At 39.3% G+C, this 137,782-nt stretch overlaps 1 protein-coding gene and 1 long non-coding RNA gene across 3 annotated transcripts; one reads left to right on the forward strand and one right to left on the reverse strand.

Moving 5' to 3' along the window:
- Positions 1–54,008: 54,008 nt before the first annotated feature.
- LOC138106466 (uncharacterized) lies at positions 54,009–91,835 on the reverse strand. 2 transcript variants are annotated; one of them, XR_011149001.1, is made up of 6 exons: positions 91,403–91,835; positions 86,388–86,479; positions 85,884–86,021; positions 64,849–64,948; positions 55,664–55,769; positions 54,009–54,062 (listed from the first exon to the last, which is right to left on the reverse strand). It is a non-coding gene; the product is annotated as an uncharacterized lncRNA (long non-coding RNA). The 2 variants fall into 2 exon arrangements; XR_011149002.1 differs by lacking the exon at positions 64,849–64,948.
- On the forward strand, positions 90,896–117,998 carry SP4 (Sp4 transcription factor). Its single transcript, XM_069007093.1, has 6 exons — positions 90,896–91,268; positions 91,943–92,043; positions 92,535–94,083; positions 112,637–112,865; positions 113,098–113,297; positions 114,361–117,998. Exons 1-6 carry the CDS (start codon positions 91,262–91,264, stop codon positions 114,606–114,608), a joined length of 2,334 nt encoding a protein of 777 aa, XP_068863194.1. The 5' UTR covers positions 90,896–91,261; the 3' UTR covers positions 114,609–117,998.
- The last annotated feature ends 19,784 nt before the right edge of the window (positions 117,999–137,782 follow it).

Here is a 137,782-nt window from a genome sequence, read left to right on the forward strand (position 1 = left end):
AGAAAGGGCAACATTCTTATCTGAATCGTACATATTAGTACCTTTTTGAAAACTTCTTACAAGATGAGCAGTTTCTGACCCCGAGTCAGGAAGCAAATGACAGTGTCTCTTACTGGCTTGGATTTATGTGGGACATTACTACTAAAGCTGATCCCACCCCCTCTCAGAAATTTTGAATCTTCATTTCTTTGACATTCCTGCACTTTTAAGTGTTCTTTTTTCTTTTTTTTTTTAAGTCCTCTCCTACTTCCAAGCCAGACACTGGAAATAGAGAGGATTATGGCTCAGTAAATTTCACTGGACTATATGGAATAAAGGCAACCTGTGAAAAGGGTTGAAAATAGAAAAAAAACCCCACCACCCTGCAGTTTTACAAATATATTTCAAAGAAACAGCATCATCTGCAATAAGTTCTGAAATAGAAGAGTCCTATTGGGACAGAATGGGAGTGTTTAAAGCTGTTGCCTGATGCAGCTCACTGACAAGTGCCTTCACCGAAGATCTAAGCTCTGATCTTTGCAGTGTTTGATTAAAATTGGGATCTTTGTGGCAGTAATTCTGGAAGCATGTTATTGAAAAAATGTTAAAACCTCAAGGTGTCAGATGCCAACGACAGCTCTGACAGTCCCTGTCCCTCTGCTTCTAACATGAGAGCTTTGACTTTATGGACTTCTTGGTTGTGTTGTAGGCTGACCCTTCCTTTTTGTTGAATTTTGGATGGAGAACAGTCTGACAAAGGTTTTGATGTTGTTGAGAGCACCTCAACAACAGTGAAAGCATAGGAGCTGGAAGAGGTCCTAAAGCAGGTCTGTCAGTATAGTCCTGCCCCCAAATTTAACATGCTTCAGGTGGGTTTGGAAGAAAAAAAAGAAACATCAGAATTGGTGTCACAGCTGTGTAAGTGAAAAAAGTATTCCTGATTACTTAAAAAAAAAAAAAAAAAATTACAGCATTGGTGGAAATGTAGTGTAGACTGTTGACTTCATTCATTAACATTTGATGACAAATGGTATTTAGGTTTGAAATGTTTACTTTTTTCATTGCAGACACAGTTGGTAACACAAACACATCTGTTTTACAGTCCCATCTTCTATTTAATTCGTTACATATTTGATAAAAGATACAGCCCAACCTACTGGCAAAACCTCAGGGTAGGTTTAGGTTGGGTATCAGGGAAAGGTTCTTCACCCAGAGGGTGGTTGGGCACTGGAACAGGCTCCCCAGGGAAGTGGTCACAGCACCAGCCTGACAGAGTTCAAGTGTTTGGACAATGCTCTCAGGTACATGGTGTGACTCTTGGGGTGTCCTGTGCAGGGACAGGAGCTGGACTTGGTGATCCTTGTGGGTCTCTTTCAACTCAGGTTATTCTATAATTCCATAAAAATAAAGCCAGAATTTAAAAGTATTTTAAAGTAATATTTAATGGTTAGTATTAGTGAATTGATCTAAAACTGGAATTATGAGTTTAGCAAGTACAATCATGTCTTTTTAGACTTTTTATATATATTTCTAACGCATTACACATTACAGACATGTGATGTCCCACTCACCCTAGTACACCACCAAGCTTTTTCCTGTCAAAAGGACTAAATAAATGTTAAATAATTATGAATTTTTTTGAGAAGTAATGGGTAGGTGTCCTGAGTTGAAATCAATTGTGAGGGAGAAAAAAGGATCTGTAACTTTAAAAAAAAGTAATGGTTTAAAAAAAAAACAATATTCCTGCCTCATATGAGGGCATGAGAATGGTTGTAATTTGTATTGGATGGAAGCAGATAAAGATATTACCATTCAGTGTTTTATGCATAAACACAAAGTTATGAGTACAAACCCAATATGTTCTTGCATTATCAGAAGTAAAAGCAGAAAGGGAATAAAAGGGAGAGAGCAAATGGGGTAAAGTGCCCAAAGCACAATCAAACACTGAACAAGAATGAGGGAAGGGAGTAGAGGGAGGCCAGCTGCTGTGTTTTTAGGAGGGTGAAGTCTGCATACAGCAAAGCAAATATGATACCCAGCCCTCAAAGCTATCACAGTTCACCTGCAGATTTATACCTCGGAAAAAGCTGGAGCAAACAGAAATCTGCTCCAAGCAGACTCTTTTTTTGTTTTATGTTATAAAACATAAGAGGTGCTCGGGAAGAACAGATACCTTCCAGCAGAGTGCACCACAGAATTGTCCATGGAGTATCCCAGCTTGGGTAGACACCCAAAAGCATGATACATCAGACAATGTGTGCATCTAAAGCTCTCTGTGCTTTACTGGGTACATGACTGATTTCTGGTGGTGAATCTCTCCCTGAAATCTTCCCTGGAAAAGGCAGAAAAGGCTGATAGGCATGGCTTAAACAGCACCTCAGATCTCTCTCTTCCATGTTAGTCTGGCACCTTTCTACCTGGTTGTTTCAGCAACTTTATGGCATTAATGCAGGAAAAAAAAAATTAAAACGATGAGAATCAAAAAGATTATTTTGAAAAATACGCTTTTTACCTGTTCATTCATTCACATTCATTCACATTCATTCACACACCTTGAATTTCCAATTAGTATGTACAATCAGACAGACTCTGGGTTTTTTCCTCCAAGGAGAAATATTCGATGTACTGATATTATATACTGATATTATATACTGATATTATATACTGATATCATAAAATATATATACACATCCTGGAATGCACAAATGAAAGGCTGAAGGATTACAATATAAGGGAACTCTGGGTAAACACAAACACTTGTTGATACAAGAATGGGACACAAACTCAGACATGCATAAACTGATAAACTCTCCTTGAAGCAAGTAGGAGTTTTGCAAACTCATGTAGCTGCCAAGATTTGCACAGCAGCAGGTGACATTTTATTCAGTTGAGCTAATGAAATGTTTGCCTATGTGCAAAAAATGTATTCATGGCAACTTTAAATAGTTGTGTGGTTTTAGTAATAATGAGAAGCATCATCAGACATCTCTCATGACGGATATCCCCTGGATTTGGAAAAAAAGCAGTCTGGTAAGCTTAACAAACACTGACAAACCATGACAGCATACCTGAGGTGGAAGATTTCCTCCAGGGGCAAAAAGGGTAGATCAGACTCAATAGATCAGCCAACATTTGGCCTCTTCACTGAATCTGCCAATTAGTGCAGAGCATTATGGCATGTTTGTGTTGTGGCAGCTAGAGAAAGAGACCTGCCAAACTCATTCTATACTGAACCCCAAACATCCATTAGATGCAAGATGCTTTTCATCCTGATGAGTTGGCTTCAGTTCAAACTAATGGCCAACTGATGAGAAAGTTCATTAACTCTGAAGCATTCAGTCCCTCAGGAGGTATAAACTAAAAAGTGGGGTCCTACAGATATACACAACATAACAAAAATGATGTTAAAATATTGAAATTACAAAGCCAAACACTTTAATGGTTGGGAATGGGAGAATTAAATTCACTCCTCAAATTTTCATGTTGTCTGCTTTTGCACATGCACTAATGCAGTCTTTAATTACAGTCTGTCATTTCTATTTTTTCCCGTGTGTATTGGAAGGCCACAAATCCTCAGAAACAAGCTCTTCCATTGAATGCAAAAAGTGAATGAGATGTTGCTCTTTCTTATTCAAGACCTGTGCTCCTTCATTGCTGCATATCTGGTTTATGCTATAGACAGTGCAATGACACTGTATGAAAACTGAAGATGTGGAGGTATATGGACAGCAGTGTGACTTCCACTAAAACTAATGACTTTTACTGAAGACATGCACAAAGAGAAAAAGAAAGCCCATGATGTTTTTCTCCTTCCCTTCACGTCTTCTAGCTGTTTATTATCAGACACTGAGAAGCATTTGCTTAAGTCCACTTGCTTTTCAACTGTGTTTCTCCAGAGCTGTATGCCCACTTATTTCGGAGTATAGTTGTTAGATGGGTTCAAGAAAATATACAGAAACCAGAATCCTAAAAACAACCATGTTTTTTGGAAATCTTTTTCTTTTACTGCTATGTGTCATAAGGCATTAATAGTCAAGAGTCTAAAACTCAGGGATGTTGTTTTCTTGCACATGGACTCTAGTGGTGATTAAAAGACCTCTGAAGTTACTTCCATAGCCAACAGAGTTAAAGCAGTAAGGGTGGGAACTTGTGAAAATGAATTCCTTGGGAGACACAGAAGCACAGAAATAAACATTTGGCTGATCTAGAAAAAAACTTGGGTTGTGCAAAAATTTATCATTGTTATTTACATTTTTTCTTCACCGTAAAAGTGCATTTGTGTGATCAAAGGAGTGCATGTATAGGGATGTGCAGGACTAAAACACAGAGAAAGAGAACACTACATAAAAGTAACACAGCTCTTGGAAATTTGTGGCAGCTGCAAGAGCAGCATGCTGTTTCTTCTTAAATTGTCAGAAGTAATATGGCATACATGGAATTATCCATTCATAGCTGCTATGTGTAATGTAGCAACAAGAAAAGATTGTAAATAATCTGCACACAGCAGATTGTGATTCTGTGCCTAGCCTCTGCCTTGTCTCTGCTTTGCCTTTTCAGGGGTTTGAAGGTTTGAATAAACCATCACAGAGTTAGGGAACTCTCTTTGGTCAACAAATTCTGCCCAGCCTTAATGAACTGGTCCTTTAGTGCTAGGTTCAAGACAAAATAAAGCCTTCCTACTCAGATGTGGGTGTACATGTCAAGTGCTACTTATCTATAATACAAGAGGATGTGCACACTCTCAGGGCACAGGCAGCACAGCAGACAGCATCCGTGCATTCAACCCACAGGAAAAGACAGGAGAAAAGAAGATGGACATGAAAAAAAGAGGACCAGATAATTAATACTTGGCCATAAGAGGCCATTGTAACTCCTCTCCCAGGTTAAGCTCATCCCACCAGATGAGCCCAAGGCAATGCAAACTCTGCATATGCATTTCTAAATTCCTAAATGTAACTGAAATACAGATTTGACTGCTCGCTTCATAAACCTTCTCTGTCATGCAAATATGTCATTCCTTGACCTTTGGGTTCTCTTCATTTCTATTTTCATATGTATGTATTTTTTGCCTTATCAGTGAACCATATTTTCATGTTATTTGACCGAACACAAAGTACACACCTAAAAGTCACCAGACACGACAGCTTTGTCTGTAAGCTTTAAGGGATATTTGTAGAATTATGAAAGAAAGCTAAAATTTATTAGAAATCAAAGACCAATGTCTCTTTCTGTTGGTAAGGTTTAGCAAAACATAAGAATTTTACCAAGTGTGAAATACTGTGGTTTTAAATTCAGGTTTATTTATGTTTTCCGATTGTCTACCAGGTAGTTAGTAATTTCTGGAGTAAAGTTCCCAAAATAATTTTTTAATATTTAAAAATAAATTCTAAAGGTATTTTTGCTAGATTAGGTTAATAAGGCAAATATTCACTCATTTGTGTGCTTGTGGATGGACACCGTTAGGCATAATTGGGTCCTGAGCTGTAGAAAGTATGATGATGGTGTTCTGTTTTATTCTTTTCATTCTGATTCAAGTCCATATGAGTATAATTTTACTCAGCTCAGCATTTTTTATATCTTCCTGTCTTTTTCTTGTCTCTAGAATCTCCACACAATGATCCTTTTCCTTTTATCTTGTTCAGTGTAAGAGAAAGCAGCTCAAGTGTGTCCAGTTTTGCACCACATTCATTGACTGTTAAAACTGAATTTTTATCCTGACCTAAGAAGTGGCACAGTGTGGGATGTACCCTCTTGTGGGCAAAGAGAATTTTACAGTCATCCCTATCAGACTCCAGACTTTTGCAGACTCCAGCTTGGTTTCATTTGGACTCTCTTCATGTTAAAAGCATCACATCAATATTCAGGGATTAAAACAGCATCTTCAGATTTTGGTGTCTAAAACTTCTCCCACTGAGCATCATCGAAGGAATCCATACAAGATCTTAAGAGCCACGATGCACCACAGTGCAAGAGCTAAGGCTTAAGGAATTCTAGGTTACTGGCCAAAAGCTGTTAGAGAGCTCTTTTATGGGATAGCCTGTGGGCCCTACCAGATCCCTCTATCACCAGGACAGTGAGAGGATAGGCAAATCTTCCTCTAATCATACCTGTTTATACAGATGTCACCTTGAACTGCAGAATCTTCAAATGTTGTGCATTATGCTCCCAGATATTCTCACTGTAATGTATATTGTATTAAAAAATAATTTGTATTTTTCATTCTTCTATGTTACACAAAGAGGTTATTTGAAAATAGATAGTTAAGTATGTTTTCCAAATTCTAATAATCTGCTTCCCTAGATTAAATCACACAATTAATACTATTTACATAAATCTTCTTTATGCTGGAACTGCTTATCATTTTATTTTTAAGCTGCTGAATTCATGATCTTAAATGAGTCATCTCTCCTTCATTAAAGGTATCTTTTAAAATATGAAAATATTTAGCTTCATTTCACAATCTTCATACTAAAGCTAATAAAAATAGATATGGACTATTAATCAAGTTTGATTAAACACAGCTATACATTGTTTCATTAATTTAAATTTATGCTGACATTATCTTGATTGAACTGAAGCATCAGAGTAAATAAAAACAACTCCAGTATAAGATTTTAATGAATTTGAGATAAGCACAAATATGGTCTGTATTTTTCAGCTCCTGCTTTCTTATAAACGTTTTCAGCTGACTTAACTAAGATCTCACAGAAGTCCAGAATCACAAAGTAGATGAGGCTGGAAGGCATCTCTGGAGATTTAGTCCAATCCCCTGCTCGGAGCAGCCAAAGAACATTACCCAGGATCTTGCCCAGTTGGGTTCTGGATATCACATTTGAAGAATGAAGAATGCACAACCTCTCTGGGAAACCTGTTCCTATGTTCATTCATACCAGCAGTAAAAGATTTTTATCTTGTGATTAAGTCTAATCTAATAGTAACTTGTTTTACTTTTAAACAATGGGGAAAAGACCCGTAACATCAATTTTAGGAAGTGTTGACAATACTCAAATATTAACATTTTAGGAAATACATTCACATAAATAATGCAGACTTGTTCAAAATTATAAAGAAACTTAGTGAAAAATCAGACTATAGGGATCTCAGACTGGACTCTTAAGAGCAGAGCCTTTATCCTGCATAAATGCTCATTTCTCATTTGTAACACAGAAAAAAAATTGCCTCACAGGAGCACTGAGATAAATTCGATGTCGTTTGTGACTCAGTCAAATATTGCAGTGAGGAGTACAACAAAAGGAGAAGAACAAGAGAATATTAACAGTTTGGTATTCAGAACGAGGAATACAATAAACATGTCATAAGGCCACATGCTGAATAGAGATGAAAGTTAATGCTGAATAGAGATGAAATGTAATGCTGAATAGTGCTTTGTTAAGTGAGCATTGTCCATCCTGTGTCCTGCAAGAAGCAGAAGGCTGGTGGCAGATACAGTGTATGATCATATAATTAGTGACTGGTTTTTAGCAGAGAAATTAAAATGTCCCAAATAAGTATTCCACAGGAACTGCATAATTTCAAATGTTTAAGTTGATGGTCTTAACATATAGACAATTATTTATTCTGTGTACATTAGCACATGTAAGCATAACATCATTCTTAAAAAGACTGCCATTAATAAAAATAACCCACAACAGGATCATGTTAATAAACTCTAATCTCTCTACGTGCCTGTGATTTTTTAGGAAATGTTAGGTTTAGAGGCGTTTTATTTTCTGTTCTGCATTGTGAGTCTGATGTCATTTAAATACATAAGAGCCCTATTGTTCTGTCATTTATGCCCCATGCACTTCTGCTTTTAGCATGATTAAACAAAAGAGACACATACCAAAGCTTTCTCGTTTGAATAATGCAACATCAATATTTTACATCTTGGGCTGCATTTCAGTTTTTTCCTCAGCAAGGTGAACACATGAAAAGGAAGCAACCATTGCTTGTAAAGGTGTCAATTAAGTTACATTCTCTTCTTTTCCAAAAGAGATATGTGTCTCAAAAAATACACGTTATTGAGTAGTTGTCATTCTGTTGTAAACCAGTTCTCCAACTGATGGGTTTTTATTCTCCACTAGCATAAGGAAAGCAATAATATATTTACTTAGAAATTTCATTCCTGACATTTCCAGTATGTTTTTTTAATGGATGGATTCTGCTTTCACCAGCAGTAAGGAGAAGCAACACTTGTGACAGATGCATCTGAGTGGACCTAGTGCACAGCACTAGGTGGAAACACCAATTAATTGTAGTGGTTTGGTTCAAAATATACATTACTTACTTATTTTCCTTCTGTGAGATAAGAATTAGGAGAAAGCAAAGCAGGCACAAAACTTAAAAGAATATAAAGAAGTTTATTAACAGACCTAAAAGAAGGAAAAAAAGTCAGACTAAACCTTCAGAACACTTCTCCTCCCCCCACCTTTCTCCCTTCTCCCACTGACAATGTAAAAAGACAACCCTTGAGATTTTCAGTCAGTTTACCACCTCTATAATAATCTTTTTTCCAGTTCACATAGGGAGAGGAGTCTCTCTTGCTCATGCTATGGAGACATCTCCACAAGAAGTTCTCTCATGGCTTCAGTATCACAGCAAGACAGCCGCCCGGGTTGGTTCTCTGCTCGCATGTGAGAGTCCCTTCCCCCAACTTACAGCTTTCCCCACAACTGCTTTCGAGGGTCCAATCTTGAGCTACTGGGGTACCATTTAAAGGTTGAGCTGTTCAGAAACAAAGGTTCTCGTCACCTATCTCTGGGACCATCTTCAGCTCCAGGAACAGAGGCCCTCCTCCTCCCCTGGGAGCAAGGGTCTTCATCACTTTCATCTCACTCTGTTCAAGCTTCTCATCAAATCACAGACACTTCAACATTTGCTTGTTTCAGCACAGGTACTTTTGCTCACAATTGCAGTTTGAACGCTCCACCCCCCATGCTTCCATGAAATTACAGCGGGTACTCTGATGTATCATAGTCCATCACCATAGCTTTACAACAGAATTTCAGCTTCTAGGTTTGGAGCATCTCCTCTTTCTCCTCTCTCAGGGTTTCAGCTCCTCCTTCTTCACTGACTTTGGTGTCTTTATGGTGTTTTCTTCACATGCCTTCACCTTTCCCTTTCCTTTGACATGGGAGAGGATTGATGTCTGCAGGCTTCATCTGCTCTGGAGGAATCGTAGCACTAAAAGGGTTAATCTCACCTGGGTCCCGCAGCTGGAATTCCCTTATCCCTGTGTGATCTTTGCCTCCCTTATCGCTGTGTGATCTTTGCCGGGCAGCGGCCTCAGATGAATTTTCGGCTGCACTGGGTGGGGGCGAGCCTGGCCTGGCCACGCTGCCAGGCCGCCTGCATGGAGCACGGCTGCGGCTGGAACGGGGCCGCACGGCTCCAGGATGGCTGTGTCCCAGCCCACCCGTGCCAAGCAGGGCCTGGCCCGGCCCCACTGGACCACTCGGGCCCCACAGTCACCTGTCCAAAAGCCGGAAGCAAGAGAGAGCTTTCCCAGGGTTTGTTCATTCTTAAATGTGGATCACAGAGGTGTGTCAAGCTTCTTAAGTGGCTTAAAAGAGTTGCCAATATTCAAACTAGCCAGTTGATTGGTTCTATTGCGTCTAGAGGAAGCTGTAAGCACCTCTTTGCAAAAAATCACTTCCGTGGCTGGAGCCCTCTTTAACTATGCTAAACCATGACATCATGTTGGGGTTGACTTCAACTGTGGAGATTATAGATTTTGGTTCTTCAGTCTACAAGAGTTAACACACTTTGGGTCTTCAATAACAGCAGCGTTTGCGTACCGTCATTTGGGATTAGCTCCGCTGTACGTAGAAATGTTGTTATTGTAAAGATACATTCTACAGTCTTTTCCCTAAAGGACCAAGCCCTACTCTTTAGCAGGAGGTATCTTCTTCTGGGGTGCACATAGCTCCACTGTGCCCTTTTACTCACCTTTGGAGGAGATGCTTCCATGAATTTGTCTGGCTTTCCCCAAAGAAAGCATCTCCAGCTGGGTCTGTAGCTGCAAATTCACAATTTCCATGAGGTGCACCCTTCCGAGATGCCTTTTGTGCCCCCAGACATATTGTTGAGGGCTGCATGCTTCTCTTTTGCATTGCAATTAATGCATTGTTGTATTCAAGATCATGGGTTTGTGAATATGTACCAGTAAGCCAAAAGGGAGTTTCAGGGACATCAAACATGCTCAGAGTAAAGAAAATCTTCCCAAATACTGGGCCAATCTCAAGCATGCAATGAGACACAATTGGTTTCCTTTTGAGAAATTCCAGTAATTCCCATCAGATACATAATTTTATGTACACATACCAGTACCTGACAGGACAAGCCCTATAACAACATTTCACCACTGTTTTGCCTCAAAAGCCTGCAAACCCACAGATTAAGGTGTTCACACATTAGGTGACATTTCTCATGTTTTTGCAGTTTGACTTGAACACAAGTATTTGCCTTGTTGTTTCCCCTCTATCAGCATAATATTTTCACACTACAATTTTATAGCTCTTTTCCAGAATAATGAAATAATGTTCTTGCTATATGTAGGCTAATTTCTTCAAATTACTTTAGTACTTTTTGTGTAAAGTTCATTGTGTTTTCTAATACTGTCTGAAAGGTACAGGCCTTGACAAGCCACTTGAGTGATAAGTTGGTGCTTGTTTGTCAAAGCTGAAAAATAATATAACAAAAACTACAAAATGCCAATATAGTTTATAGGGACAAAAACTGGATAGGACCTACCTTTGTAATAAGCAATTTAGACCATTACATTAATAACACGGTATTTGCAATGACTCATTCTTACCTCTGTCATAAAGCAGCTAAAATGTTGGAACTGAGCAGGCTCATTATGCAGTATCTAATATTTCATATTCAGCATCCAATCTTTAATTTTGGATTTGTTATTCAGACACACTTGTTCTTTGTGGGGGAGATGATAAAACTGCTTTGATATAGATATAGATATAGATATAGATATATACAGGTATATATATAAAACAAGTCCCATTTACTTCAGCAGAGTTCTCTTTTACAAGAATCCATTGGCATAATTTAGTGCAAGTTACAAAGAATCCAAAAGAAAGAAAAATAAATTAGACTACACACTTTTTACACGTTCAAAGCATTTCAGTTTCGTTCAGAACCATTCAGCTGGTGCTGTAGGATTATAGAATACATATGATGACTACTTAGGTTCATGGAATACCATCAGTACCCATGAAATTCCCTCTTATTGTCCAGGGTCAGTGCTTTTTTATTTTTCCCCCCCTCAACTCTTTCTTAGTGTGTGTAGTTAACAGTAAAATGGAAACAAATACAGAGTATATATGTAACTATAACTTGTCAAATATGGCTGTCTCTTGCTGCCTAGGCTGTCATGAGGCATTATCTTGATAAATATGTATATCTACCAGAGAATATATTTTATTACAGTTGGTTCTATTGTCAGTCTTTCGCATTACACAGCTAGAAATCCTTGGAGTTAAATGTCCAGTCTTTTGAAACATAAAATAAAATATGTTTAAATAATTTTCCTTTTGTTGAAGTGTTTTAACACCTCTTATATTACTCAGAGAAATGAATTGCTTGGGAATGAGGTTAATGCTCTACAAAAAATCTGCTTTTTAAAACCCTATAAGAGGGGTCAAAGACCAGGAAATGCTCTCACTATAATTCTCATTTTCAGCTGAATTGGCCATGGCAACTGCACTAAGAATGCAAGTTTGAATTTCATTATGTTCCAGAAACCTGTAACTTTGCATTAGAATGATTCATGCAATAACTGAAGGAAATTGAGAGCATTTTTGATGCAGCATACATTAATTTATAATTTAATGAATTAGTATTTTAAGTTAAGTAGTTACTTTCCAGTACAACAAAAAATGTTCATTTGATAGCTACTAAATGCATCCCTTTGCATTTTACCTGCAAAATCCTCTGTGTTTGGTGACAGGTTAAATGTATACTATACACAGGGAGCCAACATGTGGCTTTGTAACACCGCAGCAGCAATAGCAATTTTAGCAGCATTCTTATTAATTTAAGCCTTCCCATTGTCTTCTAAAGAACATAATTAGAAGCTGAAAACTTAAGCCAACCAAACTCAATAAGCTCTCATTAGGAACAAAATATTTTATTGTTCCTCAACAAGTGACCATATGTAAGCCAACATGATAATACCCTTTCCTTAATCATGTCTCTATAGATCCAATATTAAGTCATTTCTCAAACAAAACTTTCATTAATTGCAATGGAAGTTTCCCTGAATGATGTTGCAGCACTGGCCTTTTAGGTATTTCCTTTTGTTTAACCATAACAATTCTCTAAATCAAGAAGTATTTTATTATGAGGGCTTTCAAGAATACACTTGATTTTTTGGGAAATGACAAGGGTACACCTCTCTAGTTAACACCGTTGCCTTACAAGCAGCTTAAGGAACTCACTGCAGAGCAGTAAGGCAATGCTCAAGAGTGGGAGGATAAGAATAAGAAGATACCTTACAATTTTGGGAAGCAAAATTACGTAGTTCTGCAATGCTTGAGATGCTGATACTTCTCAAGCACATCCATAGTATTGCTGGTATTATGGGTGGATCCCTGTGCACAGCTACTTTTAGCAAAATTGTGGTTTAACATACCTTACAAGTTTCTAAGTACATTGCAGGGAATTTCAAAGGCTGAGTTTTGATCCCGAGAAAGCTGTGAAACCATTGCCACACAGCTGGTCCTCTGCCTGCAAGCTTGGAATAGCCTTCCACTATTTCCAGCTCAGTGTGACGTTCAGAAGACTTCCTCCTGCAGGAATACACCCAGGCTTTTCCAGCTGATCTGCAGCAACCTACTATCCCAGCCAGACAAATGACAGTGAGAGAAACAGAACTTAATATCATCTGTAAATTCTGCAAATAAGTTATGTGTTTACTAAGGTTAACTGGGATTTGTAGTAGTCGTATTGTGCAAGCAATAGAAAGCAGCTTGGGTTGGATCTGCAGAGGTCAGATGGGATGTAGAGATATGTCAAACCATGCTCTCCATCCCACATGCCCAGGAGTGGCTTTAGTCTCCAGCCACATCATCACCAGTCACAAGTTTTGCTGAGAACATGTCTCCTATTAACACTTGTCCCCTCTAGTATTCTGTTCCCAGACTAATGGTATACCAACTCGTTGCATGGCCAGAGCTGAAGGGGGCAAATGTGATTGATTTCGCTGTCAAAGGCAGCCTCCATCGGGGACACACCAGGTGAAAGTGGCAAATTTGGCTAGATCTAACACTCCTGGCCAAGCTCTCTCTTTTAGGTACCCACTATTCCCTCTAGGAAATGTGGGCTCAGAGCAATTCCTGATGCTAGCTAACAAAAATGGCCCATTTAAATCGGACACGTGCAGCCTGTTCTTCTGTTGAGAACCAGTGAGATTTATAGGCAAAAGCCAGATCAGACAGTATTCTTAATCTCCTAGGTACATATCACATATACTACCTGATAATAAAGAGCCAACCTTGCTGCTTCTTTTTGAAGGTGTTAAAATAGCCTGGAGTACATGATTAGAGCCAGTGAACCGCCTCCAAAAGCAGCTGTAGGTAAAGAGAAGTATGGATGGTGTCGGAACTATTTTCTTTCACAGAGTTTGAAGTTTATACAATTTATGGCTTTTAAGTATTGGGAAATCAAGTGGTCTGAAACCAATCTTCTCTCTCCCCAAGGGGCATTTATGCAGTCCAAGTGATGTTTTCTTGGGAGAGACGATTTCATGCTAGGTGCTCTTCAGAAGAGCCTCAGATCACTGGAATAGGCTCCTGCTGTGGCACAGCACTTTCTGTCTCGTGTTCAAGGTACACTGGCAGCAGCATTGATTTGTTAACCTCTGAGGAAATTAGCCTAATGGCCAGTACAGGGCAAAATTTATTTGTATAAATAATAGTGTCTGATATAGAGAATTAGTGAAACTTTCTGTGTGGTCTGGTAACATTGAAAATGAGTTATTGCTTCAGAGATTTTGAATAGTATTTTAATTAGAATAAATTATGGTTATAAATATCAAAATTACTTAAAATTATATTAACACAGTGTGCCAATCCTTAGAGATTCATAGAAAAAGAATGCAAATTTAAGCAAATCTAGGACAATCTGGTTCTCATTTATGGAAACACCTTCAATTCCTGTGCTTTCAATTTCTAATTGTGGTGATTTTGCACAGGATTGAACAATAACTTCCTTTCAATTTTTCTTTGAGACTACCTTGTTCCTTGGAAACAAAACAGAAAGAGAAGTAGTAACGCTGATGTTAGTGCTTTTATCTTTTACCTGATCTCTGCAAAAGTCAGAAAGGACAAAAAAGAATTATGAATTCAAACATGAAATTTTGAGAGGCCCCAAGCATGGTGTCTTAGCATTTTCCATGGAAAATCTAAGCAGATGTATCTAGTGGATTTCTGATTTACAGCCATCCTCTGCTCTTGTTGTGTTTCATAGGTGCTGAGAAAAAAAAAAAGCTGAAAAATCAAAGGCAGAAATATATTCTGTAAAGTGGCAATATCTAAAAGGCTGATGTTGTAAATGCTCCGAGTTTGGAGCACCCTTTGAAGTGGCATGGAATGCACATGATACCTGCCTATTCATTTAGCCACTGATAAGGTCCTAATTAGCACAGCACTCAGAACCTCCCATATAGTGAAGTATAGAAATAACTATGGCTTTTACTTCCTTCCTTTGCAGCTGTAAGTGAAACAGCTTTCAGCAGTTTTGCTTTTTACCAATGTGTGCATTTGGTGTACTTGTAAATACCTCAGTAAGTAAAAAAAAAAAAATAAATAGATCAACAGTCACAGAAAGAAAACTTTTTATTCTTTTTATTCCTGGGAAGTAGTGGATTCAGCAGTCATCTGAGTCATGCAAGGGAATTTCTGTGGGTTTAGGTCAAGCTTCACTTACAAACTCTGGCCTGCAGGCTAACACTCTCTTCAGCTCAGTGCAACATAGCTGGAAGAGTGAGCAATGATTTTTTCTCTGTCCAGGATTGGGCCATCAGACCTTAAAAATTATTTCAATGGAAATGTTCCAGCATGCTGAAATGCCTCCTGAAAGCAAAACTGCAGGATCAGGCCCTTCAATTTTTTAAAAAATGACATTTAATATGGACAGACAAAGGCACTGGAGAGGAACACAGTGACTCTCTGTATACCTGGAGGAGGGATAGTAGTACAAAACAAGCTTTTCTTTAACGGCAACGGCAATCTTCTAACAGCAGCACCCACTCAAAAGCATAGAACTCAGAGGTTGATAATCATCTTTCAGTTCAGGTTATTGCATGCAATTTTTCACATTCATTCAGTTTTCTTCATACAGCTCTTAGTAAAGTAACTCCCTTAACAATAAAAGCTTTTATGGCAGCCCATTACACAGGAGAACTAACCACTCCTAGTTTTTTTATTGGCTTCTTGGAATATTTATAGCAGTCTTTGTTCTCTTTGCAAGCTTATGCATTTGGGTGTGTATGGAGACTTTCTCTATTTTTTTTTTACTTTGGCAATTGGTTTTGACAGTGAAGTACATATATTTTTACATCCGTAAGGCTTTAAAGTTTTATATTTGTTTTCCTTTATATATTATTATTGGCATCAAAGCCAACATTCAGTCTGCTCTCATTGTTTAGCACTTGAACATTCAGTGCTGTAGAATTTTCAAGTTGCCACCATGCTACCTCTTCTTGATAAACTAGTTACAATGTGCACACAAAGAAATCATGAAATTTGTCTCCATACTAACAAATCAAAGAATTTACTTGGTGTCTAAAGAAACAGATTAAACTTCTACTTCAATAATTTGGCAGGAAAACCTCACATTAAAACAATAGATTGGCATTCCTGTAGGAATCACCTCAGCAGTAACTGAAACTCCCACATGACTTATTTCTGCATAGCATTTTGGACTCAGGATGGTTCCAAAACTTCTGATACAGCTTAAATAGAGGAAAAAATGGTCCCAGATAGAATCTGGCTTTGAATAACTCTATCCTGGTTTTCGAAGTTTTAAATTTAATTTTATATTCTGTCTTTCATAAACAACAATCTTTTATTGTTTACACCATCTTCATGAAAATCATATTGAACACTGGAATCGATGGAGGACCTCAAGGTACATATATATGAATACACACACACACACACACATATATATATGGCTTTTCTTTATTTTCCAATAAAACGAAAGAAGAAATTGTACTAACCAGACTGATGGAACTGTTGAAATTTGAAGGAGAATTATTTTCTCATTTCTCATCTCTGAGTTCAGAAAATAATCATTGTGCTAAAAGCCAAAGCAGTGGAAATAATAAACAATAGTATTAATCATCTGGTAAATACCTTTTTGAATTTATTATACACATACTTAGTGAATCAATAATAAATAATTGAAGGGATCCCTTTCTTTTTGATCATAAAGTTTAGAAAGCTACACATTATTAAAGAAAAATAAAGATTCAAATTGCTGATATAAAGTGATGCTTTTACAGTGTTTTTAATAAATGCAAGAATGTTGTAATAAACACGTTTTCCATGGTATCTTTCACAGAGACTTATTTCCCTGGAGCTTTGCTGCTGCTGCTGGAATGCTGCTAGGTATGTGGAACATTAATTTTCTTATTATCTTATTGTTATCTTATTATCTAATAATGGCAAGCAAGTTCTTGGGCCTTGATAACGTATAAACTACATTTTACTGTGTTGACTTGGGAAGTTTCTTTTAATGGCTTTATTAGGTGGGTATATCCCCCCTACTCTGGAGCTATAAAAATACCTCATTCCACTGTAGAGATTGGTGGGGTTTTTATGGGGAAATAGTGATTGTGGTGCTATCCCTAAATTTGGATTTGGGAAGGCCCCACGGGCTCACTCAGGGTAGTCACTCACTCATCCTTCCTACAGGTGAAGATTTCAGGCCATTTCTTGAGCTTCTCTTCTCCCTCTCATTTCCTATTCCCTGGGAAGGGACATCAGGCTTTTAAGAGACAGTCTTCATCTCCCAAAACCCAGTGAAAGCCCTGGCTCTGCGGGCTCACGGGTCAGGTCCAGTGGCTGCCTCCTGCTGTAGGGCTGAGTCTGGGGAAAGACCTCAAGTGACCCCCCAAGCCAGTCCCACTACTTGCAAAGAGATGAAGTCCAAAGAAAACGGAGTCAGCAAAAAATAACAACCTTCACAGGCCTATTCTACCTTCCAGAAGGTCGCATGTCCTGTGGAAACCTTTTTGTCCCTGTTTTGAAACATGACTTTTAGGCTTCCACCAAACCTGGTCATCACAAGGCAGCGGCTGCCACTCAGCTGTAAGAAAGGATGCAGACTGGAAGTAACTTTGGTGATGTAAGTCACCTCTGTGGTGACTTACCTCCTCACCTCAGGTTGCTTGCAAACCACTATTGGCTTCTGTCTTCAAGACCATTGGAGTACCTGACGCACCACATCTGTTTCACCATGTGTAAATGGAGGAGAAAAGAGCAATGTGTGAAAAAAAGCCCTGAAAACCCCATGGGAAGATCTACAAGCATGAATCTTGTCCCTGCCCTGCTCCACTGAACTTGGGAGACCACACACCATTGTACAGAGAGGTGACAGACCTCACTGACAGCAATCTGCCACTTAGGTGTGACAGGAGCCTGGTAATGAGACACACTGTGTGTGATGAGTCAGCACCCATGTGAACAAATAGGAAAGGCAAAGGCAAAGGCAAGAAGTAGCTGATACTGCAGAAAACAGAGAGTGTAACGAGTTGTTTCTTCTCTGGATGGAATACCATGCCAGGTCCTTGGTCCTATTGTTTAAGGTCTTTAACAAGTCAGTCTCCAGCTGTGCTTGTCCAGGACAACGCAGCTCAGACCACACAGATGAAGCCCTTTTGCAACACTACAGGACAAAATGTTGCAAATTACAGCATACTTTTGGTGAAAATGAGACGGTGGAAACTTACCACCACAACTGAAATGGGGAGTGATAGTGAAAAACAAAATGAAAAATAAAGAATTGTCCTATTCAGGTTTTCCTATTAGCAGAACTCTGTGATCATGACCTTTGTGAAGGACTCACAGGCACTCTATGTAGTGCCTCAGCATCACTAATTTTATGATGCAGTTTATGCAAAAAGTATCTGTATCCTATGATAATAATAGTTGTAAAGAATAGCTGTGAAACCCAAGCCAGACAGCAGATCAGAAAAACTGCCTTTGGAAGGAATAATCAGCATCCCTTAACTCAACATATCTTTCAGCAGTCTGAAAGAAGCGTATAAACAAAACCTTAGTTTGGATATCAGTCTACAGATTAACCACAGGCATTTTCATTCTGCCATTGCACTACACTTTATGTATTCAGCCAAACATTTCTAAAAGGATTGTAACTCCTCCTTGTTTGAATTCAAATTCCTAGAAATTCAAACTGCTAATGCAGGGTAAAATTCAATAAGCTTTACAAACTGCTTAAAATTATACTATAAATATTATTTAGACATATTAGTAGGCTTATACATGATAAGTCTATGAAAACAATAGCAAAACACTATTTTGTTCCTTCAAACATTTTTAATTTTCATCATGCCATTACATTTTTTCGATTGAAGTAAAACACAAAGACATGTTAAAAGAAAGCATAATTTGGCTCGTTTGAAATTATTTCTCTGAGAGTTGAAAGAAAGAAAAGTCAAAAATGCATTAGAATTCAGAGTTAGAAAGAAGTCAGGGAATGTATAATCTTTCAAGATTTTTAAAATGCGAGGCATAAATAATGTTTGTTTCTTGGTAAATAGCAATCATATGCATAAAATGGGAATGAGCTGTAGAAAGAAATAAATAAGAGAAAGTCTATTCAGCTGAAATCCTAGGAACTTTAATGTTGTGGAACACTGTAGGACTGCTCCAGTTTTGCAAAGGTGAAATTAGCAGCTTTCTCAAAACCCTGGGAAGCTATTGTGTCAATGCTACACACTGGAGACCACTGTTTGATGCCAGTGCCACTAGTTTCGATGAGCACTGCAATCAGGAGTATTAAAAGTGAGTTAGTGAATTGCGTTGCATGAAGCAATGGAGCTGCTTACAGACAAAAGAGCTGAATGGGGTTTTACGCATGTCTATAAGAATATAATAAAGTCAAATATACCAAACATGCAGCTGAATTCAGCAGCATTAAAGTAACCAACCTAGAAAAGAAGTTGGGGAGAGAGGTGAGATGAGGGGAGGACATCTGAATAAAAGAATTAATTAATAAAATGAATTGTAAATTCAGGCACAGCTGGACCACTCCCCTCCCTGAAATATTAACATGGTGAGAAATGATGCATTGAACATGTTTCTCAGAAGCTACTGCTCATAGTTTTCTGTGGTTTAAGAGGGCACACAGTTTCTGCACTTTAGTTTGAGGAGGACATTACCTCATTTTACCAGAAATTTACCCAGTAAAGTGCTTGTTTTCGTTTTCTTTTTTCTTTTCTTTTCTTTTCTTTTCTTTTCTTTTCTTTTCTTTTCTTTTCTTTTCTTTTCTTTTCTTTTCTTTTCTTTTCTTTTCTTTTCTTTTCTTTTCTTTTCTTTTCTTTTCTTTTCTTTTCTTTTCTTTTCTTTTCTTTTCTTTTCTCTTCTCTTCTCTTCTCTTCTCTTCTCTTCTCTTCTCTTCTCTTCTCTTCTCTTCTCTTCTCTTCCCTTCCCTTCCCTTCCCTTCCCTTCCCTTCCCTTCCCTTCCCTTCCCTTCCCTTCCCTTCCCTTCCCTTCCCTTCCCTTCCCTTCCCTTCCCTTCCCTTCCCTTCCCTTCCCTTCCCTTCCCTTCCCTTCCCTTCCCTTCCCTTCCCTTCCCTTCCCTTCCCTTCCCTTCCCTTCCCTTCCCTTCCCTTCCCTTCCCTTCCCTTCCCTTCCCTTCCCTTCCCTTCCCTTCCCTTCCCTTCCCTTCCCTTCCCTTCCCTTCCCTTCCCTTCCCTTCCCTTCCCTTCCCTTCCCTTCCCTTCCCTTCCCTTCCCTTCCCTTCCCTTCCCTTCCCTTCCCTTCCCTTCCCTTCCCTTCCCTTCCCTTCCCTTCCCTTCCCTTCCCTTCCCTTCCCTTCCCTTCCCTTCCCTTCCCTTTTCTCTTCTTTCCTTTCCTTTTCCTTTTCCTTTTCCTTTTCCTTTTCCTTTTCCTTTTCCTTTTCCTTTTCCTTTTCCTTTTCCTTTTCCTTTTCCTTTTCCTTTTCCTTTTCCTTTTCCTTTTCCTTTTCCTTTTCCTTTTCCTTTTCCTCTCCTCCCCTTTTCCCTTTTCCCTTTCCTTCCTTCCTGTGAGCAAAACATCTTTAGAAAATGTATAATCTTGAACCAGCCTATGGTCTTTGCTGCATTCATGTCAGGCTAAAGTAACTTTACCTACAGGTGTTTGCTCTATTTTTCATATAACCTATAACTTTTTTTTGTTTGGTTTTTTGGGGGGTTGGGTTTTTTTTTTAATGGATGTAGGACAACTGAAATCATTCTGTGAAAAAAAGCTGAAAAACCTGTATATATTTACTAATGTGTGAAGGCCTACAGGTATCATATTCTAAAGATCATTATCAGAAATGATGAGAAATAAAACAATCTTTCTGCTATGTGATGAGGTTTATGAGAATATTCCTAGACAACTCATTAGTTTTAAACTGACATGAAAATCAATTAATTTTAATAGGGAATAACAGATTATGTGTTTAATAATTCATCTAATTTCATGAGGCAAAGTGAATTAGACAATGCAATGTAAATCTAATAGCAGTTGTAACCACATAATTTGACTGTTTGTCAAGAGCAAAGCATAGTGAAATGATCAAGAATTACACAGAGTGAAAAACATTAATTGTGTGTAAACTGAGTGACAGTTTCTTATAACCCTAAAAGCCTGTGAGTTCAGTGTAATTATTTCTATTAGATCTTTCCCTAAAATCGTTCTGTAGCATTAATTATGTATTCATATTAAGCAGGCAAATTAATAAATAATACAAAATAACTTTTCCATGAATTTTTTCAATTCAGAGATGCTATGCAATTGACAGAGATTTTATAGACTGAAACTAAGTGAAAATTGTTTTATAGTCTGCATTAATTAATCAATAATGGCCCTGAGAGCTGGCATTTCTGTCTGTTAATGACCAGCTGAAAGAGCTGAGGACCCTACATCGAGCAGGGGGTCCTTAACCCATGCGGTCATTAACGCTGGAGAAATGCCCAACCCCCAGGTCACTGTTGCTGTTAATCGAAGCCATGATAATTGTTATGGTTATTTTTCCATGCACACAGAGCGGTCATGTGCTTTCCATCTGAGTGGAGTAATTATTTCAGGTTAAGGAAAAAACAAAACTGGAAAGAACAAAAGTGAGGCCTTGACAAGCAAAATGGCAACTGTGGGTGGCTGCGCGCAACAGACGGAGCGTGGAGCACCAGCAGCGAGATCGTGGCCATCTCAGCTGATGTGTCACAGGACGCATGATTATGTTAAAGAATAAATATTATACAAAGAGGTTGTCCTTTCATATGTTTGAAAATATACATGTTGAAATACACGTTGCCATGGATACAGGTCTGCCTTTAGAGCAACGGTCTCTTTCACTTGGTAGTGACACTGTAGTAATCTATAGAATCAAGGAACGTCATACCTCCTTGTGTTAGTATGAGAAGAAAATATAAAAAACACATCAGAAAGACTCAAAGTGCTTTTCTTTCTACAACAAAATACAGAGGAATCAAGGCCGGGTTGAATGGGGCTATGAACAAACTGGTCTAGTGGAAGGTGTCCCTGCCTATGGCAGGAGGGTTGAAACTAGATGATTATAAGGTCCCTTCGAACCCAAACCATTCTATAATCCTATGAACCACAACTCTGCAGGTGATTTTTCTTGTTTATAGTCTGAATAAAAAGTCTTGTCAGTGTAATTTAAACCAGAAAATATGGTCTGGCCTATAGCACATGTGCACCCATCCCTGTCTCCTTTACCAACAGCTGGGATTTGAGGCACACAGGCCAGCACAGGAGATGAAGAAGCTGACAGGGAAGGGTGTGAAAATCCACCAGCCATCCAAGGGGACGGATGATACCGATTCTCCACACATTCGACCAAAAGCAGCAAAATCCTCACTTCACCTTTGAAAAACAAACAGCAGGTTTGGCACACTGAACAGGAAGATGGAAGAAGCAGGTTCTGGACATCATTCTGGAATTGCAGATCTGAACAATATTCACCTTCCAGGCTGAAAGGACTTCCTAGCAGCTCCCCAGCAAGGCAAGATATCATCTCTTGTGAGTCTTCTCCTCTATACCCACTTTTGTCATCCAAGCAATGCTGCCTACTGTGTGTGTAGGAAAGAGAGACATTTACACTGCAGCTGGCTCTTGGTGGCATGCACTGTCACAAAACCTTACTTTTATACCTTGAATTAAGGTGAAAAAAGAAAACCTTAAGTTCCCAGCCTTCTGCTGGCTCTTTCAGATTTGGAGAAAGGATAGGAGAAGAAACAAAAGAGGAGCCTCCTTGGCTGCACATGCTCCACAATACACTCTTTTTGGAGTCTCAACTTTATCAGTTGTACAGGAGGAAGCACAACAGAAAAGTCAAAATAGGAAAGAGATACATACACAGGCTGAACAAAGAAGAAGAGAGAAACAGATATCACAAAAAGAAAACAGGTCATCATCAAACTGGATAATCCATTGGTCTTCTCTAGCATACCTTTTCCATCCATCTGCCAAAGATCCTAAGGGAGCTGAGTGCTTCTGAACTTCATTGAAGGCTCATCAAAATTTGTGTGCAGATTAAGTGTAGTTTCTTGTGTGCTACTGCTTAAAACAGTGCATGTGGGTGCAGTAACCCAAGGCTGGTCAGAGAATTTCCATGAGAGTTGTAAAGAAATTTGTTTCACCAAAACTTTCATATGTGGCTCTTAAAAAGTAGTTTCATATTCCTGGCGCACCCATTACCTCTAATATGCTTACCAACCAATTGATGGTTTTGGTTCAAGAAAATCCCTTCACTCAATGACCACAGCCATGAAGATTTTCAGATTTTGTAGGACCTTCAGCATAAAGAACTTGTTTTGGCTGATCACACTTCTGTCAGCTTCTAGCCCTGACCCATGGTTTTACTCCATGCCAGGAGTAAAGCATCCTGGCTGATACAAAGAACTAATTTTCTATTTCTACAACTAGGAATTCTGGGAGTTTTCAATAAAAACTAGCATTGGCAAAAAAACACAGGGATACATGTTATTTAAAAAGTTTCTCTGTCTAATCACTCCTATTGTTTTTGAAAATAAATGCTGTTTACTGATCTGTCATGTAATGCAGTGAGCTAACCAAAAATACAGATAATGCCTGGCACTGTCTCAGAAACAATTTGTCTTAGCTAACTGAATGCACCTAAGCAATAGAATTGTTAAGTGCTTGGCATTTGCGTGCCTAAAGTATGCTTCCCCAAGTCTTTTAGTAAAACACAAATTTGCTAAAAGGAACACTGTTAATATTTAGGCTGACAGAAAACTGTTAATATTCAGTGTTAAAAGCAGACATAGGAAATATGGAAAATAGAAAATTTTGTGGTTTAAGAAGTCATAAATTCAAGCACAAATATTTTCATTAAAAAGGCAAAAACTTTGGTAATCAGTGTTTATATTAAGTCCTTGCAGCTCTCACGCCTTTAATCATTCTAAAACCTGGCACTAGAGTACACACAGAAAATCTGAGCATATTGTCTGAAAGTCCTTAAGGAATTTAAAATAAATGCTTAAATGAATCTCTCACTACTGCCATGCAACAAATGCCCAGATGTATTCATAGTGATGCGCCCAATTAAGTTTAGAAGAATTGCATGAGTTCAGTTTCAGCAGATTTCTATTGATTCTCCTAGTTAATAAACAGTTAAAGGATGAAGTGAGTTTTTAAAAAATATAAGTGCTTTAAAGGTGCTAGAGAGGAAAACCATAGTACTAAGTGGTCATGTGGCTAGTGCCATTCATCTTGGTAGTGACTATCTGTCAAAAGTGGCAAGAGCCCTGTTAACAGCCATGACCTGTGCTGTAATGAAGGGAGAGTGCACAGCAAAGTGTCCATTATCAGGCAGTTGGGAGCAGTAAATTGGTGCAGTTTGCCTCAATCTTGCAGCAAGTTGAGATGTAAGATAGGTGGGGATCAGCAAGCAGCACTTTTATCCTATGATCATTTTTGTCAGATCGCATCAGAGTAGGAACTTACTCAGATTCATGATTTCAATTAAATAAGTTCCCTCACTGAGTGACTGCTGCCATGAACATTTCCTGTGGTCCTGTATTTATAATTTTGTAAACACACCTTCTAATATTTGGACAGGGAGAGAGATAGAGAAGCAGTAAGGTAAACGACACATTAAGATGACAGGTACAATCAAACAAATCTTGCACCTTCTCAACAGGGCTAACAGCTTGCAATAAAATAGGCAACCTCTGTTACCTGTCCATTAACCTAAGGTACTTATATCCAGTTCTAACTAGGAAAATTCATTTCAGACTGTTTGCAAAACAACAAAACACATAAGCAAAATTCCACCTCTGTTCAATCCCATGCAAATGAATTATGCTCTTTCCATTTTCCTGGGGAATAAGCCCAAAACTCCAGGTGACACCCAATGTCTGCTCTTCAGTGCATGGAGATGAAAAATTCTGGATGAACTCTTAATCTATCAGTCAGAATTAACCCTTAGGGACCCTGCAGTAAACTAGACAAGAAAACAGAAGACAAATGTACCTGTCACCACCACTCATTCACCTCTTTACAGCAGCAAAAGCCTTTCACATCAGCCCATCCGCTTTCCAGACACTGGATATATTTCCCTAATCAGATGTTGCCCCTATTCCTACCCCATAACCTAAATGAGGGATACTAAAACTTCTGTAATTCTGTAATTCTGTGCAGCACTTCATTATATGTCTCTGACAAACTCTTCTATTGCAAAAGATGTGTGCTTTCCCTGCCAGCTCCCAGCCACACAGGTAGTTTGAATGATGGGCAGAGAGGTAAAGCTCATGTCCAAATATCATTATATTGCAAATGATCACAGCTTTACCCTGTTCCCCAAAGACCCCACACCATCATCTTCCACATGTGGGTCAGCCCTATAGAACTGAATAGAAAATGTGGGGTTTTTTTCTTTCCATAGGTGCATTAAATCAACAGATGGAGGCCTTTTTCTCTCTCTTAATCTATGTCAGCACTGCAATAGCCAACTCTCAAGGAAGGACTTGGCTTCTGTTGTGTGTTGACAGAGACCAGCAGCAAATAAAAAGCTTTTGCAACCTTTAAGAAGTTGCACTTACACCTTGTCTACCTTAGCAGGTTTCTGAAAATTGATAAGGGACCAGGGAGAATGTCCCTTGGCTCTCCTTTTTTTTTTTCCAGTTTTATGTTTTTCATTTCAGGAAATTTAACTAAGCATTTGCTAAGACAAAATTTTGAAAATCACTCCTTCCCTCCTGGAATTTCTCAGAAAACCTACAGCAGGATATATATATATATACATATATATATATATATATTATATATATATATATATGCTAAAAAAACCATCCCAAAACAACTCTGATCACAAACTTTTAAAGACTGAATCTATTTTACTACAAAATCATTACAGCTATCAGCCTCTTGGGTGGGAGCACATGGGCACCTGAGAACTATAAAGGCAGCAGTGTCGAGCATGTCATCTTGGGACATGGCACTAGCAAACATTACATTTCTTGCCTGGTCTCAGGGACACACAACTGAGCCTTTCCTTAGCTTGTACAGGCATTTATTGCTTCCTCCTATGTTCTGTTTATTTGGTTGCCTTCTTATCTGTGGGAAGCAGCAGCCTCCTGTAGTGCTGCAAAGTTTTTGTCCTGTTGGTGCTTATTGCAGAATATGCACATATATATGCATGCATGTAAATTATAAAAGCTATTTTTGATCAAATTCAAATGAATGTGATCTGTCTGTAAACTATGACACCCTCAATAAACAAGTGGCTGGTAAAGGAATTCAGTTTGGGGGTTATATTTTTCATAGGAGCTACACAGAAGAGTACAGGATTAGGACATTTTGTAAAATCTTGGCATTTCTGTTTGAGAAGGCTTGATGTCAGCAGCCCACATAATGCTCTAACAGTCAGTAGGGATGTCTGCACCAGGGGGTTACTTTAACTCCTACAAAATCACAGTTCCCATGTAAGTGAAGGCAAACCCGTCTCCCCTTCAGCTTGTGAACAGGCACAGAGCACAGAATGGAACCAGGACAGAACCTAATTTGATAACTTTTTTATCATCTTGGACATATTTGGAGAGAAATGTGCCAGAGGAAGATTTCAGAGCTGGAAGGAAGGGGAATATTGTGGAATGAGGATCTCTCCCGTAGCCCTGAAACGTCCCTCCCAGTTCTCCACTGTGCTCAGGGCACAAGTTAAAAAGACTGCTAATATCCCTAAAAGCAAGTAGGGGATATGTAGCAATGAATTCAGAAGAGGCTTAATAATATTAACAGTTCTCTGGATATTTTGATAGATTTTAGGATACCTGATAGGAACAGGGTCTGCTTATCCATTTTAGACCTTTACCTCAAGTTAAGGGAAAAAAAAATATAAAAGAAAACCAAAAACCAAAACCAAAACCAACAAACAAAAACCAACAAAAAACCCCCCACAAAAATACAAAAAAAAGCCCAAACAAAAACAAACAAACAAAAACACGAAGAAAACCCCCCAAAAAACCCCAACAACAAAACAAAGATGGTCAGTGACAGCTCTAAATAATCCCAGGGTACACTACAGGTTTAATCAGATAACCACAGGATGAAAAAATAGACTGAAATGCACATCTAATCTGCCCAAAAGTAGGGTGAAAATTAATTTCCCTTCCTGTATTAGCACAAGCATAACTATGCACTGAATTCATGTTGATGCTGGGATCCCCACCTGCAGGTACACTGGGACTGCTGCTTCATTTTTACTTTGCTGCAAAGCTGTCAGCATTTCTTACACAACTTACACGTGCTAATCATCAGGACTAACCAAGAGATAACCACGATTTGTATGTCATAACTATTTGGGTTATATAAGGCCTGCAGAAGAGGAGTTTTTGCTTGTAAAGTGGGGCTGGTCCTTCTCACAGGCTGCAGTGTACTGTTACAGTGAGGATACTGCAACAAGTGTATCAGACAACAAGGCCTGTGGAAAATAAATATATATATATGGATCGATTCTTGATAGATGTTTCAGAGATGTTTATTTCCCCAGCCCCATGGCCGGAGCTCTGCCAAGGAACTGCTCAATCACAGGACCCGAGGGTCCTTGCCTGCACAGGGGAACACAAAACAACCACTGGGGAATGAGGCTGACCAGCGGCAGGGAAACCCCATGTCTCTCCCCCAGGGCCCCTCTCCCAGGACTACATGGCAGGGGGGAGGAGACCCCGACATTTCACCTGTTTATTTTTAACAAAGAGATTTAAAACTTAACATTGAAAACAACTGGATAAACATAACAAGAACAGCTTCAAAACAAAACAAGCCACCCTCCTGAGTCTTTAAATGTCCAAACAGATTCTGTGGAACATCTTAGGGCTGACAGAAAGGAGACAGGACTCTCTGAGCATGCTTTGTGGGGAAACTGAGGCAGGAGAGGGTTTCTTCCATTTGTACCTGTTGGAACTCTAAACAACAATAGCTAATTTCTTCCGTCCCCCTCTTCATCCCCCACTCAGCATTGGAAAGGGATTTTTGGGGAAACAATTGGCAAAGGCATGGTTTTGTGAGGGAAACCATGGGTGAAAAAACGGATTGGGAATACACTGGGGGTAACAGGATATAGGGTAAAAGGGAAAGGTGGGATTAGGAAAGGGAGACTGTAGGGGGGGCTTATAATGGAGATATTGTCTAACATGACTATGATTTTTAGCATATATACTGCCTTTTACAGAAACACCATCAGGCCCAGTGACCTCTGCTGCTTGTAACCCTTTTCTACCTTGCACAATTTTGAACTCTACTAATTCTCCATCTCCTAAACTTGGGATGCATTTTTCAGGGTTATTTTTTTTAATAGCAGTTCTATGAACGAATATGTCTTCTTGGTTGTCACATCTTGTTATAAAACCATAATTTTGTTTAACATGATACCATTTTACTATTCCTAAAACCTTAGCTACGGTGATTATTTTCCTTCTTCCAAGTGGCTGCTGTTTTCTGTCTCGCTGTGTTCTTGCTTTCTCTTTCACTCGCTCCCGTGTTGGAACTGCCAGGGCTGCCAGGGCTGCTCGTGCCTGCGCGCTCTTCCTGGGGTCTCATCTGGGGCCACGCGGGCCGGGCTGGGCCGTGCCGGGCCACTCAGTTCCCTGCACGCCGCCGGCTCTGCTCTCAGCTGCGCTGCCGCTGCCTGGTGCCGTGCCCACGTCTCGGCCAGGCCCCTGAGCAATGACCCCCCCGCACCCTGCTCCAGCGCGTTTTGGCTGGGCGGCTCTGCTCCACCGGCACCGCCGCCAGCTGCCACCCATGTGCTGCCCCTCTCACGGGGCTCGCTCCACCCTGCGCTGCGGGGGCCAGGCAGGCACCGCCGGGTCGCCCCACTCCCTCCACACCTCGCTCTGCTGCCGACCCTTCAGCTCGCGCTGCTCTGCCCGCACGCGGGAACTGCCTCGCTGCTGCTCGGAGAGCACTCGGTGCACGTGGCCGGGGTCGCACGGTCACTGAAGCAGTTTTAACTTCGCAAGGACACAGCTGACATTGTTCAATAGTCTCAGTAATTAAATAATATTCACAAAAATATTCTTCCACCGGCATATATTTTGACTCAAAAATTAGCTGTGTCCAAACGGTCTTCCAAAAGTCTTTGGTAAGAATCAAATCCCAAGAAACGTAGAAAAAGTTCTTAAACAACCATGAAAGGAAATGTTTCAGTTCCTTTTGAGCTTGAATTAAGTTAAAATTTACAAATCGTTCAAGCATCTTTTCAAGTTTAAGATGAATGTCCATATGCAGCTCTGAGAGCCAAGAGTCTTTCCAGGGTTCCTCCATAGTTTAGAGATGGAACAGCAAATTGGAAACAAGAAGAGAAATCCAGAGTTTACTCACAAATCAGTCACTGTCCTTAGGGATTGGGGATTGTTCTGTCTGTGTTATCCACCATTTGTTGCAGTGAGGATACTGCAACACGATGTATCAGACAACAAGGCCCGTGGAAAGGAAAGATATGTATATGGACAGATTCTTGATAGATGTTTCAGAGATGTTTATTTCAACAGCCACATGGCCGGGGCTCTGCTGAGGAACTGAGTCAATCACGGGACCCGAGGGTCCTTACCCATGCAGGGGAAGACAGAACAGCCAATGGGGAATGAGGCTGACCAGGGGCAGGGAAACCCCGTGTCTCCCCTCAGGGCCCCTCTCCCAGGACTACATGGCAGGGGGAGACCCCAACAGTGTACCACCAGAAACACAGAGCTAGAAGCACAATGCAAGTGATGAATTCCGCACTGTTCATATAGCAGGAAAAATTCTTTTTGGAAGGGTTGGAACCACCTGTTACTACCTGTATAATGGCACTTCTTACAACTTGGCAGCTAAAACCAGGCTGTAAAGGGGGAGTAGAAGCTGCAACTTCCTCTCTGTATCTTTGCAGGGTGGTGGGAAGTGAAGGGAAATAAAATTGTCCACATTAGTTGATACACAGGCAAAACTGTAATTTTGGAGGGGGGGGATTGTTTACCTTAAAAGCTGTGTAAATCAGCTTGAAACTGAATTAAACAGGTGGCTGACCACCTGTACATAATGATTAACTGTGCTTACACAATAATTTATGTGAAAACGCTGTCAAACCCTGATAACATCACATCTGCTACTACTGTAGTATTGTGCAGAATGTTTGAATGTACTATTTCTTTGAAAAAACAGTTAGGTGTTGCCGACCTTTCTTCCATGTGTATTGCATTGAGGTAAAGTGTTTGCACCGGAAAGTTTAGTATTCTTCCAACTGTTATAAATTTTTAAGTATCTTATTTGTGCACGTTTGGTCATTTGAACCAAAAGTTAAGTACTGAAAAGTACCCGAATTAGTCTAATAAACCATTACATTTTTAGCATTAAAATTGTTATTGAAACACCTTACTACTTATATGTATTCAATTGCTGCTCTGCATGTATTTCAACATACTGGAGTTTACCTTTGAGCATACTATAAACAAAATGCTTTGGTCTTTTTTCAAATTCTAATTTATGCAAGTAAAATCCCATTTTGCCAGACACTATTTTAAGCAAGGAGTGCGTTTAGGTCTGTGAATTACACTGTCAGAATCAAAATCAGAATCCGTATACATGGCATGTGTTCCGATCCTGTTAAATCTGCATATGAAAGTACAGTGTTAACCAAACACCCGTGAATTCTGGCTGATGTGATCACCACACCACTCATCCATCCAACCACTCAGGTGAAAGGCTATGAAAGAGCTCCAGAGTCCATGCAGGTTTACAAAGGAAAAGGTGAAATTCATATCAGTTTATCACACACAGAACTGAAGACAAATAACTTCAGACCTGTTTCATGATCTTTTCATCCAGCCCTCTTTTGAAAGGGCTCCAGGTTCCCTCAGAGAGATGTGGCAGTCCCTAGCTCGTTGTCACTTCAGTCATTCACTGGCAGTGTTCAGTTACATCCAACCTCCATCTCAGTGGGAGAATTTAAGTTTGGTGACATTCTTACATAGAACACCCAGGTTCTTGCTCAATTGGGAAGTACTATAAAATGCTTGGGAACGGCAAATCAGATTCACTGGATTAGAAAAAATAGTAACAACCATACATTCTAACAAACTGCTAATATTATCCCATTTATATCACAGCAGCACATTCAATTAATTGTACATTTACATGTCTGAAGGAACTCAGTCCAGGAGTTTTCAAGTTCTTCATTAGTTATCTTAAATTCAAACCTTAAAGGTACATATATGCTTTTTGCTTGTTTCATGTCTTCATTGTAAAAAAATAAAATAGATCTGCAATTGCAACCATGTTTCGTTTCCTAGAAAAATATAAAAGAGACTAATAAACCTCTTCTGCTATACCATAAAGAATGATGTAATTTTTCTAAATTAGTCCTAGTCACTAATATTAGAATGCCAACAGACAGATTCTTATCTGCCTGTACCCCTGGAGACACCTCTCAGGGCAATGACAAAAGGAAATTCAAGGTTTATGAGAATGATGCTTGTAAACTCTAGGTGATCAGAACAGGTCCAGGATTCCCCTTGACACCAGCATCCATGAAAACAGGACACATATGTACAACTTCATCAGGAAAAATACACTTCTGTTGCCTGCGTGTTGCTGTGCCAGTCCTGTTATCCACAGCTCCTGTTTCTGTGTTGCTGGTTCTCTGCATTCACAGTAGAACAAATAGCATAACTATCAGTTAGGAGAGCTTCAAACACCAATTGCAGTGGCAACGTTTCTAGCACGATTAAAATTCTAGCCTAACTCACATTTGATTTGGGGAGTCACTACTTCTTAACAGGATAAATGGAAGAATCCATTGAAAAAATACATAACATGTATTTTCTGTCTCCAGCTGAGTCTATATAGTCAGTTGGCCTCTGGACCCTTGGATTTTATATCTATCCCATCACTTTCCAAGCTATAATTCACTCCTTGTCTTTCAGCACTATGCTAACATGAACAGGCTTTTTTTACCATACAAAATCCTCTGACAAATACATTTGATGACTCATAATTGTTCTGCTTTGTTTCTTGCAGGGATGCCAAGAGCATTATGTCCGTTGCTCAGGAGTTGACTGAATTTATTAACACTTATCATTAATATTAACCATATCCTTTCATTTTTTAAAAAAAACATCCCTGCCATCATTGTGAAGGATTTCTTTTTTATAAAAATATAGAACAGATGTTAATCTAAAATAATCCACTCAAGCAAGTGTTCAGAAAAAGACTAGAGGGAGAGGCCATCCTTAATGAAACACTGGTTTGAAAGCCATGGTTGCCCAAAATCACAGCTCTGTCCCTTCTCTTTTTGGATGCCTCCACCTGTTCTTATTTTGGAGAGAAGATTCCCTGAGCATGGATTGCAGGTTGGGTCTCTTCTGAGGTAATTTCTTTCTATTACAAAAAAAGTAGAAAAGGTCCTGCTACCCTGACACTCCACTGTAGTGTTTAATTCACACATGTTGTGTGGATTTTGCTCTTTTCCCCACGTTTAGAGAAGAGGTTAATGTCTTGAGCACCAGGAAACTTATCACACTCATGCCATGTTCTCCCATAGAGAATCCCCTTTTCTCTTGAAACTGGCATGGCAAATCATTAATGGGCTGAAACAGAAAAAGTACAGCCAAAAAATGTGCTGATAGCATAGCAGCTCTTCTTGGATAGGAAAGTATTCCTTTCATTTAAATCTCCCCAACTCTGGTACACTGTCTTTTATTAAAAAAAGTCCTTTTTATTTCCTCTATTTCTGTGTTGTTATTGCCCCACTTGATGTCAGACATCACGCCAGCAAGGAATGTTGGCAATTCTGCTTTTAGGTAATACAGATATGTCTTTATTATTGTGTTTTAATACAAGGAAGTAATTACAGTGCTTGTTTTGGTAATGTCACTGATAACAAACACTCACAAGCTGCAAGAATTTGAAGCAGGAGAGAACCCAGGACACAGACATAGGCATCAACTTCTCCCACATTTCAAAGCTGTCTGTATGTACAACTGTGTGTGCTTTGGTAGGGCATTCATCCCACCATCTCTGTCCTGGCCATGATCTGCAGAAACATTAATAAAATCAGAGTTTAGTTCAGATTTTGACCAGGGTTCCCTTTTTTAAACAGTTTTGTTACTTCTGTTTGTGTTTTGATTTTTTTAAAGAGTATCTGGGCTCATCCCCTACCTCATTTTCTGATTGCCATAAAGGCTGATGCAGAGAAGACAAGCACAGGCTGATGTAGCTGCTCTGTGCATGATCCGCTTCCCAGCTATCTCTGGTGGGCAGGTAGTCTGCATCAAAGTACGCAATGATTCCTGACAATTTCGTGCTAGAACAAAAATCCTGCAAACACTTGAAATGCTTTTAGCTCATGGATATGTTTCTTGAGCTTTATTATATGTAATGGTAATAAAAGTATGCAGCAGGGTGTTACAGGCAGATAAAAGATGACATCTCTTGGTGTTTGCAATATGAAGGTTGAAAAACAATGTAGCAGATATGGACTACACTGGACCTCCTAAAATAAGCATCAGATTAGAGATGTTGGTCAAAAGCAACAGTCAGGAAGAGACAGAATTAAGAACACAAATATTAGGAGCCAGGTTTTGTGTTCTGGTTTCTAGTTATTTTTTTCCAGACACCACCAGGTCCCCGAAGCAGCACATTGTGTAGTAACCTCAGCTGGCACTAGAACCAATATTTCTCTTGCAAGCTGAGATTCATCTCATCTGACTGTAGATGTCTCAGAGACAGATGCTGAAGTCCACACCAGTTATTCCTGGTTTCATCTAAAGCTAGAGAAGATAAAGAGGTACAGTGTCCACAGAAGGGATTTATTTCACACAACTTAAACATTTTCCTTAGGGTGGAGCAAATCCCCACTAGAATTGCCTTTTACTCCTGCTTAACCATAAAAAGAGCTAAGGATGACAAGGGCAGACTTAGATACCCAGCTTTAGACATGCCAGAGAGAAAAATAAAACCCCAAACCAAACTCAAAGTCCTAAAGATTTCAGAGGAATTCTGAGAAATCCCTGAATGACGAAAAGTTGGAGGAAAACCACAAATCGGTCAATTACATTTTAGTCATCTTCATGAGCCTTGGAGGTCTTATAAGGATTTTCTTTGAAAATATGCTAAAAAAGAGGTCTAGAATGAGGGCTGATGTGAACAGCCAGGAGTGTCTGACAACTTGGAGCATTACTCTGCCTTTCACTGGATATTTTCCAGTAATTGCTCATTTTAAATCTGAGTGATTTCTTGATAACACACTTAAAGATTTTTTTCTAAAATGACCTCTTCAGCTAATGACTTAGATGAGACATTTTTTTGCATTTGCTGTACTCATTGTCTTTCATATTCGGTGACTGAGTTCCTGCTGTCAGCAGATGAGTTCCTATCTGCATGTCCTTAACAAAGAGATTTAATAACAGATGCAGTTTTGATCAGATTTTTTCAATTCTGCCTTTAGCATACAGTCACTCAATATTTAAAATTAGATATTGAGTGATGTCAAAATATAACAGCACTTTTTTCTGGCTCTTCATATATAAAAATTTTGGGACCTGCCTTACAAGCCTCTTGAGCCAAAGACATTATTCTTTAAGCTTTTTGTTACTGAGTGCCAGTGAGAACCAGATTTATGAAACCAGTGAGAAACTGTGAAAAATATTGCAATATAGGGGTTAGGACAGACATGAAATCCTTGACTCTATGACTCTATATTTTGATCAAGTTCTGTATTTTTAAAAAATATTTTTTGTTTAGGTTTTCTGTATGGAAAAGGTCTTGGTGTTGCATGGTGAAGCTGACAGACAACATTGAACAACATTGCCATAACATGGTTTGCTTCTGATAGTCTTACCAGGGTCGCTCAGTTAGTTGATCTACATTTTGTGCCTGTTATTTCTCTTTTGGATTCCACTGCACAAGGCTACACCGAGGAGCAAGGAGATGGTCCTGAGGATCTTTCCCGTTACTCTATACTTTATTTACAATAAATGGCTCTGTGCATACTGAATACATCAACTTCATACTTAAACAGGAGTTTATTCCCCCACAATCCTTTGATGTGAATATTAGACTTCAGCTAACGCCACTTGAATTTGCAAGCATTGCCAACAAGACATGCCTTCAGAGAAAATATTTGATGCACACATCATGACTCCCTTTACAAAATGCTTCCTTTACAACCTCAAACCAATGTTATTTTCTACATGGCCTTTTAAGCAGAAGTTCTGTCCTTTGTGTGCAAAGTAGGACTTATTCTTGCAACCACATTAGCTCTAAGCAGAAACACCTCATTTATGTTTTCTTTCCTTCTCTGCCACAGATAGAACAAAAAATTAGCACCAAGGGTTTCTCACCTATACTTTTTGGCATCTTCATCGTGGGAATTCAAACAGGCAGTGACCACCCAGTCTTTTATATGGGAAAGAATACTTGTCCAGCTAAATACCTGGCTACAGGGGAGATCATTCTGAAAAAGTTAAACTGTTTTGTGAAAAAGATTGCAAATCATTGCTTTGTGACAGTGTAGCCATAAAACATCTGACCTTATATCAGTTTTATCAATTTGAAAGACTAGAAAATACCTACAAGAAGGTGCTCACTAATACAATAAAATCTCTAAGAGTTAGAGTCTTCTTTGTTGTCTCATAACTTTGTCTCATAGGAGGTTTTAGTTGTGTTAGGGATATCAAGGTCCCATACTTTCAGAAGACCAGTTTTTCAAAAATTTCTCAGGAGGCTGGCTTCAGGCTTCCCATTTTGAACACCAGGCTCACAGAGGCATCTTTTTTGGGCCTATGGTTAAAAATGCATGGCTCTGGAGTATTGGGGAAGGTCTGCCCTCTGCAAGGATGTGTGGCGCACAGATCCCTATGAAAGCACTGGCCAGGCTATGTCAGCCCTAGAAGGATGGCTTGTTTCTGGAGACCTGTGTTTGGAGTTAGTGGGTTCTGCAGCAGGGAAGTTTTAGTAAATCAGGTGATTAAGCACAGATAAGTCAAGCAGTTTGTTGCTGCATTGAGAGTTACTCTGTTGCCTACTTTGCTTATGCCAGAGACAAAAAACCCCTGAGTTGGCTGATACTTCTGAGAAAGGCATCAAAGACGTGCTTCATCCTTGCAGCCTCCCTCATTCCTGCCATGCCTTCATTTCTCCAGCAGCAACAGCAAGGTTCCCATGCAGGTCCCCCATTATCCAGACCTCTCTTCTTCCCAGGCCAGGAACAGTCTGGCTCCCAGTCCCTGGCTGCAGGTTTTGCCTGTGCTGATGAAATGATCTGAGCCAACCTTTCCAGAGTGAGTATCTCCACACGGTGTTACTCTGAGCCATGTACATGGCACATATCTGTCTAGAAGAAGCTTTACTGTGCAATGCAGAGACGTGCCCCCAAAGACACAAAGAGTTAACACAGCATAATTTTCTTAATAAAACTAAAGGCAGTGCATAATTTTTTTTATAAGCTATGGCAGGCTGTGTGACACCATGTAATTTTTGAGGAATTTTATACTTTGCAAGGAAACAACAATACCCTGTGTCTTTTTAATACTGTTTTTTTCCTGCCAAAAATATCCATTTGTTTTGTTCTGATTGCAGTATAAATATTGCAGAGAAGACATTTAATGATGGTTACAAAGATTCTTTTATTTTACCTTGTGAAGGGACATTTCATAAGTTTATCAGGCATATTCATCTCAAGTGAATGAAAAATACTATGCACTGTAGATTTGCTGAAGTAGACCCTACAGGAATAAATGCAACAGTAAAGCATTAGACATCATTAACATATGCAAAGTATCCCAAACTCTTCTATGGCTTATTTGGTAAATCAGTAACTGTATGGCACAGATAGGTAAAGGTAGGAACTCTTAGTGTCATCATTCTACAAATGAGAGATGCTACTATGAGCAGCTCAAGCTGCAGCTCTCCCCTGCTGGCTGCATGTCTTGAGAACCACAAGCAACATCACTGAGCCTGACGTAGGAGAGACACCTGCCTTGCAGACACTCATGAAAGGGATCCCTCCAAAAAATCTCACATCTGCTTCGAAGTATGATCCCCCTTTGACATCCCAGCTGGGATAATGTGCTTATGCTTCAGCACTTGCACAGAGTCACATGTAAAATTAGGCCCAGTGTGATTAAAAGACAAAGACAGGACTTAAATCCATGGTGATTGTCAAAAACCAGCTTCTCTCCAGATTCTCTCTTGCAAATGTAACATAGCTCAGTCCCTGCTGCTTAGGTCAGGAAAGTTGAAACAAATTACCTTTTTAGTAAGTCAGTTTTCCTTATTTGGTTTAAATAAGAAAACTGGTCCCAGGTGTAGAGTCCCCTTTAGCAGTGAGTGGACTGGGAATAATATCTGGTGTTGATTTATGTGGGAGGAGGTGCTGACCTTAGTCTGAGCAATGAATGGGTTCGAGAGCCAGTGCCCTATACTCTGATGAGTTTGGAGGCAGAAGTCTATTGCTGCTGAGCTGGCTGCTCCCAGGAAACTGAAGGCTTCTGGGAACTTCAGACTGCTCTCACCAGCCAGGAGTAAATACAGAAACCTGCTGGCATCTCTAGCTTCAGCTCCCTGCCTAAAGCAGGAGCTTGCAGACTTAGAAAGCAGCAGTCATTCAAGAGGCTGGAGATCAATGTTCACCACCAATGGATTCCAGGCAGGTTGTGAAACAACTTGTAACTGGCCATCAGTCCTAGAGCTGGCTCAGTCCCTGATCCCAGTGGCTATGGCCTGATGATTGCTTTAGGCTAAATGTTGCAGCTTATTCTCTAGCCATGGCTTCTCCAAATGCTAGGAATGACTTGTTTACAGACTCAATCCATGGCCACCTCCCCCTTTGAAGGACCACCACAGCCCTGCTGCTCTGTAGCCCTCACATAACCTTCCTATGAGAGGAGAACATCTTACTCTGGTTTATTTTCAGCTCACCATCCCATTAACCATTCTGAATTATTCTTCTATCAAACCTATTTATTTCTTCCCCTACCATCTTAGAAGCATAAACCTATTTTCTGTCTCTGTGTAACTGATTTAAATGCTTGCTTTTCTCAAGCACCATACACCAATTTAGTGGAATCCTTGACTACTGCATCTGCTAGTTATTGTTATTGTTATTGCTACATTGTACTTAACTACATTTTTGAACTTTTTTCTTATTGATGGGTATTTCAACCCATTCTTTCATATCTATAAAGGAGACAGTCAATTGTAACAGTAGTAATGTAAGATATGTTTCATCCTTTTGAAGAACAAGACAAGAAAGCACATTGCAATATACACTCAGATTTTGAAATTACAGAATATAAAAATTGAAGTCTCATGAACCTTAAAATTACTAACAGAAAGACTACTTGGTCATATTTTTCAAGATGATATTGAAAGGGCAGTAAGCAGAAGGCATAGCCAGTGTTAGACACTTGGGAGCAATGTGTAAGTAGTGTACACAAAGCTGTTTTGATGGTTAAACAGAGATATATGTTGCATGTGATTTAAAAAAAATCTGAAGTAGATTAAACATGTGATTTCCTTACATTTTGGTGCCACTGGGTCATGTCTATAGATCCCAGTGGGTGCCTAATAGCACCTTTAAACATCTAAAGACATTTAGACAGCTATGATTGAGGAGTCCTGCTAAATGGCAACAGGGAACTTTCAAGCTGCTGCTCACCCTTTGCTGGGAGATACCAAAGAGGTGAATTAATAACGGAGAGTTTGAAATGACGTAGAAAAAAAATAGGGAAGACAATAAAGATGAAGAATTCATGCTTGTATACATATAAATGTATGTATATGCACACACATTCAGACCTAAAGTTGGGGCAGTATTTAAGTTCGTGTGAAACCTGAATAGGAATAGGAGGTGGTTTTTTATCTGACTACATGCTTGATTGCAGGAATTCTTATAAATGAACCCTCAGGAGCTCACAGCTGAAAGGATGATCCATTTCCTACTTGCCATGTTATCTCTGCTAAGAGGTGTAAATGAATATGAAATTCACTTCTGCATGACTCCTGAAAATGACAAAGCATTTCTTATCTAACCATGGAATAAGAAAGATGATCCACAGTTACTAATGGTACTGACGTGTAATCTTGTCTGACATTCCTCCTACAAGCATTTATTAGTAATTTGCTGAAGAGAGGACATATGACTAACGGGTCAGTTAGTCATTGAGTTTGGGTGAATTTCATGTTTGGATCCTGTGAAAGGCTGATCTCTGACTATCTTAGAAACATTTAAATATAAAGTAATCACCAATGGCAACATATAGGAAGAACCAGCTCTTGTTTATCAAATTTATTTCCTAGTGTGCATAAGCACTGCTTCAGCCCAACCCCCAAAATGATGAATTTGTTTTCAAAACTTCTTTCAAACTTGTCCTATAGTATTTTTTTTTTTTGGCGGGGGGGGGGGACTAGGATTTTTTCTGGGTGTTACCCTTGCATTCCTGGGGAGCTGAAACTTAAATACTGACATTACATGTCTGAAGTCTTTTCTGGAGTGGATATATGTAACCTTAAATGTTTTTTGGTGTTGGTTTTGTTTTTAGGGTTTGGGTTAAGATTAAGGTTTTGGGTTAGGATTAAGGTTTTGGGGCTTTTTTAAAATGAATTTCAGTGTAAATTAAGGCACATTTTTCTAGGACACAGGGCATGTTGGAAATGTTCAGTGGGAATTATCATCTCCCATTACTTTTTGATTGGTACTTAAGTGGGTAATTACTGTGGGCTTACCATGAATGTTGTCTGACAGCACTGCTTTTGAAGTGTCGCTCACAACTTCCATCAAAGAAGTTCCAGTTCTTGCAGGTTATCTGCTTCCCTATGCTCAACACTGCAACTGGTTGCAGGGAGTCAGCAGGATGTGTTCAAGTCTCCTCCAACAGTGATGGATAGATGGATTTATATAGACACACTCTGTGAAGACAGAAGTTACAACAATGTTGAAGTATAGTATGCAGGTGCTTTAGGTAGTCTTAAAGTCTTTAAGCAGCTTTTTAAATAATCTTAGAAGAATGTCCCACTGCTATGGGAAAGGAGTTTCTCTAGAAAGTATGAGAAAGTTTAGGAATTGTGCTAGAATTTAATATCTTTCTGTCACAGATGGGATCTCTGAGATAGAGAGTAGCTAATGAGTTGCCTGATGTCATAAAACAGCTGAGGGGATGGTCATGAAAACCTGCTACCCTTATGCCCAGAACTGCTGTTTTGTCTTCCTTAACAGCCTGCTGGAGCTGCCTCTGCTCTGAGCAGGAGATTGGCCCAGATGATCTTCAGAGACCTCTTCCAACATCAACTTCTTGATGATTCTCTCACAGTTCCACCATTTTTCTCTGTTCTGTGTTTCACTCACCGGCTTTATAGTTTTGAAAGAAAATGTGGTAAAAATCTAACAATACTTTTTTGGGTTTTTTTTAAAGCTAAAAATATCATGGATCACTTCTCAGTGATGTTCTGAGGCTATAGCCTTAGTTTCTTGAAAGTCACACACAGACAAATAATTCATCTTCCTATGGGTCCTTATGGAGCCCAAATTCACTGTCCTATAGGAAATATGTGTGCTTATGGATGCAAAGTGACACACTTAAATGCTGCAGTGCCAAGACATCCTTCCTAATCTGCCAGGATCTGAGTTCCGAGACCTGCTTCAGCTGACATGGAGGAAGAGAGCAGATACTAAGGCAGGGAGGAGCAATAGAGGTGTTGCTTATATACATCACCATCCTGAGCTCAGATGTCACGTGGTTAAGTCAAAAGGAATTGAGAAAGCTTTATGACTGCTAAAGGATATCCATGAGATAGAGATTGTAGTGTACATTCAGGCACTAGCATGGTTTCTTCAAGGATTATATTTATTTTAAATGGTATATTCCTCTTGATTTAGAGAGCAATCTATTTAAATTGTGAATAGAAGCAAGGGATGAAAAAACAATTTTTTTGGTCTACATTTTATTACTTCATAATCTGATTTAAATCTACTATGGCTTATTAATATCTGTTACATCCTATATGTTACTGACGAGTAGTATAATATAATTGATGCGACTTCTCAATGATTTAAAAAACTTCTGAGATACCACTTACATGATGTTGTATCTCATGCTCTGGATAAATTTGAGTTCTAGTCTGCATCATCTTTTTTTTATTGTTATCAGTATTTTAATTATTACAATTTAAAAAGTTATTATACCTACTTGGAAGAAAAATTAATCCTTCCTACTAGTGAAGTGAAACTAAATAAGTCAGAAATCAAGCAAAAACATGTGAAAATGTTGTATTCATGTTCCTTCTATCTAATTTGAAAGAATGCCCCTTTTGTGTTGATACCAAGGTTGTAAACGTTATAATTAAATGTTTCATAACATGGGACTAACCCACTACAGTAAACACTACCTCAGTAGGAGATTTTTGCAGGGTTGTTGAGTTCTATGATATTCCTTCTTATTCTGTTTATCCTTTTCTTACCATTTATTGTATGCTTTCAATTATTAATTATTTCAAAATATTAAGAGAAAATACCATTGTTTTATTACATTATCTAATTCTGTCTCAAGTTACACGGTTTTCTTCATTGACATCAGTACCTCTGCCATGTTTTCCAAAACACATAGTCTAACCAATTCTTACTGCATCTTACTTTTCATAAGCAAGGAGCAAAAGGAGATATCCCTAATTCCCCTCTGCTCCTTTTTGCTGTGTCACTGCATAACAGAAAACACATGGAGAACGAGCATCTGGATGACTGTCGTGTTTCTTTGAATCTTTTTGAGACTGACAAAATACTTCACATTTTTTCATGTTAGAGAATTTTGAGAGAAAGAAAATGAATTTTGCCACCAAAATAATAAGACAACACAAAAACAAACAAACAAACAAAACCAAAAAACAAAACAAAAAATGGAAATCACACCTGGAGCATTTGCAAGGCAGTGACTACATCAAGCTCCACGTGATGAAGCTACAAATGGCCGTTGGGAAGGTCAAACTGAGAGCTGAGCTGCATGACTCAAGATCCACCTCTCCTTCCACATAAGAAACACTACAGAAATTCAATAAATGAAATAACTGTACTACTGTCTCAGTCAAATGGGTTTTCAAAGCTCTTTCTCTGGGAGTAGTTAAGAGATGACAATCACTGCACAAGGTAAAAAATGTCTATTGCAACAAGGCTCTCAAAATTAATTTCCCCCTTAGGGGGTTGTTGCCTAAATAAATTCAGACAACATAATCCAACAATATTATGAGGCCTGAATTGTGGTGCTTCTAGAAAATGAAGACCCCAAACTCTAGAGATAGAAAACATAGAGTTAAAGGCACACTTGTTCAGGTTAGGGAGCTGCATTCAGGGCTTGCCCTTAATCTTTCTGAAAAACTCACTAATGGGCACCTAAACCCCTTTGGCTGAACTCTCTGAAGCAGGATGTCACCCTACAAAGTAGCCAGTGTCACCTGAAAAGTTATAAATCAAATACTGTGGGTATTTTCTAAAGTAAGATCATATTTCCTCAGCACTTCTGTGGTCAAAAATAAAATGTCTTTCATGCTGATATTTAAGATACTGTGAGTTTTTAGAAGCAATCTTGAACCTCAGTGTGCTCTGTCTAAATACCTCATATTTGCTGTCTCACTAATCAGTATAGTGTAGAATATTGGGATTCTTCTTCTACTTAGTAGATAGCACATTTTTGCTAATGAGAATGATAGTTACTGATTAAAATACAGTAGACCACTATTCTAGCTGCAGTTTGCAGTGCAGTGGGTTAAAAACGAAAGCACAGCCTCAATCTTAAATTTCATAGATGATATGCTGGCTCTGTGGAAGTCAATTAAAATTTTGCCATTGATTTCCAATGGTGAGAGTGTTCTATGATACAGATTTGGACTGTAAAAGAAATCAATACTATTTTGAGACATTTACTGGCTGAATTCTGTTTATTTTTAGTTCCCTTGATTCCTTCATGTAGACCAAGAGAAATTCATTCAGAGGCTTTTTTTGACTGATAGTTTAATGAATATTATTTAAACATGAGGCAACAACCCAAATCATATGATATTGCTTTCAGTTTTCAAACTTCCCTTTTAATATCAAGGTGGGGTTTAGTGTAGCAAAATGAAAAATTGACACACAAGTTGAGGAATATCAAACAAGATGAAACACACATCCCAAATACTTTGTTGATAATGATCTGGTTTTGTGTCAGCAAACAATGTATAGATATACTTTACATAAATCTGCCCTCTCCATCATTTGAAAATGAGCAAAAGTGACTAATTTTGAAAGAATTTTCAAGAAATTGTAGCGGAGAAAATCAGCTTGTAGGCTGAGCCCTTACCTGCCCAGTTTTTGCCTAGAATAATTTTCTCCAAAAAAGTTAATCATCCCTGAAAATATTAGTTTAAAGGATGCATTGAAATCATGTTGCTATATCTGTACTTTGCTAAGTTGATATGAAATGGAGCATGTATTTTTACTTTACAGTGTACTAATTTTCAGATTTACAACATACTTTAAAAAATCATAACAATTTTATGCCTATTTTCAATTAAAGGAGATTTTTTAGTTTACAGTATCTTTGCAGTAAGCAGGTTGGCTAAACTAATACATGGCATTTGATATAATATGATTGCTTCAGCTGCTGTATACTAATATGTATATATGGGCTATAGTTTTAGAAAATTAAAAGGAGGGCATTTTCTAGATTTAAAGATATTCCTTTCATAGCTTTTCTTTTAAGTTCCTGAAAAGCAGCTTGGCCCTTTTTGTATTTTATGAGTGGAAATGTGTTTATCAGTATAAATGCAATGCAATATACTCTCCATAGTGACATACAGAACAGGCATGTGTGCACTGCATGTTAGAATATACCGTTCTTTCGTAATTTATCCACATGGTGTATACAATTTTCCTCAGAGAGGGAATATATCCATCATGTTCACAAGATCCATACACTCCAAATATTTGGACCGCTCTGAGATGTTAAGGGAGTTACCTCATGAGACAGATCACACGCTCTTGTTTCTCTGCGAAAATTAGGTGGTACCTTAATTAATGCTGAATTGCAGTGGAATTCCATGTGAGCACTTAAAACACTCACAAGGCTACAGAATGGGTTAATTATGATCAGTGTTATTACACTGAATTCCAAATGAATTAATAATGCTGGCACAATTAAAATGAAGTGTTAGACAGGACTGCGGCAGAACGCGTAAGGTTAAACATTATGTGATGAAAGGCATCTTGTGCTCAGCAGGAAGAAGCAAACTCGGTCTCTGTAGCTCCACACTCTCAAGCACGGTGCCTGCCAGCATCACACACACTTCTTATTTGAACAATCTGAATGCACATTTTCCTGCAGGAACAAATGTTCAGCAGCACTAGGCACAGTTTCCAGGGGGAGAACACGCACCCAGTACGGAAGCAGCATTTTGTAGCAGCACTCTGAAGTTCTCCTTCTCCTAGAGACAGAATATTTTTAGATATCTTTAACATTAAAAGAGTTTACTTAAATGAAGTTGAACACAGAAAGAACACCTGAATCTCCCAGAGCATGCTGCTGCCCCGAGTTGTGCTGTCACTTACCAGACACTGTGTACTCTAGCTGGAATGAAACTGTGAAATACCATGACCTGACCGAAACTAATAAATTATTTCTTCATAACCTTCTGAAGATAACCTGCCCCGAAGTCATAATGAAATTTTTGTTTAGATATAATATATTGCAACAATTCATATCTGCTATACATTTGAAAGGTGTGAAAGCATAAATGGATTTAATCAGACGTAATCATTTTTATGCCTAGTACTCAAAAATATGCAGAAATGAATTTATGGTAATTTGGCAGCCAGTGGGAATTGTGTTTATAAATGTTGAAACAGCTGTTGGCAAATATAAGTGTTAAAGCAAGGAAAACAGCTTTTAACTTCTACGCGCCAGGTTTGCAGTAAAGGAATCCTCGTTCCTTGCGAGAGCCGGGCTCTGATTGACACTCACTTCCAGCTGCTTCCCTCAATTCATTCCACACTCACAGGCACAGCAAAGAGATAAGAATTTGCCCTTTAAACTTTGACTAGTTCTTCACTGGCTCTCCTACTGTCTGTGATTACAGGCACATGTTATACAGTAATTCTCAGGAGGATTACTGTAGGAGGAATGGACAACATGAGGACTTCCTGCTCTTCCCTCTGCTTTAACTTTTAGCATCTCTGTAGCTGGAGGTGCCTGTACTGCCCCACCTTTACACATAGATCACATGCTTGAAAGTTCTTTAACAAGAAACATGCACCTACTTACAACTGTGCAAGTGCTTAACTCCTTTGTTTTCCAGGATGGGCAGGTAGCACTCTTTTCCCAATTTGAGTTTTAGGTTTTTAAGCAGAATGAGTCTACTTTATAGAAATACAGGCATGCTACCTTAATGTATGATAGTTCTGTGTGCAGTACTCCTGCCAAGTTCTCGTAGTTTGGCTACTATATGAAAATCTCAGTTAAAGTAATTTCTGAAGTTTTACATGGTATCAACAAATACTTTTTTCTATATCTTTATTGCTTTATTTCCATGCATTCTAGGCAGACAGGCTAAAAATACCAAGTTTGTTCTACCAAAATTCCCCTTCAGTTCTAATTCTGCAGCTATTTTATTTGAAAATAACTGAACAACAGAGGTAAAAGTGGTCAGTGAAGTTGATAGCACAAGGTAGGCTGGAGTCAGGAAACTAACCTATTTATGAACTGGAAGAAATATCCTGTGTGGAACAGCAGTGGGGCCTGACCTGTCAACACTTATGATATTCAAAGTCATAATTTTTAAACAAACAGCATGGTTAAAACACGTCATTACTGTATAAGTACACTTTTGACTCAGAGTATGTCACAACTTTTGCACATAATTTCCAATTTTGAAGATGTAACTAAGAGCTGACTATGTACATCACAGCCTTAATCCTAGTATCTGACTTTATCAAATGATGGGGTTCTCTTTCATTCCTGTACTCTATGTTATTGTGGAAATCAGTAGCATTTCCAATAAATTATAGATTGACCAGTACTAAAGGCTCTTTGAAAACCACACTCAGTTATCTCCTGCTGAACCCTTTTAAGCTTCTATTAGGCTCCTTTGAAAACTATAGAGTGCCCTCTGTTGATCGAAACACATCCTTTTAACGTATTAAATCTTTCATACAGAAAATGTTACAGTTTCATCTTTTCCAATGTTTCACTTAAAAAAAAAAAGCTGGTTTTGCAAAAGTGAACGTATTCACTTAAAGACTGATATTAGAATGCAGAAGTATAAAAAAAACCCAAACTACAACCAACTGCATTACTAAATATCTGCACATAATAGTGATGATTGGAAAGATACGCACCTGGCAACGGTAGCTGAGAGCAATTTCTTTCCCTGCGTGTGCATAGGTATGCACATGTCTGTTCATTGGTGCCTACTGTCCTGGACATGCACATTTCTATTAATACAATGAAAAAAAAAAAAAATAGAATTTGTAAAAACTTGGAGCAGACACAGACACTGCATGACACAGTATACAGTGAGCAACAGACAATGTGTGGTAAATGGTGACTGCTTAATCCCACCATGTTCTCCCAAAACGCAAAACAGCTGAGTACAGTTTTCAGCTCCCATGTTGTCTCCATATGACACGGAAAAATTGATGGCTTGGCTTGCTGGTGACTCTTCGAAAATAAGTTTCAGCAAGCCTTGATAAAACAGTAAATTTTATTGCAATTTCTGAGCAGGAATTCATAGGAGGATGAGAATAGTTCTATTTTTTTTCCCGTCATTTTTCCTTTCTCATCTGCTGGCCGAGTGAAGGCATTGTTATACTTAGGACTGTTTCACATGTTAATTGATTGAGGATGTCAACACTGAAAGTGATTGACTTGCATAACAATATCTTCTAAAATAACATATAAAATAACATCTGATATACTGTATTTAAATGTTGATAAAAGACTCACACTTCTTGATGAACATTGAGATAAATATTAGCTTACATTTAATCTAGCCAGTTAACGAAATAGTTCCATTTATCCTGTGTCATTGTACAGATAATGATTCATTTGTAGAAGTGATTTTTCTGTGATATTTTGTAATAAAGGAAGACCAATTTCCATTCTTTTGTGTCCATTTGAATATGCAGGGAAAAAAAAAAGAAAGGGTTGTGTAGTTTGATTTCCTTACTATATTAGGACTTCAGTTCCAGCTGTTGAAATGGATTCTGATGCTGAATGTCTGTATATTCAGAAATATGGTGGCAACTATAAAAACACATGACAATTCACCTGTTGAATCAGGTTAAATCACTAGTAAATGCACTAAATTAACATTTATTTCTTAATATAAAATATACAGACTTAAACCAGATGTCAAGAAATTAAAGAGAAAACATCCAGAAATACAGTTCTTCACTGATCTTGGCTCTTTCTTGCACTGTATTTTTCTGCATATTTGATTTCTTATCCTAATCCTATAAATAAACCACATATTAATGAAATCGAGGTTTTATTAAGTTGAGAATATGGGAATGTATTTTTGTTTTAAGGACATTCAACATTATCAGTTTTGCATAAGATCTTCTTTTTTCCAGGTCCACAGATTAAACTCAGTTGTGAAATGAAATATGTCAAGCAAATTTTTGCGGAGAGGAAAAAAAAGAGTAAATGTCAAAAGGAAAACACAAGAATGTTTAGGAAAATTGGCAATATAGTTAACTAAATTTAGAAAATAAAATTTAGAAGCATGCAGATAGAAGGAAAAAAAACCACAAACACTCCCCTCCCCCCAAAAAAAAGAAACAAACAAACAAACAAACAAACAAACAAAACCCCACGAGTAACTAGACTAATAGTCCTTGCATTTTTTAAAGTAAATTCTCACAGACATGAAAAATAACATAGTACAGTACTGCCAGACTGGAAGGAAGTAAAACGCTTTGGAGTGTGTGCATTTAAATTAAGCTTCCTTAGGCTTACCAGGACAGATTTTGCAAATTCCCTCAAAAATGATGGAATTAGTAGGCGGAAATCTCAGAATTAGGAAGCGGAAATCATACAGAAGACCCTAATTGCAGAATATTCCCATGACAACACAAAATTCTTGTCCTGTGCGTGTCCCACCTGTCCCAGGAGCCACACGAGGGCGCTCTGCTTTTGTTTGTAAAGTGCTTCAACTACTCCGGCGTTCAGGGATGCGCCGCCTTACCAGGAATACTCTTTCTCTTTTTCCCCCCATCCCATTTCAAAGATTGTATATTTTACCGCTTTATATAACGAAGTGATGAAATGATGGAGTCAAAAACCCTTAATGTGCCACTACAGCTGTACAATGACTCGCTCAAGTTATGCCTCCCCATTGCCATTCCGCTACCGGAGCGCGCACAAACCGTTTTGTTGTGTTGAGTATATCGGATACACCCAAACCCACCACTGATGAGATTTGGTTCATGGACAGCCAGAACTCCTGGGCAGCACTAAAGAGAAGCAGAACTCGCTCTTCTGAGTCATGTCAGAAGTGGATGCAGAGCTCCTGTAGTACCTGAGAAGAGGGACTACACCGAAGGAACACGGTGTGGGTGTAAACACACCTCCATGAAATCTGTTTTTCTATCAGGCTGTGCCTTGAATGCAACATATTATACAGCCAGTTGTAAGTTGTACTCCTTGTACCTGACCTAAAATATTTACTTTGTTAGTGATTTTAAATGTGATACACAGCAGCATGAACATAGAAATATTTTTCATTATGTATTTTCTATTGGAATAAACAATATTTTCTTCTGTACACAATAAGTAAGGAACATTAACAAAAGTTTACAGGTATATTTATAATCTACACACAGAAGGCTACCTTGGCTTTTCAGTATCCATATATAACCCTAGACCACACAAGACTAATCTTGGCTAAACTAGATTTCCAAGTAAGCTTTCCAAGAAGAAAGCTGTCCAGGAAAGCCACAGGACAGTCCTTTCTGTGTCCATGCATCACTCCTTTTTTAGAAGCATAGGATGCTTTTCCTTGACAGCTGCACCACTGCAAGGGGAGGGATGCTGATGTTTTCCAGCTTTTTAGACTTGTGACAGTCTATCTCCATCTGGGAAACCTTTCTCTGCACTTCATCATTAACAAACCACAGGCAAGCTTGATCCCTTTAGCTGGGCCTTTACCAGGCCCATACTTGGTATTGGTAGACAGTGACACACAGAAAGACAGATAGCATTCACTCTGTAGCTGCGGACTGTCTGTGGCATGTTTTAGAAATTAACCATCTTTCCACATTCAAGTTCTAGTCCTCTTTCCTTCACCTTGACCAGGGAAAACACAAAAACTGTAGGGAGGTTTGATTTCCTTCATTGCAATGCTCATCCCCTGTGCTCTTTGAACAAAGAGGAATTTCCCTTTCTCTACTACCACTGCCTGTTTTTGTATAACTGTGCATTCTTTGATAAAATCATCAGGAAAGGGCACACTTTCAACAACAGCCACTGCATTGGTGGTAACTGCTGGAAGTATGCTGAATTAGACGGGCCAATCTGTTACTCTCACAGATAAATCTTTTCTCTTGTTTGAAACTAGAAAACACACAGTTGAAAATTGCTCCTGGCTCTAAGTAATGAAAACACAATATATTCTCTTCATGCTGAATCCATCATAAGGTAAAAGTATATTAAGTCTCAAGTCAAATGACTTCCCAATTAGCCAGCTAGGTTTGTATCCATGAAAAATGCAAATTACAGATGAGTGATGAGATCTTGTATGTGTTACTGTTTTGCAGTCTCAGACTTTTTAGCTGGAACGGTAGTAATAAATAATGTTTCTGAGTGCTCATGCTGTGAAATTGCTTGCTGTTGTGAATACATCTCTTCACTACCTGCAGGTGCAGCAGTGAAAGTACAGGCACTGTTAATCACCCTCAAAGCAATGAAAGGAAAAAAAGGAAAGATCCTTCCTGGTAATGTCTTTCATGTAAATCCAATGAGTCTAGATAATATGTTATCTTCAGGAACTCAGTGGTGCACCTGGTTAGAGGATGAATTTCTCAGACATTCTTTCCTCTGCTCTAATCCCTTCACTCTCCTCCTGCCTCTTGGAAAGATCCTAATTTCATACAGGAAAGAGCTCTGACCATTTTTAGAGTGAGCAGGCAAAGATGTCATCATATAGCTACCTGTGAAGGGACCAACCCTGCAAGTTCTAGACAGCCCTTCCCTGCAGGCAGGTGATGGTGGTGGTCACTACATGGCTCAGCAGCAACTCCTTTCCTCAAGGGTGCTGAAATGGCAACCTTGAAATGTAAGGCAGCTTTCTTTCCCCTTCAGAGTGGGGGTATCATGCAGAAGTTAGTCAATATAATTGTCTGGGTTTGAGACAAGTATAGGGGGAAATGCTCTGGAAGGAACATCTCCTCTAAAGACACTCCCTCCCCCATGCATACAAAAGGAATTTCTTGGATGAAAGTGAAAAAAACTATTTATTTAACAGGCAGAGTGCCTGCAGGGCACGGGGATAAAGTGAATAACTGTTAAGGTATTAAACCTCCTCGATGCAGAGGAAGCTGATGGTTTTAGAGTTCTGTCTGTAGCTTGGCTTCTCCTGAGGTCTGGGCCAGGATGTGGCATCCCTGCCGCCTCCCCGCTGGCCCACAGTGCTCGAGGATCTGGTTCTCGGATCACAGCGAGGCTGAACAGTTCCAGAAAAAGAAGAAGTTAGCCGAGGATTTCGGTATACAGTTCTGGGAAAACTTTTTGCCCCAGCTCACAAGCTGGCTAGAAGCAGGAAAAGAAACTCTCTCCCAGTGCAAACAGAGCCGAGTGACATGGGGGAGTGTGTGAGTCCTTCAACACAAACTGCGCTGAAGAACTCACCCGGCTTCTCTCCCCTCCTCTCCTGGACCCAGCTTAAAGCTGTGGGACCAATTTCTGGGCATACAGCAGATGGTAGGGGAATACAGTATTATCATAAAATCACCCCAAGACAATAATTTATGATGCAGGTATTTCTCACACGGCACATAAAATATTGCAAATAGATCTAATATATAATGGAGAACAGTTTTACATAAAATATTTCCATCTTTAATCCCTTCTGATGATGATCTCTGTCTGACTCTCCAATTAATTTTATGCCATTGTCTAACTCATGCCCTCCTACCTAGTGCCTGCTCTTAAAGATGTCAAAAGGAATGTTGTATTATATCAGAGTAATGGGGGCAACGATGTTTGGCAGAACAAGTCTGGCATTTTTGTGAAGGGACAATACAATTTATAAAACATCTGAGCATAGAAACCTGGACATTTCCCTCTATGTTTTCCAGTTTTGCAAGGAAAACTTGTGTATTCTTTGCACAACTGAGGAAATTGCCTGAAAAACACAGGACAGTTGGTAAAATGCACAATTAAGTTGAAACAGATATTGGTTCTTCTGGGTTTCATGTGTTCTACTTGGTAGCTTTTTTTCCATAGTTTCCCTAGCTGTAATACAGGAGTGAAAATATTATGAGCTTAACACATTGGTCTGATGACTTTTAATTCACTCAGCCTTGCAGAGCACTTTGAGAACCTAGCTAATGTCAGCAAAATGTAAGAGAGGCTTTTTGTCCTCTCTTTCTACTTTTATTGTGCCTGGAAATCATAATGTTATAATAAAAAATTACATTCATTTTTCCTTTGAAAATAAAGAAAGGGGTGGAATATTTTGCAATTAAGATTGTTTCCATTTGTGAAATTCACCAGCAATCAATCCTCACACATAGAAAAAATAATCATGTGGCGTATCAATGACAGTTACACAAAGAAAAATTATTTATCTTGCACACAGATATTGTTCTTCATTTGAAACACTTCTGTCAGCTTTAGGTGACAACATCCCATGTCTGTGTATATTGTGATAAAAGGAAAACCAGACTAGAACATCTACATTTCTATTACCTCAAGATCTGTTTTTCTTCAGCTTTTCCACTTAAAAAGAACAGGTCTGGCTTAGCCGAAAGATTAGGTAGCTCCATCAAAACACTCGTTGCTGCAGTAGCAGATGTTCTGCTGTGCACTGCATGCTCTTTTCCTTCTCAGTCAATACTATCTTTTCAAGTAGAACCAAGGTAGTGCTGCCCAGTTTCTGTGATAGATCTGTACTTAAGGTGCATTGTTTTGGCAAAACTGCAGAACTGAAATACTACCATCACTTTTGGACATTCATAAACATCTAGAGAATTCCTAAAATTATAAAAAAATGTTGAACATTAGAAGTATATTAAAATAGAAATAGGATTGACAAGAAATATTTGTAAAGCAGCATGGAGCTGCTAACAGGTTGCTGATAGCTCCAAAAGCAGAAATGTTAAATCTTACAAAAACTCATGAAATTCAGTTATTGATTGCTCAGCTTAAAAGAAATCCGAACTTGCTGAATTAGGAGATATGAGATTGAAGCACCCAAGTGGCTTGGGGTCTGCTTTACTGTGGCTTTTAGAGGAAGATTTTCATAGCCTGGAAAATGTCTTCTGCTGCTATTTCTGCCATATCACATCTATATTGCTATATTAAGACTACACTTCGTGAAAAAACGTTTCTTGAAAACATCCAGTTTACTTTCAAAGGTGTTTTTTCAGTACTGGAGATATGTGGCCAGTAACATGCATTAAAACACTAAGTTGCTGAGGAAAGCAAACTTGGAAAGATGTTAAAAGCTATTTTCTTTTAGTGGTATTTCTTTGGCTAATTTTAAAAACATTTGAGAAAAGTAAGAGGTTTTAGTGATTTCCTTCAACAAAAAGGAGCAAGAGGAATAGGACAGGAAATCTGTGGATATTGTCAAAATTCTCTTCTAAAGATGTGAAGAAATGAAAACGAATTGGTGATGTCTTCTGTAAGATGACTTTTTTTTAACATTAATTACAAGTTTCACCACCATGAAGAACTTCAGGAGGTTTAGCTCATTACCTGCATTTCAAAGGTAGCAAAAGTCTTAGGAGGACATGTAAAAGAGAGGCTTCTGCTGGTTTTATAAGGAAGATGTGGAGGCTGTGAAGATGTGTGTTGCAGATGTGACTGTGCTCCCTTTGATATATAACTCAAAGGTAAGTCTTTTACTCAGATCTTTCAGAAAATCTCTTTGCTTGCAGGTAAGGAAATACTGGTGGAAGAGAGAGCAGGGGAAGGAGGAATATGAGTAAAGGCTGGTAATGACCAGCCAAACTCCCTCTTCTCTCATAGGCTCTGTATAGAGCACTTGGCTGTATCATTAGAGGACAAGCAAAGCCCTATAAAGGGTTGTTTTCAGTGAAAGGAGGACAACCTTACCTTTCCATCACCATGCATGTTGCTGTATAAGCAGAGAATGATGATGGGAAACAGCTGACAATAGGGTTTATGCTTCTTCAGATGGCTGCCTCCTGGATGTCACCTAGTGCCTTACTACCACTGCTGAGAAAATATGTCTCAGTCAATATTTGAATAATTTTTTTTTAAATTATTTTAATTCATCTTGCTTAAGACCTGTCTCATGGCAAGGTTAAGAAGAAACATGCAGGGCTTGGTTTTTCAGCTGGAATATATAGTCTGCTTATAACAACCCTCATTTGTCTTTGATATTATTTTTTTCACAGCATTAAAAACATATTTCTTGGAACTAGGTCACGCTGAACTTTAAAATATCAGTGAGGCTATATCAAACTTTTATCAAATGCAAGACACAAACCCTCACTGATCAGTCTCTAAACTGACCCAAATCAGATGACTGTGGTGAAGTAGTGTCAAATCAAAATGAATACAGCATGTTGCTCTGCTCCACGCAGGGGTACAATTGCAGGATGTTGCGTTTGGACTCTGCATGTTGTGAATTAAGTCCCATAGTCATTATTAAAAGTTATCTGAAGGTTATGAGTGGCAGTTGGATTAGATGATCATTGAAGGTCCCTCCCAACTGAAACATTCTATTCTATTCTATTCTATTCTATTCTATTCTATTCTATTCTATTCTATTCTATTCTATTCTATTCTATTCTATTCTATTCTTTGTCTCAGTAGATTACCAAGAACATACAAAACACAACATATTCCTCTCTAGATCAATCATTTCAAAGACAGGGAGCTTTTTCAGAAGCACTGTTAACTCTCCAACTATATAAAACCATGGAAAAGCATTACATTTCCAGAAACTGATGATGAAAACTCAAGTAGAACCAACAACTAAATGAACTGCAGTTCTTAATAAGGAAAATGCATTTCACTGAAATATCTGTCAACATTTTTTACATTGTTTAAAACATATGCTCAGTACCTTGTATGAAAGGTTAAGCATGATGGATTCTTATGTCTTCTAAGTTCTTGCTTTCTGGAGAGAAATAGATTCAAAATATCTGGAGGTGAGAAATATGCAGGAGGCAAAACATGAACTAATAACAAAACCTGACACAGAGAAAAATTTGCCATCCATATGCTGAAAACAAAAGATACATTCTTTCTCATCCTGAAAATTGAAACATTAACTCATTAACCACTTATTGGAAATACAAATCAAGAGGTCTGAATCTTTAACTGTTTAGCATCAACCTCTTCAGTTCATACTTTTCTCCCTTTAAGTTTAGCTCACATATTTCAGCCTCAATAAACAGATTCATATAAAAGTCACTTACATGACCAGTAGTGTTCATGATACTTGCTGTCAAGAACATGAAAAACTGCTTGAGCAACTGCACTCCTTCTATGACAAGGAGATCCTCTTAGTGGATGAGGGGAAGGTTGTAGATGTGCCTACCTGGATTTTAGTAACACCTTTGCCACTATTTCCCACGTTATTCTGCTGGAGAAACTACTGCTCATGGCTTGGACAGGGAAAAAAAAATGCTTCATGGGTCAAAAAAATGGCTGAATGTCCAGATCCAGAGTGGTGGTGACTGGAGTTACATCCAGCTGGTGGCCGGCCACAAGTGGTGCTCACCAGGGCTCAGTATTGGGACCAGTCCTGTTTAACATCTTTACCAGTGATGTGGGGGAGGGGAACCAGTGCCCCCTCTGTCATTTTACAAACAGCAGGAGTGTTGAGCTGATGGTGGGTAGGAACAGTCCACAGAGGGATCTGGAGAGGCTGGATCAATGGCATGAGGTCAGTTGTATGAGGCTCAAGAAGGCCAAGTGACAGGTCCCAATAACCCTACAGGCTGAGGGCAGAGTGGCTGGGAATCTGCCGGGTGGAAAAAGACCTGGGGGTGCTGGTTGACAGCAGCTGAACATGAGCCAGGAGTGAGCCCAGGTGGCCAAGAAGGCCAAGGGTATCTGTGGCCAGCAGGACCAGGACAGTGATTGTCCCTCTGTACTGGGCACTGGTGAGGTCACACCTCGAATCTTGGGTCCAGTTTTGGGCCTCTCGCTGCGAGAAAGACCTTGAGGTGCTGGAGCATGTCCAGGGAAGGGCAACAGAGCTGGGAAAGGGTCTGGAGCACATGGGGAGAAACTTATGGGGAATGGCTGAAGGAGCTGGGGCTGTTTAACCTGAAGAAAAGGAGGTTCAGAAGGGACCTTCTTGTAAGTGTGACCCTTAGGCTCATGGACTTGTCAGTGCTGGGTTAACAGTGGGACTCCATGGTCTTAGAGGTCTTCTTCAATCTTAAAAATTCATTGCAAAGTCAACAAAATTTCAACTTTTCCCCTTTCCTTTACAGAATGACTTTTTGGTAGACAGTGATATCAGATACTGTATGTACATAAACATTTATTTAAATTATCATATATCTAACATGGTAATTCTTATTCCTAATTTTCATATTTTTATCTCTTTACATAGTAAGGGGTGACATAATTTTAATATGGCTTGAACCAACTATGCTTGAATGAAAATTAGATTCCATTTTAAAATGACCCAAAACAGAACCTGAGATAGTTAAATGAAGGTATGCATATGCAAGAGGAGAGGAGCAAAAGCTTGGCACAACATACCATGTTGTTCTCTGATTTACCAAATCAAGCATCATGTAACTGAGAAGTCCCTTTTTCAACATGTCCTTCAGGATTTCAATATTAGTACATTCTCTTCTTTTAACTTCTGTAGGTAGAAAGAGGAAAATGACATTATTACTGCTTGCTCTGTCAGATTTTCAGCTTTGCATGAACTAGTCATTAAATCAATCCAGTATAACATTCCCTCTGTTTCCCTAGGAGAGACACTGTGGCTGTCCAAAGCCCCTTTGGTGTCTCAGCAAAGGTGCAGGTTCGTGTGCTCACCCAGGGCCTCTGAGAGGGGATGTTGTCATAAAACTCCAGGCCCTTGCTGCCAGCTATGAAATGAATGACCTGAGAGACAAACAGAGCTGTCACATACGTGCTACACTTCCCCATTAGTGAAGATTTTCCAGGAGCACAAATGTACATTACCTTTCAGCTGCTTCTGCAATACTACCTCAAAGTGGCTTACAGCCAGATCTTCCCAGTAAATCCAAAAGGGATCCCAAAGATCAGTTTCAGGCCACGAACAGATCAAATACAAAGAATTCCAGGGGACACAAATGAGATTTTACAATTTTAAAATCTCCCATAGCTTTATTTCTAGAGTCAAAGATTTGCATTGCAATCTCTACAAGACATAAAATACTTAATACATGCTCTGTTCTTTTTTTTATTATTTTTTTTAAGGCAGCTCGTAAATTTATTGCAGTCTTATGGCATACCATTCAGATTGATTTATGGGGCACAGCTCAGATTTCTTATAGCTGAATTACGAAGTACAAACCAGGTACACCATCCCATTAAAAATGAATTTACTACGGGAACTGCACACTGAAAGTTAAATAATGGCTTGATTTTCAAGCTGAAACTGAAATATTTGCTTTTCTGCCAACTACTCCAAAACAGCCTATGAATAATTGCATTACCTTTGCTTTCAAAATGTTGTTTATTTTCACTGAAGGTCATAGTCTTTGGGGAAAAATTTCAGAATAATGAGCATTACTTTACATACTCTGACCTGTACTGTCACCACTGTCACACCTTTGCACTGAAAGGTATGTTTATCTTGGCAAAGAACTTACTTATGCTTAGGGGTTGTTTTTACAGATACGTTTATTTTATTTTAAGGGAAATTTTAAATATGTATACATACACATGAATAGCTGCAATTCATACGAACTGCAAAATCAGGAATGAGTTCCAGATCAACAAAATCTAGAAGAAAAAAAAATTCTTAATCCTAGAAAGTATATTATTACAAGTTATGTTTAACTCACATTTTGTAGGAAGTAATGTTTAAGCTAATATCCTGAAGAGTAAGGAAAAAAAAGAACGGTGAGGCTCTCCTTCTTATATTTGTTCTTCCACCAGTCTGATCTTAACAGAATGTATGATGTTAGAAGAATGATCCAGTGTAGATATTTCTCACTGTTTCCATTCTGCAGTCTATAAGGATAACAGTGAAAATACAGGGTCCCAGCCTGAGCTGCAGACACAGTTCTCATTTTAATTTCTAAAATTTTCTGAATGTTAACTTTATGATCTTCTCAGGACTGAAGAGAAGAGTCATTTTGGAAAGAAGTCTTCTATAGAATCTTTCATCAGATAGTCTGGAAACATTGCCTAGCATATCAGAAGTGATGAAATAAGAAACCATCAGATTTTGATGTATAATATGTCCTGAAATAAATTTTTTTAAAAAATAAATTTAAAAAAAAAGAAAAAAAGAAAAAGAGAGAGAGAATAGAGGTAAATAATGTCCTCTCCTTGCCATTTGCAGTTTTATTTACTTGGGGTGCCATTTGAACTTGTAAGCAAGTTATGACAATAACTGAGCATTTGAACTGCTGTCCATACTGCTAGGTGAGGTGAGCAGTTTACTCAGGGTTAAATCTTGCCCAACATACTTATTCATAATCTCTGGTGAGCTGAAAAAGTCTTCCCAGTCTCCGTCTAGAACCTCACTTTGTTTGTGGTCATGAAGGCTTGGGTGACCAGAGGAATTCATTATGTGGTTATACTTAAACCCGCAGGTAGTCCACATTTAATTTTGGGTTTCCCTGGTAGGCTGCCTCATCTATTCCATTTCTTGAGCACAGAGGTTCATTTATCTGCATGTGACTGGCAGTCCCCTCCCATATCCTCCTCCCTACACCATTGTCAAGCACGCAGGGCCCATTGGCAGTACCCAAAGTGGAGCAGGTGCTGACTGAATGCAAAAAAAGAAGTTGCCTTCCCAGTTGGGTGCAACAGGGCTGAACTAAAACAGTGCAGCACCCATAACCAGGTGAGTGGCATCCTTACTCTTGCTGTGTACTGCTGGCCTTTGGAGGAAGTGTTTGTGTGTCACAGAAGTACTGGTTTGATCCCACTTCTTCCCTACCTGCCACACATCCATGCAAGATTTAAGTAAACTACTTGGTTAAAGAATATGCTTTGTGCAGAGAGTAAATAGCACGTTACATGCAGAAAGAACAATTAATTTATGTGGGGTTTGCCTCATTTGTATGAATCATAGCAAAAAAAAAGGAGAATCAGCATTGCCTGATCAAGATATGGCTCCTTATCCAGGTTTTCCTCACTGTTGGTGTGGAGTGGTCCCATTCAGCTGTGCATTTGGAAAGCATTCTGGATTGCCCCATGTCTATGGCAAATGCTGTGCAGTCCCATTGCCAGGCACTGTATTGCCAGAAAGGAATTCATTCCAAACTTCCTAATGCAGGGCATGGAATGTAATTTGTGTTAGGCAACCTACATATTGTGTTGAAAGGAGACCATGAGAACGAGGGCCAAAAGCTGAGAGATTTTTGTGATAAAAGACTAGGACCAAGGGAGCTACCAGAAAATGAACTGCATAAAGAGGCACATCTGTATTTATCTACAAATTTTACAGTGTACAAAAGAACATTTATAAAATGTGCAAGTGTGATGTGCATACAGAGTACTGAGTGCTCCTAACACACTGATTTATTATACCATTTGACAATAGTTTCCCAGTAATGGATCCTAAGTGTTAGTGATGATTTTAGAATTCAATTGGAATGAAAACAGTACTTCTTCTCTTTATTCTCTTATGTGTTACATGCCGTGTTAGAAGTGATCACTTGTGTTGTGTACTGTGATTGGCCAGTGGCACAACACATTCCATACACAGAACACACAGACCAAAGTTATTTCATACTTTCCAGCTTTCCAGCTATATTCACAAGTCCTACATTTATATGCACATATTTTTTTTAGAGGTACAAATTGCTTGATTTTTATTTCCTGGGTAATTAATGCCATGAATTAAACACAAAAAAAGCTTTATACAACACATTTATAATTAATGAGGCTTTAGGTAAATTTAAAAATATTGCCCCACATTTTCTCTAGCTAAAATCCACTTCACACAGACAGAAATTTCAAATGAGCCTTTCATAATGCTTAACAGGCATCTGAATCATTTACTCAGTGAACATGGTGCAGTTCCTAAGAAATTTGGGGCTCTCAGACTCAGGTGTACTGAAGAGACTGTCGGTCATTGGCCTCAAGCAAGTGATGTCAGATAATCAGAGACAAAGGTCAGGAACCAATCGCTGCGCAAACAGAGGTTAGTTCTATTTCCTCAACATCTATTTCCAAGTCTTGCACAAATGCTGAGGAGAAAATCATAGAATCATAGACTCGTTAGGGTTGGAAAAGACCTTTAAAATCATTAAGTCTAGCCATTAACCCAGCACTGCCAAGCCTGACACTAAATTATACCCCTAAGCACCTCATATACACATTTTTTAAATACCTTCAGGGACAGTCACTTTACCACTTCCCTGGGCAGTCCATTCCACTGCTTGACAGCCCTTTCAGTGAAGAAATTTTTCCTGATATCCAGTCTAAACCTCCCCTGGTGCAACTCCTCTCAGCTGGTCTCTTGTTACATGGGAGAACACACCAACCCCCACCTGGCTACCACCTCCTCCCACGTAGTTGTAGAGAGCGATAAGGTCTCCCCTGAGTGTCCTTTACTCCAGGCTAAAAACTCCCAGCTCCCTCAGCTGCTCCTCATAAGACTTTTGCTCCAGACCCGCTCCAGCTCCATTGCCCTTCCCTGGACATGCTCCAGCACCTCAATGTCTTTTTTGAACTGAGGGGCCCAAAGGTGAACACAGGATTCAAGGTGTGCCCTCACCAGTGCCCAGTACAGAGGGACAATCACTGTCCTGGTCCTGCTGGCCACACTATTGCTGATACAATGCCAGGCTGGCATTGGCCTTCTCAATCATAAATTCATATTCCTCAAAGAACCACTGGTGAGAGAGAAGAGAGGATAATGTTTTTTGGAAAACTAGATTCCAAGTTCAAAGTTCCTTGGAATGGCTTTTTTTTTTTTTTTTTTTTTTTTTTTTTTTTTTTTTTTTTTTTTTTGTATTTCCAATGCTAGAAAGCGTTTTCAGGCATTTAATTTTGTCTTTCTACCATTGTTGTCACAAACACTAGCCTAGAAGAAGCTGGAGAATTCATGTAGTACACTCAAAAAAGGTAGTAAGGTCAAAAAAGATAGAGTTATATAGGTAAATATTCACCCCAAAACTCAGTTTCAATTTCTACTTTCCATCCTCAACCTATAACATTCATCCTTTTTAAATATTCCTTACCATGAAAACAAAGATCAGCTTCAGCAAAGTTGATGGCAGCAGGGATCAACAGGAGATAGGGCACATTACAGTGGATGCAGAATTTTTATTCAGAAAGTGAGAAAAGATACTACCTTTGGGAACTAACATGACACACAACCAAACTGCAAAAGAAAGAGAGCATCTCATCCACTCATTTTTTTCTTTCCTGCTGTCATTTTGGTAGCTATTTTCTTAAATAGGTCCTACTCTTTTTCTGCAGGTTTCAGCTCATTTTCAGAGCAGAAGCTAATGATTTCTATGTAACTCAATTTTACATCCACAGTCACCACTCACGTGAGAAAGAGCTCATCTGCCATGGAATATGACAAGTATTAGTACTTCTGGTTATATTATTTTGTTGAATAAGGAAGAAATACAGTGACAGTCTCCCATATGGTGTGCAGGGGCAAACATCAGTACATTACACCCGAATCTCTGCTCACTTCCTCAATCAGAGAGGGTGACCTTCTTTTCTTTGTTAAATTGTCCAATTGTCGTTTGAACTCCCATTTCACACATCTGAAGAACAGATCCACTGCTTTGTCTGTTCTCATTTGTTCCAGTCTCTTTGACTAGTTTTCCTTCTGTGCAATTCATATCTCATAAAGCATTTTTTTTGGGCAGAGAACCTGTTCCCAAGTGCTAATGTACGATTGATTAGAAATGAGCCATATGCTCCCCTAAATTACTAATTCTGATTACTAATGAGAAAAGCAGAAACGGTGTTGAGGACTCTGGGTGAAAGCCTCTTACTTTCTGCTAGCCTCTATTTCGAAGTTAGAGCAATGACCTTGTTGCAGGATGCTGAGCCGGTCAGCAGGAGCCCTCTGTCCAGGACCCTGGAGAGTGCCTCCCCCGCCCCGCGGGACCGCCCGCTGCTCCCAGCGCTCGGGAAAGAGATTTCAAGAAAATACGTCTTTTCAGAGGAGGGGAAAAGTGTATGGGTTCGGCTACCCATCCTGTTAAGGGGGAGACAAAGCAGATATGTCTGCTGGTGATTTACGGGAGAAATTTCCCTCAGGGGTTGTTTTACTTTACATTCCACACTTCCTGCCCTGTTCTTTGGCTACAATAGGAAAATAGTTTGTCTAAGGAGATTTTTTTATAGACAGTCCTTTAATTTTTTTTTTTTTTTTAAGATGTATCCTGAATTAGGACTTTTAAATCTTTTGATAGCATAGAAATATCTGAGTCCTTCCTTCCTCCCATTGAGAACTGCATAGAGACACTTTACCTGTGTCTGCATTGTTTACACCCCTCAGCCACGGTCACACAACTTTCTTGTGACAACAATAACAACTGCACACATGGGCAGAGTTTTACAGAAAGTACAATGTGTTTTTAGCTGGCAGCTACGCTGGAGTATGCTCATCTCCAAGGGTTGTTTGCAACACTCCACAGATCACAGGGTGAAAACTTCTACGTAACAGTGAGTACAATTGTCTCTGAAGACGGACTCTAGAGCCTATTCTGGTTTTGGAGATTCTTTCCTCAAACAATTTTCCTGATAGGGATTTTACCAAAAATCTCATCATTGGAACGACTTGATGGAATCCTAAAAATAGGTCAGTGAGTGGATGTTAGCATACGTGTTTGGAAATGTGTATTCAGTTTTAAATTGAAAAGTATAATTCAGATCACTTTTCATCTCACAGTTTCATTGTGATGATCAGCTGGGAGAACTGAAGTGTCTCCTGATTTTTAATGACTTAAGAGAATAAACTACGCAGAGACAAGAATGCTCAATGGGATTCCTTTTAATACTTAATCAGAAAACAAACCCACATTATTCCTTATCAGAGGTGTTATTTCTCACTAACAAAAAGCACAGAAATTGCTTTAGGCATTCTCATAAAAGCAATTTCAGTTATAAAGAGAAACATAACGTTAGGAGGAAATGTTCAAGAGCTGATGTTTTCTCTTATTTAACTGACAGGTTTCTTGAATACTTGGCTGGCTTTTTATTTCATATCTGTCAGACAATTTCTATTCCAGCAGGTAAGATTCCTGAAGAAAAAGAACTCTGAGCAGAATATAATTGTTTATTAATTAGGTGCCAAACGGCTGACTACTTATTCTTGCATGTGGATAACATACACCAATACAGTGCACATGAAAACATACATATTATATATATCAATAAGCATGTGGGTGGAGGATCAGATGATGATTTTACATCAGTTCCAACATTCCTTTTTGGTGACTCTGTCTGTGAGAGTGCACACATCCATGCATAAAACTTCCTTGTCGATGAAGGATAGGACATGACAGGCATTTAGTTACAGGTTATTAGTGATTTGAAAGAGTAGGTGTAAAATGGGGCTCTAAGTGCAGCTGCAGAAAAGATTTTTTATTTTTGTAGAGAAAAAAGAGAATGCTTCATACTACTAGAAAACAACAGATTTGAAAAAGTTCCAATAGAATATCTGAAATTCCAGATCCTTTTCTAAGACCTTGAGCAAAAACCTCTTTGTGGTTGCCGGCATTAAAGAAACGCTATACAGCTTGAGTAAACCTAATGCTTCTATTCAAGACTGTCTCAAAGGAATGAAGCCAACTAAAAGATTAGATGGAATCTGAGTTTTAGACCAGAGATTCATTTGTAACAGGATTCCCTTTAATAGCAAATGCTATTTAATATTATTGATGTGGGCGTTACAGTCCCCAGAAGCATGTCATCTCCTTGAAGAGCTCTATAATTCCTTTGGTAAGATGACTGTACAGAAGTCCCCTTCCCTTTTGATAACTGACCCAGAGGGCATTTACTGAGTTCAAAAAGAAGGCATATTTTTTCTCCCTTGCAAAGGCAATCTATATAGAAGAGAGAGCACAAAGAATCTCACTTTTTTCCCCTCCTATAGACACTTTATTTAATATGTATATTAATAAATGTTTCTTTTTCTAAACTGTTGACTCATCTTTACTGAGGTGCACATTATCATACAGCATTCTGAACAAATGATAGCATAATCTTATGTGTTATATAGGCTTATCCCAAACCACATTCTTTTTGAGTCCCTTGCCGAAGAGAACAAAAATAATTACCTAATAAAAGATGGAGGAGATATTGGTGCTGACTTGCAGGGATAAAAATAACTGTACAAGTTAATAAAGCAATGCATGGAACTCAGTACAGCCATTTTTTGTGATTCTGTGATTTTAGCCCCAAGAAAAACACAGGACTAAACCCTTGAAAAATCGGAATGAATCTGTGATTTTTTTTCTTTTTCTTGATTCCTGAATATTGGTTAAGTCTGTGACATGTTCAGATGTCCTGCTTTCCACAGGGATAAAGTTGATTTTCTTCCTAATACAGTGCTGTGTTTAGGATTTAGCACAAGAATGTTGATAACACACTGATGTTCAGCTGTTTCTCAGCAGTGCTCATGCTTTTTCAAGGACTTTTCAGCTTCCAGTGCTCTGCCTGAGAGGAGGTGCAAAAGAAGGTGGGAGGGAACATAGCCAGGACAGCTGGTCCGAACTGGCCAAAGGGATATTCCACACCATGCCCAGGATGTAAACTGGGTGAGCTGGGCTGGGGGGTCTAATGAATGCTTAGGGCTGGGTTGGGCATCAGTCAGAAAGTGGTGAGCAATTGTATTGTGCACCACTTCACTTCCTTGAGTTTTATTCCTGCCTCTCTTTTTGTTGTCTTCTTTTTTTGTTATAATAATTATTAATATTATATTTTAATTTATTTCAAATATTACACTGTTTATATAAATTAATTCAAAATTTTTTAAATAATTTAAAATTAATTAAAAGTATATTGTGAATATTTATTTTTAAAGGGAAATCTAAACTTTATCCCTTAGCTAGAATCCCCCTATATCTAAAGTTTTACAGCAAAACTAACATTGTGTGGCAAGAACTGCAGCATGTGTTAATCCATTTATTTTTTCTTAATTATGTCATGTGGCACATTCATAATTTTTTTTTCAAGCAGAATTTGAATGAAATCAATTATATTTGAAGATACAAAATTTCTACTTACAATTCAAGAGCAGTACTCAATTTCAGGTTATTAATCTTATATTTCAGGTTTTCATGTTGAAATTCCCATAGATCTCATTCCAGATTTATGCCAGAGATTAATTGCAAAAAGGCAGCATAAGGAATTTTCAGTTATTTATTAATATATCTTGTTTCTTATCCCCATCATAAATACTATATTCAACATATGTAACTCATGAAGGTACACAGCCAGTAAATTTTCCTGTGACAAAGTGAATTTTCAGTTATTTATTAATATATCTTGTTTCTTATCCCCATCATAAATACTATATTCAACATATGTAACTCATGAAGGTACACAGCCAGTAAATTTTCCTGTGTCAAAGTGAATTAAAACTCTTTCTGTACACCTTTCTTTCACAGACAAATTAATAAGACTTTTTACTACTAGACTGTCACATAGCACCACAAGGGCTACAGCCACTTCAGGAAAGAAGGCATTATTTCAAAAGGTCATATTGCCATTTTGCTAAATAGTACAGACTATATGAACATTATGTTACAACTTACCAGTTATCTACTTTAAGAGGGACAATTCTCAACTGAGTGATCTCAACTGCCAATGTGGTTGTGTCGGATTCAGTGGGGACTGGTGGTGTTCATCACCATCCTGGGGTCAGATTTGAAGAGAACAAAACACAAATCACTGCATTCCACCATAAACTCTGTAACCTGCCTGGGTTTTGAATCAGATCCCACATAATTTAAGGCAGAAAAATCTCTCAATTACCTTTATGAAGTACATTCTAAACAAGCAAGCGAGCAAAAAGGCCACAGTACTCTTAGCTGCTAAAAGGACTCTGATGCCCCACTCCTGATATGTGCTTAAGCACCTCTCGAAATGAATCAAGCACGTTCCTAGTGTAGAATTTCCTGGAGTAGAATAATCACTTTCTAGAGGTGTCAAATTAGTCTGTGCAGGTCTATAGCTGCACTTCCCCTAGTGCATGCAGAGACATTAAGCACCAGAGTGTTGAAGACCAGTTAGCTATACAGTTAACACAGTAACTTATCACCTGTCTATCCATAGGTGGAGACATAGATCTTCCAGGGATCTCTGTGACTTTGGTGCTCTAACTTGTTTTTTCTAAAGCAGAGGTAACATACACACTCAGTAAAGCTCATCTTCTCCCCTGCTGCTCCTTTCCCTGTAGCAATGACAGATCAGGTAAAACGGGTAGCATTGACCAACTCCCTGCTTCTTCACAGAATTCACTGCACAGGCTGCTAAGGAAAGTGCCAGTGCTCAGACATGTCTATCACTATCCTGGTCCTGTTTCCCATCCACTCTGAATTTTCTAGAAAAGTAAAAGGTAATAGATTTTTATCATACCCATTTCATATCTTCTTCATTTTTGCAATCCTTTCTATGGTTTTCCCAGCCTTAATTCATGCTCCTACCCCTTTTCTGCTGCCCCACACAGTCAGGGGTTCACATGTCACCTTGATATCAGTGGACTATTTTCAGCAAGATGATGATATTTACATCAATATTGGAAGGAAATGCTTTAATAACAAATAAAGCAGTAAGAGTAAAGTTAAAGATGCATGCTGAAGACCCAGAAAAATTCAGATGACTAAACTGAAGCTAATGCATGTGGGCTATTAATCAGTGATATCATACTCTAAGACTATGAGGGACAGTTGTTGGAAAGAGCTGTCATTCTACAGCCTGAAGGAAGCCAGCTCATTCATTTGCCTTCAGAGCTTGATAATGACTGATAGGTTGCAGAAAAAGCAAAGAGTTTGGGATCCAATGAGGAAACCAATAGTATATATTTGCTTTCTACAGCCTGGAATGCTTAATTCAATATCCATGTACTAACATCCCACTATTACCAATCCTTCATGCACAGTTGAACTGTTTCATGATCTCACTACATTAATTCTGACTGATTACTTTGCTTAACACAGTATCCAAAAAGTATCACCAAAATTTGAGAAGGTAAATGGTTAAAAAGTATTCACACCCTCACCACAGATCCAACAATAATTGCACATACTGGTAGCTCCTAAACTACAATAGTAATTCAAACACAGAGAACAAGAGAATAAGCAAATGTAAACGACAATTGAGGAATTTTGTCTATGACTAAGAAGTATCCTTCTGCTACTTTTGCTGGAATGGTGGTCTGCTGTGACTACCTTGGTGGAATGTCAGCTGGTGGGTATATGTCAGAGCAAGCAAAATCTATTTCTAGAGTCAGGGTTAGGAGATAAATAGAGAGGCCATAAATTATGGTTACTGCTCATTCTCTTCTATAGAGTCACTGCTGCAGATGTGCTAGAAAAGGATTTCTAGACACTGCAATATCATCTTTTTGCAGAACTGCCTTCCTTTCTCCCTACATTTCTCTCTCCAGACTGACTCACTTTCCTCTCTTAGTGTCTGTACACAGAAGATATTTTCACTCTAGCTTTGGCTGGTCTCCATTTTTGCAATTTTTTGCCAGGAGCTATTTTTGCCAGAAGTCACGTGTATGTGGGGTTCTGCCACAAAACCAACCTATTTAAAACCACTAGTACTAATAATAAACACTAAAATTAAAATGAGGAGGAGGATTGGGTCTAGAAATGTGGTCTATTTTAGGTAATGGATCGATTTTTCTCTTTTGAAGCAAATTATCTTCCAAATGAGATTCCATTTGTCGGCAGAAGAACATAATTGAACATTGCTAGATTATTTTACAGCAAAGGAAAGGATACACATGTGAGTTTTGGTGATTGCCTTTCCCCAATTTCACAGTCAAATGTAGACTCTTTGATCTAGGCTACTAGAAGATAGTAACTCTTTGAAGAAGACATTAGAAATTTATAAGTATCTCAGAGATTTGATGTCGAATAACAGATAACATTTATGCAGCAACTTTAAAACAAATAATCTTTCATTTTCTCACAAGCTTCCTATAGAAATTAACCCCATTGACACTAAATTTTTAAAGCACATTTGAGTAGCTTGCGCACCTCCTTTTATATCTATCTTTTCACATGTCAGTCAAATGAAATATTTAGGATAAATATTTATCACATAGTAAATGCTAGCAAAAAAAAGGCCCAAGTAACCTTTTTGTTTTATATATATTTTTTCTTGCCCTCATCATAAATACTATATGCAGCCTTTTAGTTCTATATACCATTGTGCTGTTCTAAGGTTAGCACAGACATGAGGCTTATAAAAATCACCATCTTTATAATTAATTTTAGCCAAGTTTGCTCTATTAGGATGAATATAATGATGGTAACTGTTAAAAAAGAAAACTGTTAAAAGAAAAACCATTATTTCTCTAACTTGAATAAATGAAAATTTTTTTTGCATAGAAGGGTAAAAATTGAGATAAAATCTAGTGAAATTTATGCAGAGGCATCTGTGTCAGACTGTCAGGTGTAAGACAGCATGCAAAACAAGGCATTTAATAATTCTAATAATTTTAGAATAAAATTCTTGCAATTTTTATGTTGCTAACACACATGAAAAATACAGAAAATGACAAGATTGTCCCTGCAGAAGCAAAAAATATTTGCAGTAATGTTATCCATCATCTTTCATATACACATCACCTCTTTGTGACACATAATTTTCCAGGTTGCACCCATGTTAAAATACACATTTATGAAGACCAAATGTTTTGTGTTTTGCTATGAGTTCTTTACCTCCTTTTTCAGCTGAGACAATGTTGTTGCAAAATTTGATTGGAAAGCAGTCATTTTCATCATGGCCTCATAGTGCCTGTGACCATGGAAATTCCAAAGAGTTTCTGACATTCTATGCTACCAAATGGTTAAAGAAGAATAATGTATTGTTTATCTGTGTTCAATACCTTTGCCTGGAATTTCCTGCAGAAGACATCTGCAGAGTTTCCCCTCTGAAATGGATGGGAATGTTAGGGCACATCCTTCCAAAGGGATGCTGTCCTGGTTCTAGGTAGTTAAAGTGGTAGGTTTTCTTTCACAGAAACACAGAATCACATAATGGGAAAGGTTGGAAGAGTCATCCTAGAGCACACTGCACAGAACTGCATCCAGACAGCTCTTGAATGTCTCCAGTGAGGGACACTCCACAATCCCTCTGGGCAACCTGTTCCAGTGTGGGGTCAGTCACACAGTAAAGAAGTTCTTCCTCATGTTCAGGTGGAATTTCCTGTGCAGCAGTTTCTGCCCATGGCCTCCTATCCTGTTGCTTGGCAGCAGTGAGAACAGCCTGGGTCCATCCTCTTGGCTCCCTCCCTTCAGATACTGATAGACACTGATGAGGTCCCCTCTCAGTCATCTCTTCTCAAGGCTGAATAGGCCCAGCTCCCTCAGCCTTTCCTTGTAAGAGACATGCTCCAGTCCCTTAATCATCTTTGTAGCCCTCTGCTGGACTTGCTCCATGAGCTCCGTGTGCCTCTTGTGCTGAGGAGCCCAGAACTGGACACAGCACTGCAGATGCAGCCTCGCCAGGGCTGAGAAGAAGGGCAGAATCACCTCCCTTGACCTGCTGGCAATCCTCTTCCTAATGCACCCTAGGATTCCTTTGGCCTTTTGGGCCACAAGGGCACACTGCTGTCCTTACAGTGGTAACAAATACAGAGCTGTGGCTAAGGAAAGGCTGGACAGACCACCTTCTGGGGGAAAGCTGAAGAACCCAAGGGCAGGCTGTGGTTACTAAGAGTCCTATGATGCATTTGCATCAATGAGAGTTTTGCAGGGCCACATCACTACATGCCTCATTCTCTCCTGACCACTTCCTCGTCTTTCAGCTTCTGCCACCTCCATCTCCTCACTCAAGACTACAATTACAACAAATGACTACGGCTTCTGTTGCTGCTTTGCATTTGGCCTGACCAGTATAAACATGTTAAAAAGGAAGCTACAAGAAAGCTGTACACGCCTACTGTCTATGAACAGGTCTTTACTTATGCAGCAAACCAGAGCCTATCCCAAAATCCAAGCTGTGATCAGAACTAGTTTAAGCCCAGGCTTCTCTGGAGAGTATGTCCTAGCTTGAATAAAGCAGGTGTAAGAGACGGTCTGAAGATCCCTCATCTGCCTCACGATCATCGCCAAGGACAGAGACTGAACATGGGAGTCCTGGCCTGGCTGAGGTGGGATGTCTGCCAAGTGTTGCCTGCGGGTGTGCCCGCTGGGAACTGGTACGCATTCCTGAGGAAATTAGTGCAGGTCACAACGGACTGCGCCGTTCTTGCTGCCAAAGCAGGAAGGACTGCGCTGAAGTGGAAAGGAATGACCTGTCCCGTATGACCTGTCCTGTACACCTGTCCTGTACCTGTTTCCCAAAGCAATGGGCCCCATAACAACAGCTGTAGATGTCCCCCACCTCTTGGCCAGTTGCCTCTCGTTTCTGAAAAGGACTATAAAGGGACTTTCTGAAATAACTGAGATCGAGATCTTCCCACGGAAAGAAGACGAATCTATTGGCAGAAGACCACGAGGACTTCGTCTCATCCATTGGTAGCTATTCCCACCTCTTTCTTCCTCTCTACTCTTTTACTTTGTTTTTCTTTATCTCTCTCTCTTTCTCTTGCATTATTGTGTTGTGAGCACTTAATAAAGGTGCACTGTTCTAATTAAAACTGAAATCCCTTGTGTCATTTTACACTCTGAGATTGATAAATGAACCATCACAACCCCCACTTGTATTAGCAGACCGTGACAGCAGGGAAGCACTAAAAAAATTAAGAATTATTCTACATCAAGCAAAAATTCTTCATATTTGCCTTATGCAAATAGTACAATCTGAAACTAAACACAGCTAAGGAATTGGGGCTTGTGGGTTTTTAGCATGGTTAGCTTAACCTCTCTGTGATTAGGTGTTGCTTTTATAGCCACTGAAGAAGTAACTGAAAGTGTTTTTGATATTCTCTGGAAGCATCTGCCACATAAAATTAAAACATAATATTTCCAGAAAACATTGCTAAATTGGCTTTGCTATCTGTCATTAGAGAATAATCTTTCGTGTTATTTGCAATCTGATATACTTGTAACTTACCTCTTCTTCATAATAGTTGTTCTTTTTTCCACCTGAGTAAGCTAACAGAAGGATCTGGGGTTTGAGCTTGTCATTCTCTCTTCATTCACTCTTCCTTTCAACCAGGCACACAGAAAAATAGCTCTTGTTCAATGCCAACGTATTGGATCCTATCTTTTCAGTGCTGAAAAGAAAAACCACTGACTTTTTTCTTTTAAAAAGCCACACTTGTCATTCTTCCTGTTTGAGCCTAATCAGAGATCTTTAAGGTGTCTGACAGCCACAAGTGACATTGCTTACAGTCTCTTGAAACATGCACTTCTTGTTAGCTTTAATATCCTTTCAAATAACTGTTACTTATTACTTTAATTTAAAAGAGAAAACTGCTCATTCTTCAACAGTATTTCATTAATGCAAAATAATCTTTTTGGATCTGGACAAGATATCTATTTATAAACCTAGCCCCTTCTTGTGCCTTCTGTGCAGTTGGCAGGGAAGCTAGCTGGAAGGGGCCAAGGGGCTGACCAGAGCAGGTCACCTTTACACAGCCTATTGTGCAAGGACCCAGACAGACAGATGAGACTCAGATGATCAGCTGTTCTAAACTGGTGCTTTGTTTCACTTTTTTCTCCTTCAGTTGGAACGGACCTACACTGATCATTCAGCCCAACTGCCTGATCACTTCAGGGCTGACCAAAACTTAGAGTATATCATTAAGGGCATTACTGAAATGCCTCCTAAACATTGACAGGGATGGGTGATATGGGTGATCTACCACCTCCCTGGGAGGGAATAGAATAGAATAGAATAGAATAGAATAGAATAGAATAGAATAGAATAGAATAGAATAGAATAGAATAGAATAGAATAGAATAGAATAGAATAGGTTTGTGTTGGAAAAGACCTAAAAGATCATCTAATTCCAACCACCCTGCCATAGGCAGAACACCTTTCACCAGACCAGATTGCTCAGAGTTCCATCCAACCTGGCCTTAAACACTTCCAAAGACAGGCCCTCCTCAACTTTTCTGAGCAACATGTTCCCGTGTCTCATTGCCCTTGCAGGAAACAATTTTTTTCTCATATGTAATCTAAACCTACTCTCTTTCAGTTTGAATCCATTCCCCCTTGTCCTGTCACTACAGTTCTTGTAAATAGTCCCTCTCCATCTCTCTTGGAAGTTCCCTTCAGGTACTAGGAGGCCGAAATTAGGTCACTGTGAAACCTTCTCTTTTCCAGCCTGAACGAAGCAGAACTTTGGCCCTGTTTTAGCTTGTTTTCATGCCTTCACTGATATATACCTGACATTTATCACTGCCTGAAGTTATGAACACCTTCATCCTGAGCAGTGATGAGAGGCTAGTTTGGAAGGAGATGAAGGAGCTGCAGTTTCCAGCACATGGGGTGGAAGGAATAAGCCATGTCATTCTATGTGGAATGGAAGCTAAAGCCACTGAAAAATATCTCTGCTTCCTTGCAATTTCAATTTCCCAGTTGCTCTGAACACCAGCTATGTAATTAGCTCAGTATTACCCAGGGACTAGGGATACAGCCTGGTAGGTTCTCACTATGTTTTGAATCATACTCTAAGTGAGACTGCTGGGAGAAGACTTGTTTAGTCTTCAACACTTTGTTAGGCTGCTGTGAAAAGCTGATGCTGTTAGTATGTACATTGACAGAATCTCAGCTAAAAATCACTTCTGTTAGGAAATGTGGGACAGCCTCATTAAAAAAAATGAAAGAAAAGACATTGCTTGTTGTAAAAAATTCTTCATTAAAATATCTCCAGCTAAATAATTTCAGGATAAAGTTGATCAAACAGTTCCTGAAATTTCTTACTGGCTAATTCAGTACCATATTAAATGCCATATCAACACAGTACCTTTGTGATTGCTTAATCACGGTCGTTATTCCGCTGGGAGTCACTCAGAGGCTACAGCCCCTCTAGGGGTTTCCCTATCTGTCTTCACAGTAATTGACCTAGCAGAAAAAAACCCTTTCCTTTTTCACTAAATGAAGTTACATTAAGCAGAGTGAGCTGATGAAACCACTCCTGACCACGGAAAAGGGAAAACACTCCCTGTGTCTCCCCTCCTCTCTGTCCCCTAGCACCTGCTCCCACCATGTAGGTAGCACTGGGGACCTCTGTGTGACCTGTTCAGCTCAGTGACACAGCACACAAGCACAGGAAAGGAGAACATTCTCTGCTTGAGCAGTGAGCTCAGCTGGCTTGGGGAGGGGGCTGATGAATATTAGAGCAAGGAGAGAAGGAGAAAGGACTCTGTGGGAGCCAACAGGGCTTGCAATGAGGCCCTGTGGGCACAGGAGGAGCAAGACCTCCCCTTCTCGAGGGACAGCAAGATGTTAGAAAAGCGGATTATGGAAATACATCCCGGAAAAATTTACCCTCTGTTTCTTTTTCAAGTGTGTCAGTGTTTACTTGTGTGAGTCTTATCAGGAATACTGCTCAGGGAAAGGAAGAGAGATGAAATGCAGTGTAAACAGATCATTATTTGTAAAATCACTGGAACAGTATTAACCTGGACAATATAAGAATAAAAATCCACTGTATAAGTACAACATGTTTTCTTTTTAAAAAATATATTGCTGCTTTCTGATGATTTTCATGTATTTAATATTTTTGTTGTTTCAATATTACCCATTAATATCTGTCTTCAATTCTGGCATTTAAAACTAGTTCCCAGATATTAAATCAAATATTCTGAACATCCTGAAAAGAATAACTTATTATTATAGCACATATAAACAGCATATTTATATAGACTATAGAGGAAAATATTGTGAACAGAAAATACATTATCCATAGAGCTGGTAAAATAACAACACTCGAATACTCATTTTTCTATATACAATGCATTGCATAACATCAGTTTTGTTAACAAAATGTCACAATAAAAATTAAAACAAAATTAAAAGTCAAATATTACATTATGAAAATATAAACAGATATTTGAGTGAAACTATATTCTGGAAAGTAAGACTAGTAAGACTCTTTTGTTCATCCATAATAACCTTTGCATCTAGATAAAAATAATAACAAAAGATTTACAGGACCTTGAAGATCCACAGAGCAGCCACTTACAAACCAGTCTAAAAGTGGCTTCCTAGAGGCTTCGAGTATGGTGTTCTTCACCTCTTTGTACCTTGCTGGGCATGGAGCTGCTTTGTGCAAAGCCCGGTGATTTCTGCAGACTACCAATGGACAGCATTTCTGAGCATCCTGAGATGGACTCCGAGGCCAGCTTTGGACTACTCTCTAGAAGCAATGTCAGCATATCCATGTGAGTATCTGCATGCCAGGCACAGGCCCAGGCCCAGGCCCAGGGAAGGTCAAGCACAGATCTAAAGTCCTGTTCTGTTACCAGTGATACTTAAAACTCCCAGAACAAGGCATATCAGAACAAAGCATATTCTGTCTATGCCACCTGTTAGGAATTCACCTTTTTTATTCCTTTAGGCTAGTCTCCTACAGCAAGCATAGGAGATTAGAGGTCCCAAGAATTTCTTTCATGTGAGGGCAAATTCCTTTGGAAAGTTTGTTCCTCATTTTATGCACTTCAATTTAAAATTTGCTTTCTTAGCCATAAAAATTGCATGCAGATCCACTATAAATATCTCAACCAAACTGACTTCATATAAAATAGAAGTACAAAATTTAGAGCCATTATTATATTCATAAATGATCTGAAATGCTGAGAAATATTTTGCCATCAATACACCAAAGCAAGCCTGCAACAAATATAACAATATCCTATTTCTTCACATTTTAGACATAACCTTAAAACAGATTATTTTATAATTTTTTTCCATGTTATACATTCTGAATAGGTGCACAGACTCTCAGCACACTGGCTTTCTAAGTAACAACAACTTGCTCTAGAGCAATGCCAAGTTAATCTGTGGAATACCTCTATTTTTCCAGTGGAATGACTATTCTTTACTCTCTTCAATCCCTTAGGGCTTCAGTATAACCCAGTGTTCCTTAATTTAAGCTTGTTTTTCATGTCATGGATAATACTTTTTTTTCTGAAACATTACAGCTTTCATTTTCCTTGCCCATAAATGCCAACATGTGCATCAGCAGCTATTCTGTGTCCTTTCTGCCCTCCTGTGACCTACATTCAAAACGTCCCTTACATGAAAATCTTTCTTCCCACTCAACAAAGTACTCTAAACCCAGCTTTAAAAGAACTCTCTATTGCAATCTTAGTGAGACAGCAAAGTCCAGTAGAGTAAGGAAGATCCTCTTGGATTTGGCAGATGAAAGTTCAGTGCTCATTCCACAAAAGCTTTTCTTAGCACTCTAGGCATGTCAGCCAGTGGGATCCATGATCTTAAATAACCTTTTTGAATACAGAATTTAACATCTCTGTGCTTTGATATCCCAGCTGAAGTAGGAGAAATAAAATTCCCTGGTTTTACCTGAGTGTTGTAAACATAAGAATGTAAAAATTAGAGGGCTCTCACACATCCTGGAATAAACATTTAATGATAAGATCCTCTTTATGAGTCTTGCAGGGATCTCAAATATTACAGACTCCATCAGTTTTTCAGAATGTATGTATGCAGGAATGTACTAATTTATTTACAAACAACAGGAAGATCTTTACTAAATTCTGGTGCAAAATGGGAACTTACACAAAAAAAAAAAGTGCTACACAAAAATATACTCTTGCATTATTAATTAAGAAATAGAAGTAATAATTAAATTAAATAGAAAAATGAATACTACTACAATCAGTGCACTTTGTACTATTAAATTATTAAATACTATAAATAGCTCAAGCTTTCCTTAGTGCTCCAATTAAGTTTCAACTGCTTATTATTCTATTATCAGTGGTATACCTGCAGCAGAGGCAGGCTTCAAGAGCATTAACTTCCAGCTTTTGCCTTCATTAGTAATTGTAGCAACACTGTTAACCAGAGTTTATAGAACCTTATTGATCAGTATTTTCCCTGTCGTTGGTTGCCAGACAGACTTTTCATCTTCTAGGGATGGTTCTGCAGCTCTTGGCAGCTGACTCAACATCCCTCCACAGCTGATGCACACACTGCTCCCTGCCCTTCCCGCCCTTCCTTTCTGCCTCAGCACTGACCACTCACTCCTGATGCTTGCACCATACCAGCTCCACAGCTAATGAGGTATTTTTGGGAACCAGTTTTAGTCAGCAGTGGGTCATGTCAATTTACAACAAAGCCTGTTATAACTGGAACAAGGAAGGATGGGTGCTTGAGGAGACAAGAACATGTGGATGATGAAGAAAGGGAGGAAGGGTATGGGGAGCAAGGCTTTCTTGGCCACTGAGATAATTTACAGTCACTGCTGACTCTTGGCTTTAATGTGTTTCTTCACTAACAGTAAATATAGGCTAAAAAGATCAGTACACAGGGTAGGTTCATTCATACTAAAGTGATAGTTTCAGTGCTTCTTTTCAGAAGTGCGTTTGGTATCTGCTGAAGAGTCACATCCCAGGCACATTCTTCAGATTTTTGGGTCTTCTTCTGATGAATTAGAAGATCAGATGCTTGGGCTAACACCAACAGGCTCTTCCCAAACGATTGCACAGCAACACAGCTATTGACATAAGCATCCTCTCCCCAGAAGCCAAATAACAGAATTGGAAAGAGTTGTTAACTTGTGTGCGTGACTGGGAGATATGAGACCGGTCAAGAACCATTTTTGTTTTTTTGAAAACAAGTAAAAAATGCCTGCAATAAAGAATGATTAAAAAAAAAAAAAAGCAAAAGAAAAAAAAAAAAGCAGCTGAAATTCTTTAGCAATATGAAATGTCCAGCCAAGGAGTTTCCCCAAATTATAGAGTACTGTGAGATTTGTAAACCCAGTGAAATGGTAGTGCCTGATCACTCAGTTCAGCTTTTGGCATAAGACAAATGGCTAGGAGCAAGGCCAAAGAGGATTCTAAACCAACATGTCTCACATGCCACAGTAGCTCTCCAGGGAGAGGTACTGTACTGCACCAGTTAAAGCAGCATTAGCCTCTCTTTGTAAATATCTGCATCGGCAGCATGATAGACAGGGGATCAACTTTCACAAATGCTTTGAGAACAGTAACTGTTTCATCCTTCCTGCTTATTTTTAGGCTCATCCACGTGTTCTTTGAAACTTTGATTATATGCTTTAAAATCACTATGAGGCCACCACATGTCCTGATGCTGCTTGTATACCATGTCTCATGCTGAGTCCTTGTGAGACATTCCTCATTCTGCGCTTATTTGTACACTAGGTATAACTTAAACTAATTCCGCCCCATTTGTCCTAAGGTCAAATTAATTTCTCCTGTTTGCATTTCCTGCTTAGGTTTTCCCTCCTAGTACATCAGTCAACTCTCTGTACACAGGTTGAAGCTGAAAACCAGTGTGGATGATTATGGAGTCTGGGCTTGAAACCTGAGCTGAAGCAACAGCTATAAGGTACTCATGTGGGTCATGCTGCCAGCAAAGGCAGCTCAGGAATCCAAACACTCTCTTTCCAGCTATGATACAAGCACAGTCTCACAGCGTGCCTGAGCCTCTTACAAAGGAGAGAAGGAAGAGGCCTCATGAAAACAAAGAGAATAGGTGTAGAGGTGTTCTGCTAACCCCACAGTGAAGCAATGGTGTCACACCTCTTGTAGCTGATCTCCACTGCTGAAAGTTGCAATTCTAATCTGTGCCTGGCCACATCATCTCACCTTCTCTTTGTGTTGGGGCTGTGCTGCTTCATTACCACAGGCAGCTGAGACAGCTTAGCTGAGAAAATACCTTTTGTGTGACTGTTTTTTCCAGTTGGGTTAAGTGAGTTTTTCTGAGTTGCTGCATGGCCACACTGGTACAACCACAAGGGAGTCCAATGGTGATGCACACCTGGGCAAGAAGAATCACTGTTTTTGGAAGAGTACCTTCTCAAATTTGCTAAAGACAGTTGTGAAGCCACACAGCTGCATACGAACCTGGCATAGGTAAGTACTTTGCTGTGAATCAGCACATAAAACTAAATGCCAAACCCAGAAGGCTTTAATTAGTAGTGTAGCACTGAATTTGCTAATGACTAGTGCTGCAATGACCAGTGAGATCAGTATAGACTACTGTGATCTGAAAGATCATGGCTTTTCTGAGACAAGCATTGTAAAGAACAAGCAGACTGAGAGAAAGTATAGATGTTAAACGTTTCTGAAGTCTTTCTGTTACTAAAAATAGATTACAAACTCTGTCAAAACAAGAATAATTTTTAAAATAAAAGTAGAAAATAAGGAATCCACAGTATGTCCTCTGATACAGAATAGCAGAAGGGATCAAACTGGCATAAGATCCAGTGTGCCAGTTTTCTGCTTCTAGAGCTGCTACCTGCTTTGCTGTGCCAGCTATTTCAGCTTTACACAGAGACTGCAGGAACTTTGCACAAAGTATATGCTGATCACATGAAACAGAAGGTGTCAGGTTTGACTTTGGTCATCCCTGTTGTTCCCCTTCTCACTCTCTGTTTGAACCAGGAAAACCAGCTAGTGTCAGCATAGGGATGTGGACTAGGGAATCCTACTTAGAATAAAATTTGTTCCCAGACTGACAAAATAGTTTAGCTGCTCATAGGCAAATATTTCACCTGCACTGCTGTGTGGCTTCAGCAGCCACTGCCTGGCTGTTTTCTGCTCCTTCCTCTCCCTAGTGATTGAATGTATACATTCCCAAAGAGGGAGTGTACCCAATGGTACCCAAAGAGTTTGGCACTCCATTAATGCTCTTTAGTCATCTCAGCTAAGCAGCAGAGCAGAGCTTACTCCAGAGCTGTGAGGTGCCCTTGTGAAGCTTCAGGACAGATGTCACTTCAGTGAGAATATCTTCAATTTTTTAATATGTAAAATATACATATTAAACCAGAAATCTTCCCTCTCTCTCTCTTCATAATGTTTTAATTATTATTTTTTCAGGTAGGTAAAGAGAGAAACAATTTCCATATTATATTTTATGTTGACCTTAGTCATTTGTTTGGCAAGTTTAATGTTTCATTGTAGGAAAAAAAAAACCAAAACCCAAAAGATATCTTTCACTAGCTAGCAACTGTATTTAGCAGTGCTTATACGTTTGTCATTGCAAGTATGTATTTCATCAGGAAACCACAAGAGATGAATTAGATTTCCTGTTCAGCTTAGAGAGCATCAGAAGGCATCTAGCCAGTGCAGAGTTACCCACTGTTACAAGAGACACAACTCTGACATTAAAACTCTTCAGTATTTCTTCATCTGAAGACTAACATGAATGGGCTGCATGATGTCAGATTGGTTTTGTCCACTTCTGTGAGATGCTTATTGCAATGTACAATAAATTCAAGAGCAAAGTACAATAAATTTGCTGCCTAGGAAAGCTGCCTTTGATGCCAGGCAACTGTGTCTGTGCTCTAAAATATAAATTTAAACATACAGGTATAAATTAAGGTGTTTCTCTGCGGCAGATGGAGAGCTGTTCATGGCCAAATCCTTCTGCTAAGAAGAAAAACTTGAACTCTGCAATTTCTTAGCAACAGTTTCTTTGAGCACCATGTAATTCCAATGAGTATCCAAAAGCAGCTGCCTTTTTTTTTCCTCACATAATAACTAAAACTTGATGAAAAGAGAAGAATTTTGTTATGATTTAGAATGTGACTTTTAAGTCTTTAGAGCTGTCTTGGCAATCAATATGAAGTTCTTTACAAAAAAGAAATCCCTCCTTATATTTCCATCATAATTTAACTCAAAAACAAGGTAAAAAGGAAACCACTAAAGAAACCATAAAAGTATGACTGATGTAAAATGGCATATTTTCTTCACTGTTTTTCTGATACTCTTTCCTTAAAAGAGAAGAAGGAACAGATTCCAGTAATCACCTCTCACAACCCATAGCATCAAATAACTGTATTTACAAGGCTAACAGCAAATGGGTGCTTTCCTCCAGGCAGGTTTAAATTTCACTAAAAAAAAATCAGTTACAATTGAAAGGTTACAACTATTTGGTGGAGGAGGGGTGGTTTGGGGTTTTTTGTTATTTTTTTTGTTATTTTTATCTGGAGTGCCATCTGTGGCAGAAGAGCTATTCAGTTGTGTGATAAAGCTCACCTGCACACTCACAAAGATGCTCAGAGAGACAGTGGAAAGATGGGGAACCCAAATTATACTCTGTCGGGCTACCCTCAGACCCATCACAGAAGCCATCAGCCCACTGAAGACCCATCTCCACAAGCCCAGAGGAGTACAGGGAAGGCAGAGTGGCAGGCAGGAACCTAGAATCATCCAACCAAAGAATGATTTACATTGGAAAAGACCTGTAAAATCATTGAGTTCAACTGTTAACTCAGCACTGACAAGTCCACCACTAAACTATGCCCTTAAGTGCCACATCTACACATCTTCTAAATCCCTCCACAGATAGTGATCCACCACTTCCTTGGGCAGCCTGTTTAAAGCCTTGTCAACCCTTTCAGCAAAGAAACTTTTCTTCATATCCAATCTAAACCTCCCCTGGTGCAATAGAAGCCTTTTCCTCATGTCCTATCCCATGTTAGATGGGAAAAGAGGTGATTTGGGGAGGAGCAAGAGTGGGAAAATTGAGGGGTAAGAGGATAAAAAGGGCCAGTTGTGTGTAAATACTGTATATTTCAATATTTCTATATCTCACTACCTCTGGGTTTTTTGGTTTTTTTTCATGTTTTAATTCTTTTTGCCACTGACTTCTTTCAAAGAAGCAATTTGGCAACCAGTAATGTATCATAATGTAGTTTGGATAGATAAAATTAATAAGTATCTAACTAACTTCTTCTAATAAGCTTCAGCAATATTTAGAAGGAAAAGTCTCTTAAAGAATACTAATAAACTAGTTATACAACTTTCCGTCTGAAAAGTTATTTTACTTTATTATTTTCTGTCTTGCAAATTTTGTCTTTAAAAGTGTTTACCTAATTTTCCCCTTTTGAAGCGTCAAATATTAATATTGAGAACAGAGACACAATTTTATGTTCACACAGTATCTAAATATTTACCTCAGATATTGTCTGTGGAGTGGTTCTAGAATTAAAACATTTATGACACTGCATTGCCATCACTGTTTTCAAGAATTCTTGAACAATGGGTAGTCTGAATAGAGGAGAATAAAATATCGTCTTCAGAAAAGAGAAATCAGCAGTCAACATTATTTCAACATCAAGAACAATACTCTAATAAATTATTAAATTGACACTTTTAAAGCACCTGGAGGGTCAGTGAAAAAGAAACAGGCAGGAAAGATTTGTTGCAAAAAAAAAATGTTTTATATACTGCTGTTTTCTTTCTTTAACAGATTATCTGGCTCATAGCAAAAAAGGCAGTAGAAGTGATGTGTATCAGCTTACAGGAATCTTTGGGCACTATCTTACTTGACATTCTCATTAACAGGGTACAGAAACATTTTGTTCTGGGCTAACTTGCTGCACACAATAGATGCATAATTGCTTGCAGAAAATACTCCTAGACTTATCTATATTTTGTTTTCAAACAAAAAGGATATGCAATATAGAATTCTGCTAGGGTCTGGCCAAAATCTGATCCAATGCAAAATTTTCACTTATCACTTGGTTGATGGAATGAAGAGCATACTCAAAAAGATGCCAAAGAAAAGGGGTGCAAGGAAGCTGAAGGATTAGAATTTAAAATTACTTTGATAAATGGGAGAAGTGGTCTTTAATCAATAAGATGAAATTCAATAAATACAAAGACCAAGTACTATATTGAGGCTAGAAAAAAATCAAATGCATAAATACAAAATCGAGAATACTAAGAGCACTGTAAAAAGAGACCTGGCTGTTAAAATAAAGCACATATTGAAAATGAATCAATGACACCACGCTGATGGAAAAACAGAAAAACTCATCCTGGGACATTTTAATAGATATGTCATATGTAAGGCAGGATTAGTAATTGCTTTTCTTAACTCACCTTTCAGAAGCCTCAGTGTGGGGTAGTTTAATACAACAGTACATAAAGAAGAGTACTTTTAAAAAATGGTTTAAAATATGGAGAATGACTGAAAAAAGGGAGAGATAATATTTGCTCTAAAAAATAAAGGCTGATGGCAGGTGTGGAGGTGATACAACCTTCCAATATGTAGAAAATTCTGAAAAGCAAGGATCCTATTTCATGATTGTGCTTCATGACACTGAGGGCATGACAAAACCTTGCTGGCTTTAATTGTGGCTGGAAAGGTTTAGGATAAAACAGGAAGACCTTCTGACTCTAAGGATAGCTACAGAGAGAAATAGGTCACCAAAATCTGAGATATAATCTCCACCATTCAGCTTTCTAAGAAGAGGTTAGAAAAATACTCATCAGAGTTTCTTCACTCCTTTGAGGAAGAGGCAAACGGTGGATCCTGCTGGATTTTCATTCTTGCCACTTTTGTTACAGTCTCAAAGAAACAGAAAGTTGTAACTTAAATTAGCTAGCTTTTTTTTAGTACTAAATATTTTTATGACAGTTTCTGACAGTGACTTGCCTTTCAGAAATTCATGCCCTGGTGGTCTGATCATTTTAAACAGTAACATCTGCAGAGGTTAGATCTCTTGCTGACTTTGATCCACTCTCTCAAGACAGCTTAATGCATCTCTTGATGCCTGCAGGTCTTTGATTCCAAATATTTATCTTCTTTCAGATTTATTTCTGACCACTTGAATTTTACATTTCCTTGCAGACCCCCTCTGACACATTCATCAACTACAGATTTCAGATGACACTGTCCTTGATGCATCCCCCTGGCAACCTGAGGGCTGCTTTTAACTCTTTATAGGCTTACTTATTACTCAAATAAACTATCTAATGCAATATGTTTGTTCTTTTAATCAATATACTATGGTGTGCTTAAATATTTACCAGGTTGACTTAGAGGATTTTCTTTTCTAAAATACTTTGCCTTTGATTTCATGGTTTTATGCCCCTGGACATCCATTCTGCAGTTAAGATCACTACACTAATCTTCACTATCTTGCAGCTACTGTGACAGAGAGTCTGCTGTAATTACATCTTAAAACAGATCTCATTTGTTACTTAGGACTAAATCTCTTGCACACCAGCAAAGTCACCTACTGCTTAAAGCAGTCCCTTGTGGTAACAAGAATTTGCTACTCTTAGCTATATGCTTCAGTGGTATTTGAGCCATTAATACTGGGTACTTGAAATGATTTGTTACTACAAATTAATTTCTATCTGGACCCTTGTTTGTGCACTTCTTTTGCAAGGGTAATTCTACAATAAAATGCACTGAGACTTGGAGCTAGGCTATGGCTCAGATCCTTGGTTCCCTCTCCTCAGAAATTTAATGAAAGTAAAACTATCATACTGAAGAGTCAAGATTAGAAAATCTATTTGAAACTATGGAATGTGCTTGCTTCATCAGTTTTCTTTTCTATTAGAGTTCAAGGAGGAAAAAAGCTGCCTCCCATTCCCCTCTCCATCTGCTGTACCTGTAGATTTGGATTTCCAGGTACACTCATTGATTTTCTCAAACAAGAACCAACACCGTAATTGACATGTCCTTCATGCAGATTTCTTCTACATTTATTAATACAAGACCTGTGCAGAACCAAGTCACTGGCACAATGTACAAAATTTGGATCACAAATTGCAAGTAACACAGAGCATAGGGTATCCTGTTTATGCCTATATGTCTAATATGCCTATTACAGGCATGTTAACTAGTATCCTAGTTGAACTTCATCCCTCTTTCCCATCCTCTGGTACTTTGTAAACTGCAAGGAATAGGTGAGAGAGATCATGAGTCCACAAGTTGGACTCGATGACCCTGATGGGTCCTTTCTAACTCAGCATATTCTACGATTCCATCTTTGAACCCTTTAAGTTGAACAACTTCAAAAAATTCGCATAAAATGCCCTGGACCTATCACCACACCTCTCATCAGAGTGTCTCCATTTTTGCAAAATGAACTGAGCAAAAAGCATGTATGTGGGAAGGGCAGCAGTGCTTTCAGTAGCAGCACAGATGCAGGCAGACTTCCTGAGCTAGAAGCGTTTCCTGCACACAATGGGCCACATAAAATGAGATTGCAAAGTTGGTTACATCAGACATGACTTTCTGTGTAGTCATATATTGTCAATGATGACAAAGACAGGATCCTTTTGAGCATCACATCTGGCTCTGTGAGAAGAGTTCTGCAAATGCAGATGGGGCAGTTCAGCAGCAAAAAGAGATTTCTAGAATGGGAAGTAAAATATTAATGGTAATAAGTTCAGCCCTTTTTTTGGTGAGAAGACTGGTGTGTAAGCATGTTGTTGAGTAGAGGAGAATAACTAGTCATGCAGAGACTGAAAGCATAATTCCCCTATCTCCATGCCCTGGCAGCATGTTGAGACTGGAAAATCAACAGTAACCAAGATTATTTAGGAAATTAAAACAACAATTCCATTTTGATAGGAAGTGGTAGTAGATTTGGATACATCCTCAGCTGTATCAGGGTCACTGATGGGCAAAAAATTCTCTCCACTATCCTGGCTGCTGCTGATATAGAGTTAATTTTTTTCCTAGTAGCTGGTACAGTACTGTGGGGTTTGAATTTAGTATGAGAATAATGTTGATAACACACTGTTGTTTTAGTTGCTGCTGAGAAAATACTTACTTTAAATCAAGGACTTTCCAGTTTCCCAAGCTTTGCTAATGAAGAGATACACAAGAAGCCAGAAGGGAGCACAGCCAGGACAGCTGACCCAAAATAGCCAAAGGGATATTCCATATCACAGCATGTCATGCCCAGTACATAAACTGGGTGGAGTTGACGGGAGAGGACAATTGCTGCTCAGGGTTGAACTGAATGCTGCTCAACAGGTGTTGAGCAATTTTATTGTGTATCATTTGTCTTTCCTGGGTTTTGTCTTTTTTTCTCTCTCTCTTTGTTGCCAACCTTTTCATCATCATCATTATTATTATTACTATTATTATTTTATGTTTAGTGTTTTATGTTTTATTTTAATTATTAAACTGTTCTTATGTAAACCCACAAGTTTCTCCTCCCCATCTCACCAGGGCTGGGGGACAGTGAGTGTGTTACTTAGTTGCTGGCTGGGGTTAAATCACTACATCCACGAATTCAGTTCTCCATGCTCTAGATCAAAAGCAAGGACTAATTTTGTTGCAAGATATTGTAACTAACCACAGAAGACAACGCTAGTGTTAGGTGATACAGTGAGGCACATGATGTCTGGGTGTCCCACAGCTCTCTCCTGGCCATGCTGACACAAGCAAACTACGACACCTCAAGTTCCCAGCACAGTGAGATCAACAGACTGACCCATCAAGAGCCACTGGGGACTGTGCCTGCACCCTGGCAGTCAAGGTCATGAGCTCATCAATTGGCAATCTCCACTAAGACCTTTTCAGTTACTGCTTTAATTACTTTCAAGGCGTGGCTAGATGTGTGTACTTGTCCACCTCAAAGAAAAATCCTTGATTTTCTGCCAGACTTTATTCTACTCATAGCTTTCCTACATTTTTTAAACATATTTAAGAGTATCTATCTCCTAATCACGAGGAACTACATCTCAAAGGTTTTCCTTCCCTACTTAATCTAGCACTGATGATGGTAGGGTATGTCACATACTTAGCAACGGGGGCTCTCTGGCTTAGGAGAAAGGAGAAGGCAAGATGTCTGCAAAGACTGACACCAGACAGAAGCTTGGGACAGGAGGAGAGAAGCCAAAAATACTTCATACCAATGATAAGTAGAATCTCAAGTAACTCCTTGAGTTCAAACATACTTCAGGCAAGACTTGATTTTAGTTTTCAAACTTGCGATAGAGCAGGCATCGAAAAGTGTACAGAAGAGAACTTTCACTCCCTTAATGTATGCAGGTCACCCTTATGCTGGGTGACTTGATTCTGGGTGCTGGAAAAACACATTTTTGACCTAGCAGGGGAAGCTCATCAGTGAATGTCCTGAAGTCAATTTCCACACAGTGTCTTTGGATATGCTGAAGTCCTAGATTGCAGCTGTGACCTGTTACTATGACAAGGAATAAAGTCTGACATTTTGAGTAATGTCAGGTAGATGTCACTTTCCCTTCCTAAGCTGAAAGCTCACTTTTACAATGTCTGATACAATGTTGTTCAATAGTCAGAGCTGAGATGGTAATGGGGTCCAGAATGCATAGGCCCTGTCTAGAGTCACATAAATTCTGTTCAGAATAAGTGTTTGATACAGTGCCTGAGACATCCCTGCTTTCTCATGGTAACTACAACACAGTAATGACATGAGAAAATCCTAGAACATCAGGTGAATATGAAGCAGGTGCAATGCATATAGATGCAGTACAAGGAAAGGGAGCTTTGTGTTTCAAGCCTGGAGAAGTTAGGGCCATGGCAATCAGAACTGAAGCATTCATTTTTACCACTGATCTTCCTGAAGGCAGGATCCTTAATCCAGTGCTGTGCTGTCTGAGGTTCCCCAGGCTGATGCATTTGCAAAGAGAGGGTACTACAGAAGAAATTATTGCTCAAGTTCCCATGGTGTTGTCAATAGATGTTTTCCACAGAACCCAAGTAGGTCAAATACCTCTTACTTGGTTCACTTAGGATCATGTGGAACAATGCCGAAAGGGCTTGCTTGCCAAGTACACGATTTCCACTGTGGCTCTGGTCCAGGCTCTGTCTGATCAGTAACGCTACGCCATCACCAAATTCTTCAAAGTTGCTGTTGATGGAGTTGAGACAGTTTACAACAAAACCACCAGAAGTATAAGAGTAAATATGCACCCAAACCTGCATCTATTTTTTGAGAAACATTTGAGTTCCATGGCAAAGTAGCACCAAGAGCACAAAGGGAGCATGAAAGAACTGGCAAAAGAGCCTTTGGGCTGGCAAATAAGCTTCATTCAGAAATATGGTTATCTGATACTTAATTCTGACAGACAAAAATTACTCCTTCATATGTTTATATAAATATTCTCACCACCACCCCCAGCTTCAGTCAAACAGTGTGGTCTTATAGTTCAGCACCTTGTGTCTAAGGGCTGCAGCATTTTTGATCTAATACAAGCTACCCCACAACTGGACTTACAGTTTTGTGATGCCACCATGTCATTACTGTCTCTGCTGTTTGCAGCTGCCGGCCTCTCGTTTCTCTCTGTCCAAACGCAACCTATGTAAGTGCTGGCAGAGAGTAGAGACGGGAACCAATGAAACTGGAGCACGCAGACAGCTGTCTTTCCCTCCCCCTTCACGCCCCCTCTTTTTTTTTTCCCTTTGTAAAGATATTTGGATGTTGCTCTGTTCAGCATCGCAAGCCCCACTGTGCTCTAGAGAGTCGTGCCTAAACAGGTCCAAAAATATCAGTCAGTGTGTTAGGTGAAAAATCAATGAACGCTAAGGACAGCTTAGAAAGCAAGCCAGAAGTGATACAGAAGAAGATAGTTTGGGAGCTTGAAAAGGAGGAGAAAAAAGGAAAAAAAAAAAAAAAGAATGCAACATACAGGTGGGGATTTGGGGTACAAGAATATTTTTGAGGCTGAGAAATGTGTGGCTATTAGAACAAGGAAAGAAAGTAGCGAAAAATAATGGGAAAAGCAAGACCCAGGGAATTAAATTCACACAGGAAAAAGCTGGAGGAAAATAAAGAAAATTAAAAGATTAGGAAAACAGAAACAAAATGTAGAAGAACTGAAAAACAAGAGAGACAGAAAACTGCACATCTGGATAGAGAGAAAGGATAATTAAAGTATCAAAAACAAGGAGCTAAGCTCTTTGTAGTTAAAATATATACACACTGTGAGAGACACAAAGCAGTAGAGATTCAGCACTAAATGGATTTTCTTAGTTTGGGCTGTTGTGCAAACGAGCCACCCTCATGCGATACTATGCCTGAGCTACATCTTGCCAGGAACCTCATATTTCAGTGGGTCTCTGCTCACCCACACATTTCCATGCTGTGCTCTTTTCTTGGGTGACAACACACTCCTAAAGTTCTGAGCCTGAAAAAAAGCAGTGACGAAAGCCTTTTGCTTAATTTTTTCCTATTTCTGATATTATTCTTTCATAGATCCCCATAGCATGCCAACAGACATACATCCTCAGACCTGATCTTTCTTTCATATAACTCAACAGGTGACTACTGCTGACTTCAAAGCCCACGGAGAACAACCAGTGTCAGGGTGCAAAGGGAAGGTACTGGTTCATGTGGGAACAATGCTGAAAGGGGCAGACTCAGAAAGCTTAAGCTGGCAGAAAGAATTTGAGAAAGAGTGACATTTGGAATTTGGGAAAGAGTAGGTGATATGGGAGTAACTATGGACAGCAAAAATAAAAATGAAAATCATGGTGCCTCTACTGAAACCACCTACAGCATCAGCATCTTTTATGTCACTTCAATCAGTTGTTGAGCTGAGACAAAGATTTTACTCTTTGCACCCTAGAGCAAATTTTTTAAAAGCACTGTATCTACAGCCCCAGATGGAAATCCAGTGAAAGTTTAAAAGCTTCCATAGGACTTAAAACCTCTGTCTCTCAAAAAAAAAAAAAGGAGAGTGACCTTGATAGTATATTCGCCTGTTGTTCATACAACCCCTCCTTCAGGAGGTGCTCCATACTCTGCTTCCCAGAGCTGAGGGCACGGGAAAGCTGTGATGCTCTGAACAGCCTTACCACAGACTCCCACACACTGTCCTGGAGTGTGGGCTGGAGCCCTCATGGACCTCAGCCCTGGCCTGAAGGTGGAGGTGGCCCAGTCTCCTGCTCATCTGATGGCCACTGGATCACCAGAAAGTCCTGTCACTACCTCAGACCTGCTTGGATGTGAGGGATGGTGCCCTGACCAGGAGGGCACTGCCCTGCCTTGGCAGTGTACTCCCTAAGGGGGTAGCCCTACTCTTGCTGTTCCCTGGCACTGACTAGGACACACTGGGATTTGGCTGAGCTGTAAACTGTGAGTTACTACCACTTGCTTGTCTGAACACAAATAATTCAGCATTTGTAGGGTCATTGTCCCTTCCCAACAATTGTTGCTGTGAAACAAAAAAAAAAAGCCATGTAAATAGAACAGGAATTCAAGCAGTCTTGAGGAATTTATAGATGAAAGAAGGAAACTTTAATTACATTTTGTAAAAGCACAATAGTGGGATGTCCTTAGAATCCCAGTTAACAACAACTGGGATGGACAGTTTGGGGGGAGAAGGAAGGGAAAATATGTTTACACTGTAGAAAACACAGAAGAAGCAATCTTAACTATGTTATGTGTGATACCTTTTCTATGTACTTTTCTTTGGTACGTTGCTAGGAAATGGGCCAATTTCAGGAACGTAGTTTTTAATTTTCACTACTACAGTGGGTAAACTGACAGCCTTTCAAAAGTAGAGAGCAAAGCTCTGGGGATAAAACCACACCACACTGACTGACACACACAAAAATTGTCTCTTTAGAAAACATAAACCTTTAGAACTGCAGAACTGTTATGGATTTCAGAAAATCACTCTGTCTAGCCCTGCACTGAGGTGGGATCAAATACCCCCAGACCACTCTGGCACATGCACATCCTAACTTCTCAAAAACTTCCTGTGAAGGAAGTTCCTTTGGCCCAACAGTTGGTCTGTTCTGGTGTCTCACCATTACAATACAACATAGTAAAGCAGAGATTCAGAGCATGTCTGTGTTATGTTCATAGTAGGGACAAACATCATTCACTGCTCTGACAATGTAAGACTTGAGTTGGACTCAACAATCCTTGTGGGTCCCTCCAACCCAGACTATTCTGTACAGTGATTTTCTACTTATGACCTGTGTTTTCTGCCTGTACAATATCTGGAAACAGCCTGTCCCACGTTTATGTCTATCACTTTCTTACTCTACAATGATATTTCTACACTTCCTCTCTTCCAGAAGGTTTGTTGGAGCCCTGGGGTAGAGACTGAGGGGAGGGTGGCCTGATCCCTTTGAAGGACGAAACCATTGAACAGCTGGTAACTGCTTTGGCACTTTCATCTTTGACTCATCACAGAATCACAGAACAGCCTATACAGGGAAGGAACTTAAAGATCATCTAGTTCCAACCCTTCTGCCAAATGAGGCTCGTTCCACTAGACCAGGTTGCTCAGAACTCCATCTGGCCTGGCCTTCAACACTTCCAGGGATGGGGCATCCACAACTCCTCTGGGCAACCTGTTCCAGTGCCTCACCCCCCCTCACAATAAAGATTTTTTTCCTAGTATTTAATCTAAACCTACTCTCAGACTGAACCTATTCCCCCATTGTCCTATCACTACAAATAGTTCTTGCAAATAGTCTCTCTCCATCTTTCTTGTAGGCTTCCTTCAGGTACTGGAAAGCTGTAAAAAAGTTAACCCTTAAGCCTTCTCTTTTCCAGCCTGAAAAATCCCAAATCTCTCAGCTTTCCCTTGTAGGAGAGGTGCTCCATGCCACTAATCATCATGGAGGCTGGTGATCTTGCTCTTGAAAAACAGCTTGGGCACGTAGTATAGAAAATTTAAACTGACGAGATTTGCACACGTGGACCAATTTTTTTCCAAATCTGAGTAAGGTTAACAGGCTTTTCCATGGAGGTGGTTATTGCAGATCTACCATTTCTTGCACCACGCAGCTGCCACAACCAGCTTCGGCTCGCCCAGCCATCGCTCCAAAACAGGCTGAGCGGGGCCGCAGGGAACAGCGGCACAAGCATCGGGGAACAAACAACAGCACAAGCGTAATGCATCTGGTTTTAATCCAACGACGGACCAGCACAGCGTGCCGGGGACTGACTCCCGCTTTGCGAATTTGCAGCGAGGCTGAGGACTGAGCTCTCAGGGCTGACCCGCCCCGAACCGAGCCGGAGGCACCTGCCGGGCATCCCCGCCGCGCATGCGCGGTTGCCGCCACCGCCGGCCCAGAACTACATATCCCGGCCTGCCCGCCGCTGCGACCGAGCCAATGGGGAGGCAGGAAGCGGCTCCCGCCTCCACGCAGCAGGTGTGGAAGCAATCCCCGAGCCGCCCTTCCCCCGCCCGCAGGCAGAGGGCCGGCGCGGGAGTCTATTACAAAGGAGTAGAGCGGAGGGAGAGGGAATAGGCCCTGGCTTCCCTATAGAAGCCGTAGGGGTGTCTCCTCCCCGCTCCCTGGACAGCCGGGGAAGCGGGCGCGGGGCCGCACCTCAAGGGAAGCGGCGGTCCGGGGGCTTCCCGCGCGCTGTCAGTTACGAGCGCGCGAGACGGGCGGGCACCACCGGGTTGGCCGGCGGCCGCGCGCGGCCCCGCCCGCGCCCTCGCCGGATTCGCTGGCGACCGGGGCGCGCGCGCCGTCAATCATCGGCCCGAGCCGCGGCGGGACCCGGGGCTGAGGGCTCGGCCTGGTCCCGCCCCGCCGCGGCCGAGGCTCCGCCCCCCGCCCGCCCCTCGCTCGGCGCTGTCAAGCCAGCGGCGCGAGCGCGGAAGCCCGGGTCGCCCGCACGCCCCCGCCCCCGCGGAACGCGCGCCTCTGCGGCCACGCCCTCTCCCGCGCGGCGCGGACGGGCAGAGGACCGGGAGGAGGAGGCGGAGGAGGAGGCAGAGGGCCCTGGGCCGCGGCCCGCCCCCGGCCCGCCCCCTGTGCCTGCGGCGTGGGGAGCCGGGCTGAGGCGGAGCGGGGCGACCGAGGGGCCGGCGGCTGGGTTCGATTTCCTGCTCAGTGGGCGTCGTTTGGGGCCCCGGCGGGCCCCGCCCCCGCACCGCCCACCCCGGCCCCCGGCTGTCACTCAAGGCGGCGGGCTGAGGCCGGCGGCAGCGGCGGGCGGAGAGAAAGGCAGCTACGCCACAGCCCAGCGGCGGCCATTCGTGGAAAAATAGGCCGTCCCGCTCCTCCCAGCTCCGGCTGCGACCGGCCTTCTCCCCGCTACCCCCACCCCACCCTCCGCCTCCTCCTCCTCCTTCTCCTCCCCCCTAGAGCGGCGCCTCAGCGGGGCATTAATGCGGGATGAGCGGTATGTAACCCCCTCCCTCTCTCCCTCCTGTGCACACCCCTCCCTCCCTCCGCTCCTCCCTCCACCCTTCATCGCCCCTCTATCCCGCCCTCCCGGGTTCCCCCTTTTCTTCCCTCTGTTCTCCCCCTTCTTACCCCGCTCTTCTCTCGCTGCCCCTCCGCCCATCCGTGCTGCTTCCTCTTATGCCCCCTTTCTTCTCTTCCTCTCCTGCCTGCCCCTCCGGCTTGCCTCCTCCGTACCTCCCTCCTCCATTCCCCCTTTCTTCGCTAACCCTCCCTCTTGTGCACATCCCTCCCTCCTTCATTCCTCTTTTCCTCCCTCTTTCCCTCCCATGCACAACCCTCCTCCTGCCCCCTAAAGCATCGACGGCCACTGAGTGGCCGCCGATGCTTTAGGGGGCAGGAGGAGGAGGAGGGTTGTGGGTGGTTTTTTCCTGCTGTCTCTGGGAGAGGAAACCAAACCTCCCCTTTCTGGGTGTTAACTCTCCAGCCCCCATGGGTTGGGTTTCAAACCACGTTTCTTAGGACTCGTTCTTTTGTAATAATGATTCGTACTGTTGTTTTTATGAAGAGGCAAAAGCAACAAGCTGGGAACCAAAAAGGATATGCTCGTAGATTTTGTTATTGTATAAATGAAGGTGAATAATTAACCTGTTACACTTGATATTTTTGCAGATCAAAAGAAGGAGGAAACTATGCCCACAGAGGGAGAGAAATCTCCCGAGGCAGAGAATAACAACAATAATAATAAAAAAGGGAAAACTGGAGGCTCACAGGTAAAGAACACACACCCGAATAGGGAAGTGCCCAAACTATTAGCATTTAAAATGAAATATTCAGCTAACAGCATTTCCTGCTCAGGGCATCTTTCTTTGGGTTGGATGAAACACAGTTGGTTGGGTGCAATGTTTTTACTGCCTGGACATGTTTGTTTGATTGGATTTTGCAGTGATCAGCTGCTTTCCCTGTAATAGAAGCATTTTAAAATTTTTTTTCTTTATTTTAGGGGGGAAAAAGGACTGAAATAAGGATGCAGTTGAGGTGTTGGCGGTCACATAATCACTGATAATTAGGGACTTTTAAGGACATGTTTAAAGATTATTTACTGCAATTCATACTTCCTTATTCAGAGCTGTATCGTACGCAGAAGCACCTTTTTTATTTTTTTTTTTTTTTGGCTTCCTGTGCAAACCTTAATGCTGACTTCTGATGGTTCATACTTGCACTCTTCTCCTGAATCCTGTCTGTTTTCTCTTTTTATGGATAGGATTCTCAGCCTTCACCTCTTGCTTTGCTAGCAGCAACTTGCAGCAAAATAGGAACTCCTGGTGAGAATCAAGGAACTGGACAGCAGCAGATTATTATAGACCCAAATCAAGGTTTGGTGCAGCTTCAGAATCAGCCACAGCAGTTGGAATTGGTAACAACTCAGCTTGCTGGAAATGCTTGGCAGCTCGTTGCTGCTGCACCTTCTGCTTCAAAAGAAAATAATGTTGCTCAACAAGGATCTTCTGTTGCCTCAAGTGCAGCAAGTCCCTCCAGCAGTAACAATGGAAGTACATCTCCTTCAAAAACCAAATCGGGCAATTCTTCTACAACGACCCCGGGACAATTCCAAGTCATTCAAGTACAAAATCCAAGCGGTAGTGTCCAGTACCAAGTGATTCCACAGATTCAGACAACGGAAGGTCAAATCAATCCATCTAATGCTACTGGTCTGCAAGACATACAGGGTCAGATTCAGCTTATTCCTGCAGGGAATAATCAAGCTATCCTCACAACTGCAAACAGGACAGCTTCGGGAAATGTTATTGCTCAAAACCTAGCAAATCAGACAGTTCCAGTCCAAATTCGGCCTGGTGTTTCCATACCGCTGCAACTGCAAACTATTCCTGGTACTCAGGCGCAAGTTGTAACAACGCTACCTATAAACATTGGTGGGGTAACCCTGGCGTTGCCTGTGATTAACAACGTTGCCACTGGAGGAAGTTCGGGGCAAGTTGGCCAGTCTACTGAGAGTGGAGTTTCCAATGGAAATCAGCTGGCGTCTACACCTGTCACTTCCGCCTCTGGTAGTACCATGCCAGAGTCTCCTTCCTCATCTTCCACCGCTACAACCACTGCCTCAACATCTCTGACTAGCAGTGACACACTGGTAAGCTCTGCAGAAACAGGCCAATACACAAGCACAGCAGGCAGCAGTTCAGAGCAGGCAACTGAAGAACCTCAAACAACTGCTACGGACTCCGAAGCCCAGAGCTCCAGTCAGCTTCAGTCCAATGGACTACAGAATGTCCAGGATCAGTCAGGTTCCCTTCAGCAGGTCCAGATCGTAGGGCAGCCTATTCTGCAGCAGATACAGATCCAGCAGCCTCAACAGCAGATTATTCAGGCCATTCCTCCACAGTCATTTCAGCTCCAGTCAGGGCAGACTATACAGACCATCCAGCAGCAGCCTTTGCAGAATGTTCAGCTACAGGCAGTGAGCCCAACTCAGGTGCTCATCAGGGCTCCAACTTTAACACCATCAGGACAGATCAGCTGGCAAACTGTGCAGGTTCAGAATCTGCAAAGCCTTTCAAATCTTCAAGTTCAAAATGCTGGGTTACCCCAACAACTAACCATTACCCCTGTGTCTTCAAGTGGTGGCACAACCATTGCCCAGATTGCTCCGGTGGCTGTTGCTGGTACCCCCATCACTCTGAATGCTGCCCAGCTTGCTTCAGTACCTAATCTTCAAACAGTAAGTGTTGCCAACCTGAGTGCTGCAGGTGTTCAAGTTCAAGGAGTTCCTGTTACCATTACCAGCGTTGCGGGTGAGTGGTCTGACATAGTTTTGGGTTTTTGCTTGTTTGTGGGCTTGTTTTGTTTTGTTTTGTTTGAGGTGGTTGGTTGTGGCTTTGGTTTGGGTTTCTTTTTACTATTACAAGAATACCAGATGGTTTTAGATTAATCCCTTTTTTTCCAAATTTTCTGTAATAAACATTAAACCCTTAACTGTGAGGAAATATCTTACACTTACCACTAAAATTCAGATTTTAAAATAGCTGATATTTTTGCTAAACACTGAGTTAATATTACCAGTTGTGTTAATTGAAATGGAACTGTTTGTATTTGATAAACTATACTTAAATGATTCTGTCCTCCATCTTACTAAAGACCTGTAGGCTCCAGAAGTGAACATGAGACTTTACTGTTAGAGCTTTGATATGTTTGAAAAACAACATGAAAAAGCTTTTTCCAACCAGTCAGTATTGCTAATCTCTTTTTAAGGTATGTAGAATGAGAAGTGACAGTATGTAAACTGGGATACCTTGTTTCCTGGCATACATTTATATGGAACTACTCGTTGCATTCTGCACTAGCTCATAAAAGTTTGAATTCTGCAAAGAGATTGAGTGGAATAAGGTGTGCTTGCACATAGCATAGTTTCTGTGGCTTGCTTTAGAGCAAATAATAAAACCAACTGGTGACTGTACTTCAGTACTTGCTGCTAAACTTTTGATATGGACTGAAATGCCTGTTTGATTATGCTGGTCTGTGCAAGGTCTCTGTAGTGTCTCACAAGGACAACTATGTAAAATTTGCTGACTTTTAATGTTTCAGATAAAGCTTGATTTAGGTAGGAGTTCTTTTTGCCAGCTTGATAGCTACTCACCTAAGCTTGGATTTATGTCATAGAAGTAAAAGTCTTTTATTGTAGTAGTTACAATAAACTCTTCTTAACAACAGCCTGACTATCAGCACAGTTTTTTTAGTATAAAACTGTAAGAAAAAGCACATTGTGTTTACCTGCTGTCCAGTCTGCATAAGCAAACATTAGTATCATATTAACTCCTAAATGGTCTGGCTTTTTTATAATCATATACTAAGATGAGAAATGTTTCACTGGGCAAAAGATTGTTTTCTTTAATTGAAATGTTTTTGAGGAGACTAAACATAGTTCAGTAGAAAGAAATTTGCTGTTGGGAGAATTTAGTCTGCTATGGTACTTAGTGGCACTGGATGGCATGTTGCTATACTAAGAGCTGAGTTAGATGCACTAAACTTGGCTTGTTTAAGGAGTGTCACTCAAACTTTAATCTGGGTAATCAGAAGTAAAATCTTGACCTTGTGTTTAGCTGTAATGGTTCAAAGAGAAGTTTTGGTTAGCTATAGCTGAGCAGCTGCAGTCCTATTTACCTTGGAACACTTTTTTCTTGATGGGAAGGTGCTGGTTGACCATTTTCTTAGATGGAAGTCTCTACTTTGGTAGGGGGCTCTTTGCAGGAAGCCTGCTTTGGGAATAGCCTAGATTTGGGGCTGCAGGAAGAACCTTTCTGCATTTAGGTTTTTTCTCTGCTTACTTATGGTGTACTGCTGTTTAGTACACACTAGCAGGAATTAGAGCGAGAGATTCTGAATATATTCTTTGTTGGTTATATTGACCTTACCTGTGCTTGCATATGATGTCTTTTGGAAAATGAAGGGATTGAGATTGGTAACTTGAGGATGAAAGAAGGGGAATGAGTCACAAGAATGGTCCTGGACAAGCCAAGCCTTAGTCATACAGTGTTTGTATGTTAACTAGACTACATTTTGTGACCACTGAATTCCTCTTCACTGTGCCCACTCTCTCCCACCCTGCTCCCAGGAAGCCTTATGGCTGTATCTATAATTTTTTGGCAGCAGTGAATCATAGAAGCATAGAATAGTTTGGATTGAAAGGGACCTTTAAAGGTCATCTAGTTCAACCCCTCTGCAATGGTCAGGGACATCTTCAACCAGACCAGGTTGCTCAGAGCCCCATCCAACCTGGCTTTGAATCTTTCCAGGGATGGGGCATCCACCACCTCTATGGGCAATCTGTTCCAGTATTTGCCTCTTTGTAAAAAACCCTCTTTCTTATGTCTAACCTACACCTACCCTCTTTCATCTTAAGGCCATTCCCCATTGTCCCATCACTACATGCTCTTGTAGAAAGTTGCCCTCCAAGTCTCTTGTAGCCCCTTTAGGTATTGGAGGGTGCTATAAGGTCTCCCCAGAGTCTTCTTTTCTTCAGACTGAACAACCCCATTTCTGTCAGCCTTTCCTCATAGGAGAGGTGCTCCACCCCTATAAGTATTCTGACATTTTTTTCCTTTCCCTAGTCAATAAGGTATTATTTCTTCCCCAAGACTTGATGTTACAGAGAAGCAACAAGCCTTGTGAGTGCAAGAGACTAGTAGTAATTTCCTTCTCTTACTTATCTCTGCTTCTGTCCTGTGAAACTTCCTGATGCTACACTCTGGGAATGGGAGATGTGGTAGAATGGAAAGGAAAGTGAAGAACATGATGTGCAGTCCTTAATGCTGTATTAAGATTCCAAGGAAAGAATGGTTATGAAATAGAAAATTGCAAACATGCTAAGATACAAACTTTGCTTGCCACTTAAAAAGAATAAGCTGACTTGATCAGGGCTGTTAGCTTCCTCAGGTTTGCTGGTTTTTATTTGAAATGTTTTTTCGTTTTGTTTTGTTTTTTCTTTTGTTATTCCCAGGCATCACTGCAGGAAACCTTTTGAAAAAATAAACAGCTCAGCTACCTCAATATCTTCAGACTGGTATTTCTTTCCTGCAGTACCTGAGCTTGCCAGTGTGAAATGTCTTGAAAATAAGCTGAACTCTCCACAAGTAGATCATTCACCACAAATGAGCAGTAGAAGTTAGGTGTTAGAAATGAGCTGTATGGAGGATGTCCAGAAAATATTAAGGAGAAGGCTGAGGGAAGAACTCATCCCATGCATTGATTCAGGTGCTCTAACTTTGTTAAGGAAAAGAAGTTACTTTATCTTTCAATTAAACCCCTTCAATCAAGCCAGCTGAGTTTCTAGGAAAAAAACTTTAAAAATCACAATAAATAAATGTTTTTGTATTTGTGTCATATTTCTGTTCCATGAACAGTGGCTTTCCTAATTATTTCCACAGGGAGATATTCAAACACTTCTTTTTTCTTTAGTTTTTCAGTAGTAAATGAACTAGTAAAGCAAAAAATACTTAGTTTAAAATTTTAATGGAATTGTTAATTTATAAAAAATTTTGAGAAATGGGGGGAGTGTGTTTTTTTGTCTAATGGATTCTAAATTCCAAAAGAGGAAAATTTCACATTGAGAAGAAAAACATTAAAATCTTCTCGTAAATACTATATTTTGGTCTGCCTTTCATAACCTTTGTTACTGGAAGTCTACTGTAAACCTAGCAAGCTGTATAAGTGTGTTTGGGGTTTTTTGTTGTGTTTTTCAGTTAAGAGTTCAAAAACTGATCCTGGTAAGTACCGTACTTTGAGTTATATGTTGCATGTGATCAAAAAGGAGGGCAAAGCAGAGAAGTTCTCACATTGTTTCGCTTTCTGGCCTGAGGGAAAACTTCAGTGTCAATGATGAAAATTATTATTTTACTCTGAGAGCGACTGAGTACTGACACAGGTTGCCCAGAGAAGTTGCAAATTCTCCATCTTTGGAGATATTCAGAAACTGTCTGGACATGGTCCTGGACAACTTTTGTAGGTGGCCCTGCTTGAGCAGAGCGATGGGACCAGATGCCCTCCAGAGGTCTCTTAAAGTCTACACCAATCTGTGATTCTGTAAAATTTTATTAAGGTATACAAAGTGTCAGTCAAAGGCATAATTAAATGTACAGAAGAAAGTTTTAATCTTCTCATCCAGTTAAGTTTCTGAGCATTAAACCAGGTCTTTAAACAGTTGTTTAATTAAGAGGTAGTCAAACAACAGGCTACATAAAAACCACTGTTTGCTCAAACATTCACAGGTCTACTAATACCTGCCTTGCTATGGGATCAGGACCTGTCATAGCCTTTTACCAAGCTAATTCTGTACAAAGTATTTCTTCTATGCTCTGTCAGTTGTTGTTCTGCACAAGGTTCCCCTTGGAAGGGGATAGCCTGGAATGTTGTAGGTGGCAACTTCCTGGATTTAGGCCCTATGGTCTTGGGGACAAGCAGATTCTACAGAGTACCCTTGCCTTTTTTCAAGGCTTCTGCTGTGAGAGTTGCAAATGCAAGTTCAAAGGATTCCTGTCCCCAGCCCCTTTTTAAAATAAGGTATCTTTTGCCTTTTCAAAGCTTATTTTCAGGCTCTTTGATTTGTCTAGATGTGTTAGTTGACAATATAAGGGACTATGTGAAGGGAACTGATTTTAGTACTAGTTGATTCTAAGAAAAATACACAGTTAATAAAATTGTTTCCTTTTGGTAGGCTAAGTTGTTTTGTCTGGTTGGTTTGTTTTGGTGTTTTTCTTTTTTTTTGGTTGGTTTTTTGGGTGTTTTTTTGTTTTTTCTCAGAATAATTCCCTCTTTTTTATGAGGAAAAAAGTCATAGATCAAACTCATATCTACCTTAATTATATGTCTTAGAGTAGTTTTGTGACGTGATGATGGAGGTGTTTGCACCATAAAAAAGTGAATGAGATGATTTTGTTTTAAAACAGTGAAAAATGTTATTTATATTTTATGTATACTTGTTCCAAGCATTTTTTACTTGCTTTAAGCAAAAGTCATCAGATTCCATCACCTTGCAACACAAGTTCTGGGCATTTTCTTGAAGATGAGTGGTGACATGGCCTGAATTATGGGGAATATGGAATTCATCCACCCAAAATAACCCGGAGCAATGACTTCTGTTCAGTGGAACAGTCTGTTGCCTGGAAATAGTACAGCTGGAGAGTTTTAAGTCTTTTGTAGGGGTGTGCTGTGGGCTCCAAACTAGTTCTTAATGACAATGAAATCCAATGCCAAGTGTTCTTATTGGGGTACTTAAAAAATATAATGAGCCTTGCCCTTCTGTTTCATACTCTGTAATAATATGAGCTACTAAGGCATTTCTCTCTTTGGCCAGATACTCTCATGTCACTGTGACTAGTAGTTATGCAATTTGTCAGTATCTTGAGGTCTTCTGATTTCTTGTGCATTTTCCCAGTTGTCTGCATCCAGCTTCAGCCTGTCTTCAAGGCTTTCTCTTCCCTTTCCCTCTTTATTAACTCTTCTTGTGTGACAGTCGCTAGTTTTAGGACTTGCAGTTCAAAGACTCAATATATTGTTTAGACATGACTGTCATTCCAAGTTTGATGAGGACTTTTTAAGCATTCTATCAAATTCTTTAAACAGGAAAAAAAAAGGATTAGATTAACTGTATGTCCCTCAGGAACAGTGACTGGAAAAAGGGAAACATCACACCAATTTTAAAAAGGTGGTAAGTAGACCCCTGAGAATTGCCAACCAGTCAGCCTCATCTCTGTGTCTGGTACGATCATGAAAGACACGTGCAAGCTATGTCCAGGCATGTGGATACAGAGGTGATTAGCCACAGCCAGCATGCCGTCCCAAATGTACACCACACATGGCTTCACAAAGCGCAAATCGTGCCCGAATAATCCAGTGGCCTTCTGTCACAGAGGGACTGTATCGGTAGGTAAAGGAAGAGCTGCTGACAACAATCTACTTCATCTGCCATTACTTATGTTAGGGCTTTTGACATAGTCCCTCACAGTAGCCTTGGAGAGGTACAGATTTTTGTGGATGATAGGGGAGTAGCTGGATGGTCACATTCAGAGTTGCCCTCAGTGATTCAATCTCCAAATGCAGATCAGTAATCAGTGATGTCCCTCAGGGGTCCATACTGGGACCAGTACTGTCAGTGTCTTTACTAATGGTGTTGTGTGTACCCTTGGTAAGTTTGCAGATAGCTCCAAAGTGAGTGGTGCAGTTGATGTGCTTGAGAGAAAGGATGCCATCCAAAGGGATCTTGGCAGGCTTGAGAAGTGGGCCGATGTGAACTTCATTGTACTTCAGCAAGGCTGAATGAAAGGTCCTGCTCCTGTGATGGGGCAGTCCCTAATCTCAGTGTAGATTGCATGATGAAGTAATTGATTGAGAGCAGCTCTGTGGAGAAAGATTTGGGGATATTAGTAGATGAAGAATGGGATATGTGCTGGCAGTGTGCACTTGCAGCCCAGAAAGTCTGTTGTATCCTGGGCTACATAAAAACAAACAAGGCCAGTAGTTCATGGGATGTGATTCTCTCCCTCTTTGCCACTATTGTGAGACCCCATCCATAGTAGTGTGTCCAGTGCTGGAATCCCCACTAAAAGACAGACATGGATCTCTTAGGTCCAGAAGAGGGCCATGAAAATGATCAGAGAGCTGAAACACATCTTGTATGAAGATGGGCTGAGAGAGCTGGGGTTGTTCAAACTGGTGAAGAGAAGGCTCTGGGAGACTTTACTGCAGCCCTTCAATATACAACAGGATCATGTCAAAAACACTTTTTACCTTGACCTGCCCACAGTAACAGCACAAGGGGCAGCAGTTTTAAGATGAAAAATGGTAGGTTTAGATTGGACATAAGGAAGAAATTCTTTACTCTGAGGGTGGTGAGACACTGGAACAGGTTTTCCAGAGAGGTTGTAGATACCCCATCCCTGGAAGTGCTCAAGGTGAGGTTGGGTAGGTCGTTGAACAACATGATCTAGATGAAGATGTCCCCGCCCATGGCAGGGGGACCGGAGCTACATGATCTTTAAAGGTGCCTTGTGACCCAAACCACTCTATGATTCTATGAATATAAGAATCAAAAGTGTTTCTGACCCTGTCTCATGCTGACTGCAGGTGATGCATACAACAGTGCTCTGATTCTCTTCCCACCGTTCAGTCATCTGCATCTTCCTGAGCCAAATATATGGATTTTTTTTTTAACAAGTTTAATAATTCTTGATCGATTTATTTTCTCTGAATTTGTCCATTGAGTCTGCCTAATTATTTTTAAGCATTCAGTATTTGTCTGCAATATATTGTGTTTTAATTGTTGCATAAGACACATTTTTATTTAATGTTCTTAAGCTCCTCTATTATGAAAACTTAAAATACCTGCTTCATCTTCATACTACTCAGTCTTCTGTTATTCTCTACTACGTATGGTGGATTTTGAGGGATGGGAAGGTGTTTAGTCTAAAGTCCTAGAATATTACACTTACGTTGTTGAACGAAGGAAAATGCCTTTTTGTGACAACATAAATCCTGTGGGGCTCCTCTCATGTTAATGTAATAGCGAGTATATCAAGAAACAGAACTCAGTAAGTGGTGTAGCTAAGCAAAGGGATGCCTGTAGGTGGTAAAAAGGTGAAAAGGGTTTAAAATAGCCACATTACATACAAGCAAACTGGCAAATATAAACACCAAAGGTCAAAGGCAAAGAAGCTGAAAGACAGGGGTTGCATGATTTTTTTTTTTAAATAACATGCAGTGTTTTCCTGGATGTTCACTGACAAGCAAGATTGCAGCAAACATCTTGAAAGAAACAAGGTGCAAGCTGTGGAATCTGTAGTAAAAAGGTAAGTACAGAGTACTGAGCTGTATTAAAAGAAAACCAAAAAAACAAGCAAAAAAAGGAGTCTGTCTTAGATTTTTTACTTCGTAGTGTGTGACTTGGCATTCTGAGAGTGTAGATGGGAGGAGTATAGAAATGTAGCATACTTTTTCCAAAGTCATGAAAGGTCACAGCTGTTCTCAGGTTGCCTTGAGCTGAGAATTGTTGCAGAACCACAGTGTTCTGAATATTATAGTGCTGGTATCCTTTTCAAATGTTTCAAAGTAATTACAGGAGAAGCATTTAGTCTTCTAATGACAAAATTGCTTTGGTTATGGGATTTTCTTAAACTGAAATTCAATACAGTGGCAGAAACAGTTTAACAACAAACTGTGCAGGTGAAAACAAACATTTGCCATGGTGATGGTAGCATAAAAATAAGTGTCAATATACTGTTCCTGGACTTGATGCCTAAGGGATCTGCAATCTACCTGTTCAGATAAATTGCCCATGGAGAATAACCTGGTAAATATGCCTCAGTAAAACAAGTCTTTTCTGACTGACCTGTGAGTAGCAAGGTGTGACTTCATCATTACTTCTAAAATAAAGTGGTAAGGGGAACCATTTCAAGTACCAACTTTGCTCATAATTGCCAGGTAAAATAGGTTTATAATGAACTATTTCTATGCTATAAACTTCAAGAAGAAATGTAAGCTTTAAAGTCTTCAAAGAAGAATGTTACCAAAGCTGTGTTTCCATATTAGATTATGTGTGTCATCAATACAGATGCACTCTCTTGAGAATATTGGGTTTTGCCATCCCCTCTCTCACTCCCTACTGTCAGAAATAGGAGTGTATAGAACAGAAAATGAATTGGCTAAGCTTTCTTATTCATAAAATGCCAAGTAACTGAATTGAGTGATATGGCACATCTTCAACAGCTTGATAGTATTTTTTTCTTTTTTAAAGCATACTTAGATCTGCACTAAGCCAACCTCCTTGTTCTTCCATTACCACCTGTGAGGGAAAGACAGGAAGCATATTCAAAATTTCATTTCAACAGCTTCCTCACTGTAACTTAAATTCTGGAGTACTAAGCTTCATGTGATTTTGGAGCTAGTAGATGAAATAAATCAATTCTTACTGGTTTTATATATTAAAAACCTTTTAATAGCAGTGATTATTGAAAAAGCTAACTTTATATGAAATGTGATGATGTGTTCTAAGAGGAATATTAATGTCAAGGGAAACAGTTATTATTGGGGGTTGCCCTGTGGAGAGCCAGGAGTTGGACTTGATGATGCTTGTGGGTCCCTTCCAATTCAGCATGTTCTATGATTATTGAAAAACAACTCTTTTTTCAGTGGTCAATAATTTTTAATGGATAATTTAGTTAATAAAAGTTGCTTGATCTATATGCTATAGCATAGTAGCTTTGGAAGTAGTCAGGACTGCATAATAAAGTACAATTTTTATAATTAATATTTTGCTCTGGTTATGACCCTTTCACCAAAACAGTAGCTCTGGACATCTGTAGTCTCTTGAGAAATGTAGCATCAGAGCACATGCTTAGGTTAGTTTGGGGTATGGTTATACAGTTATATTGATTTCTGTATGCATCCTCTCCTAACAGTGGAGTTTCCACTGATGTTTAATGCTGCTGAGAGTTGGTAACACTCATACACCTTGATCAGCTGGTCATTGGGAATACTGTGTCACCCCAAGAAGCATATTTAATCTTCATAGGTTGGCAGACTAGTATTGTTTTGTTGTAAAGAGAGAATTACCAGTTAATATCTTCCTGCCAAAAAACCCCTTGAGATACATGTTAAGTACAAGCCTGAGTTTCCTTAATTATAGTTTCAAGTGATGATGTGACCACTTTTCCCTTAAGAAAAATACTGAAGTTTTAGAAATATGGGCCTTGATTTTCTTGTTTCTTTGGTCATCAGGAAGTAACTGACAAAAGCATGAAGCTTTTCAGTTTGTTCTGATCCAAAAAAACAAGACTAGGTAAACAGTTTTACAGGGTTAACAGTGTTACAGAAAATGTCAGAACTTTTATTGGTTTGGATCTTACAGATTTTTGTGGCCCCTCTTTTGTGATTCTATGATATGTAATTTTGTTGGTCCTTGCCTGATGAAGGCTATAACAAAGTTTCTGTTTTTACATCTTTAATAAACAAATTTGTTTTAATATTGGTCAGCTTATTCACCCATAGGCTGTTAATAAAACCAAAACTTGTGGCTCACAGTAAGTTTAGTCTTACACAGTAAGATCTTTAAAAATGGTTCATGAATCTTGGTTTTTTTCCTGATAATATCCTTTAAATTCCTTTTAATCACCTTGCCTTTTTTTTTTTTTTTGCATATTTACTTTTATCTTGATCAACATATAGCCAAACATGTTGCCAAAATATTTACTTCAAGGACATTCATGAACCTTCTAGTCAAGTGTAAAATATGTAAGCTGGCTAAAGCATAGTCAAAATCCCATAACACCCAACCAGAAAAGCTCTCAGCCCTACTTCCCAAAATCCAAATAGCATACTGGAATCTTAGCTTATATTTTTTCATGTTAGCCTAATGCTGTCCTTTCAAATTCAGTTATTACTACTTCATGGCAATACTCAAAAATTGAATGGGGTTGCAAAAAGTGACATTTTGAGTGTATGTTTTTGTTTCCATATGGCAGAAGTGTGTAAGATTTTTGTTTTGATTTGTGATTGTGTTTGATTTTTGTTTTGTTTTGGGATTTTTGTTTTGTTTTGGGATTTTTGTTTTGTTTTGTTTCAGTTTGTGAGGTGTTGAGCTCCTCTAGTCAGACTGTGAAGACTGGCAGTCCACAGGTTTCTTTCTAGTCCTATCCCTGTTTAAAAGTTAGGGGGAAGAGTTAAAGAAAAGAACTGAGTCACATTCTGTTGTGGCTATAAGCTGTAGAATAATCTGAGAATTGGGGCAGGGGGATGGGGGAGAGGGAGATGTTCCATAAAAGTAGATCTCAGAATCTCAATTTCTTACATCTGCTACGAGTTTCCATGTAATGTGTCTGATACTTTGCAGCACAGCTGTTGCTTGAGTTTTCAATTGTTGCTCTAAGTTTCAGCATGCAGGAAACTACTGATGTTCATCTGAAGAGAAGTGTTCTTGGACACTCACCCTAAATATAATTTTCTTTTTGACTATTTATTCAATGATGATGAAAATCAAGAGTTTTTTGGAAGGGTCTCTTTTCTTTAGTACAACAAGTTATTTTTCTGATTCCATCTCCTTCTTTAGAATACTTAATAAATTAAACACATTTTCTTTTCATTTGAAGTTACAGTATCCAAAACAACCAGAGACATTGCCATTTGGTTGTTCAAGACTAAATTTTGTGAAACTGTAGCTCTGTGTTTGATGTTTATGTTGGTTTTGTATGGGTCTTTCTGTGTTGTATTTGTGGTAGCTCCTTCTATGTTTAGTAAAGTAATAAAAAAACCCCTTTCTTTCAGTTTAATGAAAGGTGCTACCAGCTGGGAAAACTTATTTTCTGGCTCAAAGTGTACTGGAGTGCCCTCAGGTTGTCCTAAAGCACTTGGGTAAAGCCTTCCTTTTTTGAAATTAAAGTAACTTGGTGAAATTTCTGGGGCCCTGATTTTGTTTTGTGTTGCCAATATGATTCTTGCACTAAAGGAAACAGACTTCATTTTTTTTAAGATGCTTAAACCCCTTAAACTTTATTGCCTTAAATTTCACTCTTGAAGTGGTACTTTCAACAGAAGTTAAACTTAGTTATTATGCTGTTCGGTAATTTTTTAACACACTGAGAGTTAGGAAGCTTTTGAAGAAGAGTATAACAAATTCCTACAAATCTTGACAAAGTTAGCCATGGACAAAAGACAGAAACTTGCTGCAGTGCCCCTGTAGGAGGTAGAAAAGACAGATGTCTATTTGATGCTGCAGTTTGCACTGGAAACTTTCTGCTTGTAGTAGCATCTGGACACAATGTTGTGATTTGTGATGACCCAAATTTCCTGTAGTAGTTGGGTCAATCCAGTTCTCCTTACTCCAAAGTGATCTTCGCCACAGAATGTGTGGGTCCCTTGTATCAATGGTTGCTGTTTGTGTTCTGGGGAATTCTTCTTTTGTCACATATTGTTTCTTCATAAATCTTTATTAACCACTGCTTAGAAGAGAGAGCAGAATTGTCAGCATACTGCATCATCTTCTGTGTAAATATTTAAATTCAGTGTTGTCTTCACATAGATGTAGTTTTAAAATATAATTTGTGCTTCTTTCTTCAGCATGAAACTTCCTACGTAGTAGATTTTTTTTTTTAAAAAAGAGGATCTCTAACTATATTGACACTGACTTTTAAAGAATGTTTAAATCTTGGCTATATCTTAAAGCGTTATATTTTATTATATAAACATGTTATAATAAGTATATTGTATTATAAATCAATATATAAAGTATATAGATATTATCTTATTATAAATTATCTGTATGTCTTTGTGGAAAAAGAATATTAAAGGATGTTTTCAAGCTTACCGTACCTGGTGTATGCAGGGCAAGGGAGGATGAGAAACTTCTTTTCCCCATTGCTTTGCATCAGTGAGTTGTCAATGGGCGAATTGCTGCATCAGCTCTGATGCCTGTAGAGCTTTGGAACTCTGCAGGCTGTCTTGTAGTAATATGCATTGAATTATGGGTGCTAGCTACAGCCTTCTCTTTGCTTTCTAGAATATGCAGTTGAACAAATTTTCTTTTTGGCAGCATTAGCCACTGTGGCTCTAGGTACATTTTGCAAAGTGTTTCTCAGATTTTGCAGTAAGGTGCACCCTACTGAGATAACTCTCTCATTGATGCTCTCATCTTTTGGATTGCTAAACATTGGTTGCACAACAGCAACCGGAAGTATATCAAATTTTTGGAGGAACTCTGTACCAGAACTTTGAAGTGTCCTTTACTTAGTCTTAAATTTCTTTTCTTTCCAAGATCCAATTTTCTAATGCTTTACTCTCATGATTTGTGTAGATCATTAAAGTCAGAGAGTAGTCTTTCATGCTTGCTACTTCAGATGAACAAGAATAGGAAAGCAGGAATAGTGTGCAGTAAAAGGAAATTGGTTTGACTTATAATGGATGGCCAAGCCTAATAACCAGTGGTCAGTCACTCTGTAGAAAAGTACTTTTTAGGTATCATGCATTAGCTTTCTTAGATAATTCAAATGCTGTTACAGTTTTGTGAATTAATTTTTAACCAAAAATGTGATTGATACGTGTGTGTGTATTATTTGGCTTCATAGTAGTTACTTAAAGTTGTTGAATTTTCTTGCGTGAATGTGTTACAAACTCGTGTAGGGGAAAATATATGTGAGTTTTAATTGCTAAGATGCAATTTTACTGCAAATGCTAAGATGCAATTTTACTGCAAAATTGGAAAGTTGACCAAGTGATGCTGAAGAATAAAGGATGTGCAATCATAATCCTGTATCTTATAAAAATGCGTTTACTTAATGGCTTAAATGGGAAAGATTAGTGACTGAGATCATGCAGGTTCTGCTATTTGAGAAGCTTAAAAATTTTCTATTCTGTCATAATCATATTTGTAATATTGCAATAAGTGAGACTCCTATCGCACTTGATTTGTAAAGTAAATACTATATCAGGTTTCCTTGCTGTTTGCATTTTGTCCTGTGGTCAAATAAATGGTTACTATCCCAAAGCAAGAGAGAACTTAGGCCTGAGAGGAAATTAAGTGCAATTGAGTGTCAGTGTTATTTTGTATCAACATTATTTTGTAACATTCGGTTGTAACTTAACTTTATATTCTGACAGTATGTACAATAAAGCTCAGTCATACACAAGTTCAGTGATGATTTTGTTAATCAAGATATTTCACAATTTCAGAAATCATTATTAAAGAAATCATGGGAACTTGAGAAAACTTTTTCTCTTCCAAAAGCAGGTGTCAGTGTGCAGTGACTGCTTTCATGACTTGTACAGAATAACATAGATGAACTGAAGTGTGACTTTGTTCCCTCACATAGTGATTTGTTTAGACCTCTTTCTGAAACCTGTGCTGAAACATGAGAGCTCTTGTTACTGAAAGGTTTGATTATGAATGGCAAAGTGTAGTGATATCAGGTCTTGTGGTTTGGAGTATGTCAGGAAGAAGCAATGTCAAGTGATCTCATGATTGTAGCAGCATTTCTGGAAGGCTTTAAATAGCATTTAATGCCTCTAGTAAGACAATGAAAGGAATATTTTTAATAAGCCTTTTTTTCTCCATCTAGAAAGTGTCAAGAGATCATTCTGTTCCTGTATGGATAACATTATCTCAACCACCTCTTTTTAGAGTAAGCAGGTTTGTTTGTTGGGTTTGGGTTTTTTTTTTTCAAATAAGAAGCCAGTTTATACCTAGATCCTCTCAACTGAAAAATCCTCACTGTTTTAAACTTCTAGAAGTTGCCCTCATTTAATTTAGTAGGCTGCTGACAAACTCATATCAACATTTAAGTTTTCTCAGTATCTTTTCTTTGGTAGATGTGATGTAAGAAATAATTAAATTCTCTTATCTTCCTTTTATATTCCCTTTATTTTTCTTCCTCTTTAATACTTACTAAAGTGTTTCATGTGTAATACAAGTGATGTAAAAGTTAAAGCCCCTAGGGATCCATAGAATTCTAGTATATAGTTTAAAAAAATCCCATGCAACTCAAGACTATAACAAAATCACTTTGAGATTTTGGGCATGTTCTGTCAGTTGTTTTGTGAATTTTTTTTGATTTTTCTTCAGGAGAAAAGATATGTCAACTGATCTAAAATACACTCCTATTATTCTCAAAGAACAAATACTTTTATGTTTAACAGCTTTAAAATGAGAATAGATACATTTCTACCCTGTGTACTACTTGTTTGCTAGCATGTTAGGATGCTCTCTCAGGAGTTCAAAACAAAAATTTAGTCCAGTAATTATGTTATTGAACTTCCCAGTGCTTTCTGGTAGCTATGTAAATCTCTGACAAAGAATATTTATCTTATATGTATGCTTTCTTCAGTTATTCTTTTACCTCAAAAAATTAGATTGCTTATTGAATGGTGTGGCCTGGTGCTTCAAATAAGGCAATATTTATGATATTTTGAGAGCTTCAGAATCTTCTGTTCTGAATTTAGTAAGTGGAATTCAAGGGCAGGGAGTTTAAAATAGTGACTCCATGAGACTAATTCAAAGAAGAAAAATCAACATTCATATTAGAAAATGTTATAACTAGTTAATGCTATCTAAAGAGCAGTCATCTAATTACTGTTTAACTGAAACCATGTGGGGAATGTAATTGTCTGCCTCAGCAACCTTATTTGGCATTGTCTCCTTTGTATTTTTATTGTCATTTTTACAATTATTGTGAAGAATTTCTGCTCAAATGTGTCACTGTATTATGTTTAATAAATAGGTTAGGGTTGTAGCTCAGTAGTGTGTATCCTGTATTCCAGGATATGCCCTGTCCTCACACAGGAGAAGGAGAGTTCAGAACAGGTGAAGTGTGTGTCAGCAGTGGTACTTGATATTCTGAAAAAGTATCGGAAGACCCTTGTGTGGTTGGTCATCTCATGATGACCAATCTCATGTCACTTGGACAAAGAAAGTTGGTTCATATTGAATCAGCAAAATAGATTGGATTTTTAAAAATGCTGAACAGGCTTCTCTATGAATGTGGATTGGGCATATCCTAGGTCTATATCCTGGATATTGGCCAGTAGTCGTGGGGTGAGAAAAGTAGTCATCCTCCTCAGGGTTCAGATGCCTCAATTCACATCTTACTTCAAAAGCCTTGGTTTGGCAGCCCAGGGAAAGGTTGCATTGAAACTTGAATAACAATTCAAGAAAATCAGAGAGAAAGAGATAGTTATCCTCTTCAGCTGAGTTCTGACCACAGGCTGATTAGGTCTCAGGACTTCTTTGCTCCAACAGGACTTTTTGACATAGATGGAGTCATCTCTTCTAACTGACTGCAATAAAAAAGTATAATTCTTAATAATGTACTCAAAAATGTGACTGATAATGAAAGTAGAATAGGAGGCTGCAGTAAGCCACAATATCTGTTATATCTTTAACTTTTGTAGTGATCATTCGCAGACTCTTCATTTATGTTGCTGCTCTGTGAATTAGAGGAGTTTGCACCTTGGGTATGTTTAACAGATGGAGAGTGGATTGTGCTTTGCAGAAGACTACACATTGAGCAAGTTCTTCCTTTTCATTTACTTTTGACTCACCAGAAAGTGCAACTGGTTTTCAACACAAGCAATCACATTATCATATTAATATTATCATATTAGGATAAGCATTAGATACAAAAAAAAATTATTAGCCTTTTTTTGACTTTGGCTATTTATAGCACTTAGTCAGTGTTTCAACAGCTTAACAGCCTAACAAGGTGTTGCCCCATTACTAGCATTTTCTTTGGAAGCTCTAGTATCCTCTTCAGCCACTGATAGACCAAAGTACTTGGTCCTACTCTTTGCATTTTTATCATGATGTTCTTCTTACCCTGTCATATTCTCCCTCAAGGATTATCATGAGTGCTTTTCTTTCCCCTTAAAGTATGGGAAATAAATATATTTCCAGTACATTGCTATTCTGAAAAGAAAGACTTGGTTCTATCCTAAAGATATGGGGACTGCACTCAAGGTTAAGCCTGTAATTATTTTTCCTTTGCTGCAGATAGCAGAATTCTTTTAGAGTTTTTTTGTTTGTTTTACTATCTGTCCAACAGCAAGTGGGGTTCAAACACTATCTCTTATGGGCTTGTCCTTGCTCTTTTCAGAGAACTGAAAACTCTCAACATCTGTCAGTATTTATGGCCTTCTTAAGAAGACAAGGAATTCATGTTTTTTTCATATCTAGGCATATCAGATGCAACTTCCAGTCATAAGCCGAGGGAGATAACTGGAAAGATTTGGTCAGTGCTTCAGATGAAAATAACCTGGTAGTGACCTAGGCAGAAAACAGATTTATTCTATTTCATGTAGCCAGCAGTGGCCTTTAGGTGACAAGTCAAGTCACTTTGGGAGGTTCTCTGTATATTGTGTTCTTCAGTACTAACCTATCTGCCTGTGTGTGTTGCTGTTAGGTGGTATGTGTTAGGTTTCATCTCTGGCTGGTAGCATGGTGTTACATGAGATGGACTGTCCAAGCATCTATTGCCCCTCAGCAATCACGTGAACAAAGTAGTCATTGTCCCATGCTGGGTTGTGTGTCAGCTCACTCAGTAGCTGGGCAGTTTAGGCTTCAGAGAGAGCGTTCTTCCCAGTCTTATCCCCATTGGTGGTGTCTGTTATGGATGCTGCAGAAGTCACTAAAACCCTTTAAAATCTCTCTGATTCATGTTATCCCCGAGGAATTTCTGTTTTAAATGAATGCTTCAATACTGAGGACTTTCAAGTCTTAAAAGATTGTGTTCTGCTCTAAAGATTTCTGGTTGCCTGTTACTATTTTCTTATTGAGAGAGTGTATTTCCTTTAGTTTCACAGTTGTATGAAGGCACTGAATTTTTGAAAATGGCAGTATCTAATTATATTTTGTCCTGTTCCTGTTACTGGCAGGGCTGGCATTCAGTATTGTCATATTGTGACTGGAAGTCATATCTCTGTGTCAGATTAGGTTTATTATGTGTATTTTCTAGGACTGTATAGTACCAACTTTTAAAATAAACATAATATTACTCTGCTGTTCAAGAAACTACACTTCTTACATATATTGGAATAGTTTCTTTTGCTTTAGTATCAAGACAGTAATCCAGACTTCCTTAGATCAAGAAAATCAATGAGATCAATGGACTTATGCAATGAAGCTGAATTCTTCATTCATCAAGTCAGTCTTAGATTTTCATTTGATCCCTTCCCTGGGGAGGCTGTTCCAGTGATCAGCTACCCTCTCAGTGAAGAGCCTTTTCTTACTGTCCAACCTGAGCTTCCCCTGGTGCAGATTCATGCCATTCCCTCATGTCCTATCACTGGTCACCAGAAAGAGGAGAGAGGAGAGCAGCACCTCCCGCTCCCCTGCCCCCCTGAGGAAGGTGTAGACTGCATGGAGGTCACTCCTCAGCCTTCTCCCAGCTGAGCAAACCAAGTGACCTCAGCTGCTCCTTGTAAGTCTTGCCCTCGAGACCTCTCATCATCTTGGTGCCCTCCTCTGGACACACTCTGATAGTTTGGTGTCCTTCCCACATTAAGGCACCCAAAGCAGCACAGAGTGCTCGAGGTGGGGCTGCAGCAGTGCAGAGCAGGGCAGGACTCTGCCCTCGAGTCCCTGCCCTCTCTTGGCTCACGACACTGTGCTGGGTGCACCCCAGGACACAGCAGGCCCTTTCAGCTGCCAGGGCACACTACTGACTCACGTACAGCTTGCAATCAATGCAAACACCACATCTCTTTCCCCAGGGATGCTCTTGCTACTTGTCCCCCCTGTTTGTACATCTAAACAGTATTACGCCATCTTGGGTAAAAATCCTGCAAAACACCAATCCCAAGAAAATTTTGGTATGTTATCTTGCTCAAGTCTAGTCCTAAGTTTCTTTTTCACTGCAAAAGTTCCTTTCTGGCTCAATGTTGATTCAAGGCAGATTGTAAGAGAAGTGACAATTCTCTAACTGCCATAAAGCACCTTTTTAATTAGCTAATTGTAGTTTTCTGAATGCAGATATAGTTCAAAGGTTATTAGAGAGACATTAATTGGCAATTGACTAAACAATATTTCTGCGTAAAATTTTATCTATTTCAGCTTTTAAGAAAAAGAATACATTCGTTAAACTAGTTAATTTTTCTTATTATCAGTCAGTAATTTGCAGTCTTATGCTATTTTAATAACAAATTACATTAAACAGGGCTAGCAGGTAGGTAGTGCTTCAGGAAAAGGCTGGATTTAATATTTTGTTTGTGGCTTCCCTTAACATTAGGTGGATTTTTGTCTTATAAAATGTATCAAGTTTATTTGGGCATTTCACTTCTTGAAATGACTAATAAAAGGTACAAACAATTTTTATTTTACAGGTCAACAGCAAGGACAGGATGGAGTAAAAGTACAGCAAGCCACAATAGCTCCTGTAACTGTAGCAGTAGGTGGCATTGCTAATGCAGCAATTGGTGCTGTTAGTCCCGATCAGATAACACAAGTTCAGCTGCAACAAGCTCAACAAGCTTCTGACCAGGAAGTGCAGCCTGGCAAGAGACTGAGAAGAGTTGCCTGCTCATGTCCTAATTGCAGAGAGGGAGAAGGAAGGTAAATGTAACTTTTATCTGTATATATTTAAGCATCTTATCACAGCTTGCCTCATTTGGGAGTGAGATTGTCCTATATTGCCTTGATTTTTAATGCTTTCTATTAGAAAGTACATTTGTGTGGACTTCTTTAGATGGGGATTAGAAAATCTATTAGCACAAAATGTTTCTCCTAATAGCTGGTAACGTTTTAGACTCTTAACTACTTAGCTGTTTAAATATGATATTTTTAGAGGCAGCAATGAGCCAGGAAAAAAGAAACAGCATATCTGCCATATTGAAGGATGTGGAAAAGTTTATGGCAAGACATCTCATCTTCGAGCACATCTGCGCTGGCATACCGGTGAAAGACCATTTGTATGCAACTGGATTTTTTGTGGCAAGCGGTTCACAAGGAGTGATGAGTTACAAAGGCATAGAAGAACCCACACAGGTTGGTTTTCCCTCTCTGTAGCCATAGTACAGCAAGTCTGAATCACAGTGGCCATAGTTAAACAATGGTATCAAGGTTCTCACTTACTAAGTTACCTGAAAATTACCTGTAAATGCAAATAAAGTAACTTTAAAACAAGGAAGTGGTAGATTGCAGTTTTCATTAATTTAAGCTGACTGTGAAATCATATAAATAAAAAAGGATCTGTTCCAACTGTTCTTTTGTATGTGGGTTAGAAAAAGATGACCATTTCATCACAGATAGCTGGTGTACATTAGCTAGTGCTTGATCTAAATGTAACAAATTTAGGTCAGGCATGTAGGGTTGGCCATGGACCACGGTTATTGTTTCCTCACTTGGATTAGCTCAGTCCTTAAGAAATTTACTAACCTAGTCCGTACATTAGATTTGGTCTTCCTGGGAAGTTTCCTGGAGTTTCAAATGGGAACTGATAAAGCAAATTCTCTTTTCAGTTCAGAATGGAAAATTCAACCTTTCAAAAGCTGAAAATTTTATCAGCCTTCATTTTTTTAGCTCCTCCTCCCCCAGCTTATAGCATCTGGTGTCTAAGCACTAATTACATTTGAACAGTAACAGGACCTTTTATGTATTGAATTTATCTCTCTTGATGTAGATTTCATACATCTTCATGGAGCATTGGAATTCATGTTTTCAAATTCACTTCCCATCACTGTAATCTAAATAACAAAAGTATTCTTGAAAAATGCTACCAAGTTGTTCTGTGAGGGCTTTTACCTCCCTCCCTCTGGTAGGTTTGTGGAAGTTTATGAAAATTCTCAGGTGTCCTGAAATTCCAACTTTTCACCAGATAATCACAGCATAGCAAATATTTGTTGAGAACATTTCAGTAGTGAAGAGTAGATTGCCAAAAGCCTGTGACCGAACAGAGCGCACCTGGAAATGAGTCAGATAGAAAAGAAAACATTGTGTCCTTTTAAAGACATTTTGGATGTTGAACAGAATAGGGTGAGATTCAAGTAATCAAGCAGTGTTCAGTGCTCTCTTTCAGTAACATTTTGGTTTTGTTCTTATTTTTAAAAAGGTGAAAAGAGATTTGAGTGCCCAGAATGCTCTAAAAGGTTTATGCGAAGTGACCATCTCTCGAAACATGTCAAAACTCATCAGAACAAGAAGGGTGGTGGAACAGCCCTTGCTATTGTTACCTCAGGAGAACTGGACTCTTCAGTTACTGAGGTTCTTGGTTCTCCAAGAATTGTCACTGTTGCTGCCATTTCTCAAGATTCAAACCCAGCAACCCCTAACGTTTCAACAAACATGGAAGAATTCTGAAAGGATCATTTATATGGACACCTAGTGCTGCACTTAAGTTTACATACCTTTCAGGATATGGAAGTGGGCTGGTAAAGTGGATTACAGAGCAGGAAATCTTTTTTTCAGTCATGACTTCTGTAAGTGTTCCGGGTTGGAGGGTCAGCATGGGAAGTGTACACCGGTGCAACAAGACAAAAATTTCAAAAATACAAACAGCGCAAATTGATGACTGGATAAACAGATGGAGGAATAATATTTCCATACTGTACTTTTTTAGTTATATGTCTGTATATTCTGTAATGATTTTAAGTGAACTTTACCCCCCTATTTTAGCACTGTATGTTAATGTGTTTATAAAATCAGATAGTGTCAGTATAAAACTGGGTGGACCTTGACTAGGATTAATACCATTTGATGAAGGCACTTTGTTTTTAAGATAAATATGTAATATTTTCATGAGAGCATCCTTTTCCCATAAGGCACAGCAAAACGGAATACAGGATGAACAACAGTGGATATACTTTGGGTTTTTGCTCAGTCCATACAACACATCAGTTAATTTTGGCCATCTTTTCTCAAGTTTTGGAATTACTCCAATAGCAGCTGGGTGATGCATGCTGCAAAGTGGTTCTGAGGTGGGCCTCAGATTAATTCTGACTACTACATTATAGTAGTGTGTATAAACGACAATCAGTGAGTTCTAATTCCTCTCTTCGTGTGGAGAGCTAGGGTTACGTAGAATTAGTGTAAACAGTAGGAAAGATAAAACCATAGAAAGATATTAACATAAGATTTACAAAAGTAATGGTATCTTTATGTAGAATGAAAAAAAAAATTGTGTCAATTTTTGGTAATTCATTTCATTTTGTATTTCCCTGCCCATGGCAAGGAGGTTGGAACTAGACGGTCTTTAAGGTCCCTTCCAACCCAAACCATTCTGTGGTTCGATGATTCTGTATTTTAAAACATCTGTGGCCCATTTCTAACTCATAGATAACTTGAATCTTAAAAACTCGACCTTAGATGTTTGAATGTTTTAATTTTGTTAGAATTCATGGAAATTAATCAGACAATTGAGTGTTGTAGCTCATTCTCCAGTATCTCCTCTCTGTAAATACTAGTTTATTATGTTGTGGTTAATGTGCTGAGTTCTTTGTGCTTTGACTTAATAGCCAAAGAAAAAAATTAATTTTTTAATAAAAAAAGAAGCAAGTAAACATTTTCTCTTTTCCCCTAAATATTACTGTCTCTTTTTTCTCTTCAAGGATAATATGAGGGCTGGTAATAAATATCTGTTACTTATCAAGTCTTATATTGAGCCTCCAACCATAAAACAAACTGGGAAAAGAGAAATATTGTTATCTTTTTGGGACATGACTTCTGGTTTCAAAGGTTTGGTTACATTTTCAGATGTGACAGTGAATACAGAGAAAATGTTAAAAAAAAAAAAAAAGAAAAAGGAAGAAACAACAAAAATTGCATTTTCTATGTGAAAATTCCAGTAGGTACAAGGAGGAAAGATGGCCAAATATTTCATACTCAGGATTTTTAATTACTTCCCCTAGGCATAAATGTAACCTTTTACATCTACAGTCATTTGTTAATAAATTCTCATGACCAATTTTTAAGGAGATTTATACACCAAAATATTTTTAATGTAACTAAAGGAAGTACAGTGCAAGAAGAATAAGACATTTTTCTTTCCCCTGCAAATTATGAAAGGAAGAATCTGTGTGGTAGCTGTTGGTTTGCAAGACATAACAGGTACCCTGTGCATTCCCTAAAGAGCATATACTTCTCATCTGAACAATTTATCAATCTTGTGGTGTTTTCTGTATTTTTGAAGCAAAAGAAATACCATTGTTTACACTGTGTACACTTTAGGCCAGCCCTTTGTAGCAAAATACTAAGCTGAGGGTATTTTATACTTTCAGTTTACATAAAAAGCTTTGAGATTAAAGAAAAACAATTTTACACTGTGGTTATAAATTTCAAGTTTCTTAAAGCTTTTTTAGACTTGTAACAGAGTCTTTAAATTTTAGTTGGGTTTTGTACATTATTTTGTATATTTTATTTAAAGTACTCTTAACTGATGTATCTGGATTTAAAACATCAGAATCAATTAGGTGTTACATTTAATACAGATGAATTAGGTAGTATTAACTGTTAATTTTATTATATAGGAAATGAAACGTCAAATATATATTTTATCATTATGCTTCACAATCAGTGCTCTACGTTACTTTATGCAAAGAAGAACTTTCCTAATGTTAATATCATATTTCCTAAAAGTTAACTGTTTTGTAAACTGAATTTACAAGCATTCTGCACAACCATTTCATATGTAATTTTTTCATGCATACTTACGTATGCAGATAGGAAACTGAAGTAATTTTTAATCTGCAATGAATCCCTATTATAGATGTATCCAAATCTAAATCTGGTTGGCTTCATAGCATCTCAAGTACATTAACTTGTGTTAGCAGGTGCACATTTTACCGCTGGAATTAGAAACATTCTGCCAGTCTGTTCTGCATCCCATTCGGAATCCACTTTTCTGTCTTAAAAGGATCGTAAATTTCAATGTCCTTTATTTGACTCAGTGGGATATAGCTGTTGTAAGTAATAGGGCACAGATGTGCAGTAGTATCTTGTTTAATGGCATTTCACTGTTCATTCCCTTTGCCACCATTAAAAATTTTGCTTTATTGTAATTATCAGTGCAAAGTGTATTTACCATGGTAGAACTCCAGTGTTAGAATAGTTTTTTTCTTACAATATACTTTCTTTGATTAGGTTTGTGTATGTGTTGCCGATTACATTAGCAATTGGTGTTAAGTCATTATTTATCACATTCTGTCACGAGAGCAGTAATAAAAGTGTGTAATCTAGGAGAAAAAGTTAATTTGTCAAAGTTAAGTAAGCATGATGTTTAGGTCCTATTTTTCAATTTTATAACTGTTTTATTGCAACAATATTTGTATTTAAGTCTTCATTTTAATGCCTTGTGGTGTTTTTTTATGCATGTCACTGAATTGTCATCCCGCAAGAATTGATGTGCAGCATAGGGTATTAAATCTACATAATGATTTTGAAACAGAAAAATAGTTGATGGTAAAAATGTAAATGTTTTGCAAAAATTCCTTATAAAAAAAAGTTTTGTAGTAATATTTCACTTGTAAATTTTTCTAAAAAAAAATGGAAAAGGAAAAAAATGAGAGTAACGTTTCCCCACATCTAGAATTTAGAAATTAATTCTGCCAGCAAAGCCTGTAAGGCGTTAATCTGACACTTTTACAATGCTGATTTGTATAATTTTTTGGTGGGTTTGGAACTAAAATCATGTACAAGTTGTTGCCTGCAATAACATTTTGCAAGTAACCTATTAAAATTCCCTTGAGTTTAAAAGGTTTCTTCATTTAATTGCTTACAATATAAAGCAGCAATAAATTATGTTTGTGTGATAATCTGTTCATCAAGGAGAACACTAGAAAACAAATGCTTCTCAATGGGGAAAGGTTGGCAGCAGCTTCTGGATTTATGTAATTAAGACCTGTACTTGCTGGTCAGCGTTTCCCAACTGGCAGACTCCCAGCAGGGAATTAAACCAGCAGATTCTAGCTCAGCATGAATTCTGTGGGGTTTGTTCAGCTCTTGCGAATGGAAGCTACGATTATTCCTGAACACACCAAAGGAATAACCAAAGGGAAAAATTTCCTAAGGTAAGGAATATGTTCATACACACACATACATACAGATAAAATACAAATTTAGAAAACTGAAGATAATTCAGTTTGACAGAGATGAATAATAGAAGTGTCACTGTATTGCACATACGGAGTGAATATAACAAGAAACAGAAACCTGAAAGTACTGACTTCAGCTCATAGAAAATATATTGAGCTTTTCTTAGTGAAATGTCAACAGGCTCCTGCATTGTGTTATACTGAAATAACTTTCATGGTATGCGAAATTGCTAATGACAATGTTATACGAATTTTTTTTAATTTTTTTTTTTAAATGCTAAAAGGATTTTTATGGTAGACTTCAGCATACTTTTGCAGTGAATAAGTAATACTGTTTCACAAAGGACGAAATACATAGAGAATCACAGGATCATTTAGGTTGGAAAAGACCTTTAACATCGATGAACTTGACTGAAAAGCTAACACTGCAAATCCCACCACTAAAACCCACCCCTAACTACTACATACACACATAAGAAGGCCACTTTCTTCCATTTTCCAAAAGATGAATTTAAAATTTGGGACTCCTAACCTTGCACTGCAAAACAGAACCATCTTTCCTAAATTAGATATAAAATACATAATCTTTATTATATGTTTGATTCAATACCTGTTAAAGTCTCAGTAACCTCTGTTTGAATGTCAGACAAACTTACTAACTGAAGTCAATCTATGTCGTAATTCAAAGTAAATGCATCTGACCAACTAATATGTCTTTACTGGCCAAGTTTTTAGTATTGTGGCACTGGTGTGTTTTGAAGCAAATTCTACGTTACTGGTAAGAGAGTAGTCCTCTGCTTGTGCCATTTCAAATATACAGTATCAGAAAATCTAACAAATCTTGACATAAGGAGAAACGTTCATGTTGCATTTTACCCTTTTAGTCCTTCAAATGTGATCATTCTAGTCTAAGAAGCAAGAAGCGTGATACCAAATTGAGTATTTCTTTCTGCCACTGTAGATTCACTACCTTTGCTAAAATTATCTAAAATTTCATTTTATATTTATTCCATTAGCTTTGTTCTCTGTCTGTCTAGGTAGCAAATACCAGGATGGGGTTTTATCTATAAGCAATATTAACATTTAATTCATATTGAACTTCCTAATGCCTTCCATGCCCCTGCCTCCCATTCATTTTCCTTTCCCCAAAGCTATTTGCATGATTTCCTGTTACCCTGAGATGTGTCAATGAAAATGGAAGTGCTGCGGGGACCTAGAGCTGGCATGTGCTATCTTTGTTTGCTAGAATACCTTCCATAGAGAGAGGACAGCAAGCTACATTTTCTAGAGCAGCCTCACTGAAAATGATTGGAGGTTATTATGGGCGGGTGAATTGATGCTGTGCCCAACTGCTGTGGATGTCATGATGGGCACTTTTCTGTTCAGTTTATTATGGTTTGTTGGGTGGTTTTCATAGCAAGTACCAAAAATTACGTACTTCTAAATTGCCAGGTCAAAGAACATAGGCATTTCTCTGAACAGCAGTGTGGAATGTAAGATTCATAGTATACAAGTTCAAAGCTATATCTATCATTTCTACTTCTGTGTATGGAAAATGCCTAGCCTTGAGCATTTAATAATTTCTTTACAATAATATTTTAGCACAACCTTTTAAAATAGAATGTTTCAACCTTTATAGTTTGTCCTAGGAAGGAGAAACTGTTCTTAACTGAAGTGTATTGGAGACCATAAATATTCAGAGATTTCTTTGCCAGATACACATTTTACAGCATTTCTGGAACTTTTCACTTTCTCTCTTGCCTCTGTCCCCTCTTGCATCTGTGCTGTATTCTAGCCTAGGTTGCCATTAAGACCTCTCTCACTGCACTTTCAAATGCTATAGCTTCTTATTTGAATAATCTCTTGCTTCTTGCTAAACACATTGCAGAAACACATAGACCAGACAAAAGATGTACTCTCGCTTAAATATTTATATTGGAAAACTCCTTCGGGAAGTATTTCAGTTGAATGAGGTCTCTGTTGCATCCCCACATACTATGGAGGCTTAGTCCAAGCTAGAGTTTAAAATAAAAGTTTGCAGGGCAGAGAGTGTTTCTCAAAATATGTTTGTGCTGCTAGTCTACAATTCTGTTAAACATTAATTTTTATGCTCTTTTAAGTTTAATGCATAGCTTTGTGTCACTTGTATGTATTTTAAAGGAAAGTCTTGGGCTAAATTCCAGGAAGAACCCAATCTCAAGGTTGGCTGACTTTTTGGTGTTGACACATTTGTCAAAGTTTTGAAAGATTTTTAAAACTACTGAAAGCAAGCAGTAAGAGAAGCACACTCTGTATAGATGTACATATACTCTGTATAGGCACATTCAGGTTTTTTTTTAAAAAGTAATTGAATTAATGAGGTATTAATTTACTTTCATACCTCAATTTACTAACTTGAACTGATGATAGGTAATATGTGTGTCTGCTAAGTGATGCATATACATCTTTCAGGACTTAAAGATTCTTGAGTTTGTACGTCAACAATTATATAAAACACGATCCTCTTGCTAACTCCTTTTAGTCAATCCTACTTCAGTCTTACAAATATAGATTCTCTGCTTACAGTTTTAAAAATGTAAGGGATTCATATACAAAATTACATAGGTGAGTGGAAAAAAGCCAAGAAAGTGAAAGCCAAACCAAGTGAAGTAATTTTTTCTAGTTCACACATTTTACTTTTGTATTATTGTAATTTTTGCTTAGGCATGCCAATTTCATCCTCTTATGTCAGTTCCTAACAGGAAACTTCCATAACTAGATGTGGAAGAAGTGTTTCTTTAGAGAAAGAAAGGTAGCTAGAGCATAAACAGTATCTGGTTGGTGTACCTTTTCCCCCTAAAGTCTTCAGTTTCTGACAGCAGTCACTAAAGCCTACTGCTGCTCATAAAGAGAAAAGAAGTCAAGATAATTGAAGGAGTCAAGAATTACCTAACAATGGGATGAGAGGGGTGATAAAATACTTAATTAGCAAAAAAAAAAGAAAGAGTACATTAAAAAATAGGAGACTGAAGAACTAAAAGAAACCTGAATAGAATCTAAAACGATACTGCAGGAGCACAAAAAGCAGTAGTTACCATGTTGAGCTAGAAGGAGGTGGAGAATAGGTAATATTTTTCCTTTGCAAATATACATTTTTTGTACTTTTGACATAACACTGGTCTTGCTTGTGGTGCTGACAGCTTCTTTCTCTTTTGAACAGAAGTCACAGAGTACCAGTATACTGATTCACCATTGAAAGGTCTTTGAAAGTGGAAATCCTTGTTAGTGTTTATTTTTCTGAACTGCTGGACTTGCAGACCGAGTAGAATATGGTTAGAGTCCCCTGGGAGCTGTGCATGGGCATAGTAAATGCCAATCATCCTGGATGTTACCATCTGTTTACATTAAGACAAGCAATCAATTTTTACAGATTGTCATAAACCAGGGAGAATTTTCTACTTACATAGAAAAAATTAAATTTCCCTCAGCTTTTTTCCTCTTCCTCTTTTATAGCAGCATGAAACTACACAAAAATAAAGTTGGTAGCCTTGATGGAATAAAAATACTCTGGTTTAAACAATAAGAGCTTAAGATATGAAATAGTCATACATTTAAACTCCTGCTCTTAAATATGAGCGGAACTGATTTCACTGGCATCCAACATCAATTTACTGAAAACATTCAAATGGTGCAATTCAGATGTATTGTAGTCAATATGACTTTTGCATTAAAAACAATCCACACTTCTACACTGGCATCTGTAAGTCTCACTGTTGCTGAAATAAATGCCTTAAGCCTCTTCTGAATCTAAGATTGAAACTTTTGGGTAGCCTTCTGTTTTTACACTTGCAGCTTTCAAAAGTAGTTTGGCATTGAGGATCACCTAGAAGCTGCTTATAATTTCTAATTATTATTGCTATTTAGCCAGTAATAATGATTGATCACACTCTTGTTCTTCCTTTAGTTGTGACTGTTCAATAGCCTCTATCTTCTGCTTGTTTTAGCACAGTAGTCTGTTAGAATAACACTGTGTTAGAATAACATACTGTTAGAATAAAATTTCTCAGTCTTTTAAGAACTCTAGTCTGTATTAGATTGTTATCTAATTAATTGGTGGTAGCTGACTGATCATGTGGCAATATGCATGTAAAGAGTAGAGAGCTAGAGAACAATGGAGTATATAAAGAGGTATTACCTGCAAAAATGCTAAATTTAATCCTGTCTCTATTTGATCTCTTCCATTCTTTCAAGTTCTGCTTGTGCCCTCCAGGAAAAAAAAAAAAGAAATCATCATCTGTGGTCTTGGGGGAGATGTCTAGCAAATTCACAGGTACACATGCAGTGAAAAGAAGTTGACTGAGACAAATATTTGCTGCAACAAACCCCTACCAGTTGGACAGCAATGATATACGGAGGAAAATCAAAAGTGAAAGTTATTGTGGAAGGTAAGAACAGATTTCAAATGTGTCACAGGTTCAGAGAAAGAATTTGAGGATTACCTTTTTGTCATATTGAAGAAATAAAAATACATGTACCACAATAATCTGAATTCCTTCATTTGAATGACTTGACAGAATGTACCATGTGATCCCTCAGCTGAACTAATTAAACAAAGCTTTCCACAAAGATTCTACAAGCAGTTTTTAATAAGGATCAGAAAATTACTTGTTGAAGGTGCCAACGTTTTTCATTTCAGAGAACAAAAATTTCTATTATACTACTTTGCTGAGATCTTAGAGATCAGTATCTTTTTCTCATGTATCTAGTCAAAGGTCACCTTATATCCTTCAAAATTTATTATTATGATTTCAAATTACTGTTGAATATGTCTGTTAACCATCTGTTCATTGTCCTTCTGACTGGCCAACTAAGAGATTCAAATATCCATTCTATATATTGTGTTGAATGTGTCTATTCATTGTGCCACAGCTGCAGCAGCTAACTGCAAAAGTACATGGAAGCTTTTAGCCATACTCCTGCTGAAGTGCACTCCTAGAAGAATTTCTGCTGAATATTTGAGATAAGATTTAAAGAAACAAAAGGATTGTCAGAAAAGAATAAGCCAAATAAAGCTTGAGGACAAATTATGTCAGTCACTGAGGTTACAGAAGTCAGAAGAGGCTTTGAGTCAACTTTTAGGATTTTTCATCCTCATTTAATTATAGATCTTTTAAGTTTTCTTTAAAGCATGTTGTATTTGATTTCCCCACAAGGAGATAGGGAAACTACTTGCCTTCAATTGACAAACAGATAGAGATAGATGAAATTTTTTCATCAGTGCCCACTTAACTTTGTGAACTCCACTGGCAGTGATCCAAGAGGCAGGTTCATCTCTGGGGAAGCCCGGAAAACCCCCTGCACTTACACCAAGACAGGTGTTTTCTCTGTCACTCTGTGATTCCAGAAAAGAGGTGTAGTTCAAGCTTGGCAGTGAGAAGCTGTATTGCTCAGATCAATGTCTCCAAAGAGCAAGAGAAGTAAAAAAAAAAAAAGGTTTCTCTTGCTGTTTCCTTGAGAAAGGTGGAAAGTGCTCTGAAAGTTGGTTACATGCTAAATGTTGACCAAGTGAAGTATGAAAAGCAAACGGGTGGCACTGGCAAGAGAGCTAAACTCCAAGCCCTAGCAACACTGCTGAATTCTGGCTGACCCCTGCAGATGGGAAAGTAATCGCTTTCTCTTAGAATATAAGAACAAAGGTGCTCTCAGAAAAGAATTCAGGGGAAGAAATGTAATGTTCCCTGTGCTGCAAAATAAGGAGAGTAAAATTCATCAAGGAGCACTACAGTTTTTTGCACAAAGTAAGAGAGTAAGCTGGCTCCAAAGGTCTGTGGGGCAACAGCGTGGCACACAGTAGACTGCTGGGCATTGCCTCACTGTTTGTGCTCAGCTCCTGAGAGAACTGTACATGCAGCAGAACAGGGTTCTGTGCAGTCAGAGGTACTGGTTTATTAGGTACATTGGTAGTAGAACTCAATTTGTAGGTTTATCCTAGATGTTTTCTTGAAAACAGCTCCATGATCACAAAAGTCTCCAGATGTCCATGCCAAGAGCAGACACATATTTTATAAGGGTGTTTTTGCATTAGTCAGAAATCAACTTTTTCTGGGATGAGTGGCTATGAGATGCTCTACAGTTTGGCAGACCACCATGGGCTGGTACAGACATGAGCAGCCTGTAAGTGCCAAACTGAGGAAACCTCAGAGGGAAACCCGTCACACACCAAGTGAAGCTGGCTTTCCTTGGGTGTTTTTCTCAGACATTCACAGCTATATTATTTTCACTGGGTTGAAAATATATATTCTGAAAATATCTGTGTTTCATTTGGGCTTAATCAGATACAGCAGCTTTAGCAGCTGTAAAGTTGGGAAGGCAAACAGTAGTGACCTGTTATTTTTTTTTTTTTTCTTCGAAAAGCAAGCCGAGGAGCAGTTTCAAACCCCGGTAGGAAGTGTTTGTGCACAGTTAGCGTAACTGCAGAAAGCAGCTGTCCTCCCACTGCCGTGGAAGAGGCACTTGCTACTCTCTTGGCCTGAAGTTAGTTATAACTAAGAGCTGCCCAAATAAAACCGCTGTCGGCGCATTGCTTCTCCCTGAGCCCCTTGTCCTTGCCTGTCCCTGCAGCAGCGAGAGCGGAATCCGACGGGACCTGTCCCAGTGGTTGCTCTGGAGCCTCGAGTGGGAGCCAGAAATTTGTGGTCTGGTTTGTGTCCAACAACTCCTACCGGACGCGCTGTCCTGGCATCCCCGGGGCCCCTGGGGAGCAGGTAAGGGCAGGCAACAAACAGTTAACTTATGGCACTTTAGTACACATTTGCGAAGGGAGATGCCGAGACAGGGACTAGTATTTCACACGTTCCCGGCAGCGCGGGGGAGGATGCACCGGTGTTACTCCGTAGGGACTCGACGCTGTAAGCGGTCACGAATTCCCTCAAATCCCGCCGCGCTGCAATGCCCTCCGCCCCCGGCCCCTCCCGCATGGGCTCCGCTGCCCGCCCCCGGGGCCGGCCGGGCGGAGGGACCGGGCCGCCTCCGCCGGAGCAGCGCCGGGTCCCCGGCTGCGGCAGCGGGAGGGGGCCGGGGACGGCCATCCCCGGGGAGACGGGACGCGGTGAGCGGGGGGACGGGACGGGGCGGCGAGGGGTGTGTGCGCGGGGGGAATAAATATCTGCGGCAGCGGCAGCGGGACCGCGTCCCGTGCTCCCAGCGCGGCTCCCGAGGCGGACCCGGCCGCGGCAGGTGAGCGGGGCCGGCCCCGAGCCCCCCGACCCCGGCCGAACCCCCTGACCCCGGCCGAGACCCCGGCCCCGGCCGAGCCCCCTGACCCTGGCCGAGCCCCCCCGTCCCCGGCCGAACCCCCTGACCCCGGCCGAGCCCCCTGACCCCGGCCGAACCCCCTGATCCCGGCCGAACCCCCTGATCCCGGCCGAGTCCCCCTGACCCCGGCCGAGCCCCCCTGACCCCGGCCGAGCCCCCCTGACCCCGGCCGAACCCCCTGATCCCGGCCGAGCCCCCGTCCCCGGCCGAACCCCCTGATCCCGGCCGAGCCCCCGTCCCCGGCGTCGCGGTCCTGCGGGAGGCAGCGGCCGGGCAGCGCCGGCGGCCGCCGCGGGTGCCTCCTGCCGGCCCATGGGGAGCTTTTCGCGGGGAATTTCAGAGGGTGTTCTTAACTCCCTCTCCCAGGGTGGGCAGTGGGAAAATGCAGCGGGTTTGTGTTTCTTATTTTCTTAGTTCTTCGGGTTTGCTGTTTTGAAAACCTGAAGAGCTACCAGCAACCAAGTCAGTGAGAAAGTAGTCTCTCGATGAAATTTAGTGTCAGCCTGAAACAAAAAAGTTTTTTGGTTGTTTTTTTGAGGGAACAGGGGTTGGACAAAACCTCAAACTGATTCCACAGCCTTGATATGACCAGCAGAGCAGGCTCAAAAATTAACTGTTCATGCACCTTTTCTTTGCATCACCGCGAGGCTCCACTTGTATCTCTTACACCAGTTAGCTGGATGCATTTTAAGAATATTTTAACTCCGATAGAAACCAAGAGGTAGAAATACTGATGCTTTACAGTGTCAATCTTCTTCCTAACTTCTCCTCTCTTGACTGTGTATGGTTTTGAAGATCTTCTGTGCCATTTGCTTTGACAAAGGTCATTGATTTCTCTGCTGTACTTGCTCTGTGACATCGGTGTTGAGAACTAGAAACACAAGAACTGTGTAAAACCTGGTCCTGGTTAAAATCTTTGTAGCAAAGGAGTTGTTTTCATGGCTGTGGTGACCAACAGGAAAACCTGCCAAACTTTAGTTGTGCAAAGCACAACTTCTCCTTCTCCCTCCCGTCCTTCTACCAATGGAGTCATGCTGTGGCCAGGATTCCTGCTATTTCTTACCTCCAGTTGCTGACCTATACCACGAGTATGCAGACCTTCTCAGAGGGGATTATTCCTGTGCTGGGGAGCTGTCTCTGTCCCTCTTAGCCCTCTGCCTTATACCATTCAGTGGGCTGCAATCTCATTTTAGGAGTCCCTTAATGCTGCATATGCTTGTTGGTGTGACAGAGCGAACCAATCTCTTGTTGGTATGGTCCCAGACTGTACCCAGTTTAGCCTGTGCTCAGTAATGGCTGTTAACTTTTTCAGGTAGGCTAAAAGCATTTTGCTTCAACGAAAATTCCAGTTCTGTATTTCTGAGCAAGCAGAGAAATTCACAGTAACTTGCAGAGCTGCCAACTCATGAAATACAGAGCCCTGGCAAAGGAGATTCTGAAGAGTTAGTTTATTTTTGGACATGAAGACACAATTTACGATGAAATTATGCTGTCAGAAATGTTCTTCTAGTTCCCACTAACCTAAGGAGTCAAGTATATACAGTTGAATAGAGTTAGGACTGTGAGAGTCTTGTCTCATCTCCTAAAGGCAACTTGCTGGTATCTGGAAGGCAGACCCTGATTCTATATCTGCTAGCTACCAATCAGAATCTCTGGAAGACAAGACTATATGGATTTTTGGCAGAGCAGAGACAACTAAATGCAATTATGTGTATTAAAATATGGCACTGATGAAAGGTGGTATGGCATATCCAGGGATGGTTTTCAAAAGATGATGTGTATGATCATATTTCCAAGCCCAGAGGCCTGAAAAAGGTCAGTGAATAGGGAAGCTGGAAAAGCAAGTTGAGGAGGAAGAACAAGGAATACAGGTATGTTTGTGTAGTATAGGTGTTCTGGAAAACGTTCTTTGGATTTGCAACTTGCCTATTTGCATATCTTGTTTTCTCTACTCTGTCCAAACAAAACATGCTGAGGTTCTGACTTCTATTATGCATTAGTTGTTGGAGAGCTCTGATGGGCAGCTGAGGCTCTCCTCATCTTTAGTCTGTCCAAAGAGAAGTGCAACAATGGTACTGTCAAACCAATAAACTGCATCCCTCTTGAGTCAGGTGTTACATGAGGTGGTGCAGAAAGCTGTCTGTGCTGTGAGGAACACCATAGAATGCCTTGGAAGGGAGAACAACAGAAAGGACCTTCTGTTTGGGGAGCTGGCTCAAGCACTGCTCCAGTGCACAGTGGCCTTCATAGAAGAGATTTTTATATCTAAATGCTTGTAATAAAGCAGGAAAAAAAAGAAGAAAATAAAAAGAGAATAATATTTTAACTGGCACCAGAGACAACTGATGCAAAATAACTCTTATGAAAGTGCCTCTTTTAAAAGAGTAGCTATCCCACTTCTAATATAATCATCAGAAATGACTTGTTGCTGGGGGCTTAGTTCTGCGTAGCATGTCACTCTTCCTTTCTTTTTGTTGCCTTTTCTATAATGGATGTGACTGCTGTCATCTGAATTGTTTACTGCATGAAAGATACTTCTTCCCTGTGCTCAAGTCTCCAGAGCCATCCTCAGTACAGTGCAAGGTGATGTACTTCTTGTCCAGCGCATGTCATTGTGAAAGATGAGGGATGAGTCACTTCCCTCGTGGGCAGTGATGACTAACTGCCTCTCCTTTGGGAGCAGCAGTGGGGAGCTGCCACACCAGCAGCTGGGCACACAAGGAATCATCACCTCAAATCAGCTCTCTGATGACTATATGATGTAAAAGAAGTTTATTAAGTTGTGTGATTAAAGACTTTTACAGCTCATAAAGGAGGAAAGCTCATAAGAAGGTAATAAGAGAGGGAATATTTAATTTTGCACCAGTCTTCCTAAAATTGTGCTGCTTCTGAAATGTAAATCATAAGAGATTTGTATGCAAGTTTTCAAAATATGTAATGTAAGAGTTATTATTGAAGTATAAAAACAATTACTTGCATGAGATTTTCTTAAAGAAAAGAAACTTCTTTTAGTGTACATGTCATAAAGCTCTTTAGAAACCTCTTGCTTTATTAACAATATGTAGTAGACACTTAGGGATAGGTACAAAATGTTCAGGGTACTTTTTTGTGTTGTAAATGTTCTGGGACTGACATGAAGTATTTAATTTTTAACTTTTCAACTGAGTCTATATGGACACCTTGAAGAAAAAGGCAAGAGGGAGACTTCAATCCAGACCAGACTCCTACCTTTCCAATAAAATTTCCCTTAAAGTTACTTTGGAAATTTTGCCCTATAGCAACGGTGGATTTACACTTGGTACAAAAAAGCAACATCATGGATTAAAGTTTTTGTCCTGTTCTTTCCAGGTCCTGAGTCATACCTGTGGTCCTGATCTTGACTTGTCTCTTTTCCAAAATTTTGAGAAACTTCTGCTCATCAAAATAACATGGTTTTAAATGTAAATACTCTAGTTCTGTGGAAATTTTTCTGAGGTATAGATGCAGGTCCAAATTTTGGTAGGAGGGAGAAGAATGTAGTGGTTCATGTCCATATTTCAGACTTGGGGAAACCCAAATTTAGGACCAGGAAAGCCAAACAGGTTTCACAGAACAGTTTTTAGTTATTACTTCTGCCTTTTTATGGAAAAAAAATAGGTTTCAAGGAGGGAATAAATGTGTGCCATTTATGAGGCAGTATTACAAATACTGTGTATAAATACCAATGACAGTGACAGGAAGATGAAAAGTATTCTTTTTGTCTTCTAGTACTTTGTTAGCAGCATTCAGATTTCAGGCTGGTCATTATCTTTTTGGTTTGATCTTGAGAGGCAGCAGTTATGAATAGGGGCAGGGATAGAACCATAACTCCCCCCTGCTGAGGCAGAAATCTCTTCCTGATTGAAGCCCATGACAAAACTCCCATCAACATCAAAGCAGAAAGATTTCAAGAGCAGGAACCTGAATGCATCTGAAATCCACTGTTGGGCAGCTTGGAAAGGTCAAGGGTTTTTCAAAGATTAGTAAGGAAAAGAAAAAGACTGAGAGCAAATCATGGCTAGCATAAAGAGAAGAGGAAGTTGACAACTAAGTTCACAGTTCATTGCTAAATCTGTGTTTATGAGGGCAGCTAATTTTGGTGAAAACTGATACAGGCATTCAGCTGGCTTAGGTGTTTCTGCTTCAAATGAAAATGGGATTATTTTTTCCTTGGTTTGATATTAAGGAAACATATATTTAAGAGTTGATTGTCACAAGTGGTATCTGTAGCACTATTGTGGCTGTTTACTTAACTAGCATAGTCTGCAAAAAGAAGACAGAATCTCACAGAAGTAACACCTGCTAAAGTTTGTATTTTATGTATCTCATAACTTTCGATTTCCATGTGTTTGTGCTATTAAAAAAACCAAAAAAATATTTTTCTTCACAAAGTGTTTAAAATTTTATTTTAAAAACCTTTTGCAAAGGAGGTACTGAAAGAGAAAGAAAAGGTTTTGACATGAATTTGCTGCTTGCTCAGTATATACAGAAGGAGTTTCATTTATAACTTTGGTATTTAAATCTAGTCTCTAAATTCCAGTGATATCTCATAACATGGCTTTAGTATTCAAAACCAGAAAAATAACCCCCACAATGACATTTTTGCCTCTTTTTTTCCATACTGGAGCAAATCCAAACCCTATCAGATTTACGAAGTGAGTTTATTCTCACTTTAATGAGGTTTAAGGAGTTTATTGTGTTAAGGGAACATAAATTACTTCATAAAGCCACAAATGAACTCATTAAATTAATGTCTGCCTTATGAGCCTCTAGGGAGCACACAAGCCGTGTAAGGCATGCCCTCATCGTGGATGAGATGGGAACTGACCAGCGTGACAGATCCCAGCAGGCTTTTAGGAATGGAGGATGGGCTGATGGGGAAGCAGAGTTCTGCTGCCCTGGAGCAGCTGGTGATGCTCAGGGGCAGGCTGGGATGGAGCCTGAGCTTCAAAGTGCTGGAGAAACTGTTTGTTACTCTATCAGGCCCAAATAAATTAGATTTTGGGAGATGGATGATGGTTAAAACAGATGAACAGAAGTGCTGTGGTTTTCATCCTAGCTTCTCCAGCTTTTTTTTGCCCACTTGCTTGCCTGTTGCTTTGCAATTTTAACTCACTTACGTGTATGCTGAGGTTGCTCTTGTGCTGTTCTGTCTCCACTGTCAAAACAAGCTAAACTGCACCATGAGTTTGTAACTCCTTGTGCAAAAGCAGACTTGGATCACTATTTTCCTTATTGCTTCCTTTTTGTGTTATTTTTCAGTTTCTTGTTTGTAAGTCACTGGCACAGAAAGGAATTAGTGGGACACATTATGGATGTAGCAGCACATCTTTAGCTGCACAAGACCCTAAAACTGAGTTCATAGCAAGGTTTCATCTCCCTAAATTCTGTAACTCAAAGGTTACTTGTCAATTTTGATGTCTGACACTGAAAGATGTTTTAAAGTATTTTTGGTACAATTAGTGTATACTAAACTGTAATTGTTTTGTCATACTGAAACATGAATTTTCAGGAATTTATATTTTGGGTTTACTAATTTCAAAGGTAAAACTTAAGCTGTCTGTAGAGTCATCAGAATTTGGAATCAGTTGAAGCTATGCTTCCAGGGTACAAAATAGGGTTATTCTGATGAATTTCCTTTTAAATGTGTTTTCAGTAGATTGTGCTTCTCTGTTGCTTAAGGGTTTAATGTGAACTAAACTCATATCATTAAAGGCATCTTATGGTTTTTGATGAGACTAACACTAATATCAAAGGATGGCATCAAAAGGGAGAGTGTCACTAATGATTCAGGTGTGCATCTCTCACCTGTAGCGACAGCAATAATATGAGCTGTGTTCCAGAGAGCTCACAGCTTAAGCAAACCTAAGCCTTGATTTCAGTTTGTGACTGACTGTGTACAGAGGTGATTGATAATCAGTTGTTGGATAAATGAAGATTTATAGTCCTGCCAATAACAAATGATCTGAAGGCTCTGGCCAGGGTCAGCTCCTTGCTCTGTGTCATGGTAGTGAAGCAGGTGTGCCAGGCAGAATAGTGTAAATACTGAAAACTCAGCTAAAGCTGAGGCAGAGCTGATGGATTGGCTTAAAGGAAAAAAAAGGAAGGAAAGGAAAAAAAATAGTGTGTGGAACAGAATGTAAGCTTTAATGCTCCATTAATATTTTATTTAAATGCTTTGCTGCGTATCATTATTTTCTCTTTTTGTAAACACTGGCAAAGTGTAATAAAATATATTAAGTAAGATCTATTTAATATTTTATGTTTATGTTAAGTCTCATGTTTATTCAAAAAAAAAAATTACCATGTAACATTAGGAAATTAAACAGCAAAATGCAGATTTTTCACTTCTGGAATAACTGCAAGGAACCATTCAAAAGATCTGCAGCCAATAATTTTTGAGAGGATGTTTGGGCATGGTGTTGATTAGTAAATACATCTGAAATGTAATCTGTGTCGTTATAAACAGTCTTTTTAGCTCTGTCTTCAGAATTTTTTCTTTATTTTATTCTAGTCAAAAGTAAATTCCAAATTTCAGTGTTGTTCATCCTTAAAATGCAAATAGGAATGGGGGGTGAAGAGCTCTGTGCTATCACAAGGCAGTATTTACTTGGAAATTCAGGGGCTGTTTTTGTATTTTGCAGACAAGATCCTAATTCCAGGACATTGCTACATGCAGTTGAATCAATGGTGGTCACACCAGGTTCATGACACTCTGAGCAGGGATTCTGCTGATCCTCTTCTGCATGGTCTTCATCTAGGCCTCCAAACTGAGCTGAACTTCTGGAAAGCAAGAAAAGACAACCTTTTATTTAAAAATAAACAAGTGAGAGATCTCAGGTATTATTGCAAACATCAAAGAGAACTTTCTTTCAGATTGCCTTTCTCTATGCGCTTCAAAAAATGGAGCACCAAAACAACTTTTTGTTGTTTTGCTTTTGCAAATAGTTTATAGTGGTTTCCAAAAGTAATCAGAATTTGCATAAATTACTAAAGAAAAACTGAGTTAAATATTAGAGGAAGTTAATGTCAGGGGGTTAAATAGCAGTAAGGGATTCTGTTGTTCTTGTCTGTCTCTTCTAAATTTCTTTCCATGAAATTTCTCACACTCTGGAGAAAATGAGTTTGAGAATGAAGTTTATATTTAGGAAATTATTGCTAAATTTGGCCATGAATCAGACACTGTTAATTAATGATAATAATCATAGCTTGTTACAAGCCAAATAGCTCTTTTTAATTTAAAAATACAGGCAAGGTTACTTACTTTCCAAAGGCAAAATATTGTTGGGAGCTGTGTTTAAGCCTCTCCTTGTTCCATGTTTGTTATTCAGTGTTGTGATGCCATGATGCCAGGTGAGTGAGAATTGTGAAGAATCCAGTTCCTTCCCCACTTTTTGGCCATTCCAAGGATTTCAGCCAGCATGTATCAGTTTTTATTTTCTAGTAGGCTTGGGACATATTTATTCATTAATTTTATGAGTGTACTTGTAAGATCTATTTTTTGGACAGGCAACCATGATCTTCAACTATTTTGTTTCTCATTTGTAAAATTATATCTTCAGTGTTGTCTGGATCAAAATAAAAAAATTAAGATCTTAAAAGCCAAAGAAAGCAGATATTATCCTGCTTTTCAGGACATTTTCAAGGAAGCAGAAGATGGTAAACGTAGAGTGAGTGAGATGGATAGTTTGTGTTTGTGTGTTTGTGTAACAAAGTAATCCATAATTTGCCTGAACATGAGAGTGTAAGTCATGGTGCTAAGTTATGTAAGAGCAGCAGGAGCTTTTTGTGTGCTGAGATGGCTCATTATTTGTTTGTTTGTTTGTTTGTTTGTCTGTTTTAAACTTTATCTGGATACTTTTCCTGTCATAAAAATAGGTGAGAGAGATAGAAGTAGCAAAATCGATTAGTATGTGCACTTTTTTCAGCTTTGTTTTTGATACTTTAGATGCAGTAAATCTGTAGATAGATAAATTCTACTGCAAAAAAAAATTAAGGCAGTTAGCAATAGAGAAATAATTAGCTAATATAATACCTTGCATGTAAAACTAAATTTTAATGAAATACAATAAAATACCAGCTCCTTCTATATGTTATTCAGTTTAGGAGATACTAGTTCTGCAAAAAGCTTACACTTTCAAATATTTTTGTACCTATTTTACTCCTGGTTAAAGATCACTGATAAAGGTTTTTAATAAAACCTGAAATAGTCACATGTTTACAAATTTATTTGGTTTTTTTAATCCCTGTGTTAAAATTTTGGTTCGTTGATGGCGGTCCTAATTTTTTATTAGTGAATTGAAATATAGTGAAACAGTTTTTGTGTTGACATAGGACTAGAAGTAAGGATTGAAGCTTCAGTATTTCATCAGGTGTCTTTAATTAGCCAATAGTCTACAGTGACAGAGTGCAAAAATTTCAGGTCCCTTCTAAAATTTTGAGGCCAGATTTGTGTGGAACACCTTCCAGGTGATGGAAAGAAAGCATTATTCACCAGGACCTTGCCACGGGCTGGCATTGCTCTACATCTCTCATTTTAATGAATTTTTGAGCAGGAAAAGAACAGGCCTATGTTGAACAGAGACCAAAACAAGCTGCTTGTGTGAGTCTGAATTTTTCCTGTGTCATCCTTTGCCAGCAGGAGCCCAGAGCAGGTGTGTCATGCCTTCTGCTGAAGGGCAAAACAGCAGAAACTTCTACAAATGGTGAGAATAAGTTGTCAGTGTTTGTTAAACTTCCAGCTTGAGGAAAGCATGGAGTCCTTTTCCCCTTTGATGAAAAAGGCCAAGCCATTGAACATAACACCAGAGGTTGGAACACAGCTCTTTTTCAGAATGTCAGGATGCACTTGGTGCCAGATTGGGCAGGAGTATTATCTGATATGTTATTAGACCTTTTGTGACCAGACCTGGCCTGTCCAACATACACCCTGTTCAAAATGGTTGCAGACTTCAGACTTATTTTCCTTTTATTCAAGGTAGAAATTTCACATTTCCATGACCTAAGCATCTGCAGTGATTCCTGCTTCTCCTTGGTCTCGTTGGCATCATTGAGAAGAACTACAGACATTCTAGAAAGGTGTTAAGCATCGGTGGCTACCAGCAGTGGAATGGAAACCATCATAGCCACTTGATGAGCCTTTGTGCAGCTTCATGAGCAATCTTTCACTGTAACATGCCACTAAAGCCTACATATCTTTCTATTTTAAATAAATAATAACTTACATTCCTCATTGAGTCTTGGTTAGCTTGGAAACCATCATCTCTTAAGCCATAGTGTTTTTCCCTTTTATATTTTTACAGCACTTTTAAAAGCCCAAGATATTGATCTTTAGCTGAGACCACTGGAAAAATACATTCAGCTCTTTTGGAAGATGAAATTCCCAAAGATCCATCATTTAATCCCACCTTTATTTCACACCATCTGCCTGTTATGGAGCTACTCTGAGTTCTGTAGCATGCCTGTGTGAGTCATAGTTGCATCAGGTAGCTTCGAGTAAGGACTGTAAACCACCTAAGTACCTAATAAATAAATGTTAGCTGATACACAGGACACCATGGAAAAAGGCATGGATTTAATCTGTTTTTTAGCTGCCTAATAAACACTAAAATTACATTACAGATACTTTCAACCAGTATTAGATTATTATATTTGAAGCTGAGATGAATAAATAGTCATCAGATAGTCATCAGCCATACCACTCAGGTACTGTGTATTTAAGAATGAAATACGCTTCTTGTCTACTGAAAAAAAATTCTCCAGAAGCCATATAACTTTTTCAGGTTGGGTTGCTGCTCCTTACCCCCCTTTGTTGGCATAAGTTTGCTGCCTCTTTTCTTACCACATTTCTTGGTAGTTATTTCCTTACATGAATTTCAAAATGCTGGTAGGAGCTGCACAAGCCAAGAAAATATGGACTTTGCAAACAAAATGTGAATGACCTGCCTTGAGCCATTTTCTGTCACCAGTAAGCTTTCCCCATGCTTCCACTGAAACCATGTGTACTGCTGGGAGCAAGAGCACTTTTAAATGTTGGCAAGAAAAGACATTCTGTAGGGTTCACTGTTCTGGAGCGTTTTTGTTGGTCAGGAAATAGGAAAATTATACATTACATGTGCTTGTGTGATTCTAGGGCTAGGGAAGCCCTCTTCTGCTAATTTGCTACGTGATAAAAGCTAGGAGGACTCATGTTGCCATTTCTGTGTTTGTTGGCACAATATATGCTACAGGAGAATTAGTACCCAAGGGCTATGGTGGTGTTATGTCAAACTTTTACTGAGAGGAAAAAACTCCCTTTACTGTTACTTTCTGAATGTTCACTGTACAGAAGATGATACATAAGAGCCAGCTGGAAAGGTTGAGCATATTTGGGGAGCACCTCAAAATTGAGCATTGCATTATGAATTAATTATAAAACTAGAATAGTTAGAGATAACAATTTTAAAATATAGTGCATGTTGGGGTTTGTGCTTATATATAAATTGAAAAGTAACTTTGTGACTGATGTCATGACTACATTTTGAAACGTAATTTTTCAAAAATTTTTTTTCTGCAGCCCATTTATTTACATTTTAGTCTAGGTTGGATCTTCCATCAAAAAATCTTTTCAAAGAAGAAACTGAAGAAGCATTGGAGCATGTGAAAACAGCTAAAACTACCTTAAAAACTTTAAGGATTTATTCTTTAATCACAGAAACATGTTGGAGAGTTACTTCACCTGTGCCAAGGAATTTAAATAATGGGATTTCACATCTGAGATGTTGTTTTCCAGATCTGATATGTTCCCTAAAAGCTCACTGAAGATTGAGGTATTACTTATTACCTATGCTGCTGAATAAATACAGTATCTGAGAAATATGGGCTATTTTCAGTCACGCAGACAGCAAGACTCAGGTTTCTGATATCCAGAACACAAAATCACAGTGCATAGAGGAGAGTTCAGAGTGTTAAACAGGATGAGAATGTCACATGCTATGCAAGGAGGAGACTCGTAATAGCATTATGAGAAATTGCAAAGGTGTTTCCTAAATCCGACCCTTCTTAGGGTTTTGAAAGTTGCTTTAGTGAAGTGCTAGTCTCCACATGCAGCCCATGGCTAGAACTTTCTCCTGAGCATGGCACCTGCCTCTAAGAACTAAGGACTCATCTATTTATAGCTAGAAAAAATGTAGTGTTTTAGGCTAGTCCTTGGATGAGACACAATACCCTTCATCTCCCTTTGTAAATCTGTGCCAATAAGCAAGGGAAAGTGAAAAATCTGAGATCAGGAAAGAAGTGCAGAATGTTTTTCTAATATTGTGGTTAGTCAGCTGTGTAGGATGGGAGTAGCCATAGCTTTTGGTTCCTGCTCCTGGGGCCTTTTTATTATTCTTTGCTGAAACTGGAAGCAGTTGTAGTAGGAGTCAAGACTGGCTGCTGATTGGAGTTACAGAATCATAGAATAGTTTGAGTTTGAAGGGAACCTTGAAGGTCACCTTGCTCAATTCCTCTGCAATAAGCTGGAAAATCTTCAAATAGATCAGGTTGTTCAGAGCCCCATCCAACCTGGCCTTGAGTGTTTCCAGGGATGGGGCATCCCAAACTTCTTTGAGCAATCTGTTTCTCATCACCCTCATTCTAAAAAAACCTTCCTCCTGATATTCAGTCTAAACCTACCCTTTTTCAGTTTAAAACTATTATCCCTTGTCCTATAGCAACAAGCCCTGCTAAAAAGTTTGTGCCCATCTTTCTTATATGCTCCCAATAAGTACTGCAGTAACATGTCCTCAGAGCCTTCTCTTCTGCAGCCTGGACAATCCCAGCTCTCCCAGCCTTTCCTCCAAGGAGAGGTGCTCCATCCCTCTGATCATCTGTGTGGTCCTCCTCTGGACCCATGTCCTTCTGGGAACTGTGAGGCTCACTTTTGGGATCCGAGCTGGAGAATTATGTTCTTTAGTTCTGCAATTATTCAGACAGTGTGCTGCTCCACCCCTTCCCTATAAAATACTATCCAAGAGTAAGAAATACAGTCTTACTGATTCTGACAGTGCCTGCCACAGCGATCTGTGAAAGAGGTTTGGGGTGAATGTGTTGGCTCTTGGCTGTCTGTCATCAGAAAGAGAGGTTGAGGTGCTTTTTTTGCAGTTTAGCTGTAGC

Source organism: Aphelocoma coerulescens, chromosome 2 (assembly GCF_041296385.1).
Source record: "Aphelocoma coerulescens isolate FSJ_1873_10779 chromosome 2, UR_Acoe_1.0, whole genome shotgun sequence".
Taxonomy (NCBI): domain Eukaryota; kingdom Metazoa; phylum Chordata; class Aves; order Passeriformes; family Corvidae; genus Aphelocoma; species Aphelocoma coerulescens.

Excerpts from the sequence above, each read along its gene's own strand:
- SP4 (XM_069007093.1), top strand. Across the intron at positions 94,084-112,636 it reads TACCATTACCAGCGTTGCGG|GTCAACAGCAAGGACAGGAT; the intron begins GTGAGTGGTCTG and ends TTTATTTTACAG. Across the intron at positions 113,298-114,360 it reads GCATAGAAGAACCCACACAG|GTGAAAAGAGATTTGAGTGC; the intron begins GTTGGTTTTCCC and ends ATTTTTAAAAAG.